The sequence below is a fragment of the Astatotilapia calliptera genome, chromosome 2, assembly GCF_964374335.1.
Source record: "Astatotilapia calliptera chromosome 2, fAstCal68.1, whole genome shotgun sequence".
NCBI classification, from domain to species: Eukaryota; Metazoa; Chordata; class Actinopteri; order Cichliformes; family Cichlidae; genus Astatotilapia; species Astatotilapia calliptera.
In genome coordinates this window covers 31,152,504-31,264,176 of record NC_137423.1, presented here as the reverse complement: position 1 = coordinate 31,264,176, position 111,673 = coordinate 31,152,504, and the positions used below count along the sequence as shown (strand labels likewise).

General features: G+C 40.7%; 3 protein-coding genes across 4 annotated transcripts; 1 reads left to right on the top strand and 2 right to left on the bottom strand.

Moving 5' to 3' along the window:
* Positions 1-2,881: 2,881 nt before the first annotated feature.
* On the top strand, positions 2,882-102,118 carry dock2 (dedicator of cytokinesis 2). The gene is made up of 51 exons (XM_026194526.2): positions 2,882-3,041; positions 4,873-4,956; positions 7,384-7,424; positions 7,614-7,669; positions 7,778-7,874; positions 7,963-8,111; positions 8,378-8,513; positions 9,157-9,314; positions 10,516-10,597; positions 10,769-10,904; positions 12,396-12,471; positions 12,632-12,708; positions 14,804-15,054; positions 15,391-15,489; positions 15,661-15,733; positions 16,040-16,143; positions 17,215-17,416; positions 18,928-19,025; positions 19,126-19,215; positions 19,466-19,566; positions 21,487-21,621; positions 26,242-26,350; positions 26,784-26,854; positions 28,599-28,705; positions 46,083-46,225; positions 51,410-51,505; positions 84,720-84,818; positions 85,112-85,206; positions 86,079-86,157; positions 86,292-86,392; positions 86,690-86,748; positions 87,066-87,214; positions 88,012-88,097; positions 88,281-88,437; positions 90,262-90,302; positions 92,446-92,536; positions 93,412-93,519; positions 93,924-94,013; positions 95,019-95,123; positions 95,656-95,797; positions 96,202-96,283; positions 96,413-96,497; positions 96,871-96,957; positions 97,189-97,365; positions 98,635-98,718; positions 98,826-98,963; positions 99,441-99,568; positions 99,733-99,940; positions 100,099-100,204; positions 100,850-100,998; positions 101,410-102,118. Exons 1-51 carry the CDS (start codon positions 2,999-3,001, stop codon positions 101,470-101,472), a joined length of 5,523 nt encoding a protein of 1,840 aa, XP_026050311.1. The 5' UTR covers positions 2,882-2,998; the 3' UTR covers positions 101,473-102,118.
* insyn2b (inhibitory synaptic factor family member 2B) lies at positions 51,687-73,807 on the bottom strand. 2 transcript variants are annotated; one of them, XM_026194539.2, is made up of 4 exons: positions 73,653-73,807; positions 61,336-63,246; positions 58,794-58,868; positions 51,687-53,713 (listed from the first exon to the last, which is right to left on the bottom strand). In XM_026194539.2, the coding sequence occupies exons 2-4, from the start codon at positions 62,913-62,915 to the stop codon at positions 53,530-53,532; spliced, it is 1,839 nt and encodes a 612-aa protein (XP_026050324.1). In that variant the 5' UTR covers positions 62,916-63,246; positions 73,653-73,807; the 3' UTR covers positions 51,687-53,529. The 2 variants fall into 2 exon arrangements, 1 of the variants encoding a protein (XP_026050324.1); XR_013911925.1 differs by having other exon boundaries at positions 53,650-53,713; positions 61,269-63,246.
* Positions 102,119-103,215: 1,097 nt separating the features above from the next.
* On the bottom strand, positions 103,216-108,509 carry LOC145432188 (uncharacterized). Its single transcript, XM_080308831.1, has one exon. The coding sequence runs from the start codon at positions 108,507-108,509 to the stop codon at positions 103,761-103,763; it is 4,749 nt and encodes a 1,582-aa protein (XP_080164957.1). The 3' UTR covers positions 103,216-103,760.
* Between the last annotated feature and the right edge of the window lie 3,164 nt (positions 108,510-111,673).

Sequence of the window (111,673 nt, the reverse complement as noted above, 5' to 3'; positions counted from 1 at the left end):
GAAAAAACCAAACAAACAAACCATTTAAGAGCTCTAGCCCCCTCTTCTGGATTTTCTTTTTGACCCATCCATACAGGGTTTTTTTCATGTGATTTCGCTTTTATTCTTATACATAACAGTTTTTGATATACTGCAAATGTTAACTTAGCTGGCTACTCCAATGCACCCAATTTATCTCTATGTTTAACAGATGAGGAGCTGTGGTAAATATGCATGAACGCCTTGCTGTGAAACTCTGTCATGTTATTATGATAAACCGCTACCAGGAATTTAGATTTACTTGTGATTGTGTTTTGTAAGGATGTCCTGATTTGCAACTTCAAATGATGTTACTTGAGAGTCACAAGGCGTGGTACAAATGATCTCACCTACATTATAACACAGACTATATAAAATGTATACTTCAGGTCCTGAGAAGTGAAGCAAATGCAGAAGTGCCTCAAACCCGCATTGTTTTCTAAGGTTACCAGCAGGTGACTCTTATGACTTAAGGTTAGGTGCTGTGGTCTATAAACCTCTGTGAACACTTTTACAGAGGTATACAGTGACTTAAATGACCATGATTTGAAATATAAAATTAAAAACTTAAAAAAATGGGTGGCCTATAAAGGGACATGTGATAAGTATGTTAAAGTCACACTGCAAAAAACATTAATTTGGTAAATCCTGGTCCCCACTAGAGTCAAACAGGATGATATATTGACAAGCAGCCTATGAGTACCGTGTGATTTCTTGGTTAGTTCAATTCTTGCCACATTCAGTTTCATTAAGTTTCAAATTACCAAGTTGGTAAGGGCAAAAACTTTACACTTGAAGCTTCTCAACACAACGCCCCAATGGACAAAGCAAGAGTAGCTCTACCTTTCATTTACAGTCTATGGATTATACACATTGGCTATCACTTGTGAAGTACCCAAAATCCCTTTATGTCCTCACTTTAGTAAAGAATACTATTTCATTTTCAAGGATCATTTCAGACATGGCTAATTTTAAATGTGCGGCGTGAGAAAGCCTCTAAAATCACCATCATAACAAAAGTAAACAGCGATATGCTGATGATAGATCAGTTTTTCATGTGTCTGTAAGGTTTTGACAGCATCATTGGTTGAGGCTGTCAAAACCTGACAGCCATAGCCTTATTGGTTGAGACCCAACCTGCCAATCGGCCTTTTATATTGTGAGCTACATTGGCTGTCCAAAAAGTAATACTCACATAGAGTATTTTGATTGGTCCTTTGTCTTGTGAAGATGTCCAGAAGAAACTAATCCGTGAGTCATCCATATTTCCCCTAATAGGGACTATAACAGAAGAAAAGCTGTAAGGATAATCATCAACCAGTTGAAAATGGTTTGAAGTTTGAGTTTATATTTACAGGGTACTTTTTTTTTTTAAAGGGTGGGGGGTGATTGCTTTGGGAGTGTCATACTGATGATGAAGTTCATAATGACTTGAGGATGATTATTGGTTCATAAATGGATCGTTTGGATATTAATTACTTCCCACTGGTCTCTGAAAAGTTACTATTTACTATTCTAAGAGTGTAGGTTATAATTAATGTCAAGAGAGCGATCAATAATATTAAAAAAGGTCTCATCAATTATGGATGCTTGTTGCCAATTGCTGTGTAAAGGATGCTGTCAGGAATGGAAAGCTAATGGTTACCAAGGCAACAATCTGTGGGAGGTACAGGGTAAATACAGTTTATTTAAGGAGTGTTTTTTTCAGTCCACAACTGGAATATTAATTTTATATAAGATTCTTAAAACCAGCTATTCAGGACCCAGTTAACATCTGCGTCACTTCACATCTCTTGCTGTTTTTTGAGGTACTAGTGCAGTTTCAGTTTAGAAAGTATATAGAGCTGCAGGAATGTTCCCTATTAAAGAGACAAAATTGCTGCGGTTGCTATACATGCAGTCTTTTATGTGTCTTTCAGCTAACATTGCAAACATTACAAAGTTTTTTAGTGATTGCCAAAGTCAGTATAATTTTTGCTTCATGCTGCTGGAATGTGATCATTAGATCCTTTTCACTGTATTCACATGCATATCAAATTAACCATTAATGAGGTATGGAGAGCTAGCCAGGCAGGGCTTGATGACGTGGCCTCTGGGTTATTACAGACATTTTTTAGTCTTTTCAGATCAATTTTAATGAGCAGCAAAATTCATATTAAAAAAACAGAGTGTGGTTTGATGTCTCATGCAAGAAAAAACCCAGGAAGCTTTTAACCCATCGTCCCTATGCAACATAAAATTGTTAAAGATTAGCATTAGTATTGTAGTGCTTGCCTAGCCATTCGGATTGTTAAAGCATTTTCTCCACTTTTACCTTTCTGGTTGTAGATCGAGGAGGAAGGGGGAGCTCAAATTATCTGTAATAGAACACAGCATCAAGCCATATTCTCTGATGCTTTGCCGTCTACAACATTTGATTTCACAAGCTCAAATGGTGATCCACAAAGGGAAAAGTCAGAGTATGTTATGTGCAAGATGGCTGAATAATGGTTTAAGTCATCAACGGTTCAACAGCTAGATGCTACTGTGAGAAAGCAGACAACCTGCGTTTTTCAGATATGAAAACATGAAAAGATCTTTAAAAAAAAGCACAAAAAAAAATGTGCACGTACAGGCCCGGTTGGACACTCAGACATCCTCTCGACTCTAACACTTCTGTAACTGTCATCGTGTGTTACTGACGCTTTACTTTGAATAATGACGGCACGTCGAGTCTAAATGAGGAAAATAAGAGACATCGCACGCTGCAAAAGCCTGCGGGTGCTGTAGGACTCCACCTTGTTGTACTCACCCACTTCCTCTTAACCGCCTGAAGGCAGGAAGAGAGAAGAGACAGAAGGGGAAGAGAGGCAAAGGGGGATGGGCTTATTGCTTTCATTTAACGTTAACAAAATGCAGAAATGAGAAGTTAAGGTGGACGGACAAACTAGGAGATTTCTAAAGACAAAAGTATAAAGTAGGTAAAGGATTACACACAATCATGGCTCCTTGGATGAAAACCACAAGAGAGCGGTATGGTGTAGGTAAGTCAACATGTGCTTGTTTGTATGTATCTTTGTGTGAGATGTGCAGGCACATCCAGTTTTTATGGTGCCTTTCTGTTACGGTATGATGCTAGCCTATACAGCGAATGAATAGAAATGAGAAAAATAGATTCCCATCACTTCCTGCTTGGCGGATGTAGGCAGGTGCCAAAGGCCTCAAAGAGCTTTAGGAGGTAGACATCAGCTTTAATCCTTCCAAAGAACTGAGATCCTGAAATCTTATTCATCATTTAACTTCAGTGCAACTACGCTAATTATAGTTTATTTGCACTGAAGTGGTTCTGCAGTGGTTTGTAAGGGATAAAATCATAAGCAAAAATGGAGAAATAAGCAGCTGCAAGTAGGCAATCTCTACAAATTGCATAGCATGCAGCACATAAATACGGAAGCTAAAAGATAAACAGTCCTTAAAAATGTTCATTTTTGAAAGTGAAAGCCTGGTTTTGGCTTGGAGCAAATCCTAGAATGGGCAAGTACAGTGTGCAGTTTATCTGTTATGTATGTGGGTTTAATATGGCGGAGCTAATCAGTGTGTGTTGCCATTAGATATGCAGTGCAGTCACACACTTGGAAAAGACACAGATTTCTGCCTTCTAATACAGACTTTATTAACTGAGGTTCACTGGTCTGTTGCAGCCACTGCATTGATTTATCATTTAACCTACTTGCAAAAAGATAGACCATGTAGGGTTCTTTCACCTGGGTAGTTCATCTACTTATAGCACGAGACTGATGCTGATGGTGGGTGTGGGTTAAAAAGTCATTTTAAAGCACTTTCTAATATACTTACTCAAAGAAAATATTGTTTATTGTATCTAGTATAAATATCTTCCTGGTCTGTGTAAGACTACAACACAGGAAGTGGGGGAAGAAGGAAGTCTCAAGTTTGAATACAGTAGAAAAGTCTGATGCAAAAAAAAAAAAATGTTGACAATTTAGTCTCACGAAGTGCGCACAAATAAGCTTCCTTTTCCTTTTCTATCAGTTTAAGTATCGTCTAGAAATAGTCTGACTTTTTTGCTTGGTTTTTTGCACAGTCAGAATTTCATTAGCAGGCATTTTGTAGCTGCAGTTCTTCTTGAGGGCAAACCATCTTTAAGCTCAAATGGAGGAGAGCAAACCTCTGAACTGTTGCACAAAGATGAATGATAGACTTTAGCTGTCGGTGCTCTGCACACTTTTCCTCTGCCGTGCAACTGGTCTTTGGCTGCAACCCATGTCGCTACTCACTGCTGCTTTCACTGTTTCCTAAATCCGATCATTTTGACTGATACAGTCATTAAAGAAAAGACAGAAAGCAGAAAAAAAGAGCCTACTAACGTCTTTAAATTGCTCCAGAGCTCCGGATTATCAACAGCCCAAAACCTAAAGAAATGCTGTTTACTATCGCATAAACCCAACCTGAGGCCCACTGAAGAAAGGCGTTGCTCCTTAACCTGTTCCGTTGCCTGCCTACTCGTGTGTGCCACCGTTTGCAGCTGGCCAGCATCTGGATACACTAACTTATTTGGACTACCTATTTATATTTACCTTAAGCTACTTAGTCGCCATCTACTATTGTGTTTTACTGCTACTTTTTTTTTTACTGGTTAGCCTTTTTTTAAAAAAAAACCTTATAACGTGTGACGTCACGAATCAAGCTAGCTTACCGTGTGTACTAAAATCTTCCTGTAACCGAGGCTTGCCATTGCATACTTAGTGTTTGTGTTCAAGTTTATTTTTCCATTGTAACAATAACCTTATTTATATATTCAATATATTTATGTATATTTTTATTTTATTCACTTATGTTTTTTTTGTTCTTTTTTAGTAAAGTGGAACTTTGTTGGCCAAAATGAGAAGCACCTTTCCCTGGAGGTGGGCGAAACTGTCCACATCCAAGAGGTTTGCGAAGGTAAAATGTTGTTAAATAAGTCGGTTATCCGGTTTGTCAGTGTGGTTCAAATACTTTATACATAGATGTGTAAAACTTTGAAATTATTTGTTATTGAAAAACTGCATGTTAGTAAGCATATTTTGTTCGTGTTTTTGTAAATGTTACATTTGTGAGAGTTAGACGTTTATCATGTTTTATGGAGTATAAACATGATAAATACATTTAAAATACAATAATATGTACGCTCAACTGCTACTTTTTACATCCTTGTACTGGGTTTAATCCCCGTTTAGCCTTCAGCATTGCCTTAATTCTTCCTGGCAGAGATGCAACAAGATGATGGAAACATTCGTCAGAAAGTTTGGTCCATGTTCACATGATAGCATAACACAGTTGGTGCAGAGTGAATCTTCTTGATGCAAATCTAAAAGGCTGGATGGAGATTTGGTGTCTATGGAATTAGCCAGATGATTTGGGCTTTGTCACACAGAAACAGCCATTAGAGGCCATCAGAAGATGGGTACACTCTGGCTATAAAAGGATGAGCATGGTCGGGAGCAATATTCAGATAAAAAATGCTAAACTGGTACTAAGGAGTCCAAACTGTGCCAACACGATATCGCCAACACCATTACACCACCATCTGTCTGAACTGTTTATACAAGGCCGGATGGTTCCATGCTTACATGTTGTTTACACCAAAGTCAGACCCTACTATTTGAATATTGCAGCAGAAATCAAGACTCATCAGACCGGGCAATGTTTTTTTCCAGTTTTCTACCATCCAATTTTGGTGTGCTCAACCACATTATAGCCTTAGTTCTTAGCTGGCAGACCAGCGAGCCTGGCTGTAACGACAGTGCCTCATTCAGAGTCCCTTCAGTCGCCTTTCCTCCCCCATTCTGAAACTCTGTTTGAACTTCTTAAGGTTGTCTTGAAAAGGTACTGAGTTGCTGATATGTGATTGGCTGATTAAATATTTGCAGTAGCAAGCAATTGAACTGGTGTACTTAACAAAGTGACCAGTGAGTATAACTATTACATTGCTGTAACTTCCAGAATCAGAGTACTTTATTAATCCTTAGGGAAATTATGTGGTTACAGTTGCTCCAAGACAATAACAGTAACAGACTAAATTAAGAACTAAATTAAATAATACATCCATCCATCCATCTTCATCCGCTTTATCCGGGACCGGGTCGCGGGGGCAGCAGCCTAAGCAAAGAGGCCCAGACCTCCCTCTCCCCAGCCACCTCCTCCAGCTTATCCGGGGGAATACCAAGGCGTTCCCAGGCCAGCCGAGAGATATAATCTCTCCAGCGTGTCCTGGGTCTGCCCCGGGGCCTCCTCCCGGTGGGACATGCCTGGAACACCTCACCCAGGAGGCGCCCAGGGGGCATCCTTGTCAGATGCCCGAACCACCTCAGCTGGCTCCTTTCGATGTGGAGCAGCAGCTGCTCTACTCTGAGCCCCTCCCGGATGGCCGAACTTCTCACCCTATCTCTAAGGGAGAGGCCAGCCACCCTTCGGAGGAAGCTCATTTCTGCCGCTTGTATCCGCGATCTCGTTCTTTCGGTCACTATCAACAGCTCGTGGCCATAGGTGAGGGTAGGGACGTAGATCGACCGGTAAATTGAGAGCTTCGCTTTTACACTCAGCTCCCTCTTCACCACGACGGACCGGTGCAGCGTCCGCATTACTGCAGCTGCAGCCCCAATCCGTCTGTCGATCTCCGGCTCCCTTCTCCCATCACTCGCGAACAAGACCCCGAGATACTTGAACTCCTCCACTTGGGGCAGGAACTCATCCCCGACCCGGAGTGGGCACTCCACCCTTTTCCGGCTGAGAACCATGGCCTCAGATTTGGAGGTGCTGATCCTCATTCCCGCTGCTTCACACTCGGCTGCGAACCGTTCCAGTGCGAGCTGTATTAAATAATACAATATATCACAAATTTTACAAAATATAAGAAATGCCTCCAATATGTACAAATAGCTCAATTATAAATATCCAGAATATTGCAGAGGTGAAATATATATGATTGACATTTTACTCTAAACTGCAAAACTTGTTATTTGTTATTTTCACTGTAGAGCATGTGCAAAACGGTGTAGTTATTGTACTGTGCATTAGATGGAGGACTTGTACAGGGAGATGGCCACGGGTAGGAATGATTTCCTGTGTCGTTCCGTGGTGCATTTGGGAAATCTCAGTCTCTCACAGAACATCCTCTTGTGACTGACCAGCACGTCATGGAGTGGGTCAGAGGTATTGTCCTAATGTTGGACAACATCCCCCTCTTTGATACCATTTTACAGGAGTCCAGCTCCATCTCCACAAAATTATGGAGCTGGACTCCCTTAAGGTGGTGATGTTGTTCCAATTAGAGAGTCTACGCTATCCTGATTTCCTGTCTTGATAGTAAGATGCCACTTTGTCTTTCAGGTTGGTACAGAGGCTTCTTGTCTAGGAACAAAGCTCAACAGGTAAGAGCCTACACAAGCATAATATCAGTGAAGATTTACATTAACAGAAAGCTTTAAAGCACATTTTAGCGGTCAGCCAGATTTATTCATGTGAGAATTTTACTTTTCTTATTCTTTCTTGTGGAAAAGAATATTCCAAGCTATCACCACTTATCATTTCCTCATTCATCTCCTCTACATGTATTCCAGGGAATGTTTCCAGTCAGTTTTGTTCAAGTTAAGGAAGTCATAATTGAAAAACGAGGGTATGTAAAAAAAAATAATAATAACAGTACCAAAAATAAGGCATCTTTAACTGTCTGTAAAAGTTTTTTTTTAATTTGTTCCATTTTCCATTACTTATGCTCTGACAGAGATGAGGAAGTGGTGTTGTCTGCAGAGATGCCCTTGGTGAAGGAGGTGACCACTACGTTGAGGGAGTGGGGAAGCATATGGAAGCAGCTATTTGTGGTATGAATTAAACAGTGAGCCACGTTTTGTACTCGTGTGTGCGTGTGTTTGTGCGCCTGAATCGAACATCATTTATTTACCTCTCCAGGCCAATAAAGAGGCACGTGTCAAACAGGTCCAGAGGCTGATGTGGGAACTGATGGAGTGGCGTTCTCAGCTCCTGTCTGGCACCCTGCCTAGTGATGAATTCAAGGAGCTAAAGCAGAAAGTTACTTCCAAGATTGACTATGGCAACAAGTACGCCTGCATTAATATTTAAACATGTTTATACTTTCTCATTGTTTAAAGCTTAATCAACCAACCAGATTTTTGTCATACTGACTGTATAATTCATGTTAGTTTGATCTCCTTTGAACATCTTTCTGTTCTTTTCCTGATAACTTTGTCTTGCAATCTCTATTCCTTTGCCTCCCAGTCCATACCCCTTGCTGTGTTCCTGTGTTGCTCTTCCCTCATCCTTGTTCACCTTGTATCAATCTTCCCTCTATTACTCCCCACACCAGGATCCTTGAATTGGACCAGGTTGTTCGAGATGACGACGGGAACATCTTGGACCCAGAGCGAGCCAACGTCATCAGTCTATTTCGGGCCCATGAGGAGGCCACAGCCAAGATCAATGAACGCATCAAAGAGGAGCAGGTATATAACAAACTGTAGGAAGGAGAGGGCCATATAGAAAATGTTTTCCAAGGGTGAATGTGATGTCACAGTCACAACAGTGTTGTTTTTTTCAGCTTGGAAGCAACAACCAGGGAGTTTTTTTTTCTGGAGTAACTTCTACCCCATTATTGGGGTAATACAAGTACGCGTAAAAGTTACCCTGAACTAAACACAAGTAGAAAAACGACTTTATTACTTTTTTAAAAAAATAATAAATTAGTAAAATAAAACTTAACCCTTGTGAAAAAGTCCTTAAATAATACATTTTACTTCCCAGTCATGTGTGCTAGCTTGGACTAATTAAGAATTCACTTCCTTTCAAATTGGCTTAACTCCACTTCAACTCCATCCAGCCAATTTTTCATTTCAGCCTTGACTCAGTTCATTGACAGAATGGATTTCTGATGATTTTCTTACTCAGTGATTTCCATTTCCCGCACAAACCCACAATCTGCAGCTGCAGCTGGTGCATTTTAGAATAAAGTAACCACTAATTATAAAACATTAGAGCAGCCAAACACATTTATCAGACCCTTGCCAAAATGAACACTTTTGGTTGGAATTTTATCCTGTTAAATCATCATCAGTAGTTATCTCCTAAAATTAATTTCCTCTCACACAGTCCAACATCCAGACAGACCACAGCGGGATCTCAGCACGGATCCAGTCCTCCCCCACCCACAGCCTCTACGTCTTTGTGAGGAACTTTGTCTGTCGCATTGGAGAGGACTCCGAGCTCTTCATGTCCCTCTATGATCCCAATAAGCAAACCATCATCAGGTGTCACTTCTCTTTCCTTACCGTATTCCCTAAAGGTGTTTCAGACATATGTTCCTGTCAGGTGGATTAGACGCTCAGGAAGATTTGGCTTCACATTGTGAAGTAAAGTTATTGCGGGTCTTATATATTTTTCAGTGTCACTGAAAGGAAGTGACTTTTTATTTTGTGTTAAATCACAAACATACAGACTGAAAGATAAGGCGATTTTTGTTCTTATGTAATTGATTCTTCTTTGGAAATTAACATCATAGTTCCAGCTAAAAAATTACATCCCTTGTTTGTTTAGATGTCGTTGTTGTTGTTGTTGTTTTTAACCTTACCTCAATTGTTCTGCTGTATAAAACATATATGCAAAACCTTTTTTCTATTTCTTCTTGTGTCTGTATACCTCTCCATTGTTTCTCTTCTATTGCTAAGCCCTGTTAAATGTGAACAACGGCATGCCAAAAATAAATATACAGAAACTACAAATTATAGGGCCGCACATACTGAGTGGCAGCACTGTGTGGTGCCTGACAGTGCTGACGTTAAGCCCTGTCACTCACTGTCATACTGGCTATATCTATGTCTCAGCCACAGAAGCTGAAAGTATTAAGATAGACCCAAGTCTGTCATCTTATTCTTATAACATATATTATCCACAGCTACTCTTTTGTATTTTCTTGCATTGGCTGTGATCTCTGATTCACTTCTGTCTCATCTGTGCTTATGTGCTTAAATAATTTACTATTTTCTTTGAAAACCTTTTTTTTTCGCAGAGGTATGTTTATCCACATCTCCCTGAAAAAAAGTGAAGAACAGTAGGGTTCAATATTTTAGAAAGATATTAGGTTTTTCTAATTTTTTTAACCTTACTGCACCCACAGGTTTTCTTGGGGTCCGCTTTTCTATTCTCCTCCCTTAAAGTGTCTCTTACATGTTTATGTAGCTACACAGGGTAGATTTAGTAGTTACAGCTGTTTGCAAGGGGATCAAAGATTTGAGCTTAAGTTTCACTGAAACTGTTTTCATTGTGAATCATGTGCATCAGTCAGGCTGCAGTGCACAGTTTCATTTTGGCTAGTAGAGTATGTCTGAAAATTTAATTATGAATGATGAGATAATCTTTATGTGGTTGCTTGCTAAAATGTAAAATTAATTTAAAAATGTTTATTTATTTGTGTATTTATTTATTTGTAACTCTTTACCCTTCTTTGTACAGTGAGAACTACTTAGTACGCTGGGGCAGCAAAGGTTTTCCTAAAGAGATTGACATGCTCAACAACCTGAAGGTTGTCTTTACAGTAAGTGACCACACGAGGGCAATGTCACACTGTTCTTAGCTGTGGAGAGATGAAATAGGTGACCTATTTCTTTTCAGAAGATTACATAGCATTTTTGTTTGTTTGTTTGTTCCTTTATTCCTGATTTCTGAATTTATTTCATACACAATTGTTTTTGTCTTTGCTCAACAGGACTTGGGAAACAAAGACCTGAGCAGAGAGAAGATTTATTTGATCTGTCAGATTGTAAGAGTAGGCAGGATGGACCTGAAAGAAGCAAACAACAAGAAGTTTACTCAGGGCCTGAGGAGGCCTTTTGGGGTTGCAGGTAAGTCATGAAGAGACAATGCAGAGGTTTTTTTTTCCAACATGCTACTAAATTTCTAGCTCTAGTGATCAAGGAGTGGAAAAAGTACATTGGCAATCTTCATTGTCAGTGTTTGCTAGTTCAGCGATAAGCAATGTTTATTTTAGTTTTGTTACATATACGTGACTTCAAATTATGACACACTTTTGCACTAATGAACAGATATATTGAACACTAATCATCGGATATAGTGAACAGGAAACACACTATTGCATAATTTGAAGGCAGTGAAGAAGACTGCAAGTCTGTGAATTTAAAAAGTGCAGGGTTAAAACCCTTTTTTTTTTTTAAAAAAGTAGCTTTGTAAATGCTTTGTGAGCATACTGGTGACCTCAAGGTAACTGAGCGTGTCTTTTTGATTAATGTTGAGGGTCAAATGGGAAATGGCCTGCATTTGTATAGCGCTTTACTCAGTCACTAAGGACCCCAAAGCGCTTTGCACTACATTCAGTCATTCACCCATTCATACACTGGCAATGGCAAGCTACAGTGTAGCCACAGCTGCCCTGGGGCGCACTGACAGAGGCGAGGCTGCCGGACACTGGCGCCACCGGGCCCTCTGACCACCACCAATAGGCAAACATGGGGTTAGTATCTTGCCCAAGGATATTTGGCATACAGCCAGGAGGCAGCCTGGGATCGAACCACCGACCTTCTGATTAGTGGCTGACCTGCTCTGCCACCTGAGCTACAGCCACCCGTAAAACAACAGAAGCTTTCATCCGATTCACAGGAGAAAAGGCTAACACATCTCATTTCATTACCAAATTCCACCAGTTTTACCATCAATAATGACTTTTGTTAGGTGCTTCAATCATTATTACTTGTGTTCTCTAAAGCAACCTTTTTTTGCGCCACGGACCAGTTTATGCCCGACAACACGGACCGGCCTTTAAGGTGTCGCGGATAAATACAACACAATAAAACTAGTACCGGTACTGAAAAAAATATGATTTATTCATAACACACGTGAAAAGACCCAGGAAAACCGAGTTAACGATAAAAAGAATAACAAAATAACGCTGAAAACCGATAAAAACCCTGAAAAACATACATTTCAGACCTGAGCCTCAACTCTCCGGGCCCGGTACCAAACGACTCACGGACCGGTCCGAGGCCCGGGGGTTGGGGCCCGCTGCTCTAAAGGTCAACATTGTTTTGCTTCTGCTTGTGCTGCTGCAGGTATTATTGAACATACTTACACCTGGGAGCTATCCTTTGTACAAAGCTAAAATGTTGACGGTGACTGTAAAGCCCTTTTTTTTTACACTTTTGGCTTCTTGGAATCTCACTTCTAAGTTGCCTATATCCTCATGTAACTTCACAACGAGCAATGAGGAGGCCAGTCTTTCTAATGTGGTGTTTTGCTAATGTGAAACCTCAGTACGGATTACAACCTAGTACTTGTTTGATTCTGTCATCACAGACACATTTGTTTTCTCTTCTTGGCAGTGATGGACATCAGTGATATCATCAAAGGGAAGATTGAATGCGATGAAGAGAAGCAGTATTTCATCCCCTTTTTCCCGTATGTCCTGTTTCTTGTTTCTTTTTTTCCCACTCCACCTCTCTCTGACCTTTTCTTAGCAATTAAAAACCTGAAAATCTATTACCTATAAAATTAAGAAAACAGTACTGTAATTTTCTGCATATGAATGTTTTCTTTGTGTTTGTATGTTTGACTCCAGGGTAGTTGCAGAAAATGACTTTCTCCACACCTTACTGAACAAAGTGACAACATCACGAGGAGACAGTGGTGGCCAAGGTACAGTTTTGCAATCCCAGGCTTTGTTCTTTGTTCCTAGTCATGTGGCAGTTCTTGCAAAAGTCCTGCACGCACTGAAGGTTCCCACTGGACTGTATATGCTCCAGTCATTTGTGGTTAGATAAAATGGCAGTTCTTCATTGCATCCTCGCCTCTTTTCTCTGCACTAGGGTGGAGAATGAAGGACATTATCCTGATGTATGGCACCCACCCTTGAGCTGGTGTTTTCATATTACTTAACCTCCATTTCTCCCTGACCAGACTCTAGTCTTGCTGCTCACTACCTCATGTTTATGGCAGACTTTGACAACCCCTATGGGTGACACTGTCTTGTTCCACATAGAGTAACCCCGCATATCCGACTGCACTGTCATATCGCTCAGCTTTTATCCTCCTCTCACTCCTGAAGGCCCTGGGCATAACCTGGAAAATGAAAGGAGCACTTGAACAAGCAGATATGGAAGGAACACTTGAGGCCACCAGATGCCTGCTCTTAACATTACTCACCCCTAATCTCTCCTTCCTCTCTTTTAGGTGCTTTTGCTACTGTCCAGACACACACACACACACACACACACAAAACACATTGAGTGTTTTCCCTGTAGGTCTGTGGTTATCCTTGAAAATGTAGGTTTGTAACACAGTCTAGATTTCACCACCTATGTATTTCCCTAAAATAGCTCACCTCTTTTTCCCCTTTTGATTCCCAATTCCTTTTCTTTGCTTTTTCACCTAATTTCTCTGAAACCCTCTGAGAGTCCATTTTCTTTAGAAGTAAATTCTGTTGATAATAATAATACCTCCATCTTTTCTTTTCCCCCTTTGCTCCCATTTCCTAAATGGGACACAGCAATTTTCCAGCATTTATTGCAGTCTTGTCTGCAATGCCAGCACATCCTCAGTTCATTTTAATATCATGTTTCCCATAAATAACAGTAACCTTTTACATAAAATAAAGCATCCATTAAGTTCAGCCCTCAGGCCTCATGTTTCAGGGTTTCTGTTGGTCCTGAAAACATCTTAAAGTTTTTTTTAAATTCAGTTTTAATACTACAGGTCCTTGAAGTTATTTTCATTTATTTGGCTTCCATTTGAATTTACATTCCCACAGAGAAATAAATGAACACTCGTTTTGCGATCCCTCGTTTAAAGAAGACTTGAGTGGTGCCTGTGTTTACATGCAAACGCTCTTAAATTTGCTAAGGTTTGGTCTTGCAAAGTTCTTTAAAATATTCAGTTTATGCTCGTGCCCATTAAAATACACTGTTTTTACACAGGTTGTTTTATATGATAGATGGTCCTGCAGGCCAAATCTTATCTGTGCATCTTTCTCTTTCTGGTCTGTTGCATTTTACAGAAACGCATGTATGCTTGAAGAATAAGCATAAAAAGTTTTATGATACCATAAACTGACTGGTATATAATGCGTACCCTTACTCTAACTGTGTGCTCAAACCACTTTTTGCTACAGTGCTCATTCACATACATTCAAAGAACTTTTTTTCTATACCATTTTCACACGAACTCACACTCTGATGCATCAGAGGCAACTCTGGGTTCAGTGTCTTGATCAAACATACTTCAGTATGCAGACTGGAGAAGCTGGCGCATCCACTGATCTTCTAGCCACAGCTGCCACAAAGCTGGGCTTGGAGCTGGGTTTGGGTTTGAGCCTGGGCCCGGTCTTGCAGTTGAGAATGGAGCCAGCGAAACATGTGAGGCAACTGAGGACGGGGCTGGTCACCTGAGACCTGCTCAGATTTACCGGCATTAAGATTTCCAAAGCCAGAATAGGAAGATTTCATATGTGCTTCAGGGTTCCCAACAAAGCATACCCATGGCAGCTCTACACAAAATATAAATCTCATGGCTTTAACTAGAAATGTGACCAGATATAAGCTTGAAAAGCCTCTTCCTAGCTTCTTTTAACCAACACAACCACAACTCTGCATCACACTTTATGTAGTGCAGAAGAATAATATGTATAAGGAAAAAACGTATATAAAGTCATTATCGCATCTTTTTTTTTTTTTTCAGTAGTACATTCTCTTCCTCCATCTCTAATACATAGTCTTCTTCATTCTCTTATCCATAGGGCTGTGGGTCACCATGAAGGCTCTGGTGGGGGACATTGTGCAGATTCGGAAGGAATACCCTCACCTCGTGGACCGCAGCACCGTGGTAGCCCGGAAGCTTGGCTTCCCAGAGATCATTATGCCTGGAGATGTTCGCAATGACATCTACCTCACCTTACAGGGCGGAGACTTCGACAAATACAACAAGACAACCCAGAAAAACGTAGAGGTCATCATGTGGGTCTGTGATGAGGAGGGCAAAGTCATACAGGTGAGGAAATGTGAAATAACAGGGACAGAGCATATCAATGGATTCAAAGAGGAGAGGGATTTCTATGAACTGTGATTGGTTTGTGTGTGTCTAGGGTATAGATAAAGTGTGCGGGTGCAAAAGTATATGTTGTGTATTAAATGATTGAGGTGGTGTAGGTCATTGAGCAAGCACGGTACTGATGAAACACTTACTCACCCTCTCATAGTCAGGGCAAATGGATACGGATTTATCCCAGAAGGCAAATCCATCTTAGGCATACATGGATGCACACACAAACATAAATTCTTCACAGTCACTGTGAGGCGTATTTTTCTTTACCTCTCTTTTTCCTAGAACTCCATCTGTCTGGGAGCAGGGGATAAGGCAGTCAGTGAGTACAGATCTGTCATCTACTACCAAGTCAAACAGCCCCGCTGGATGGAGACGTTTAAGGTGTGTGTGTTTTATTTCCTTATCTACTAGTCTCTTCGTTCCGTTGTCTTGATATAATGCATTTGCATTCGTGATTTCTAATGTTCAAGGAAAGAAATCACATCATACTGTCAGTATGTCTTTAGGATATCAGTTTTATTATATTCTACAATAACGTGAGATATCCTCCAGGTGGCAGTCCCCCTGGAAGAAATGCACAGAATTCATTTACGCTTTATGTTCAGACATCGCTCTTCCCAGGAGTGTAAGTATCACCCTCTGTCTCTCTCTACTTGTCTGCATTCTTCATTAGATCATCACTCTTAACTCCTCCTCTCTGATCCCCTGAGTATAATGTGACACTGAAAGGACAGAATGAGTCTAACCTATTTGGAAAATGAGCCAAGGCATCATTACACATACTTGATTAAACAAATGAGCACTTTTTCTTTCTTCTGCGTGTGAATTCGCGTGCCGTGTGAACTCCTTCCTCTCTTTCTCTATTTCCCTGATGTGTTTTTCCCCTGGCCATTTCTAGTTTTGTTTACTTATCATTCTCCTTAATTTGCAGCCAAGGATAAGAGTGAGAAGAACTTCGCTATGGCTTTTGTGCGTCTAATGAAGGATGATGGGACTGTTCTGCAGGATGGACTGCATGAACTTGTGGTCTTCAAGGTCAGAACCAGCGGCAGAACTTTTGGATAAAGAAAGACGAACTAATGAATGGACTCAGTATCCTCTCAAAAGGAAATACCATCATCCTCGTTTTCCAGTTTAGAGAATAGCGCATATAGACCTAAGAACACATAATAACAAACAAAGAATGATCCTTTCATGATGAATTTATGTTTACAATATGAAGGTCAAACAAAAGTGGTGAAAATGTGCACAGCCACTTGTCGAAAATACTGTATGGTAGATAATCTACAAATAAGTTTGAAAGATGATTGCACCGGGGAAAACGTCTAACAATGTATGTTTAAATGCAACAATCATCAAAACTGACCTAAACATGTAGCGAGTATAGATAAGAGGTTATGGCCACCCAGACAGGTTGAGTGAAGCCAAATAGATTTCCTGCCAAATGAGCCCAAGCTAAGATTGAATCCCCATATTGATTAAATGCCAAACCCAATGAAGATTAATTACTCGTGATTCACTCAAAGACCAAATGGATGGTCCCTCTGTGCCCTCTTTCTCGATTATCTCTCGTTATCCCTGCATTCCTCTCGATCTCTGCGCCGCTCATGGCTTCACTCTCTTACTCTCCAATTTTTCCAGCCACTCACTCATTATTTACTGATGTGGCATTAATGAGGACAGAGTTGAGGGTGCTGAGTTGAAAATATGACATTCACTGATGCCCTCACCTCTGCCGTGCCAGAGCTGTCCCACTGCTACCACTACCCACTACCTGCCACCCTGAAGCAATCAACCTAGAAGAACCGTTGATGTTGATGTGACAAATTAACGGTGTTCTGTTTTTTTCAAAGCTTCTATCTTTCTAACTTGTCTGACACAGCTGTATCCAAAACTATGAGTTCACAAAAATTAAGGCAGAAGTAAATAAGGCTTAGGCAAAACATAGGATTACGCTTTACAAATCTTACAAATGTATCAAATCGATCAGTTTTTCATTTACATCAAGACGTCTTGTAAGCTGAGACAATTTCTATACATCTATGACAGCTTTGTCGCACTAATGGTATCCACAGCATTTTGTTAAAAATGACTTTGTGCTTTTAGGGTGACAGCAAGCGCATGGAAGACGTGAACTCCTACTTGTCTTTGCCCTCAACCCGCAACCATCACAGTGACCCCCACAAGATGTCCACACTGAGCCGCAGCTCAAGCAGCGTGTCTGGGGGAGGAGGAGGCCTGTCTGTAAGCTCTAGAGACAGCTTCACCATCTCCACCCTGGTCTGCTCCACTAAACTCACCCAAAACGGTACGTGCAAGCCTGATATTGTGGCGACGTTAGCACGCTAGAGGCTTGGCAGGGCAAACGATTTTTACACAGAAACGGCCATGAAAACACAATAGATGACAAAAGGTCAAAAGCAGACCTTTATGTGGAGGAGGGTGCTTGAAATCAAGCCTGACACATCCAAAAAAAGAAAAAAAAACATTAATTAACAACTTCTTTCAACAGACTAATAAGGCCAGGCAAAGACAATGAATCATCGGTTGGCTGTGAAATTAGTAGAGGACAAATCCACTCCTTACAAGTCTGTAAGAAATACTGGTCGGATGTGGCCTCATGTATTGAGCTGGATTCAAATGTTTCCCTTGAAAACAACAAACTTGTGGTGAAATGCAATCAACATTTTACTGACGTGCTAAGACTGTGTTATTTTTAGGTTTAGAGTTAAAGGTTGAGGTGAGGTCAAATTAGAGGAAAGACAACCTCTAACCAATTAATGGTGAGTCAACAGAATCTTAATTAGACTATATGTTTTGTGGTCATGGAATAATAAGCAAGGGATGGAGGGCAGGCTGTGTATATACATGGATTTTATTAGCAGGGAATGTCATCATTTTGTCCTACACACTCAGGCAGCCCCACAGGCCAGACACACACACACACACACACACACACACACACACACACACACACACATACAGAGTGAAATGCACATCTACATCTAATGCAAAAAGCACGTTCACCCCAGACAGTAAGGTGCATCAGAGACAGGTGGAGTTCAACAGCTGTTACTGAGGAAGTCAGTCCATCACTATAATGAACATTATCCTGCTGTATTAATCACCTGTACCACGTGCACACAGACACACACATGCACACACTTACACACACAAAGGCTTTTAAGCATGCATGCACACAATGTTGTTCAGGGCCACCCACCAGATGTGCGGCTTGGCCCGGTGAGTCAGAAATTACCGGTCAGGGAAAGCAGTGAGCCTTACGTGGGCAGCACTACAGAGACATGGAAATCTGCCCCGTGTCAAACTGAAGCAGAATTAATGACACAGACTGTGGATTTGAAAGTCCCAGAGGGATGGGCACTGTCCATATAACAATCATTACTTGACAAATCTCCACTTTATTGGCAGATGGAAATGAACTTGAGACTCTAGAATTAAATGTATATTGCCCAGGAAGCATACACTTTATATTTATTATTGTATATTTAAAACCCGGTTGATTACATTTACAGTGGTTTAAAACAGGGAAAACAGCAAATTGCTGAACTTCAGTGCTGTCAGTTAATTAGTGTAACTAATTAAATCATTTATTGTTTCAACTCTAATTTTAATGCAGCGCAGAAAAAATCAGCTTACTATATTTCACATGAAATTAATACTGAATTCTGCGCAATACCAAGGAGAATCTCTCTCTTTTTTAATTATGCTGTTAATTGAAATGGCATTTACATTATAGTTGAGTAACCTCAACTTCCACCTGAACATCAAAAATCCTTTGTTTTCTCGTCTGTGTAGTGGGGCTTTTGGGTCTGCTCAAGTGGAGGACTCGACCTGAGCTCCTCAAAGAAAACTTGGAGAAGCTAAAAATCATTGATGGAGAGGAGGTGGTCAAGGTCAGTGGTGTGAATACAAGTGTGCCATTCAATAAGCGTGTAGACTAGTGTGTGTGTACTTTGACTGCTTCTCCCTTTTTTTCTGTACATGTGTATATAGTTTCTGCAGGACACTCTGGATGCCTTGTTCAACATTATGATGGAACACTCTCAGACTGATGACTATGACATTCTTGTGTTTGATGCCTTGGTGAGTGTATGGTTTTTGTGAGTCTGACTTTGCATGCTTGCGTTGTCAACACATGTAGCAGATATCTTGACAGGCTATCTCTGCGTTCAGCGGGTCTTGACATCTTTGTATCTAACCGTCCATCTTTTCCCAAATAAACACGACTGTCAGATGATCATACAAAAATTCTCATCTGCCTTTTAAATGTTTTACTGCTTTGTAAGCGTTTAACAAACTCTCATAGTCTCTCTTCTCTTACTATGTCTGGCAGATACACATCATCGGGCTCATCGCTGACAGAAAATTCCAGCACTTCAACACAGTGCTGGAGGCCTACATCAAGCAACATTTCAGTGCTACGCTGGCTTACAAGTAGGTTATTTCCATTATCTTTCCATTATTTCCTCTTACTGTCATGTCACTCCAGAAAGAGTAAGATACACTTTTTAACAACACATCCCATTTACTGGAGCAGCAAAGGAAGTTGCTGAATGATTTGGTGAATTGAATCTAAACCGCATGGTGCAGTGATTAATAACTTCACTCTTGGTTAGTCAGATTCCTGGTCTCAACAGCTCACAGTGACACATGACAACAAGAGCTCAGTAAATAGAGACAGGCTTTTCCAGGAAATGTGAGCTTTTGTCTGAACGTGACAGGATGCAGCCAGAGGCCGATGGTGTGGGTTTTTGTTTACTTGTATAATGACAATAGAAATAAATATGGTGATGAAAACCCCTTATGTAATCACATTAATCTGAGGTAAATGAGTTTATATTCCACATAATCACTGTAAAATGTCACGCATTTAAGAATAAAATAGGAAATGCCACTCTTATTGAAAAGATGCTGTAAATGAGGCAGCGACACGTAGGACTGATGAGAATATTACATTCCAGCATGTCCCGCATGGCCGGCAAAATATCACGTTATAATGAAGTGGTCTTATACATGGTGTATTTATTGAGTTTATTTTGCAGTACGCAAACTCAAAAACTGTACACTCATAATAGATGAAAATAGACTAATTATCAGCATTTCCACTTCAGACAAAGAAAACGTCCTTAGTGTTTCTGGGCAGAGGCCCTGGCGATCCCTCTGATCGTCCAATGCTTGACAAATCTGGCTAAAGGGACATGGAACGTCACCTGTATGGAGGGGAAGGAGCCCATATTAGTCTGTGAGGTCGAGAAACAGGGTCCCCTAGCTGAGGGTCTGAAATCAGTTTCCCCTTGATAAGGGATGGAAGGCTGATTTCCACTCTGGATTTCTGAGGCAGTAGACAGGGATGGCTATACTTGTATTTCCCTGGTGCCTGTACACTGGGTTCACCTTGGTGGACAAGATGGTTATTTCCCTCACCTCTAATTTCATTGTTTCATATGTGCTCTATCATAACTCCATCCCTCTCCCGTTAGTATGTTGGCATTCACCCTCTAAGAGGGTCGCTGCAGCTTATCGCCTGTCAGCCCAGAGGCTATTATGTAAAACTGTCTAACTTGCTCTCACCATATTTTAAACTGCTCTCAGATGGAATAAATCCTCCTGTACTTGCCTTTAAGCTACTGCACCAAAACAAAACTAGGGATCACTGACTAGTAATTACATTGGAAGTATTTTCAAGTCCACTCTAATGGCAGTGAGGCCAGATTGGAGTCAAGTTTTAAAAGGACTTTTATTGTTTAAGAGGATTGTGTAGTTTTAAAGTGGTCGTTCTTAGCGAGCGATCCGCTGTTGCCACTTCATGGAAATTGAGCTATCACAAAACCAAAAGGCTATATAGCTACTGTACAAATGTTCTAGTGTTGTATAATATTGCGACACAGGAAGGTTAAAGAGGAAGATTCTGGTAGGTTGTAAACTTAGACTGAACTTTGTGCTACCCAAACCTCTCTCCAACTGCGTTGGCACAGCAGAATATTTATGTGTGTGTCTAAAGACGCCTGCAGGGTGTGCATGTGTTGGAGAATGATTTCTTCACCATGCATCTGAGGGCAAATAAAAATGTCTGTGAGCTGTGTGAAAGGTACATCTGTTCAGGTGTGAAATACTATTTTGCTATTTTTCCACAGCCACCTCTCTGACAGTTTTTCTCTCTGGTTCTTTTGCTCTCACTCTATTGCACTCCGTCTTTCTGCTCTATGGAAGTGAAAAATGGAGTTGGTGATTAACTTTCCAACCTGTGCAACATCAGAAAAGGAATGACAATTTTGTCTGAATGATTTTGATTGTCTCCTTTCTCCCCATCCTGCACCTCCTTCCTGATTCCTCCCCCGTATCTTTCTTCCCCAGAAAGCTGATGTCGGTGTTGAAGAGGTATCTAGATGTGTCCAGTCGAGGAGAACAGTGTGAGCCCATACTCCGAACCCTCAAAGCCCTCGAGTATATCTTCAAGTTTATTGTTCGTTCACGCATGCTCTACTCGCAGTGAGTACTTTTTTTTCTGTTTTGTTTTTGGATCCTCGACAATGCAAATAGAGATTCTTGAACACACACAGAACCCAGTGACTCTGCATTGCCAAAGTAATTGTTTTTGACAGCTCTGTGAGAAAGGCCTGCTGATTACAGCACTAAAGGTGCTAATAAGCATTGATGATGAAGTGCAGCAACCAAATGATCTAGCTAATGTCAGGGCAGGACTGCTGAATGGGCAGCCAACATGGCCAGAAAAGTTCCAGCAAGAGAGACACCCACTGTGCTGAGCCCAGGGCTGCACCATATGACGAGTGTAAACACCATTTATAACTAGTGAAAAAGTTGTTGCTGAGAGATCAGACAGATGATCCAGAAACACGATGTTCCCTGCCTGTGGGTAACTTGAGTGACTTTGTGTTGATGCCACTGGATGTAGGTACATAGGACACAACCCTGTAGAATTCTGTATGAATGTTTATAGAAATTAGTTTTGAGGGTGTGTGTGTGTGTGTGTGTGTGTGTGTGTGTGTGTGTGTGTGTGTGTGTGCCACCTGATCAGTGACAGTCTGTCTTTTTAATCTTCTAAAGGGCATCAGGGGCTTTTGATTGTTTGTTTATTTGATGAGAAACTGGAAATGGGAAGAGATATATAAATTCGGATAATAAATTGATTATACTGAGTTTACTCTGCCAGTTGGGGACAAGGGCAAGTCCATCAAACTTTTAAGGTCAGATTTTGTTTGTTCCAGCATTCTCATGAAATTATATTGGTATACCTTGCCCATTCTGATCTGGATTCCCATGTTTTTAGAAGATGGAAATCTAAGTTTGTGAATGTGAGAGCTTGAGAATGAGGCAACAATGAGACCTTAAGATTAAGTGGAGCTTGTAAATGAATAAGTTTGAATCTTAGTGACCATGACTTCAAGGTCAGAGGTCACTGAGAGTCACAACAATGTCACAACAATGACATTGACCTCAAAGTCAAGGTCAGAGGTCAGGTTTTCTGAAAATCTTGTGAACGTGATAACTTGAAAACGAGGCGACATAGGATTTTGGATACCATTTGTGTGTGTACTAGGAAGCTGAGGGTCAGCACTGGCGGTCACGAGTATTTTTAGAACCTGAAACTATGCCCATTTTAATATACAGTCTACAAATAAAAATGGAGATACATATGCCTATTTAGCAAGGTGTTACAAAATGCTATTATAAAAAATGGCAAGATCCAGTGTCTCAGAATGATAGAATTAGAAAATGGCAGATTTCTCTGTCAGTGAGTTCAGATTTTTCTGCAGGTTTGTCTTTTTGTGCTTTTCTTTGTGTTTATGTATGTGCATGTGTGTTCACACAGACATTTTAAGCAGACATTTAAGCATTCTTCTAAGTAGATGCTTTTGTGTGTGCATGACATTATCTCATCACTGGTCCTAGACTGACTGAGCTTCAGTCACCAGCATCCCCTGGGTGTTTCTAAAGCGATAAATCTCACTCTTCTTCTCGGCTTCTCTCTCTCCTTTTCTGTCTCTTTGTCTACCAACTACCTGCTGCTGACAGTTTCAGCTTCCTCTGCATCTAAAGTTTTCACATCAGATTTCTCCTCTACTCTAAGGCCTTGTCACGCAGAGAGAAAATCACATATTCAGGGGAGCCACCGTGCTGTAGATGCATCTGTAAGGCTTCATCACCGTCACCATGAAGACTAGCAGTCATTAATAGTTAAATAGGTGGCATTGAAGATTTATTAGGTTGTCAAACCAGCTTCGTGTTCAAAATCTATTATGAATGTGTAATGTGTACTTCAGAAATATGTAAGGCAAGCAATTCTAAATTTTGCTTCTTTTTGTCCTCCAAGCTTCAAGCTTGTAATTTCTCTGGTGTCTAGTTAATCGCTCTCACAGTCCTCTTTAATATGTTCACCTCAAGTAAACTGCATGTAATTATATCACATGAAAAAGAATGTTTTCTAATATGAAGACTTATTCTTATTAATGTGATAAAAAAATTATTAGATGATCATTTTATTATCAGCTCAGTGTTTTCTAGTTATGACAATAGATTTGTTTCACAGCAGCCATTTTTATATTACAAAGAAGGTAAACACAGGTGTTACTAATCACATTAATCCTCTGCATCTAAATTAAATAGAACTTTAATGTCATTAGTAACACCTGTGTTTACTTACCAGTTCACCGGAAAATGGTTGCTGTGAAACAAGTCTGTGTCTGAGCTTTTGAATTTTGTTATCTTATTGTTAACACATCTTATTATTTAATATAAAAGCAGGCAGAAAAGGATAGTACTTTGACAGTAAAAGACTAATTACAGGAAAAATAGTTCCCAACTAAAATTCAGGGTCACATTGATGCGTACCTTGGGACTCTGTTCCATCGATCAGATTGAAACATTTCAAGCGTTACAGACCAAACAATAATCAGAGGATTTTTTACAGTTACGCTCATTGGTGATGCATCTTAGAGGTTTTGGTTATTCTCATTTCAGTCAAAATATTGCAGCAATGAGCACTTCGACTCCAGGGAAGCCGATTAAAATTACGAATCAGAACAGGGAGATATTTATGACTAGAAATTCATATGTCATGTTTACTGGTGTCTTGAAGACATTATTTTTACAACTACAATATCTGCAGCTGAGTTGCTCTTCAGCCCCTCTTTTAATCAGACTTCTTCTCTGCCGCTCACTCCTTTCTTAAATTTACATAATTTTGTGTTAGTGTACGCTTCGTGAGCAAATAAAATTTAGGTTAAGAGTAAAGTGATCATCTATTGTGTAAAATGCAGGAGAAGTGCGTATTTGTGGTATGAGTGCACAATCCAGTCTTAGCATAGCAGCACTAACACATCAACTGTAGATAACACCCACGCAGGTGTGCACAGACACACACATACACACCCCCACACACACAGAAACACTCACGCACAGACAGGGCTGGTGGATTAGCAGGACAATGCGTGTGTAATCATAACTGTACTCTGCAAAGAGCCCAGTGATAATACCTCTGTGTGTTACTGCCTAATCCATCCTTCCACATGCTAAATTTGCTGTGTGCCACATGCTAATCCTTCCCCCCAGCACTCATAACTTCCATTGTAATTAAAAACTGCACAGTGCAATTGAATCGCTCAAACACAGTGAGGAGAAGGAGGAAGGAAATGGGTGGAGAGATGGATGGCAATAAAGTTTGCTAATGCGCTAGCCCGTAGACCTGAGGGGATGTTAGAAGCAACACAATCAGCCAGCCTTTTCTTGTGACAGGATGCTGTAGTTACAACAGTCAGTGCTTATCAGTGTTCAGTTGCAAAAACTGGCTTCATTTTGTTAGTGTAATGCTGCATTGTTTTTTCTCCATTACTACAATTGAATATAGGACATTAAATCAAAGATATTGCTTTGCTGTGTAATTACCTAGGCAGTTTTTCGTGGGTTTTACAGCTTCGTATGCTAAATAAATGATTGACTTAGGGTTTAAAGTGCACTCCTGTTACAGAAAGAAGATACGAGGAACTGTAGCCAGTTTAGTTTATACCCCATATCCAGAAAATCAAAAAAATTCAGATGCAGTGTCACTCTGTGCTAAGTGACTTTGATTTCATATAAAGAATGGCAGCACAGAAAAGATGAAGATAACTTAACAAACCTTTCATTACAAGCCTGGAATCAGTTTAAACTGTGAAGAGAAACACTGGTTGTTTTTAGGAAAGCCACTAAAACTTATCAGCGGTATAAAATTGGCTACTTAAGAACTAAGGTTGTTGTGGAGCTGCAATAACAGTAGATTTAGGATTTGAGGAGATGTGGACTTTTTTACCCACTAAATTAATTTGGGCTGATTTTTTAGTTTGGCTTTGGCTCAGGAGGTAAAGCGGGTTGTCTACTGTTTAGAAGGTTGAAGGTCTGATTCCCAGTTCTTCCATTTTGCTTCTGGGCATCATACTGACCCCTGACTTTCCCTTATGCATTTACTGAAGAGTGTGTGTGAAGAGTGTGTGTGAATGTTGGATAAGGTGATTAGGTTTAGATATGTATGTGTGTGTGACTGGGTGAATGAGGCTTTGAGTGCTCATTCAGAGTAGAAAAGTACTCCAGTCCATTTACAGAAAAATCATTCAAGTACAGCAGGCATTATTTAGTAGAGGACAACATTCCTCTTTGAAGTGTCTGACTATGGCACGCATCCTTATGAATGACCTATGAATGAGCTACACATGGCCTGACATCTTGTGATCATATTACTTCTAGAAGTGCGTGTCTCAGCTGCTTATGCAAGGGGATCTATTGGTTTGCAAAGAGAAAGAAAATAGAATAACATAAAATATTGTGAATAAAACCTTGAAATAATTATCCACCAGTCTCTGTTTATCGAATTAATCATTTATAGTACAAACTGATATATGTATCAGTATGCATATGTATCAATTATAAATGAGACTTATTGCGTCTTTTTTGCCCTTTTTGACCATTCTCACTCTCATTGATTATTTAGTACACTTGTTTATTTTCTGCTGTTTTAATCCGTATTGTTTCTTTTATAACCTGTTCACTATTCATATTCCTCTGTAATTACTGACACGGTCTCCCGTCTTCTCTTTTCACGTTTTTCTGCGCTTCTAGGCTGTACGAGGGGAAGGAGCAGGAAGAGTTTGAGGAGTCGCTGAGGAGGCTTTTTGAGTCAATCAACAATCTGATGAGAACAGACTACACCACCACACTGTTGCTCAGGGTAATCACATACACTCACCCTGCATCCACGCTTCACAACCTAGTGCACCTCATTACATTGTTTTTATATACTTTTCATCTTTATCCGAACCCTTTTTCCGCTCCTTCTGTTTTGCTAGACGTCCTGTCTCACTATGTCTCACCTTCGCCTCATGCTCCCACTTCTCAAAGTCTGTTTTTGACTGCATCAGTATTCTGCTGCTTAGTGTTTTCCTCTTATTCTCTGTGCCTACACGTACACAGACATACAAACAGAAAACATCAGAAAAAGTTAGGTAGAAAGACAAGAGCCCAGTGAAAAATGAAACACCCCCTTTAAACACATGTGGAGAATGCCTGTTTGATGGCAAAGTCACCTTGCACAGGGTTTCAAGACAGTAATTTAACACTATTTACTTGTTGCGTGTTGTGTGTGTGCATGTGTGTGTTGTTAGGTTGCTGCTCTGAAGTACCTGCCAACAGTCCTGCAAGATGTGGAGAAAGTATTTGATGCCAAGCTTCTCAGGTAAGCTTATCCTTAAACTCACAAACAGAGAGATATGCACACACTAGCACTTTATCTTTGGTCTTGTTCGTTCACACCTACAGAGAGAATATATGAGTTTTTTCACCTCACGTTTCCCACTTGGCTTTATTCAGTGACCCTTATTCTTCTATTTCCTCCCATATTCCATCGTGGTTAAACCTTACCTCCTTTATCAGGTGATAAAAATCCCATCAAACTGACGTGGACACAAGGACAAACACTCCAACACACTCTGCTTCTCCTCTATGTGCCCCTGAGTGAAATGACAATTTTAGCAGAACCATCAAACAAAAGCCATTTGAACCCCTTCTCTTTTATTCTCAGAGTCCTGAAAAACAAAATGACTTAGAAAGACTGGCATAACCTTTCCTTGACCCAACTGAAACATACAATCAGTGTGCATACTTCACCAGTTAGTATGTTTTCTTGTCTTGCCACATTCAGTTTTTAAACCTTCCCATCCTCATATATTGTCTTTTCACCTTTCTGTGACCTGTGGGGTTTTGTGTGTCCGTGTCTGAGCTCGTGGACTGTCTGCATCTGCCAGTTCAGTCCCTCTAGTGGCTCGATGTCAACACAGTGTCACAGAGGTGCTACCTTAAACACCTGCTTCACACACGAAGATGAGTGTTGAGGCAGAGTTAAAAGTCAGGGCATATATTATCATATTCTGTCTTTTGTCATTCATTTCCTTTTTTTATCTCCCAATCCCAAACCCCTTCACTCACCCTTTATATTCTGTCTTGTGCAATTCTTTACACACATATCCACAAACATATCGCAGCCATCTGAACTTGAAAGTAAAGTCCCCTTTGCATTCCTGATCAGGATCGCCTCGAGCAGAGTTTCCACAAACAGGCCATGTGAATTACAATTACGCTGCTCGAGGTGGACATCAAAGCTTTGTATCGTGTCCTGTATAGTTACATTTCTACACCTTGTAAACGCACCTGTAGTGTGATCTGTGCAGTGGTACTAGTGAAGACATTGTCTGCTAAGGATGTGTTTTGTTACTCAGGGTATCTGCAGCATCTCCACAGAGTATGTAGTGACATTTTGGATTTTAATTAGACTCAGCCCAGATGATTAGTGGACTTCACTGATCCTCTGTACTCGAGCCTGCTCCTGTGCCAGCTTGGGGGACATCAAAAGTCACACAGACCTTTGTGTTATGTTTAGTTTGGGAGCAGAAGGTTTGCATTTTCTTCTTTTATGCCATTATTGAAAGTGCTGCAGCAGCCTGTGTGGCATAATTCAAGGAGACAGAGACAAAGTGAGATACAGACAAAAAATTGAGACCGAGGGTTTGCCATGTTCTGAGCGTTCAATCTTTCTAAGTGGCGTCAGGGCTTGCAACCAGCCCATTTAATTATTCCAAAATTGAATTTGGGGCAGAGGATAAGTCAAACCCATGTCTTCATTAAGATGTGTGCAGACTTTAGCTCATTTGTTTTCCATGCGGCATACACTGCTCTTCCCTGTGATACAACTGCTGCTTCTAGTGGTTGCATATTTTATATGTTAAAGGTGATGTGTCTAAACCAGGGATGGTTTTGCTTTTGATCTTTGAAGCAGTTACATTGTGTGAATTAGTAATGCTTGGTGAGATGTATAAAATGTGTAAAAATATAATTTCTGAATATTTTGTGTGTCCAGTTGCTGTTCCCCATGTGATAATCTTTTATGATTATTCATTTTCCTCTGTGTCATTTTCTCTCCGCAGTCAGTTGCTGCATGACTTTTACTCCTGCATTCCTCCTGAGAAACTCCAGAAACAGAAGGTGGCCTCTATGACTGAAATTGTCAGCAGCCAGCTCTTCCAGAGACAAGGTGCATCATTTTTTCCATTAACAGTTTTCAGCACTGAGTTACTAACAAACAGCAGACTTCATGCTGTGTAAAGAGCGAATCACAAATACACATATACATTCTGAGTGAAATCCTTCAAAATCCTATAAAACATTCGTTGCTTCTTACTTAACAGTAGTGATCAAGTTAAAAGGTCTATGCTACAGTAAGTAATTCTAGCTCAGCAACTGTACCAGACTGCTTCTACTGTACTTTATGGCCAGTGAGGGTGCTCTTTGCACTAAAGGTTTGATCACAGTAATACAGAAAGGGTAATGTTCCATTTCCTGTGGGACAATCCAGTAAAGCACTTAGAATAAAAGCATTAGCCAAACAGTAAAGGACATAATGGGTTTGTGAGCATTTATTCGGTTTACTGCAATAAAGACACATGTTCTGATGAAGCCTTTTTTTAGTTGCATCAAACTGACAGTTTCATGAATTTTTCATAGTTGCCCGATTCTCTTATGAATTTCTTTGTCAATAGATTTCAAAATGAAAGAATAAGCCTAACTTAAAATCGTCAGCTGCCTTAGTTAGGATTTATTTTTGTGTTTAGCTTGTCAGGTAGTCTTCTCTGTGTGGCCTATTTTCTGTTGAGATCAAAGAAGCGACGTAGCTGTTTGATGCTGATATTATAACATATGATTTTAGTCCTGCTATGCTCACCTACACTAACATTGCAATCAGCGCAATGGACACGAGTCAGATACCATCTTATTACAATCAGCACAAGTGGCACCGATTTTTGTATTTATACACTGATGGTAAAGGTCACTTCAAGTCAGTCTCACAGAGATTAAAATATCTTGAGCCTGGTGTGCGATGTGAGGGGATTTTGGTTTTGACATTCCAATGAACATCCCATGTCCAAAAGCTATATTGCAAACTGAAATGAGTTGACTGTTCACAGCTCACTAGGTGTTGATGCTGAATAGAGAGAAAGATGAGTCCTAGACATATTAATGTCACGGGCGATGTCAGCTGTCTGCTAAAGGAAAAGTGATATTGTACGTTTGTAGCTGATAAAACTGGAAGCCCTTCCAGAACTCTGTCATTAATGTGTCACTTTTTACCCAATTCCTTCTCTATTCGTAAATGATTTTCACCAGATTTTAAATGGCTACCGGGGACACATCATTTTATCAGTATTGTTCCTTTAAAGTGTACCACACATCGATGATCGCATACTGTGCACTAGCCTCATTCAACCCCCTGCCTCTGCTCAGCCCTATTATGTCTGTCTAATTCGCTTGTAGTGGGCTGATAAGTGGTAAATTCCCCTACAGAGGTCTGCTCGATGATGGATAGAGTGATCCTATGTTGTGCTGCTGTATAATATAGACTCAATAAATGGGTCCATAATCAGACCTCTGCAGTAAAAACTGATTAATTGGAGGCAGACAGTGAGTGAGTGAGTTTGAAACTGATATCAGTCTTAGTGACACTGAGAAAAGCTAGATGACATGCTGGGAAAGACGTATTTGAATCACGAACATTGCTCCCTGTGAAGCATCTCTGAAGCATTCTCATACACAACCTGCAAATATATTTGTATGCATTGGTTTCAGAGTAGCTGAGACTGTGTCTGAGTGTGAGTGTGTTTGCGAATCTGTGTTTGTGCAGTGGTGTATGCTAAGTGGTTGTGTGGACTGCTTTGAATGTTGTTTTTGAATAGTCCGTTGCTGTCAGCTGAGTCGGTATTCAGTTGAGGATATGGTTCTTTGGTATTGATCCTGGGTTAGATGATTGATTCCACAGGGGATGATGTGACAGGTTTGGCCCTCTGGCTTGCTGTCAACATGCTCAGAGTCACACAAGCGATCAAAGTGAAAGCAAAGGCAGTGTAGGGGCATGATGGGGAGGAAAACAGAAAGTGTGATACAGAGAAAAAGAGCTAACTTTTTGAGGGACAAAATACTGTCGATTGTGCCATACAAAGTTCTCTAATTACTGCCATGTTTTCTAAACTGCAAATGTCTGTTTAGCTGGACGACGTTGAAATGGACCTAGGCAGAGGCAGTGGAGAGGCTAGTTAAAAGGAAAGGTTGAGGAAGAGATTTTTCAAGGAGCAGGGCAGAAAAAGGAGCATTTAATAAGCTGACTAGAAAGAAAGGATAGAGGGTGACATGATTATTGCTAAAGGATGGTCAGGCAGAGAAGGATAGCTAAAGAATGGTAAAGATGGATGACAGAGGAATAGGGAGGAGATATGGCTTGTTGGAAAAAAAAGAGTTAAGCGCACCATTGAATGGTAGTGTCAAGAGGAGAAAAAAATGGGATTAGGAGAGTATAAAAATGAAAAAAAAGAGTTAGTGAGACCAGTAACTTCACTCGCGTTGCTATTAAACAGTCCAGAAATGATTAAAGTTTAAGCCCAGCTCACAATCAATATATCAGCAAATCTGCAAACTGTTGGTCAGTGATACCTTTTTCCTCTGCTGCTTTCTTTTCCTCCATATTTTGGCACAACGCTTTCATTTATTCTGTCATTTATACACTGGCCCTTTCCATCTCGATCCCTGCCTCACCAAATGAGACCTGACACTCAGTCTAATTGAGATGCATTTTAGCATTGGGATGCTAATAAGGAGGCTTGTATGCTAGTGTGCCATTTATCCAGGACGCTGAAATATGTAGCTGAGCTGAATTATATATTTATAATACCTAATGGCCTGTGGTGTCCTATCACTGTGCTGCAATACATATTTAATAATCCCAACTGTCTGAGCAAACCTACCTACCTCACTCTCCAGGGAAAAATGTCACACTGCTGACACCACTTCAGTGTAAGAGTGGTCAGATGATGGGAAAGGATGGTGGGTGTGTGAGTGTATGAATGTGACAGGAGATCAGTTCTTGTTCATGTTTGACACTTAGTGGAAATGACCAGTCTGATGAGGTTTATTTTTTATTATTATTATTTTTTTTATAAAACATAAAATCTGGAATGCAAGTATGCTTTAAATTTAGCACAAAAAGAAAGGAAATTTGTGTTTGGTCAATTATTTATTTGCTGTAAAATGTTTCTTGGTAATAAGTCTTATACTGTTGTTTATTTTCCCTTAAATGGTCCCACACTGGTAAGAAAAATGCATTTGTGGGTTGAGCAGCAGACCCACCAAACAGGACTCTTGTTTGGTGTTGTTTATTCAGTCGGATGATTGAAGTCTGAAGAAACAATATTGAAAATGTAACAGTTTATTAATTTAACAAACGGGGGACCCCAATAGCACTTGGAAGAAGCATAGATGGTAACAACAGCCTGGCACCTCTCCATCATGCTGGTCACCAGTGCACACTGCAGTGGGATGGTATCCCATTCTTCATCTGTCGCAAGTCAGCCAATGCGCTTGTGTTGGTCACAGAATAAGCTGTTTGGCATTGGCAAGGAAGATTTGGCAAGTTTATCATTGGCACAACCTACATACTCTACTCTGCTGTTCAACCCACAAATGGATTCTTCTTACAAACGTGGGAGCACTTCATGGAAAAAACACAAGCTTTACACAAGTAGAAGAATCATTGTTATAACAGAGAAACAATTGATCAAACATTTCATTACTTTTTGCTCTAAGTCTAGTAGTTTTTAACTACCATACTGAAATACTTAAAATACTTTTATGCACTGTTTTTGTATTCTGCACTTATTCTGCTAAATGCAGAAGTAAAGCATCCAGCAGAGTGCATTATTTATGATGAAGACCAGTCAGATGGTCACATGTATTAATTTTTCTCCAGTCCTAGATCTAGTTGTGCGATTGTGTTCAACTTGCTGATGTTGTCTGTCCATGTGTGCTTAACTCTTTGAATCTATGGGCAGTGTTTGAAGGGATAGGGATTTTTTTTCTCCCACTCAGAAATACTCCTGATTTATTCAGCATACGCTCCTGGGATTAAGGGTCTTGGCAAGCACATAGTGTATCCACACACAAACATGCACAATGCGCACATACCCGTGCTGGCAGACGCGCATAGATAGACATGTGCATCCTGTCATATGGGTTAATCTGGTTTTGAGACAAAATTAAATTTACAAGGCGCATTATGGCTCAATTTAGTCAAATTATTATGCCATGAGGCAATCGCTGTGACAGATTGAGAGCATCAGCACTGATAAAGGAAAAAAAAAACAATGAGAGATCAGGGAGAGCAAAGAGCAGAGGGACAGGGGGATGAGCCTGTCATTTTGTTTGCCCACTCATTTCCCAAAGCTGGTCAAAGTCCTTTATTCCGTCCACTAACCTTCACGTTTTTTCTCAGCCAAACCTTCATTTCTCCAGCTTTCTCCATCTTCTGTCTGCACAGCTTGAAACAAGTTATGTCATTCATATTGTAGTATATATTAAACAGATTAAATTAAGCCCATATATTTGAGTGTAATGGCCATCTGCGAAGAACAGTTACAGCTGGGTGTAAAAATAACCCATAGTGCAAAAACTCAGAAAGCTGTCTGTGCTATGGTGCCTAAAATGATACATTCTTTAATTTTAATGTATCAATCTCTACAAATGGCATGAATCTCATTATATAAATTGCTTGTATTATACTGCCATGCATTATACAGTATTGTTGGCAATGTTCACACCCGTGTCTATATTTCTCCTGCTGTGATTACTTAACGGATGCATGTCAGAGCTTGATGAATATGGAAGACTGATGTACTGTACAGTTATTATCGTCAGGGTTTAATCAGTGCTGAGTGATCTCAGTTGTTCCTACACTCTCTGTCAATCAGCATTAAGGACAGGTCACATTAGGCCTCAGTTATAGCTGAATGTGGTTTCATACTTCTGGTTTCTAAGAGAGGTTTGAGTGACAAAGTTGTCAAGGGACCAAGAAGGATCTGGCTACAACTCTGTCTTATTTAAAAGCAGTAGTGAAAAGATTATATAAGATATACGTAACAGGATTAACCTGCAAGTGAGCCGGTGTTTGAATGCACCAGAAAAAGCTGCGTTTCTTTCATTATCAAAACAGCTGTTTGAGCTTAAATGTTTAAATTTCACAGGCTTACAGCAGCTTAAGGTGTGTGAGTACACTGATTTTTTTAAACCGTTTGCTTGGTGGTCCAGTAATCCCCAATGATTCCATATGCTTTATCTGTAGTTACATAGATATATTAAGACATGCTAACATTAAAAAAACATAATAGTCATATTGCTGTCCCGTCAGGCTGTCTCTAAGCACTGTTCTCAGTTCTGCTTCTTATGAGATGAAGTGTTTGTTTGCAGCATTTCTCTTCTCTTCTCTTCTCTTCTCCTGTATCATGCTCTAATGCATTATTTTATGCTGCGTTACGTTAAATTAGCTTTTGCTACATCACATTAAGTCTCGTGTCACGGCTTACTTTAAATGCAATGCGATAATGCCCGCAACCAACCAGCGAAGACTGACAGTCAAGCCTGTAGAGAATTAGCAATGTAAACTGGATTTGTAAACTGAAGGAGTGGCCTGCGTGTGGATAAATATGTGTGTTGGGCTTTTTGAGAGCAGGAGCCATCTGCCAAGCCATTTTTGACTGTTGTTATACGCGCTGACCCAGAATAGCTGTGGTCATTGTAGAGCCTTGGGTCGATGGTTCAAAAGGTTAATGACAGAGAAAGAGGTAGCTGCTGTCGGTTGGTAATTTGTGAATGAGAGACATGGAAAAAAGGGATGGATGACATTTAATGGAGCAAAATGAAAGGAGTTCAATCATTTTGGGAAATGCCTCTGTCTCAAGGGCTCCCTCTGCCTCATTTATATTCTGATGCTTATTTCTGTGGGATAATCTCAGTGGAAACTGAATGCATACAAGGGCAGGAGAGGGACACACTCTGTGAACACTAATAATTCATTGTGTGAGCATGCGTTACTGTTAACTACAGATGAGAACCTGACAGAGCAGTATTGTATTGTAAATCATTGGGTTTCCACTTTACTGCTAACCTTCCAAATTTCGAAGGTTTCTGGGAGTATTTAAGACTGAATGATCCCTATTGAAGTTGTGGGCTATTGTATAGCATCAGTGATAACTGCAGAAGTGGATGCCATTGAAGATACCATGACAAAGAATTGCAACGTTTGAGTAAATTGGATAAACTATAATATAATCTGAACAAATACAAAGCAGGATTTAAAAACCAAGATCAGATATAGGCTTAGCTCGAGCCAGCAGCTTTGTGATGTATTACTCTCTGATTAGAGGGCACTGGGAATAAATCTGCCCATCAGTCAAAGCAGTGAGGTGGTTGACCACAAGGCTTTCATCTACATTGATCTGTTTTGGTTAAATTGATCAAAATGGTGTAGCAACTAATGCTACCAAGAGAGTAATTGGTCAGTCAATTTTATAGTCACATCGAACATGGAACAGGGGAGGAAGGCAGAGTTGAGTGGTGGCAATTAGTCTGTGACTCATAGAGGGTGACTAAGACAGGTGGAAAGAACGAGAAAAATAACAGACTGTGTGAAATATAGGGATAAATAAATAAAAGCAGCAACCCAAAACAGCACGCAAAGCATTAACTCATGATAATATCTGGTATATGGCATCCTTGTACTTGGTGCAAGTTTTTGTTTTTCAGGTAAACATGACAAAAATGCCCATTTCGTTTTGGACAAATCAGCAAATACCAACATATACTTGGTGTAATAAGGCTTTTTTGCTATAGTGGGATATCTTTATGTGTATATGTTCTGTATAATTGGAGAAAACCCTGAAGAATAGTCATTATATTCAAGAAAACCCCTTTTACTGAGAGATTGTGCACTTTTTCTGGGGTGATTTATATCAACCTCATAGCAGAAATCACAGTAAAAAATTGTAGTTGCAGGCATCTTCACCACTGTGTATCACCATCACTCACTAGTGTGCTTTATCATCTGTAACGTATTGGCCTGTAATTTTGGGAGAGCACTCATTCACACAGTCAAGGCAATCTTAAGCACCTCTTTTTTTTTATTCTGTCCTACTAAACCATTTTGAGATAGATTTTTTTTAAAGCTTTTTTAAATCATGCACGTCAAATATATTTTACTAACGCAGTGTATTGAGGCAGTAATTAAAAACAGGGAAGTGTGGACAGACAGGCACAGCATAAATACGCTCAACGGAAATGTACAGCTGTAAATTCGAAATGGGGTTTAAAGACGGAGTAGAAGAAAAGTGATGAAGGGGGGTGGAATACAAATGAAGGATGGAGGGAGAGTGGATGAGAGGAAACACCCATAGTGACACGAGAGAGACATTTAGTCATCACCAAGCGAGAAGACAGTTGGCCGCGTCCCAGCCCCCTATCAGCTCGCAAGATTTACTTGTCGTTGGGCCCCCAAACCTCATTATCGTCGTTTCTATCGCTCTATCTTCCTGCAAGCACAGTACAACAACCAGAGGAGGAAAGAAAAAGAGGATCGAGAGTAGGAGAAGGGAAACTCGGATTTACATGCCTCTTGGAAACTTATACGGCATCTCATTATCATGTGCGATCGTTTATTGTGTTTGACTGTCAAATGAGAAAAATGGAAAAGAGAAAGGATGAGCTGGCTGCTGAGCCATCAAAGCTGCTTTCCGTGTGGTGGCATGCCAGCATGGGTGCTTGTATGCTCTCACGAACTTGGTAATGCGAACACATAACCACCCTTTTACACAGGCACAAAGACATTCAAGCGCGTACACATCAAATAGTGGTGAAGGACCAAACCATACATATAAAGGACAATTCACACTTGGGCACACAGGCATCCATTGGTATTAAATAATCAAAGTCTGAGATTACAGCTAGAATAAATAGAAATTTTGAATTGAATATAGATGAGTACTTGAAGCTGTGCTGGTGTGTGCTTGGAATATGTTGCGTGTCGTGCTGCAGCACCTGTGTGTATGGGTTTGTGTGATGGCTAGAAAAATTCATGTCAATGTTTGCTGCAAGACCTTGATTTCCATTTGTTTTTCAGTGTCTGCTGGCGAGACTCTCGTCCACAGCATGGTAGAACTGATTTATTGCATTGTTGCACTGTAGGCTACAACTTGCAACATGCAACTAAATCATACAGGAAACAGGAATGAATAAGCTAGAAAAAAGTTAAAATTCATCTCCGTGTTTGCCGCAAGACCCTGATTTCCATTTGTTTGTCAGTGCCTGTTGGCAAAGTTCTCTTTCACAGCATGGCTGAATTGATTTATTACGTTGTTGGAGTGTAGGCTACAACATGCGACTAAATCATACAGGACACTTGAATGTAAAATAACAGGTGTGTTTTTAAAGTGCAAGCATTGTTGCATTTACCAGTGTTAGTTTTAGTCATTGTAGTCTCGCTGATTCAGTACGAAATCAACGTTTTTTTCTCTCTCTTTCTCTTTTGCCTTTTCTTCCTCATTCCTAACATTTTTTTATTTACTTCCACCAGATGGACACAGTTTTTTAGGTAGCAAGTAGTTTGTTTCAAGAAAACCCACCGCTGTTGGTCTGTGGGTTTGGGTTGTCTTATATGCTTTTGTATTGCGTAATCCAAGACTGACTACATGTTGCTGAGATAAGGCATAGCATCTATTACGGAACTCATTGTCCTTCTTGTGTTTGAGGACAGTTCCCATCAGCTTCGGCAATATGTTTAGAGTTGTTGTCATGCAGCAAAATGGATTTGGGAGCAGTTAAACGCATTGTGATAGCTACAAAGATGTAAAGATGTACTTACAGTCCCTAAAGGCTCAGAATTGCACAGTACTGTATTTCTATTGATTAAATGAAATACAGAGCTGGCAACGAGACAGACTGGATGATTGGTTTATAATTAATTGATTACAAACAGTAGTGACAGAGCTACAGAAGTGGAAGTGGAATAAACTGAATTAAGACACTTTGCATTAGAAACTGTATTATGGTAGAAAAGTACTCTAAGACCAATGATAATAGAAGATAGTCGTAGTCATAGACTCTTGAGGCCTTTGGGGGGGTTTTTTTGCCAAGAAACTTTATCCACTAAAAATATCAGGTAGCTTAAATAAAACTTAGAAGAAAGACAGGAATGTTCCATGATATTTGATTGACTGAGACAGGACTCTTCCAGACACTCTAAACCAAGGCACAATGTACATTCCAAATTCCTTTAATTTTAAATATGTTTATATTGTCTAGGCTTTTGCCCCCTGGTAGGGTCTCCCATGGCAAATTGGCCCTGGGTGAGGGACCAGACAAAGAGCGATTCATAAGACCCTTATGAAAAGGACACCGAGGGAACAGTTTACCCTGCCCGGGATAGGGTTACCGGGGCCCCGCCCTGGAGCCAGGCCCGGGGAGGGTGCCCGAGGGCGAGCGTCTGGTGGCCGGGCCTTAGTCCATGGGGCCCGGCCGGGCACAGCCCGAAGAGGAGACATGAGCCCATCCTCCCGCAGGCCCACCACCCGCAGGAGGCGCCATAGGGGTCGGGTGCATTGTGTGCCGGGTGGCGGCCAGGAGCGGAGGCCCTGGCGGACTGACCCCCGGCTGCCAAGACTGGCAATAGGGACATGGAATGTCACCTCTCTGGTGGGGAAGGAGCCTGAGTTAGTGCGTGAGGTTGAGAGGTACCGGCTAGATATAGTCGGGCTCACCTCTACACATGGCTTGGGCTCTGGAACCAGTCTCCTGGAGAGGGGCTGGACTCTGTCTCAGTCTGGAGTTGCCCCTGGTGAGAGGCGGCGGGCTGGGGTGGGTATCCTAATATCCGCTCGGCTTGCTGCCGGTACGTTGGGGTTTTTCCCGGTGGACGAGAGGGTTTGTTCCCTGCGCCTTAGGGTCGGGGAACGGGTCCTGACTGTCATCTGCGCTTATGCGCCGAGTGGCAGTTCAGAGTACCCAGCCTTCTTAGAGTCCCTGGGGGGGGGGGGGGGGTGCTGGAGGGTGCTCCACCTGGAGACTCTGTTGTCCTGCTGGGAGACTTCAATGCTCACGTGGGTAACGACAGCGAGACCTGGAGGGGCGTGATTGGGAGGAACGGCCTCCCTGATCTGAACCCGAGCGGTGCTCTGTTATTGGACTTCTGTGCTAATCACAGTTTGGCCATAACGAACACCCTGTTCGAACATAAGAGTGTCCATAAGTGCACGTGGCACCAGGACGCTCTAGGCCGTAGGTCGATGATCGATTTTGTAATCGTATCAGCAGATCTGCGACCATATGTTCTGGACACTCGGGTAAAGAGAGGGGCTGAGCTGTCAACTGATCACCACCTGGTGGTGAGTTGGATCAGGTGGCGGGGGAAGACGCTGGACAGACCTGGTGCACCTAAACGCGTAGTGAGGGTGTGCTGGGAACGTCTAGCAGAGGCCCCAGTCCGCGAGATCTTCAACGCACACCTGCGGCAGAACTTCAACAGCATTCCGAGGGAGACTGGGGACATTGAGTCCGAATGGACCATGTTCAGCGTCTCCATTGCCGAAGCTGCTGCATTGAGCTGCGGCCGCAAGGTGGTTGGTGCCTGCCGTGGTGGTAATCCCCGAACCAAATGGTGGACACCAGAGGTGAAGGGAGCCACCAGGCTGAAGAAGGAGTCCTATCGGGCTTGGTTAGCCTGTGGGACTCCGGAGGCAGCCGACAGGTATCGACAGGCCAAGCGGAATGCGGCTCGGGCAGTGGCTGAAGCAAAAACTCGGGTGTGGGAGGAGTTCGGAGAGGCCATGGAAAAAGACTTTCGGACTGCCTCGAAGAGATTCTGGCAAACCGTCAGACGTCTCAGGAGGGGAAAGCGGTGCTCTACCTGCACTGTGTATAGTGCTGGCGGAGCGCTGCTGACGTCGACTGAGAAAATTGTCAGGCGGTGGAAGGAATACTTCGAGGACCTCCTTAATCCCACTGACACGTCTTCCGAGGAGGAAGCAGAGTCTGGGGATGAGGGGAATGACCCGCCAATTTCCGGGGGCGAGGTCACTGAGGCAGTTAAACAACTCCTTGGTGGCAGAGCCCCTGGTGTTGATGAGGTCCGCCCCGAGTTCCTGAAGGCTCTGGACGTTGTAGGGCTGTCCTGGTTGACACGCCTCTGCAATGTTGCGTGGAGATCAGGGGCAGTACCTGTGGATTGGCAGACCGGGGTGGTGGTCCCCATCTTTAAGAAAGGGGACCGGAGGGTGTGTTCCAACTACAGGGGGATCACACTCCTCAGCCTCCCTGGGAAAGTCTATGCCAGGGTGCTGGAAAGGAGAGTTCGTCCGTTAGTCGAACCTCGGATACAGGAGGAACAATGCGGTTTTCGTCCTGGTCGCGGAACACTGGACCAGCTCTTTATCCTCTCCAGGATACTTGAGGGTTCATGGGAGTTTGCCCAACCAGTCTACATGTGTTTTGTGGACTTGGAGAAGGCATTCGACCGTGTCCCTCGGGGTGTCCTGTGGGAGGAGTTGCGGGAGTATGGGGTGTCTGGCCCATTGCTACGGGCCATTCGATCCCTATACAACCGTTGCAAGAGCTTGGTTCGCATTGCCGGCAATAAGTCGGACTCGTTCCTGGTGGGTGATGGGCTCCGCCAGGGCTGCCCTTTGTCTCCGGTTCTGTTCATAATTTTTATGGACAGGATTTCTAGGCGCAGCCAAGTGGCGGAGGGCTTTCGCTTTGGTGGCCTCAGAATCTCATCTCTGATCTTTGCAGATGATGTGGTTCTGTTGGCTTCATCGAGTGAGGGCCTCCAGCTCGCACTGGAACGGTTCGCAGCCGAGTGTGAAGCAGCGGGAATGAGGATCAGCACCTCCAAATCTGAGGCCATGGTTCTCAGCCGGAAAAGGGTGGAGTGCCCACTCCGGGTCGGGGATGAGTTCCTGCCCCAAGTGGAGGAGTTCAAGTATCTCGGGGTCTTGTTCGCGAGTGATGGGAGAAGGGAGCCGGAGATCGACAGACGGATTGGGGCTGCAGCTGCAGTAATGCGGACGCTGCACCGGTCCGTCGTGGTGAAGAGGGAGCTGAGTGTAAAAGCGAAGCTCTCAATTTACCGGTCGATCTACGTCCCTACCCTCACCTATGGCCACGAGCTGTGGGTAGTGACCGAAAGAACGAGATCGCGGATACAAGCGGCAGAAATGAGCTTCCTCCGAAGGGTGGCTGGCCTCTCCCTTAGAGATAGGGTGAGAAGTTCGGCCATCCGGGAGGGGCTCAGAGTAGAGCAGCTGCTGCTCCACATCGAAAGGAGCCAGCTGAGGTGGTTCGGGCATCTGACAAGGATGCCCCCTGGGCGCCTCCTGGGTGAGGTGTTCCAGGCATGTCCCACCGGGAGGAGGCCCCGGGGCAGACCCAGGACACGCTGGAGAGATTATATCTCTCGGCTGGCCTGGGAACGCCTTGGTATTCCCCCGGATAAGCTGGAGGAGGTGGCTGGGGAGAGGGAGGTCTGGGCCTCTTTGCTTAGGCTGCTGCCCCCGCGACCCGGCCCCGGACAAAGCGGATGAAGATGGATGGATGGATGGATGGATGTCTATTCTGTAAAATAGTCAGATGTCTATTCATATTAAAGTACAGAACTCACCTGCTTGCTGCTACTACTGCACATTCACCCAATGTATATACTATTATATATATATATAATGTTCTTCCTCTACCCCCCCATTTTTGCACATGTCGAGGAGCGTGTCAGGCTACATTTCACTGTGTGTTATACTTGTATAACTATGCATGTGACAAATAAAGAACCGTGAACCTGAACCTTGATTGTACCACCAATCTGAGCCTCATTAGCATAAAAGGAAGGTTTTGTAGGTATGAAGACAAACGTTTTCCTTCAGGGTCAGAGTGTTAGGTCAGAAACCTAGACAAAGTGTTTTTTTAACAGTAAATAGCCATTATTTTAAATGCCCTGTTAAAGAATGGCCTAGACCTGGAGCTGCACCCCATGGTCACTGATGTTCTTACAAGACTGGAGGCCCCGAGGACCAAAATGTAGTTCAAAGAAGTCTCTGAGAGAGCTGCTGTTCAGACAGAGGCAGCAGATATTAACATTCCTGATGTTATTCCAGGCCAAGCAAGGTAAAAAAGAAATACCTGCAAAGTTAAAGGCACTGCTCTGCATCGGTGATTGAAGACTATCAGGCACACAGTCTGAAGGACCATAACTAAGGCAGCGTGTACTTCATTTATATGCTTGCATTAAAAAGTTCTATACGTGATTTGAAAAGAAAGTAAAATAAAAACAGACAATTGTCACTCACAGATCTATCAAAGGATGTCACAGAAGAGCAAGCTATTATGGTACTCTTATTTATCAGTTTTATGAATTTTAAGATGGGACATAGCTGCTGACTGAAATGGCTCTACATACACGAGCTCAGCATAGGTTTTGCAGATTTTGTTCAGGGTGTATCAAAAAGAACCATCTTATTTCAAAAGGCTATATTTCTTTTCAGCTGGGGGTAAATTTTAAAATACTTGGCTGAATATAAAGTGTTATATACAGAACTTAAGACGTTCACAAGTGCTTAGTAGTAGTAGTAGTTATAGACTGAACTGAACTTAAGAATAGTGATTTTCAGTCTAACTTTTTCAAATTTTTGAAGCTTTTCAGCCTGACTTTTACTCCTTTTTTTCTTCTCCTTTTTTCCAGCTTTTGTATTTGCTTTAAACTACACTGAAAATGGACTGTGCAGTGCTTTTATGTTATTATTGGCCACTCAGTTCAATTCAATTCAGTTCAATTCAATACAATTCATTTTTATTTATATAGCGCCAAAACACAACAACAGTCGCCCCTAGGCACTTTATATTGTACAGTATATCCTATAATAATAGATGCAATCCAAGCACTCTACACTAAAAACAACACTTACCACTTTCTCTACATCACATCACATTACATCCAAGACTGTTAACTTGGATTCAACAGTTAACCGAGCATGCATTGCATGTCTTTGGACTTTGAGAGGAAACCAGACAACCCAGACAAACCCCAGGCAACCACAGGGAGAGCATGCAAACTCCAAGATTTGAACCCAGAACCTTTCTCCTGTGTGACAGTATTAATCACTGCACCATCTTTTTTTAGCTACAAGTACGTTATTTAAACAGAGATAGACTTTATTAGTTACACACTGCTCAAATTCTGGGTAAATTACTGCAGCACAAGGGCCAGGTTAATTAATTATTTAGAACAGAATAAATTACAGATGTATTAGAAAAATTAACAAAAATATATAATGTACAAATAAAAAGCCAGCATACTATACAAAACTACTCAGTGTGCTCTAAGTCGAGTTAGTCACTTCCTTTGTCCTTCACAGCACTGGGTCAGGGTTGGCTTACGCCTCAAAACTTGCTGTGTTGGTTGTGTTTCCATAATGGGACATGTCAAAGTAATGCAACACAGGTTACTCTATGAACGCCTCCCACCTCATCTTCTCGCCATTTCACGTTCTCTCCTGAGAACATGTTTCACCCAAAATATCAACTGGGTTCATTTGTTAGATCAATAAAGCAGCAGGTGGCTTTGGGGTTATTTCACCAGGGAGTAAAGTGCACAGGTCCACTGGTTTAATGTTAGATCCAAGCCAGAAGGCAGATGGATTAATTCCCAAGCCAGATCACACAACCTTTCTGCTATAAAACACAACTCATTGTTTTCGCTGTCTGAAAGGACAAAGATGATGAGTTTCTGCTTTGATGGATTAAACAGATTTAGCAGGGTTGCTAAAATGCAATGCTCACAGAATCTAAACCACCATCCTCCACCTTTCTAAAAGCCAACACAAGCCGTTAGGCCATCCTGTTTCATTTTTTGTGACACAAGCTTTTTCTTTTCTTTTTCTTTTAGCCACAAACAGACTGATTTGTAACTGCAAAACTCTGCTCTGCATCTCCAAACCTATATGCAGATTGTCTTAATGCACTCACAAACTGGAAATTATTTGTGCAAATGTTATTCATTTATTCATTAAATGCTTTACACAGCTGCAGATCTCCTTTCAGATTCAAAAATTAAATCTATTTGTTCAGATATTTTTACATATTCACTGATTTAAATATTAAATGTCTTGGCACATTCGAATATAGTGATGCACAGCAACAATACTCTTGGCTGGAGTCTCCTCCCTCCATCTTTGAGTCATTGAGGGCATTCGGTGACGCATGCATTTTCCCTTTTTGATTCCCCTTCCTCTCTTCATGTTTGTGTGATAAAGTGAGTGTTGGGATGAGGATCCACTCAGCAGGCCTATAAGGCTTAGCTCAGTTATTAATGGAACTAACGAGCATCAGCCCAAATGAGCTTTTAATGGGCTCTGTCTACCTGCAGCTACAAAGAGAGGGATGGAGTGGAGGTGGTGGGGGGGGGGCAAAAGGATGGATGCAGAAAAGACAAGAAAGGGTGAGGTCAAAGTATTTAAGCAGAAAAATAGATAGGATCAGTTAATGTTAGATTCCAGTAGGGTGGCAGTTTTCTTAAATACCGGCAATTAATGGTTAAACATTTATTTAACTCTGACTACAAGGTGGTTTGCCTAACTTTTACTGGCTTCAAAAAGTATTAGAGGTGAATTCCTGAAGGATGCCTTCCTTAGAGGAACCTTTCCAGACATTTCTGCTGATGACCTGTGTGGGTCCAGCTTCTATTATGGACAGGCATTTCATTATCACCTTAACTATTGCTTTTTGCCCTTTGTCAGCTGAGATAGGATCAGCCCCCCTCGTGACCCTATGCAGAATAAGCAGTTAATAAAATGGATGGATGGATTTCATTATTAATGGAAATGGTTCTTTTTTCATACCTGTGAAGGGATCATTGGTTTTAGTTCACTTTGGTACACTATCAAATTCAACTTAGGAACTTGAGACTCATTACTTCCTCCTCATAGCTTTTGCATAATAAAAGTTGGGTTGTTTTTTTTTTTTTGCTTTTTCAAATTAATTCAGGTAAACTTGCCTCATGACCTCTAAATAATTTTAGGTCTGTCATTCATATGGTGAAGTCAGGCTCAGGCTACAGAACTTCTTCATTTAGGTACTAAATGCCAAGGTTCAGCAACATTGGCTCACAGTGAGAAAATCCCAAATTAAGTTCATTTTCCTGTTGCTTCACCCTTGACAATACAAAGGCTTAATGCTACAGTTGGTCTCTAGGCACTCCACAATAGCAGCTCTGAGAACTTAAAAGAAGTTGAATGTCGACCATATATTTCCATACAAGGTTCTTATCTGCATACCTGTGTGTAGTAAAAGCAAGTTTTCCGAGGCATAGCAATGAATTTTAAGGTGAATCACCTTACTATTTAATTTAGTAAAATCTTTGCAAATTCATTGAAAAGCTGGAATGACATTTTAAAGTCTGTCTTCTATTAGTCTAAAACAGGCTGTGAAGTCTGTAAAGAACATGGTCCAAATCCACAGTAGAATTTCATGTCTTCACACTTTGGCCTTTCTTCTTTCTTTCTGTCAGGTTTCAAGAAAGTTGATCTTTTAGTTTCTGTGTAATCCTGATAGAAAAATGTGGCTGGTTGCTCATGGGAAATAACTGGTTTGATCCTTTAATAGTCAGTACTTGTATTTATCTGTTACAGCATTCTTGGTCCTGCCTTCGGCCTCACCATTAAAACATCAAAAGGCAGAAAATTTGTATTTTCTAGCAGGACAACTACCCACCAAGTTTACTGACAAATTGCATCCTTGAATAATCTTAGACTAATAGATTTCAAGAAAATGTGTTGTTTACTGCTTTGTTAAGTGTAGTAAAAACTTGTTTTATTTATTCACATTTCTTTTTGCTTCACTTTCTACTGCAATACATTGCTACTTTTGTAGTTCCCTATAAATCCCAAAATGACTTTGAACAACTGCCAGAGAAGAGCTGCGAGAGATGTATGATTAGGCACAGATGTGAGTGCATACTGTTATAAGACTAGTGACTGTTTTTAATGCTCTTGCTGCTCAAATGTTGGTAAATTTAATGTGTTTAATTCATTCCATTGTATTTTGGAATCAAAGATTTGGATTCGTCAGAAAAATGGGAAAGAGAAAATAATAGTTCGGTGATTGATGTGTTGACTGTATCTAACAAAGCAGTGCACTGAACTGTAAATCGACACTTGATTGATATCACTCCACTGTTCAGTCTGGGGTGAGGTTTGAATTTCTTCTCCATGGTCCAGTGGCATCATTACTCATTGCTGTGTGGCTGCAGCAGTCTCCACAGGTGTTTGATTAGTTTTTCAGAGAGGAATAACACTGAAGTAAATTTTTATGGTCTGTCTTTTGATATATATAAATGTAAACAGTTTAAAACTCCAAAGGACTAAATTTTTAACAATCTTCCTGCCATATCCTGCATTATGCTGATTTTCCTTTATGTTTTCTGTTGCTTTAAACTATCTGTCTTTGGCCACCGTGTTTAGTGTTGTGCTCTTACTTATACTCTTTGCCTTTTGTTCCTACAGAATGCCGTGATGTGTTGTTACCCCTGATGTTGCGGGAGCTGAGTGGGGCACTGGTCACAATGGCTGACGGCCCACACGATGAGAGGAAAAACAGTTTGGAGCTCCTCAACAACATCCTCGAAGTCCTCAGCAGGAACAATGTGGTGAGACACAACGCAACCATTTATATAAAACACTGATCTCATCTCTCATTTGTGGAGAGGATTAAGGGTACAGTTAATTTAATCTTTATGCAGCTGGTCTTTTCCCACACTTGTTGTTCTGTGTGACTTCGTATACAGCCAAGTCCCACAGCCACAAGCCATTACAGAGCTTTTTCTGTCCAATCTCTCTACGTTGCCACTCGCTTCCCTGTTTTCTTGTTTCTTTCATTTTGATGATTTCTGTGTAATTGTAGCAAATATGCTGTAGCAATAATTACCCTTCATAACAGCAGTCCCAGTTTCCCACAGATACAATCAAATGTCAGTGGGAAACAAAAATCAGATCCTAATTTCACTCAAGTGACTTGACCTAATCTTTGGAACCATCAATAACTCCAGAGTTTATGTAGAGACAATAAACATATATCGAATGGTGAAAGGTCAGGCAGAAATGTACAATCTTCATTTATAGTAAAGATTGTTTTAGGCCAAGCAGACAGTTCAGCAGAATCTGATGAGACACTGAACCTACGGGGTATCATTTTGTCGGAAAATTCGTCTATCTTACCTCCATCATCTTTGCAGAAATGTGAGTGTAAAAATGATCCAGTCCACAGATTAGATGAAATTTCCTTTGTCTCTTTTTACTGGATCTCCTCGCTAATTGGATAAATTGAAACTAGCCCGGAGCTCTGTTTCATCCCAGTTGAATCTACAGAAAAACCATAAGCTGTTTTGTCTCCAGCCATCCTCTCATGTAATGAAGCTAGCCTTGACTAGGGATGGGTATCGTTTAGGTTTTATCCGATACCGGTGCCAAATCAGTACTTTTGAAACGGTGCCAGTGCTTAAACGGTGCTCAAACCGGTGCTTAAAGAATGGAGAACACAAAATTGGTCCAAAAACCTCTCATGTTCAGCTGTTTTTTGTAAAAAGATAACAATGTTAGCCTTTTCTGCAGCTATGGGGCATATATGGTATCACTCTTGGCTGGAAGCAGTGCTTAAACAATGGAAAAAACACAAACTTTGTCCAAAAACCTCTCATGTTCAGCTGTTTCCCTCTTTTTCTTTGGTCATTTTAGCCTTTTTGGCCAGGGTGAAGGGAGTATCTGCCATCAAACAATAAGACAGCCGCATGTAGCTATGATGATGTTTGCTAGTTCACCTTACATGCATTAATGTAATAACGTGGTTAGCCTACTCAACGTAAATTACACGAACAACATTAAGCTACTCGCGCAGAGAAGAACGGCTGCTGCTGCCATCATCATCCATCATCATTTCTGCTACACTGGCAGGGCTAGGAGGCAGGACTCTCCTCTTCGTGTTTTTGGGTATGTTGCTAACTCCGGGTCCGATAACAGGCACCACACCGCAGTAGATGCGCTCGGTGTGAGGTCTCGCAGCAAGCTATCAAATACAGCGCATTTCTTGGTTTTTGAAAAAAAAAACGCTATGCGTCGCCAGGTGTTTCATCGGATTCGAGGTGTTACCTCCTTTGACAGTATCAGCTTAAAGCACTTGTTGCAGGCTGCTGAGTTTGCATCTTTTGCTGTGAAGTACAGCCAGACTGTTGACCGCTTCACTTTGGGCATTTTTAATCTGTAGCTCTGCATAAAAGAACGTACGTACCTAGCCCCGCCTACTATCCTCGGAAACGTAAAATGATTGGCTAGAAGTGTATCACAGCTCAGGAAAAAAAAGCACCGAAATAAAGCACCGAAATGTGCGCTGCTTTTCGGTCTGGTTACTACCGTTTATGTCAGAATCGGTGCCATCATGGCACCGGACACCGGTACCCATCCCTAGCCTTGACCAATTAGAATTTATTTGATTTTGGTTCGCACGTGTTGCTGCATGTTTGTATGTTGAAACAAAATGCAGTTAGCTCTTTAGTTCAACACTTAATACTGTATAAACACGCAGACGCACACACACATACATAAATGTAAAACAAATAGATCACCAGCATCTAGCTCAAGGCTTTTTAATTGCTTCTGCAAGTTGTTGACAGCATGCCGAGTCTTTGAAGTGAAGGTATGCCTTTTTTGGCTCTATTTATTTGGATGAGCTAATGAAGCATGTGCCAGTGGAAGACAGATAGTGAGAGAAGAGAGCAAGTTAATGAATGAAGTGGAGTGGAGTGAATTTGATGAGATGAATTTGCGGTGGTTGAGATATGAAAACAAATGCAGGTGGTGACAGAGTGTTGAAAGGACATCACAAGTTGAAATTCGGTCTTGTCTGGATCACAAAACCAGTGACGCACAGCCTCATAGCGTTTTTCCATCAAACTACACAAGGACAAAAAAGTTTGCTATAGAATGACGTTATTGTTTGAGGCTGAGCACTGTTTATGGGCATGCAGAGAGGCTGAACAAACAATATGAAAACAGAGGATTAACAACTAAACACACAGTGATTTCATAGATAATGTGTCAACCGTGTTTTACAATGAAAAAATAGTCATGGGAGACAGAAAACAGGTGCAAGATCTAAGAAAAACAACAGAAGTAGAGGAGGAAGAGGTGATAGGAGATGAGTTTTGCCTCCTCTCTACTTTTCTGCTCCTTGTCTCCTTTGTTTTTCACCCTTCTGTCTTCCTCGCTCTGGGTGGTACCTGATTAAATTGTCACACAACAGATGTCTTCGAACCAAAGAGAGGGGGAGAAATACAGGTTGAGGAGTGGAGATAGAAGAGAAGATGTCACTATAGACATATGCTCATATCTCTGGAAGAGTTTGCATTGAATGTATTCACAAGTAACTTTTGTATATGATAATGTTGCTTTTTTCTGTTCTATAACGGCAAATCAGTGTTTTCAGTTTATATCTAGTTGCTCGGGGAGAAGATAAACCAGCTGGCTACAGTTGGAGATAAACAGAAATGAAACTTTAGAAGAAGAAAGGAGCATTTGTGACTCTCATCTTTCAGCTTCCTGTTCTGAGAAACCCTTTCCAGGGGACCAAAATACCTACAGTGAGCTAAAAAGATTTAAGCTTATTTAGGATCCACAGCTGTGCCTCAGTTTTACTATATGAGTGTGTGTGAGGTAGATGGAAATAGTATGCAAGATGACATACACACATTTAGACAGTTGTTTATTTTGTCTATGTCCTCTGGCTGTGAGTCAGCGCATTTCATGTGATACAATCATATCTACCTGATTCTCATCAGACCCTGCTGCCATCAGGCCATTGCACATGCACACAGCTGCACTGATAAAACTTTGAAGCTGACTTATTTAATTTTTTTTACCTTCCTCTGTTATTTTTGTACCCTCCCTCTGTTATTTTTGTACCCTCCCTCTTCTTTTCATGCATTGCTGAACGCCTCATACAGGAATATACACACAAAATAAACACACACGTACACAAACAAACTGACACACACACTGGGACTAACAAGGGCTTAAAAACACACACACACACACAGATGCACCCTGCAGTATTAGTACTAAGGTGTGTCTGAATGTAGCCGATGCTTCATTGGTGAGTTACTACCCCCAGGCAAGTCTGAGTCAGCGTCCATTGACCGCCTTTACTGTGGCAGAGTGTGCTTGTGTGTGTCCCTGTTTTTCTTTTTTCCCTGTGCACATGCACTGGATCCATAATGAGATTAGATATTTTACATATACATATATGCTTTCAAGAGATGCCTTTTTCCTGTTTGGTATGCATTTCTCTTAACTTGCAGTCTGAAGGTTTTTTTTCTGTACACAGTAATAGATGGGCATAGTTTCACTCTCCCATAAGCAAGCTTATGGGAGAATCTGGAAAGTACAGCAAGCTATACATGCATGCACACACGCACACACACACGCACACGCACACACACACACACACACACACACACACACACACACACACACGTGAACTAGTGAATGAGACTTAGCAAATGTCATTCGACTCCAGCTGCTTGTGTCAAGAACGTCTGTCAATCAACACAACCGCGCCCTAACTCAATTATCCAGGTGGATGAGTTTTTAAAAAATGACCCCACTCAGAGTTGGTGTAAAGGAGGAAATATCCATAGAGGCCCAAACTGATTTTTTTATGTTTTTTTCAGGCTGTAAATATTCTTTTTAATGCTGCAAAGTTTGACTGGGAGTCTAGAGAAAGCCTCGAGTTGCACTGCAGTTTTTGCTACTTCATTTTTTTTTGCACTCATCATTAAAAATCACCCTCCAGAATGTATATATTTCATGAAGTGTATATAAAGTAAAATGTACACTGAGAGTTGAATAATTTGTGCTATCTGAAGTGCTTTTATGATAATATGTATAGATGTATAGATGTAAGGCTGTGTTTAAGTTAAGTAATATTATTTTTCAAGGTCAGAAATGACCCTGCAAGTCCAGCTGCAGTTAGTCCACTGAATAAAATAGGAACAAGACCAATTAAAGGAGAGCTGACATTACTGTGACACTTTGAATCGAGTCAGTTTAATATTTAGGCTTTGAGCTTTTTGTTCTTTAAACCTGCAGACTTTCTCTAAGGTTTAAACAGGCATCTGACCTGAACAGGTCTGGGCACAGAGATCAACTCTTAAAAACATTTTATCCCCTTTGTTTAATTCTGGAAGGATAAAAGAAAAAGAAACATGGCAGGGGAGTGGCTTCAAAGGGAATGGAAATATAGGAATAGGAAAGTAGGTCTGCACTGAAAAAGTCTACATTCACGTGTCAAAAATCCTTTTGCAGTTCATTCATCTACACTGAGGATGATTAAGTAAATGTCCTGGTGAGGCATTTCAGAAAAGTTAAAAGACTTTAAACTTTTATATTCAGAAAACATTTTTTCTCCTTCTTCAAGTGTTTGGTCCACCGTGCATTCAGAACCATAGCCATGATTTGTACTCTGCAATTCTGGCTGTTTTCACGCTCAGCATAGTTAATTCAAGGGCAGAACACCTACACAGATAAAATGCTCAAGTAATCTTAAGTTTTGTAAAGAGAAGAAGTTCTGGGGTATCCCCACAAGTAGTACTAAAGTTATGCCTGAGTGAATAATGTTTGAAAAGGGCAGGAGCTGCTCTGCATCTGTCTGTGTATCTATTTTTTTTCTTTTGATCTGAGAAAATCTAACAATCTCCTGTGTATCTCTGTGTTTTTCTCCATATCCCTCTCTCTGTGCTTCTCTTTCCCCTCCACCATACACCTATACTCTGACTTGCTATCAGGGGGACACCTTCCAACATATCCAAGACATTGTAGTATCTCTGCTACGGGTCATCAACCAGACAGTCATCACCATGGGTCGAGAGCACGCTCTGATTGTAAGTACTTTACAAGTAGGACATATGGTGGACTCTTTAAAACCTTCTGTCTTGCGTCCTTGACATATTTTCCCTGCTGATACCATGTTTATCAAAAAGGATTTGCAAGAAAGCACCTTAATTTACTCCGCTATGGTATTCAGTTTGTTTTTGAAACACAAAATATGTTGACAGCAGAGTATTTTGTTTAAAATACACAATTTTATTGCACATACAAGAGGGATCGTGAGGGCTCACACACTGTCATGGGAAAGCTTAAGAAAATGCAGGGACAGAGCATTTTGCGCATAAACTGGTTAATTACTAAGTGTAGTATCATCCAGGATTGTATTTGGTGGCAACTGTACAGCCATAAGCAGTTGAAGGACGCCCTTGTGAGATCAGTTGTTAAGCTCTAAACTGCTGTGAACAAAGCAGGTTGTGAATGCTCTGTGTGTGTGTGTCTGTGTGTACAAAATTAATGTCCAGATGAATGCTGTTTGCAAAAATTTCTGTTTATCTACCAGTTGTGCTATGCTTTTACAAATATATTGTTTCCCTTTGGGAAAAAAATCTTCAAAAACTCATCACCCTTAGTGACTCATTTTGTATATTTTGTTAACCTAAATTTAAAGTTTAGCACTAATATTTGTTGATTAGGAGGGCAAGTGTGGCCTGAATGCTACAGAACACCTATATAGATATTGAAATGATTGTCTGATATATTTTACATGATTAAGTTGAAGTGTGCTGTTGGTATTAAGAAAGAGATTGAACCTTTTCAGGTTTTTTTAAATTAATTTTTCTGGTTATCTTCCTGTTCTCTAAAGCTTCACATTGTGTTGTACCAACACAGCACTCACCTGCACAATTTGTGCAATGGTAAATTTTGAAAAACAACAATTCATTGGTGCCTACTGTATACATTGTATATTGATACTCAACATTTAAACAGGCCAGTCATTAAAATGGATTGACAGGTCTGTTCTTAGTTTGCACTGGTTCACAAATGTATTGAGTGTTTACTGTGTGAGAGAGGAGTCAGTTGTTTGTATTTCAGTGAGTATGCTGTATGTGTAAACTGATGCCCGCTTGTCAATGCCACTAAGTGCATGCGTTCGAATGCACACGTGTGTAAAGATCCTTGAAACACAATTGAGACTGCAGCAAAACACTTCCATTTTGGATGATAATAAAGGAGAGAATCGATTACTCTGTCACTCAGGGTTGACAGAAATTTTAATTATCTGACAAAGGCTGTCAGTCTTCAATCAGCTGTGTATCACATTGTCTGTTAATGTTTTCTTAATACAATCTGTACTTTCCCTGTGAAATCCTGATGACTCAGTGAGCAAGCTGTGTGTCCAGACAGTTCATCAGCTTGTTTTCCCATGATATCCTTCAAGTGCTTCAGTTGTTGCTACATTCAAATTATGTCTGTCCAGCATCCAAAAACATAGCATTCAAATTAATTTTTATATTCCTTTGTTTTTCACATTCATTTAAATTCCCCTGCTTATTGCTGTAATTTATCCAAAACTGTTATAACGATTCATTCCCAGCTCGTACATCTGTCCATCTGTTGAAATAGCCACTGAGCCAAGTGACAAACTGTATGCTGTCTAGAGTGACAATGCTTCATCTGTCTGCAGCAGATTTGTTATTGAAAAACACTGTCCTCACTGTCAGGCGAAACGTAATCTCAAATTAGCCAGCAAATACTGGTTTCTGCAAATTTCACCTTCTTCCTCCCAAGCAGTCAAGAAAGTTTAACAGCCTCTTTTGTCCTCTTCTCCCTCTTTATCACATTTCCTTTTTTTTTCTACCTTGTCACCGGTGTACAGGGCTCAGGATTGGTTACTGTGGAAAATGTGCCATTCACAGTCCATGTTTTCTGCTCAGAAAAGATCACCTTCTGAATTTAAACTTAAGCTCAGTGCACACCCACATGCTTTACTCCGCAACATCTTGGATCCCCTGAAATATAATCCGCTCCTGCACCTGCTGCCCAGAAGGCCAGTTGTGGCTTTTCCAACTCTTAGAGCTTAGAGCCACCAGAAACACTTCTTGCGCAGTTTCTTGACCCGTGCCTTGGTACTGGGGCGACTGGAGGATGCCGGGGCTGGCGTCGGCTTGGTCAGAGTTGGTGCAGGCACATCATATTCCCCCTCTAGGGCCTCTATAACCCCCTGGAAACGTCCCTCCTGCTGTCTAAAATCATGCTCCACACTGGAGGAGAGAGAGAAATGGAGAAGGCAGTTGAAGAGGAAGAAGACAAAGATGAGTGAGAAACATTATAAGCATGATTTAGAGACTGAGCTAATGTGAACCAAGCCAGATGTTTGTTTGTTTTTTAAATTCAGTTCCTTTCTCACAAAAAGAGAATACCGTAAATGTAGGGGTTAAAGGGAGATGGTGAACAGCTGTGTAAAACAAGAGGAAGTCTACTGGGCAGAAAGAGAGATTAGAAAGAGAGGGGTTTAGAGACAGCTAAGCTAAGGTGACCTAGTGACATCAAGAAATGCTGACAACACCTTAAATACTGTCCATAATGCAGTTTTTATGGAGGTTTAAACTCATATGTTCTTAATTTTGGTGTACGCGCCATCAGCCCACACACTCTTTCACACGTGTCTCAGCTCAGTACTCTTTTCACATCTATAGTATTCTTTTGCACTCATGCACCAGTAGATCACAGGCTGGTGAGATGAGAGGAGTGGGAGGAGAACGAAAAAGAGAGTAGGAAAGAAGAAGAGCATTTGCACAATGGAGGAGCTAAAAGAAGGAGCAATGGAGGAACTTTTTTACTCTTCTATGTTCAAAGCAGACCCTCGTGGCTTACTTTTTCTATGCTCCCATTCCCCCTCCACCCCTCATCTCGCTTGTGCTCTTTTCCCCTCACCATCTCTCTGAAGTGCCCATCGCTGCAGGTCATAGTGTAGCAGACTCTGAGTTTCTCCCTCCATTTGGTAACTTGTGTGTGTGTGTGTGTGTGTGTGTGTGTGTGTGTGTGTGTGTGTGTGCGTGCGTGTGTGTGTGTGTGCTGAGCTGGATTATATGGGTGGAGCTACATAGGGTCTGGCATCTGGAGTTAATGAGGCACATGATGAGGCAGGCAGATCGGAGACGACTACCAGTCCTTCCCTCTTTTTGTATGCCAGCAAACAGACACACACACATGCGCGCGCGCACACACACACACACACACACACTCAAAAACATATAATATACAAACACAGACGTGCTCCCCTGCCATCTCCATACATCTTCCTCAAAAGCCCACGGCTGAGTGAGAGTAAAAGAAAAACATGCAGAGACTTATGAAAGAAGAAAGGAAAGAGACAGAATCTTCGGGGAGATCGAAGGATGGCTAAATGAAAGAAAGGCGACCTTTAATAAAACAGGGCAGAGAGGTCACTGCATAGTAAAAGAGGAAACAAAAAAAGACAGGGAAGTAAAGAAGGACAAGATGAGTGCCACTGGAGATATGAAGAGGGGAGGGCAGCAAGGTCTCGGCTATCCGAGAAAGTGCGCAGTGATGGAGGGAGAGACGGAATGAGTGAATATAGGAGAAAGTAAAAGCTTGGGTGGGCACAGAGGAATGGAGATGGCCGCATGAATAATTGATAAAGAAGATCTACCGAGACACATATACACAAACAAAGCCACACAGCATACATATAAAGAAAGATAAAGGATGGCACCTGCCCCACATCCACTTACGGTACAGTCTGTCTTGTTTTAGAAACTAAAGCTTTTTCCATGTCAGGTCTCTCTATACGTCCCCTTGTCTCAAAACCTCAGTATAGCTCTCTACCTCTCTCTACCCATACCTATTTCACTCCCTCACAATTTTTCGTGGATTTACTGCACAGCTGCGAAAGCTGCTATTCTTAATTCGTTGTGTAAGCTGTCACCTTCAGCATCTTTTTACGTGCATGTATGACTGCGTGCTACGGCGTCTTTCATCCCTGTGAGACACAGCTAAACCCAAAACCTTTATGTTTTTAAAATGAGGTGTAAAATGTGGAGATCAGGGCTAAAGTTTTGGTTTGTTTGCTTAATACATCTGTTTAAATTTGAGACTTGTGTGTGTATTAGAATACTTTTAGTTTCTAGGTGCGCATATGTGTTTTGTTCTGCTTGTTTCAGCTGTTTAAGCTTTGGGAGGAAAAACAGAGGAGCTGTCAGAAGTTCCTCTCCCTCTTGTCTCTCATTGTAAAGATTAATTAAAACAGACGATGGCAAAACATCTTCAGGCAGTCAGCCCACGTCAAAAGCTCTTTTTTTCACCACAGATCATTAGGATGAATGTTTTAGTCCCACACGTAATTCATCCTCTGCCTGGGTGTCTCTTATGCCATCTCCACTCCTCTTTACCCAGAGTCCTCTAGGGTTTTGATAAGGCCATTATTGTCCAATCAAACAAACAGAGCTCGTGTAGTTGTGACTTCTCTGTGTGTATGTCACAATAAATATGCTGATTTTCTTTTTTTCCACCCCTGTTTTTGAAACAAACTCATACTGACACGAGAAGAAATATGACTAGGCTGGAGAATCTGCCTTTCAGTCCAAGTCATTAACATATTTCAAAGCGCATGAAATATATTCTTTTTTTTGTTTGTTTGAAATGTGTATGCACATGAATCAAATAAAAGTTGATTTCCCTTTGTGCTGGATTAATTATCCTGTTTGTATTTGCATGTCTGCAATTAAGACAATAAGAAAGTAGAGCAGGAGAGAAAATCTTAGAAGCTGAGAAGAGAGAAAGGTGGACTATAATAATGTGAGAAGTGCATACACCAGAGACCAGGATTGTTCCAGGTCATGTAAAGTATCTCCCCAAAATATTCGAAAGCCTCACATTTTGAAGACTTCCATGTCTGGCTAATGTTAGACATTGTATGACTATGTAATGACACGTTTCTTTGTGCAATGTATGCTACTAGACTACTGAGGGGGTTTATTTGTAGTACAAGAAGATAATAGTATGTTTTGTTCTGTAAACACTAATTTTCTGCTAATTTCATAAACCGCTAATATCTAGGTTTAGCACGTTCAGTTGTTCTGCTTGTCTTCCATCAAGTTTTCACAGTCTGCGTGGAAATGCTTCTGAAAGTGCTTATTTAGTCAAACAGTTCAAAATCATTTTTGGAAGTGTTTATGTTTTACTGTCACGGTCCTGGGTCTCCTGACCCAGCGTTTTTAGTTCTTTGTGATTTTTGTATTATTGTACTTGTGTGTGATTTATTCTATGGCTTCTAGTTTTGATCCCTTGCCCTTCATGTCTCTCTGTGTCCCCTCTGTTCTGTGTAATTGTGTGTCTTTGCATGTTTGAGTTTCTTGTTTTCTGTCACTCTGCATTGTGCATTATGTTCTCATGGTTGGTTTTTTGTTACTCTCTCTAGTCTAGTCTCTTGTGTTCCCAGCTGAGTATTTCCCTGTGTATTTTGGTTCTTAGACCTCTGCCTTATGGTTTATGTCTCTGTATTTCTTAGTTGCTGTCTCCACTGTGTCAAGTTCGCGTCTCTGTGTGATACTTCCTGTTTTACTTTGATGGTCCGTGTCTCATGTGAATGCGTCCTGCTTTGCTTGTCTCGTCAGTCCTGATTTCTCCCAGCTGTGCCCTCCTTCTGTGTCTCATTCCCCTCGTTACTTCCCAGTGTATTTAAACCCTGTGTTTCTCTGAGTCAGTGTCGCGTCGTCCCTCATGCTGTGTGGATCTCCCTGTGTGTCTCTCTGTGAGTTTTCCAAGTTCCCAGTTTAGATTAGTTTGTATGTTTTTTCCCTGCCAGCAAATAAAGCTGAGTTTTGAGTTCACCTCCCTGAGTCTGTGAGTCCTGCACTTTGGGTCCAACTCCTGCCTGCCGCACAGCGATTCATGACATTTTCTGCTTAAGTGAATTGTTGCATAATGCAGGTTGTCTTGTCATTAAAGCATTTGCAGTAGTTAATCAGGCTGTTGTATAATTACTGTCAGTGTTTTGCAAGGCTGAAGTCAAATGCCTTGTTTTCTCTTAAAAGCAGTTCCCATTTAAGATATTCCACAACGTGGAAGATGATTCTTTACTGTGTGAACAAAGGAGCTTGCATATAAGTGCATTTGTCTCACTATGTAAAGTAGTGGTGGAAATCAATGTGTGTATATATGTGTGGATATGGATGAGCATGTTGCCATGTGGCAGCTTTCTCCCTTGGTGCTCATTGCTACTTACTGGGATAAGGATTTTGCTGTGTTAATTAGGATCAAGGGAACAAAAAATGAGATGAGGGGAAACAGAAAACTGGATGCAAAGAAGAGATTAACTGACAGAGAAATGGAAAGTCAAAACAAGAGCGAGATGCAGAGGTGGGGCTGCTTTGAGGCAAGTAGCTTTGAGAGTTAAAGAGAACTGAAGAGGTAAAGACCCCGCAAAACTTGTCTTTATCCCCTCGAGGCCTGCGAGGGAGATTTGTATGTGATTGTAAACAAGCAGAATTAACTTCAAGCCTAGCTTTGGTCTGTAAATACTTCTTTTCTTTTAGTTTTATCCATGAAGCTACATGCAACCTACATTTCCAGCTTATGTGAGCAGTGCAGAGAAAGAGTAGAGGGTGAAAGTGGGGCACACTGAGGTGATTAGAGCTTTGGCGATTGACAGACAGAATGAGGCACAGATGTAGACAGGAGTTTGTTTAAAAAAAGAAGAAATGACAGAGATTTTAGTGGCATGTAATGGAAATGTTTATGTGAACATTTGTGAGAGAGAGAAGGAATATGTGGAGCTAACAGGAGGATTAAAGTACAGTATGCGATAAGAGGCAGTGCAGTTCTGCAAGTTGCTGAGGATCTAAGAATGCAGTTAGTTATTTAGGTCAGTCAAGCATGATAACTGGACTGATCATTTAGATGTTGAATTAATATCCTTGTTTGCACAGAGCATTATTTTGTGTGTAAATATCCTCCCTTGGTAGAGCATCTTTCACTAATCTGCAAAGTACAGCAAGTATTAATTTTAATATTTATAAGAGCAATCACTCTTAGTTTCTTTTTCCTTATAATAGTGTATGGTATGAGTGGTACAATAATCAGAGTGGAAGAAAAGGGCAGCGACAGCAGGGTGTCAGGAAGAAAGGGTAATGAAACAAAAAAAGCTGAATAAGTGATAAAAACCTGGAAAGGCTGAAGAAATAACAATGGGAAATTGCATCCTACGAGAGGCATGCAGTTTTACAGAAGTTTCATGGCTATTTCTAAAGCTCCAGGTAAGAATTAGTTGTCATTGGTGTGTTATATAATACAGTAAGCTCATTATCTTTATTAGGTTACCTGTAGATGATGCAGGCTGTCTTTTGGCAGGTGGGGCAGTTGTTTATGTCCTGACCAGTTCTGTATGAGCTGCGACTGCAGAAACAACAAATGTAAAACGTTTACACACATGAAAGCAGTTTGACTGAACAGAGCCGTGAATGCTGATGGCAGTTACACGTCTGGTTTTTAATTTTTGCTGTAGTGTTTTGATTGGTAATGATCTAAACAAAATTCTATGTAGGCATACAGTGCATGCGTTGTTTGTTATAATCCGCTTAAGTAAACCACTCTGATATATTTACGATTGCTTTAATCATTAGCATATATGATTTTTAGATACGCTACTTCAACAAAAAAGGAAAGAAATCCTGCCAAGCTTCAACAATATTCATTTTTGTAATAGTGAAAGATTATTTTGCACAAACAGCAGGCTGGGCTTTTCGTGGCGGTGTCACGCTGGTGTCAGAATTGTTATTTCTCTCTCCATGGACACGTACCCAGTGCAGCAACAACAGACATGCTGTCTACGTGTTGTCAAAGGGCACAAAATAGTTGTGATGTTTAGTGCATACAATGTGCCCCAGTAACACTATTCAGGACATTACCAGGATTGCCCCAATGGTTGAGTACCTGCCTGTTTACTATTCTATGCAGGAAAAAAAAATTGCAGCAACTGTCTTGGTACATCAGGTTTTGAGCCACACGTCACATAGCACAGATATTATTACCTTAAATTAGAGGCATAGTGAAAGTAAGCTTATTGTCTTTCATTTTAGATGGCTAGTTTGAACAGCAGAGCACACATGCCAACTGCATCAAGGCTGAACAAGACTAAAGAGACTACAGAGCCAAGGACACTGTTTACATGTTAGAAAATAAGCTGGAATTTAAAAATATCTGTTAGGCTTGTACTGCCTGCCTCCCAATTAAAATACTTTATTTTGCCAAGGTATTTTGGCTGGCCTTCAGTTGAACCATTTAGAGAAAAAAGTAACTGATTTATGTCAATAAAATTGACATTTTAATTACATGGAGTGAGACTGTGTAACTGGCATCATTTTTCTCCCCCACCAGTCTTTATCAAAGACGACAACAACAGCATGAGAAGACAAGTTTTTGCTTCAGGAGAGAAACGAGACAAGGAGCTGAGCACAGCGACAACCTTTTAGCTCAGCCGACACTTTTATCACAGCAGCCCACTTAGAGTCCTTTCATTTCTGGCACAGCACCAGATTCATGCAGTCCCTCTATTACTTGCTGCTTCTCTTAATGTTCATTCTTTTAATGTCTTCCTATCTTTCAATAGCTACCCTCTCTCTTCTGTCTGACTTTCAGTCTATCTGTTTTTCTGTCACTCTTAGCATGATACATGGGCATCCTCCCAAAAAAGCCTTTACACACAACAGAAGCATGAATGCACATTATACAGCAACAAAGATGGGGTAAGACAGCTGGAATACTGATTTTATGTGTCTTATTGTGCAGCTTAAAGATTAATTGCAAGGTAATCTGAAGGGATTAGACTGCAGCCAGAGACCTCTCTTAACGCTGGACAAAAATAAGGAGGGATGGGAGAGAATAAACCATGTACACAGGGAGTTTAGGTGATGATGGAGAATCATCAGTTTTAGGATAGTTGAGAGGTAATGGTTATGGGTGGGGAAAAAAGGTGCAGACTTTAACTTAATGGTGAAATGGAAGAGGGTGGTGAAGAGGTGAAGAATAGGAAGCAAAACAAAACAGTGTGACAGCAAAGATCTGACAGCAGGGAAGAGTGATGGACAGGTTGTTGGGAGAGGAGAAGGGGGGAAGATGAGAAGGCACAGGAGTGATTCACAGTTGTTAGTTGAAGATATGATTCATACTTTACGGTGAAGTGTGTAGCGAAAGATAAGGAGTGGGAAGGTATTAATTAAAAATGCACCAAAGAAAGGTGTGTGGCTGATGGTGAAGAGAGGGATAAATTACTAAAAGCGGGTTAAGAAGCAGTGGAGAAGAGGGGGATTTTTGAAAGACCAGCTGTTATGTGTGGAGGGAAGAGGAAGAACATGTGGCCAGGGAGGAGGAAATTAAGAATCAAAGATTTAGCAGGGGAGAGAAAGAGTAACTGATTAGTTCTGTTTGCTTAGAAGTAGTGTCTGTTTGGGGCTACATGCTCTCAAACTCTCTCCAAACATGTGTACACACATTGGATCTCCACACTGGTGGCATTTAAAAATCTAATATACTGTATTGAAAGCCTGCCAGCTATAAAAACTTAAAAGTACTCTGTTATTAATCTCTTTCACTCATAGTGCACCCTCTCTTCTACCCCTCTTTCTCATCTTTATCACCTCCCTCTTGCTTAAACATTTGCTCACGCGGTGAATGCCTCTACCACTCCTTTTACATGTGTTATCTCTTTTTATCACTCCCTTTTTCATTCTGTCTTGACATCTATGTTTCTTCATTTCACACTTTATTCTCAGATTATCCTCTTCCTTTCCTTCTTACCTTCTTCCATTCCCCTATTTCCCCTTCTCTCTTCAAGTTATTTTCCTTCCTAAGTCCCTTCTCTCACCCTTCAGTGAAGGCTTTGCTCTTCTCCAAGTCTTGAATCACGTTGAGAAGCACCTTTATCTTCTCCTGATTGGACAGCAGGTTCTCCTCCACACTCTGCAGCTGCTTCTCCAATCCACGTGGTGCTTGTACTGCATGTCCGTCCAGAAGTCCTCCCGGTGCCCCATTGCATTGTGCTTTCATATGAGTCTTACAAGGCAGAGTGTGGTCATCGAATGATTTGCTCTTCTGATTTGTGTAGTCCTTGAGTTTGATCCGTTCTAAGGATCGTTTCGGTACGTTTGTGGTCTCCTGGGTTTTGTTTTGCGCTACAGATGTGGCTGGTTTAGACTGAGTGGATAGAGGACAATTTTTTGGTGGAAGAGGTGGGGTGGTGCTAGATTTTGAGCTATTGTGACAGGAAGGAGCTGGAGACTTCAAAGCAATACGGGCTACTGTGTTCTGATGTGACTCTTCATCAGTGCGTTGGCCTTGAGCCACAACTTGACTGCGTTCATCATTTGAGTGTGATTTTATCACCTCTAAAGTTGGCGTGTGTGTTTGTTGTGTATGCATGTCAGCTGTGGTCCTATCTGTGTTACTTTGTGTATCTGTTGTCTGCGTGGAGGAGTCCTTGTAAGAGGTAAATTCTGCAGAGTGTGGCCTCATGTGCTGCTGTGAATCTTTGGCTTTGTTCTGAGTGTGTGTTGCGTGGTTTGAGTGTGAACTGTGCGCTTTTGGTATAGTGTGCGACAGCTGTGATAATTGAGTAGTCTTTACTGATGTGTGTTGCTGTGTGTTGGCTGTGTCTGTTTTTTTGGTGCAAGACTGGGAGTTCATAGTAGCAGAGTCTTTCCTTGACTGATTAGGAGCCACAGGCGGTTTCCGTGGCGGATTAGGTAAAGTCTGGCTAGCTGTTATTTGATTAACTGCCCTCCTGCGACATGCACCAGTGCACGGCGAAATCTGAGATCGTCTCCTCCCACATGTCCCACAAAGACGAGGCGGAGAAGTCGTCATTAATCTGCAGGGCCGAGGTGGGGTGGCGTGCACAGTTGTACAAACGCTTACTGTCTTTAACACCGTGCGATGACCCTCCCCTCGTAGAGACTGCACCCTTCTCCTCTCTTGGGCAGGCTCCTTGCCTTCTGTGGCTTCACTGCAAACCCCTCCCACCACATCAGAGGCTACCACACTGCCATTTGTGTACCGAGCTGTCCTTTTACCTCTCGTGTCCTTTGGGTTTGTCCGTATGTTTTTGATCTGGCAGTAAACTCCACTGCCTGATCCCTGTGACCCCATGTCGTCCTGTGTCAGGCTGTTGATCTCGTTTTGAGATGTCTCTTTTGACACCGGCAGACTGTTGCTGTCACTTCTGATAACTCCCCCTGCCTCTGCTGTTGTTGTTGTTTTGTCTGTTGCCATGGTGAGGAGCCGAGGTGTGTTGGTTGGTTGGCTGCTGTGGCGTTTGATGGAGGGGAGAGTCCGAAGTCTGGGAGATGTCTGCACCCCGACACTGCACAGTGGGCCCCATCGCCCCCCCGCCAGGGGAACTCCCAGTGCAGGGACTGGATTTGTTGGGTCAGCCACCCTCCTGCCCATACTCCTCTGGAGGCTTGCTCAGCCCCCTGAGGAGCTGAAAGGGATGGAGGCAAGCAGCGACATCAGCCGCCAGCAAGATTAGATCTAAGCGCAATCCAAGATGTTTCCAGCTCTTGTTTACCCAAATTAATTTATGTGAAAGAGTTTTTAGGGAGCTGGAGAAAGGAATTCAATATCCAATAAAGCTGTAGACTCTCAACTTTCTTCCATTAATGATCTTATTACTTGAGCTACTTCCGACTGGATGACACTGTCAAAGCTTTTCTCAGTTTCCAACCAGAGGCCCACAGATGATGAGTTGGATTGCTTTTCTGGGCATTGCTGGTTTGTTCTGGAGAGAGGAAAGAAATAAAGGCAATGAATGATAGAAACAAAGGTAGAAACAAGAGAAACTGGCAAGAAATAGTCAGACTGGCAAGAAGACATAGACATTAGGCACGTAAAGCACCGTGTAAAAGCTTCGACCTCGACTGAGAGCATACACTGACCAGATCAATATAGGTCTATCAAGTTCTTATTACCCTAGCAGGTGGGTGAGAGTAACAGTGGCAAAACTTTAAATCCCATCAAGGAGAATGAAAAGACTATAGAATATGTTCAGGGTAGGTTATGGGCAATTGCATGTTTCTCTATAGAGTTGGGAGTTGCATACAAATCACAGGAGCTATAGATCCTGTCAATTTAAAAATGCTGCTTAATTCTTTTATTAAGTGATCTAAGGAGCTTGGATCACTTTAATTTAATTTAATTTTAAACGTTACAACACATTTAAAATTATTTTTTCTTTCTTTACATTCCATAATAGTTTGTAGACTTATAACTAATCATTTGTTATCATTTGTCGTAAAAGCAGTTTGGAAATGTTTCAAATGAGTTAAGATAATTTAATAATTTTGTGATCAACTCTATAGCATTGTTCCATGTTTAATGTTTCTTTTGTGTCTAGTAATCTATACAGACATTGTGCCCTTCGGTCTATTTTAAATGTTTTTTTTACTTGATTTTTTTTACAGGCAGGAAATTTAATGTTAATCCATGACTAAATTATGTTAAGGTCTTATCTTTGTTTTGTGTTATTTTGCTTAGTCTAAAATTTTTGCATTGATTGGGAGAGAAGCAAAATTAGCCATTTAGTCTTTATCATTTCAGATCACTGACTCAGTGTAATTCAGTGGCGCACTGTGTCACTGCGATTAGCTGATGAAACTGGGCCAGAATTCTATTATATTTACTGTTTTTTTCCATATCAGGATTTTGGGCTATTGCAGGAAATATGGGCAGGGTACATCAAAAAGAAAAAGACAGATAAGGAAGAAAAAAGATCGCTATTTAAATAACTTACCCAACTGGTACTATATTTAAGAGCATGGAAAAGTGGATGCAGGAACATTTGTCTGGTATATTTCGTTTTAGCTAATGGAGCTATGCTAATTTGAGCTAATGTAATTACACACAGTTTGGCTCTTGAGGATAAATGGCAGTGCAGTGCATTTGCTGTCTGCACAGAACTCAAGCAACAATACATTTTAAACTTGTTGCAGATCCAGCTCATATATTGTAGAAAATTTCTTTTTGTCCGCCTGTGTTTAAAAAGTCAGTCACCGTCCACCTTTGATCCCTCACTGCCGCACACAAAGCTGGTCTGCAGCTGGTGTGAGGTAATTTGTCCATGAAATTAGGCTTGTGTGTGTATCTAGGCTGAAATCTTTGTGTCTTCGTTTTTTCTTCTATCTTCTATCTTCACAAACAACGTTGTCACTCTATTCAGCCAGTGTGGGGTGCAAAAGCTGGCTGCATACACACACACAGACACACACACGTAATCAAACACACACAGGGAAGATGAATGGCTTAGTTTACACCAGCTGGTGCAACATGTCACACAGATGCTTGCTGTATACGGTCAATTGTGGAAAAAACTAAAAGATATAGAGAGAGAGAGAAAGAGGGAGAGAGAAATAAATCAGCTATAGCCATGTTCACCTAATAGTGTAAGAACCCATGAGATTACAAACAAAAAAATCTTCTATTGTTTCATTATTGTAAAGAATTCTTTCTCAGGGTTTTGAGAAGTTTTAAAACAGCTTGTTGGCTCTGGCACTGTAGCAGGTAAAATTATGTGCTCACCAGTGGACAGGTAACACATCCTAACTGCAGTGAGCCTGACTGCTACTCTAATATTTCATATGTATTCAGAATGAGAGGCTTGTACCCATTCACTCATACCAATGCCCTGTCATGACCTAAGCCTAATACCCCATGCTGTTTTGACTGCACAAGGAGAATAAAAATTGACATCTTAGCCTTTTCCCCCCCTTTTTCCCTGACAGCAAGTGTAATTAAGGTTGTCAGACTCTTTTCAGTTTTCATTTAAAAAAAATTAAATATTAATACTGATGCTGGTGGGCTTGCCCATGAGCTGAAGTGCTGAACAAGGAACAGTTTAAATTTAGACTGTTCAGCCTGCATCCTGCGTCTGAAACTTTCTAGACATAGAAAACAATAAGTGTCACACAGTGCACTGCATTGCTTGAGAGCTTCAGTGACAGTGGTGCTTTGAAATGTAAGGTTTCTGCATAAGGCATTAAAGATCAAAGGATTTCTGTTTCAGTGACATATTGCTCCTACTTATATAAATATCTTGACAGTGTGTTTCGCTTGTGGAGTGTGACATTGCCAGGGAGGGGTCTCGCATTATTGACAGCCCAGACTGCTTATTATTGTTTACTGTGCTAACTGTGGTAATCACTTTCCTGGAGTGGACGACTGAAGCTTTAACTTATATTTCATGCGTCCCTTTTTATATACAAAGCAGGGCACAGCGACTGGGTGAATGAGAAAAGCACTGAGATTCGTTGTTTGCACAAACAAATTGCAGATGATGATGGCATTTCTGTGGTGAGAAACAGATGGAGAGGGAAAGCAAGAAGAAGAGAGCTAGCCGGTGTTTGTGTGTGCAAAAAAAGAGAGAAAGAGAGAGAAAGGATGCATATGTGCGTGCATATGTCCCCATTTGTGTGTTTGATTGTGTTTAAGAGCTGTCAAGCAGCTTGTCTTGGGATTCAGACTGAGTGAACTAAAGGTAATTCCACTGCAGCTGACTTGCCTTTCCATCAGCAGCCTCATCAGACAGCAGAGCACCTGCTGCAAGTTTTTTCTTTCTTTCTTACTTTCATCATTTTGTGTGTGTTCCTTTTTGAAGTCTGACTCTTCACCCCTGACCTGCATGATGTCAGGCAGAAAGTGACACCATATCCTCAGAAATCCAGCTCACACTCTGTGTATCTCAGACTCTCTACCCTTCTCTTTTTCTCAATCACTTCCCCCTCTTTTAAATCTTAAAGGATAGCACTAACCTCGCATCCCTCTTTCATCACTTGCTGTGTTTGTTGTCACACTTTCCCACTCAGCACCCTCTCTTCCATCTCTGTCATGCAACCTTTGATTTTCTCTGTGCTTCTCTCGCCTCCTCTTTGTTCTTTATATATAAACATAGTCTCTCACCAACATTTCACCTCTGGCTGTGCAAAATAAACGGGGAGGAGAAAGGGAGGAAGCATTGTCATCTGGGGGATAAAGGGGAGGCAACTGAAGAGGATAACAGGGTAGACGCCGGCACAGGCAGGGCTGACAGGTGGCCAGGGGATGACAGCGAGAGAACAGATGTATTAGCAGAACTGTGGACAAGATGAAGGACTCGCGCGAGCATTTGTATGTGTGGGTCAGCGGAAGAGATGTGAAGGCCTAATTTTCTATAGTTGCTTTAAATCTCCAATCAGTTTCTCCTTTCATAATCTGAATGACTTTTTTAAAAGATAAAAGTAAAAACAGAAGACTGGAGGAGAAGGAGGAGGATGTGTGAAGAGACAAACCTTAAAGGAAAGGAAGAAAAAAAGATCTGGGATGCCACACACATTGCTTGCCAGTAATCAATGAACACCGCAAGTGTGCTTGAGCATCTGTCATCACGCACACAGACCATACAAGCCTTTCAACACCGCAGGGAGTTTCTTGACAGGGTGCAGCCTTTTATGAAATCTGTTTATACATGCAATGAGTTTAATTTGCCAGTCGGTGGGTTTGAGCTTTTAAAGCATTGTCTATGACACAGGCAGTCTCAGCGATGCCCTGCATGTTTTTTACATGTGTCTGTGAATGAGTGCACACCCACGCCTTTGCAGTGGTAACAGAGCGCTGAATGCTCCAGCGAATCGAGTCCCCTGTCGTTTCAAGGTGAGTCTCATTTTTCAACTGCCGATTGACGGGCCCTGTGTGTGTGTGTGTGTGTGTGTGTGTGTGTGTATGAGTGTGCAAGCGTTTTTAGGGAGACTGAGAGTTGCTTTACTGCTCTGTAATCACACCACCCCTTTCAGTTACTATCTCTCACCCACTCACCACCAGAACAGAACAAACGCAGCACTTTATTGGCCCTTTGAGACGGGGCACACAGTGCATTTTGTGCAGTTCATTAGGCTTTTTTCCCTCCAGCCACCGTTGTTTGGGTTCAAGGCAACAAAAACATTTCTCTGTTATATATTGCCAAACCTTTCTAATCTTACACCTCTGATTTAACATGTGTTTGAAACTTAAATGGTAGGCAATGTGTTTTTGGTGCCACTGGAAGAAAAATCTATAATAACCTTTCAGCATATTGTAATTCAAAGTGTCTGAGAGGAAACAGACTCCTTCACTTTCTGTTAGCTTTGTTTTCAGGATTTTAACAAGTCTACTCCTCAGAGAGAGACGTTGGTTGATCACAGATCTGTTCAGACAAGAACCGGCGTAGTATAAAGTCGAACAAAGAGCAACATTGTAAGATGTAGCTCTGCAGTGGGTTAAGCGCAAAACTTTCAGCTGGAAGAGTGGGTTCTAAATGTCACATGAAGCTTAAAAGTCAGCATTATCCTATTTCTATTCCATGTGAAACACCTTCTATTTAGTGTGGACGCCCTATGTCTGGTGGGAGGGACTTAGAACAGTGAGGTGAGAGCTGCATCTTCTTTCTTCTTCTTTTTCTGCCTCCTGCAAGTTTTATTCTATCAGAGACCTTTATGAGAAATAATTTCTGTCCATTTCTTACAACTGTTATATTGGATAGGAAGATACTTTTTAGACATTTAATATTCTCGCACGTATAAATCAAATAAAACTGTGCGGAGGCATTTTGTATGGGATAACTGCAGGAGATAGGATTGCCACACCTGCCATTTAAATATTTGAGCACCTTGTAAGACCATCTCTCTGACTCTTTGCTACAATAAGCAGACAAGCTATCAAGCAAGATACTAAGCTCCCCTCAAAGAATTGTAATATAAAAATATAAGTTTGTTCAGTATCTTGCATTGCTTTTATTACTTTGCCACAATATTCTTTTTTTTTTCAGTTAACTTTCTTCAAAATGCAGGAGATGGGGGAAAAAAAACAATCAATATTTAGTATGAGCGCCCTTGTCCGTGAAACCACACCAGTTCTCATTGGTTCACATTTTTCAAAGCAGTTAGTGTGTTCCAAGCATCCTAGAGAATTTGCCACAGTTCATCTGTGGATTTGGGCTGTCTTACTGTGTTCTGTCTCCTCGTTTAATCCCAGGCTGACTCCATGATGCTGAGATCAGTGCTCTGTGGGGGGTGTCTGTTGCAGGACTCCTCTTTAGCTTTGTGACAATACTGTTTGATGCACAGTACCCTATATGTACCCTATATATTTTCTGTTTGTCTGTAGTTTTCAAAATGTGAAGTCAGCCTCAAATTCAATATGATGATATACATACTGTGTCTCTTTGTGTTTGTTTGCATTTTTAATTAGTGATTTCACCTTTGTTAAGTGTCCCAGTATAACACTTCTTCCGGTAACTCATAGAAAAATGAATCCGGTATTAATCATCAAAATAAAAAAGGACATATACACAGCTGATTCTGCAGCCGTTGTCATTCTGCATTTTAATTGAGAGCAGCTGTATTTTTTAGGAACAGTGCGCATTAATTAGCATCTCAACTGGAAAGAGGGAAGTCACAAAAGGCTAATGTTCATACACAAAAAGCCAAACATTTCACTAAGCCAGCAAGTAAGGGTCTAAGTGAAGAATTGTTTTGGGAAGATTGTGCGTAATATTAATGAGAGAGTAACTGAGATACTCAGGTTCCTCTTAAAGGTATGCAGTGCAAACTGTGGTCACTGTTGCTCTCCAAGCAACACAAAAAAGATGCAAAAGAGGACTTAATTGGGGTTTTTATAGACACACTCAAATCCCAACCACTTCACAAACAACAGGAAAATGGAAAATGCTCTGCGGCGCCCTGTGTACTGAATTTTCATGAAAAATTTACATTGGACAAACTCTGTGTATATGTACTTTGCGTTTGTGTGTGTGTGTTTTTGTTTCTGCATGTTTGGAATCAGAGATGCATAAATTAAGCAGAAGCAGAAAATAAATTAAACAGAGAACTGAGAGGCAGACTTCCCCGCACGTCTGTCTAAGAAGAAACTCAGATAAGGCAAACAATGTCACTAATTGAAAGTAAATCTGAAGGGTTTTAGTCTGTTCAGTGCATGAACACTGTAAACAGACACTGTAAGTCATTACAGTCTTTTTTTCCTTCTCAGGGACTCCCTCTAGTAGAGGAATGAAAGGGTTCGTATCGATGTTTAAACATGTCTACCTTCGGTCGTGGTGCAACCCCACTCAAAAGGCACGGCACGACGACACAAAGTGGGAAAAACAAAACTGATCTCATAACAATGGATTTTATTAAAAACTTGTAGCCCTTTCAGCCCCTACTCCTCGTGTATGTGGCAACAAATAGGAAATAATTCAAAGCAATGTTCTTTTCCAGTCAGAAAGACCCCAGAGGAAAAAAAAGTCAATTCGGTTTTAATGCTGTAAGCTTATTTATAACCTGTTAGGAACCTATAATAAGAAAAGGGCTGCAATACATTACAGACCAAGAGCACATTATTGACAAATCCATCTGGCGATTTAATTCATTTGTTTTGTTGTCTGCTGGAGTAATGTTTGCTGGTTGAGCAGCGGGGCAGAGAAACCAAAGGAAAACGGCATATTTATGAGATATTTAGCACCAAATACTTAATAATAGGAGATAAACATGATAGAGTGGAAAACTAGACCGAGTCAGCTAAGAGGGGAAAACAAAGTGTTTGAGTTAGAGGAGACGCCACAGATGCACTACTACATAAAAATCTTATCAGTGTAGCTAATAGGGTGTGATATCATCAGAGGTTTACATTTTTGCTTTTACTGTGTACTCTTCTCTCTCTGAGCATTTTTTTCTCCAGTCACCTTTCTTTTCCCCTTGGTCACCTGTCGTCATCCTGATTACTACCTTTTGTCTTTGTACTCTTTTTATCATCTCATTGTTCTCTTCTCTTCGATATCACTCATCCTGCCTGCACATCCCATCCAATATCTCCATCATTAACCCCTAATCTATTCCTCCTCCTCTCATCTCTTCATCTTGTTGCCCCTGCTGCCCTCGCTCCCTTTCACACATCCATCTTCCCACCATTCTGACTTTTGTGTCCTTTTGTCTTTCACCGCATCTCATCTGTTTCTCATCACTTGTTCACAGTGTGTCTGGTTAGCAGAGCGGCTAAAGTGTCACTGACATGCACGTGCGGATGCACTGACAGATGCACAGACACACACACATATAACTTCATGTGTGCATGCCAGTACATACTTCTTTGGATTCCTCTTTCTGTCTTCCTGTTGACTGACTGAACCTTTATTTCTTTATTTCTTTCTTTTTATTTCTTCTTTCTTTTTTTATTTCTTATTTCTTTATCTCCATTATTTGTGAACCTGCAGACACTGAATGTGATAAAAGTCAATGTAGTTTAAAGCTACCTACTGATTAGGTTTTCCCAGTGTATAATTTTAGATGTAATTCCTGTACTAAAGTTGTTTCCAATATGTGAACCTGTATTTGTGCATTTACTACTAGACACATAAATTACTTTCTGTATAAGTCTATACAAGTTAGAAGTTATTACCAAATAAATGAAGTCCAACTCAGGAGTGTTACAAACAAATCAGGCCTAGACATATGCAAAGAAAACATGTTTATATGTAAATAAAGAATATGAATTCATAAAGCACATTGTTGAAAATATTCAAGAATCTTTGAGAAAGATTTCATTGGTCCTGAATCAAATTCCTGCCTTCACACATCAGCTATTCATTATTATTTTTCCCAGAACAAGAGCAGAGAAAAGCGTTAGCAACATTCTGGTGCATTCCTAATAACCACGACAGGCTGTTTGTGAAGTGGCATGCTAAAATTTGGACACTCCTGAAAATATTGCATATTATGTTAAAGTGAGAAGAACTGAGTGCAACCACTGCAGAAAACAGATAAAAATTGGGTTTTATTCAAATATGGATGTGGTTTTCAGGGGGTTTTATCTGCTTATTAACTTTTCACGAACTGATAATATGCTGCTCTGGTATGTGTGCTTGGTCATTTTTGTGCTTTTAAGGTTTCATAGCATCAGCGGTTCATTAGACTTTAATTGACTCAATAGAAAGAATCATCATTGGGAGTCCAGAGCTTGATTCATTCTTGATTCATTGATCCTCTATTTCAGATTTCATGGTAACACCAGGGCTGACTGGTGATCTGAAAAATTACATTTTACTTTTACTTATGAGTTTGAATGCTGTTTAGAAATCCAATGCACCCCGTTCCTTTAAGTGGTGGCTTTTGGCCCTTCATAAAAGACCCAAAAGAGTCCCAGCTTGTCTTTGACATATTTATTATTTCATTTAGGTGAATAGGGCGTTTTTTTAAAGATAAGTTTTACTTAAGGTGTTTAACTTAGGTTAAACAAGTGTTTTCCAATGTCAGTGACTAATGATGTTAGAATAGTAATACTTGTCTGAATATTGACAAAAACTCTTTTCTAAAAAAACAAAAAACAAACTACCAGCTTGAAAATTTCACTTTCTGAAATAGCGGTAATGAAAATGCAAAATTTGTAAAAATCAAGAAAACTTTTTTATTTTATAAATCTGTACATGCTGGGCAAAAAGGAAAAGCAAAACCAACACATGGCAACAAAAGGCCTACAGGACGGTGCCGAAGCAGAAATGCACTGTTTCAATGTGCAGACATGATGCACAAACAATACCCATGTAGAGAAGGCGGAACGGGGAAAACGTCCTTCATTCTCACAACAAATTCAGCATCTTAAGTATGCAAAATAACATCTGAATAAGTCAGTCTCAATTTGGAAGGAAGTACCGAAGACAGATGAAGTTCAGTTATCGAAGGCATGTGTGGAGAAAGGAGCAGCATTTGATGAAAAGAACACCTTGTTAGCTGGAATGACTCTTGTTTAGGGTTGTGCAGTAGCTTATGGCAGAGGAAACACAGCATACATAGAGGGAGGAGGAGTTCAAATATTGCGCAAGCAGTCAAGAAAGTCAAACTGAAAACAGATTCCCTTCTACAGCAACAATAATGACTCACAACACAGTACAATTAACTGTTTTTGGCTAAACATCCCACACAGCAGTAAAAGCGAGTAATTTAAATTTAATAAATTTATTCAACAAGTGCGGTTATTTTGCTGTAGCCCTGTAGACATGTCGCTGTAGGACTAGAAACAACATTATTTTTCTTTTCATTTTTCAACTTGTTGATGTGTTTGTGCAAGTGAAAGACTGGACTGTGTGATAGTGTAACACATACACACACGCACACACATACAGATATGCACAGATTGTGATCCTGATTTATGTTATGAGGTTATATAAATTTTGCACACAGGTCACATAAATCCACACTGTCTCAGTTTGAGATGTCTGTATACAGATTTGATCGTTTTAAAACAAACGCGCGCATACACACAAACACAGATGCATGAGGTCAGCATTAGTGTATAAAGAGAAGGGTTATTGCTTTATAATCCCACATTAAAGCTACACTAGCTGTCCCGATGATTGGTTCAGAGGCTTTTAATATTAGTCGGGCAGCAAAGACACACACGTATTCCCATAAACACACAGGAATGTTCGGAATCGTTGTTAAAGGAAAACTTGTAATTAATATTGCATTATGAAACACACTCACTTAAGCACACACAGACGTATTCATGTGAATCAAATCCTACTGTGACAGATGGATGGGATTACTCACCTGCCACACACACACACACACACACACACACACACACACACACACACACACAGCGTATCTGCTGTCGATACTAATGCAGTGATCATACTACTTTTTTCTTCCTTTTTTGCAAAAATACACTTATAAGGTTTCCATAAAACAGATAGACCGTCTGATATATAAATACACTTTTAGCAGAGGACTGACTCTGTAAGGAATGAGACATCCACCAAGCCAAAATTTGTGTGTTTTTGGATTGTTTGTTTGTATGTTTATCTATGTAGCCCAGAGGTTTAACCTATGGATTTTTTTCCTGCACTCCAGTTAGCTCTCTGGTGCCTCCTTCCATAAAACCAGTTACCTTCATTCAAAACCTTAAATCTTGAATGAGCATCTTTGAAAAATAAAGTATTTGCCTTGGGCTACCAGACCAGAAACATTCCTCAGATGGCCATAACAGCGCGAGAAGAAAACATGTTAGGCTTTTATGCTATCACTCCCCTATACACACAAACGCACACACACACATACACTTAACTACATATACACTCAGTGTTATTTTTTAACAAATATCTTTGCTCTTGCTTTCTTAGTCACTTACCTTTTCTTATCATCCCCTTTGGTCCGCATGCTTCTGTCTTGCCCTGGTTCTGTGTGTGTATCACTCGTGTGTGGTAGTCCTTTAGTGCTCAGTAGAGCTCTCCTCCGATTCTTTACCACTCTATCTCTCTCTCCGTCTCATTCTGTTGCTGCTGATCCTCGTATGCTCGCGGAGCCCAGTGATCCTCCCTCCCTCTCTCTCTCTCTCTCTCTCTCGCTCTCTCTCCCTCTCTTTTTCACACACACACATACACTCCTCTCTCCCCCTCTTTCCCTGATCAATATTTCTGCCTGCTTCTCTTTAGCTCTCATGTGCTTCTCAAATATTCTCACTCATTTCTTAAGTCATCCAGTGTCATGATTCGCTTTATTTTTATATATTGGTGACAAATCTGATGTCATGCCCTGAATTTTGTGTCTATGTTTGTCTATGTGCCTACATTGACCCTGGCACAGTAGTAGACCCAGTGAAACTTTGGCAGTGTGCTCCCGGGAGTCGAGCCAGGACACAAACAAACACACATGCGTGAACACACAGAAGCACACACTCGTGCTTCTACCACTCACTTTATTTATACCTTTGCTTTTCTGTGAGAATAAAGTCTAGCATTGCCTTGCTAACTCGCTTTCTCTTTCTCTCTGTTTTGATTTTCTCCTTGTAGTTTCACCTCACTCTTCTATTTGAGCTACAGTATTTGGTCACTGTCCTCTCTCTTCTTTGCCCCACTTTCTCCTCTTCATGCCATTCTTTAGTGTTCTTTCATCCTCATTTTTCATACTCCCCTCATGCTCTGTATTTGGCTGTCCCACCACTCATCCTCCTTTAAGCTTATTGTCTTTCTTCCCCTGCTCCCATTCATATGAGCTGAGAATGACACTGCTTTCTTTCTTGTGGCAAATAAGGCAATTAGATAAAATGAAAAGAAAGTGAGATTAAACACCATATGACATCGGGTTTAAATTATGCTTAATGATGAATGCTTTGTCTTTTGAGCCTTCCAGGAATTGTGTGTGTGCGTGTGTTTGCATGTGTGTGTGTATAAATTAATTTCTTCTTTTGTCGTGCATCAAGGAAGACAAGAATGTTTTACCATTTTTCACATCTTTTACTGGCAGCTTTCAGATTTAGAATTCAGGTTTAGGGATTGATCTTGTATGGTTTCATTAGGATAAACATTTGTTAGGCTGTTAGCAGTTAAGAAATAAAGCTGCAGGGAATTTACAAATGTAATGCTTGTACAATAACACAATGCAATGTCGAGTTTGATTCTCCATTCTAAGCAGTGATTGTCAGTGAAATGTTTTGAATATTTCTTTAAAACGCTGCGAGTTTGCGTGTTCCCTGAGCGGCTGTTTGATGCAGTGTCCATATAAATGTCCCTCCTGACCCCTCCCCCATCTGAAAATAACTGGCGATGTATGCACCACTGCAAAGTGGTTGACTCACCTTGTGTTGTGTTTCAATTGACCTCTGGTGTGATGAGGTAAATGGTGTGTGTATGTGAGTGTGACAAATATAAATGTAATTATGCACATTGCATAAGCAGCAGTCACCGCAGTTCAACACATGAAGGCTTTTAAAAAATATTACACGTGTGCACGGAAACACGCGAGGGCCATAAATCATGAGATAGTTGTGCCAGAGCTTAGAGGTCGTGGTAATTTGATTTGGGAGAGGAAGATGAGAAGGGGTATGAGAGTGTATGGTGTGTGAGCTTGAGAAAACAAAAACCTGTCCTCTTTTTAAGCCTGTAAATGTTTTATTTCACTGCATTTTCTTCTCTTTTTTTTTTCTCTTTTTTCATTCATTTTCCCTTGACCTCCCCTCCTCTCACTCTTCCCTACTTGCGTTAACTGATTCTGGCTCATTTTACATGAGTAGGAAATGGGCTGAGGACACATTGATCTGTTTTCTGAACAGTCAACAGGCGTGCAGGTTTGCATACGCTGTGTAATGCACACAGATAGACACTCATGCTACCTCTCTCTGTTGCTCTGAGTCAAACAAACATGCAACCAATCCATCCTTAAACACAACGGCTCTAATTACTGCTGCACACAATCCATCTCTTTTGTCACCCCCCCCCCCCCCTTCCCCAACCACCTCCAACAGTCTCCCCACCCACCACCTCTCTACATTTCACCTCAGCCCACAGGTGTTGGAAAAAATGTGTCTGCATGTATTTGTGTGTAACAAGGAGGTCAGTGTTGAGCATGTCGCTGTGAGGGAGTACAGTAAGGAGTGCTGCAATTGTCCAGTGAGAATGTGTTTTTTAGATGTTCTATTTAAAAAAAAAAAAAAAGGATGATGACTTCTCATTTAGGGGGATGTCACAAAAGGAACCACAGAGGGGGGTAAAGAGGGAGATTGGTGAGGAGAGCACAAACGGGATATAGACTGCTGTGAAAGGCATCATTGGTGGAGTCTGATGTGGAGTCATTTGAATGGATTGTTCTTATCGTGTGCCCTGTGTTTTAAATTGAAACTCCAGATGCCTAGACCAGTGGATAGTCATCCACTAGTCTAGGCTAGTGTCTATATGTATATATCTTGGTTATTTGCACTGTTAAAGGTGAAAACATGGACGTAGATCAGTGTGTACTTAGTGCACTGCTTGATTCCCTGTTCCACACTATTGATTGGCAGTTCTGTCAATGTCAGAAACAGCTACTCGTGTAAAGATTAAACCCTAAAACCTTAAGCATTTAAATTGGGACTGTCACAGTTAATGCTTTAATTCTCTGTCTTAATTTAAAATTAATGATATGTTAATTATATTTAATTGCATCCATCGTCGTTCCACTGTTTATCCCGCTGGGCATCTCGTGGGCATAATGAACTTTAAACAAAATTCAAACTCACTGTCATAGAGTCTATGTAACATTTATAAGACAGAAAAGCCCAGGCTCCAAAAATATGAGCAATTAATTCGGGATTGCCAACTTACAGCTACTACTATCAGTGAGAATATTGACAGAGGCTGATGGCAGGGGTTACTAATATAATAATATAGTTACTAGATAGTGCTGATCTAATGATATAGATACAATAGTGTGCTCACTAGGGTGGCTGTGATGAAGGCTTAATTGAGTCAGTTTACAATTTCATGGTTATTTCCATACTTTTTTAGTTATTGTTTACTGTGTTCCTATTTTCATTATTCTGTTTGATTCTAAGGCTTTAGGTAATGTAAAGCAGTCCAACAGAAACTGGAAGAATATTTAAACTTAACTTTAACTTTAATTTTTTTTCCAAATAAAGTTTGTTGTTAAATGCATTGCCTCAGTCTATTGAACAATCTGTCTTTCTTTTTGCCAGCTGTCTTCTGAGAGAGGACAGCTGGCCTTAGATTACTAGTTTATGATTTTGTCATCTGTCATCTACCACACGAAACATAACTTTAAGGACATTCAAATGTCATGCTAATGCATTTTGAGATTTCTCAATTACGGTGTTTTGTAGGCGATAACGTCAAATTAGCAACAGCACCAAATGATAACACCTTGGCAGCTGTGTCTTACTCTGTATTCTTGCCTTAATCACAGGGTTGACGCTACAATGTGAGATGCTAGCTTCTCTATATGGCAAATTTCCAACACAAGTGCCAGTCTACCAGCTGAAGGGTAGAAAAGTATACTGTGTAATTTTCCTTCCAGTGTAACAGTTCTGTCTCCATGTCAGAGGTAAATTGTCATTTGTAGTGATAAAGTTATGGTATGTTCATAAATGCACATATCTCTCCTGCTTTGGGGGCACTCATATGGATCTTGCTGATCTGTAAAATGAAAGTAGCAGGAATTTAGGTTCAGAGAAGAGACTTGTACAAATAGAACTAAGATACAAGCCTGGATTACATTTGTAAATGTGAATGTTGTGGTGAAATCCTGATATTCACATTTTTTTGCTATGTTTAGAAAAAAATCTTTTCGCAGAAAAAAAGTTCCCTCTTTTTTGGTGTATTAGATTAGTTTGGTTAGCAATCATGGACGCGAAACACACATCTCTATACATCTCTGCAAGCATAAATTAGTTACAAATAATAATAACATATATCTATTAAATCCTACTTGTATTCTGTTTATATTTTGGCTTTACAGTGGACCAACCAGGAATTCTGTCATTTGGTGGCTGGAATTCCACACGAAAATTTCATGTTTCACTCTATTTTTTTTGCTAATTATGGCTCAAGACACAATAGAATTTCAGTTTCACTATAAGCTGTAAGCAGGTGTAACATCTGGGTTCAATTACTATTTCAAACTAGTAATTTGAGAGTGTAAATCATATCTTCCTAATATCATCTGTTGTTGAGTGGATGAATGCTGACTGAGATCTATCGCTGCTATCACTATCAGTAAAAACATTTCGTTTGACGCTGTCACCACAGTAATGACAGCAACACATTATCAGACAGCAGATGATATGCAGTGAAAGTTATCAGGATACAAACTGCTTTGTCAGGTAACTGTCATTTGGAAGCAACTTGGAAATTACAGCTGTGAATTTGTTGCCAACAGCAGTGGCCAGAATGAGAGAATGGATAGACATATTAACCCTTTAAAGCCGGTCGGAGCGGACACGCTCCATTTTGCGTAACTATTTTTAAATCCTGGTAGCTCTGTAACCACGTGAGCTAGAGCAATAATTTTTTTTCATATGAAACCGGAGGAGTTGTACTTACATCTTATGCCATCAGCTTGTCCTAAGTCACAGTTTCCTTCCACATATAGCTTTGCAAAAACTGCATAAAAAGCACTTGTAGCAACAAAAACATAATATTCCAGAAACATGCTTTGCCGATCCGATCAGCTGTTCATAACACTTCCTACGTCCATCAGCGTGAACTATCGCATGTCCGCCATGACCTGCTCGAAACCGGAAGTGTCGTCATTTTGCGGAAATGTAGTTTTTTACCATCGTGGCCTTATGAGCCTCTACTGGTGTTTTTAAAAGTTATCTTTGACTTTATGACTTTCTGTGTCGTTTCTGGGATGCTTAGAACTCATATTGCACTGCTCGAAATAGTTTGTTTTGATGCACATGCTGTTTTTTTTGCTAATTTGCATTATAATATTTCTTTTTGTTTTTCCTGCAGTATATGAAAATTGGTGTATTTCAAAAATAAAACTATGAAGACACTTAAAATAAATTTCCTGTGGTGGGAAACTATTTTGTGCAACTTTTTTGTATTTAAAGTTTTGAGGGATAAGCCTCTTAAATTTCTCTAACTAGAAATATATGTTAAAAAAACAAAAACAATTTTCAATTTTTTTGTAGTTTATTGCACTTTTTTGCAATTTATGTAATTACTATGCACTTAATGCAGACATATTATTAACATTTGGGCTGTAATGGTTGTATTGATGTAAATCAACTTGAAATGCTCCCAAAAATGGCACTACGGCATGTAAAAATATAATATAAGCTCTGGCGGACTTGGTTCTATGGTAGGTCTTAAAGGGTTAAAGGAAAGCAAAGGATGGAGGAGGAAGGGAATGAAATCTCAGACCTTGGCAAAGTCTGTGCCATGTTTTGCCAGTAATCTTTTAGCTGTTGTGTAAGGCCTTTGCCTCAACAAGCCCTAAGCTCTCTCTCTGTCATACACAGTGTGATTGTTTGCAGTTTTATTATTATACACAACAAAAATATACCTTCCATGCGTCTTTGCATGCAACAATGTGTTGATGAAACACATTCATGTGTGAGGACGCAGGAGCATTTGATGGCTAGATATTTGGCCCTTTCAGCATTTGTGTCGTGTTTAGATGGCGTTAAAGGAGATTGAGAGCACTGCCCCTCAGAGAACACCAATTAGAGTGAAGTAGGGCAATATGACACGTGACCTACACTTCAAAACAGTAACATCCACATATACACCAGCACAGTGAACACTAAACCAAAAATGTATGAGCTGTTGAGTAGTTTTCCTGAGTAAGTGTGTGTGTGTGTGTTCCTAATCCTATTACTGATCAGGCAGTGCACTCTAAGGAGGCAAAAAAGGAAGAGCGAGGGGTGAAAAAAAATAGAGTTAATTGTGCTTCTTGATCCTGTCTGTTGGTTTTTACCACCTTTGGGGAGAGTTTCCTACTAAATTACATATATTAGTATATATGCATAATTTAAAGACTTGCCACTGCTGTCAATAACAGTGTTTTCTCATACTAAGGTTTACTTTCAATGACAGGAGTTAATTTTAGTGACAGATAAGTTGTTATTTAAGCACAAACTAATCATTGTTCCCTCATTTAAGTGTTTCTTCCAGCACTTACTCTGTACTTAGGTGTCACACTAAACTGATCTCCCAGCACTTTTAAGAGGGAGACATAAGAGGAAAGAGAAATGTGAAAGAAGGGAAGCGAGATTAAAAAAGGAAGTATGGTGATGGGGTCTCTGGTGTCACCATAGTGCAGACGGTTGGGTGGAGGATGGGGGTAGTTATACCCTGAGCACTAATACACAAAACCACACACACATAGACACACACACGCACGCACATTCAAGAACATACATTCTCAGTAAGATATTTATTAGCGACTAAGCTCTGTAGGCACCCATTATATGTATGCTTTTTATTTCATCATTCATTCCTTTCTTCTTCTTCTCCTCCTGCCTTTAGAGTCTGTTGGCAACCCCAAGGACTGCATGTTAAAAGTTTAGAAATGTGGCACAGCGTTCAGGGACAGTCCCTGGATTCCGAGGGTGCTTTTAATTATGCTAACTTATGCATCCTCAAGTCCTCTCCCCTCCCAAGACCCTAAATTGTTTCTCCTTTGTCACAATGAACGATCTTTCAAGTCCTTAATTGCATCTTGAGGAGAGAGAGAGCTTTTAAAAGGGCTGAGAGTGAGGAAACACATGTGTAACCCACAGAAGCCTTTTATCAAGTGCTGTGGTGAATAAATGCTGCACCTCCTTATGGGACCACAAACTATGTGTACTGCTGTTTTACTCACACAACTTTGTGTCGTCATGTATAAGCATTAACAGATAATATAAAAGATGATATTGATTTACTGTAATCAAGTTGTGTATAAAAATCAATCCTATATATTCAAGAATAATTCACTTGCAAAGTGTTGTAGGATCACACAAAGCTGCAGATTTTTATTCATTTATTTTTTGTTTCTCTACTTTGAAATTGAAATGTACGTGTTCTAGCACAGCTGTGTTTTATTTTACTGTTTAAGGAACAATGTTGCAAGTAAATAAAAAGACTATCGCATCATCTCAAATAGCAGAAGATTATCATGTAGTCGGTTTGACAGGTGATCCAGTTTTGCAGCACATAACAGACTAACACAATGGAAGAATGGTTTGATCATTTGGCAGCTTCGGCGTCTCTGTCCTTGCATTTCTTACACATCTGTCACCAGCATTGCTGCTATCAGGAGCTGAAAAACAACCAGCTTAATAAAAAAACATCCCTCGTGTTGTGTTTGAGGCTTGACCACGCCTGCACCGCCACTGGTTTAAAGTTGCAAAGTTTAAAACACGTGGATGACTTTTTAACAAATGAAGTACTGCTGAACTTTGTGGCTTATGCTGAGACATTTTGATTTTTATGAAAATGTTTTTGACGTTTTCCACAAGGTTGTCACTGATAAGCCCTAAACCCATGATAACCAAAGTTGACATATTTTTTTTGATTTTTTTGATTATTATTTAAAGGCAATAATAGGTCACAGTCAACTGAAATCAGCAGCAAGCTTACAAATGTGGTAGTGAGGTCATATCTCAGCAATGCTCAGAGCTATTACATCCAAACGTAATGCACAGACCCGGGACCACATTGTGAAGACTGTCTGTTTCCTATGAGTGCTTAAAGTCACGTTTCTAACACGATCACATTAAGTTGCCATGGTGACTGTGCCCTGCTGAACCGCTTGCCCCCTTCGTTGCTGCTCGCAGCTATGTTTTAATGAAGTTTTAATGAACTTTTAAGTTTTGTTTGCATACATGACTAAAAAAGTATCGTTGCTTATTAGAATGCAGGCAAGCACAAACACAAACCCTGCCACTTTTGATCAAATTAAAGCTGTCATCGCGTTAGATGCCATTCATCTTTCATCTTCAATTAGTCATCCATCATCCTTAATCTCTGTCTCGTGTCTCCTTTTCTGCCACCAACTCCGAAGGATAATTTCTCACAAATCCCGGTGGCAGAAATACCTGTTCTGAATGTTTACTGAACTCAGTGTAGCAGCAGAAGGAGGATCATAACAAAAACTATATGTAGTGTAACAAAACAAGGGCATATAAGGGGAAACATATTAGTGTTTACCAGTGTTTAAAAATGTTCAGGCCCTTTTGAGGCTCAGTGGTGTGATGATTATGTGGAGGGAGGATTTATTTACAGACCACTTGAAGAAGTCAAATTGAACCTGGCAAAAAGAGTCAATGAAATCAACAAGAAAAATGATTAAAAATGCAACAGTAGTCCAGCTGGTGGAGAACATGAAGGAGGAAGAGTGTAGATTGACAAAATTTCACTTACAGTTTTTTCTGAATGCTTAAACCCTAACTGTGATTCCTGTAGCACAATCTCTAAAACTATTCAGACTTATAGCAAAACCACTCACTGAGTTTGCAAAACTAAAAGCACAAAAACTGCTTTGCACTCAGTTTGCAATTTTGTAACACACACTTTGCAAAACTGTAGGCACAATTCACTGCACAACACTCAATTACCAAATTTCCAACACACTCCTAGCAAAAGTATACACATGTATGGCTATCATTAACACTAATTTGCCAACTGTCTGGCACACTTTCACATGTGAAAACTTTTTTAGATAATTAGTTCACTTTGCAATCAGCCTAAGCACTATAATACAGGTAAGCTGTGTGTGCGGAGTACAATGGAGGGAGCAGAAAGAGTGAGAAGTAGAGGAGGCCGAGGAAGAGGACGTGGAGGTGAAGAAGTAGGATGAAGAGGACAACAAAGACAAGGAGGAGCAAGAGGAAGACGAGGAGGGGGGAGAGGAAGGGTAGGAAGAGTAAGAAATAGAATTGCTGATGACATCAGAGCTACAATAGTGGACCATGTAATCAACCGTGGAATGACCCTGAGGGTAGCTGGCCAACGGGTCCAGCCTAACTCGAGCCGCTACACTGTAGCAAGTACCATAAGGACATCTTGAAATGAGAATCGGTGAGTATAGTCACTTCGCACAAAGATTTGTAGCACTGGCATATGCCAATGAGAAACACACCAATACCGTTGATGTAAAAATACGGAAATTGTTACTTTACAGAATTGCTAGATGACCAGATGCTGGGGGCAGAGGAAGCATGTTCACTGCAGACCAAGTAACCCATATAGTCATTATGGCGATTGCAAATAATCCTATACTTGGAAATAAACACTTGTGTTTGTTTTGATGTGTGTGAATAAACACCAGTACTTGAAGTTTGGATTCCTCTATGCTTATGGATCTATGACAGAAGTATGAGCTCAAACTGACATAGCCTACCTTGTGCACAGAGGAAGCAAAAGCCAGATGTGTTTTGTATTCATACCATCAGTGTGCAGTTGGCGCATTGTGTGCTTAGTAGATGATGGCTTGTGTGTACTGTTTGATACGGAAACACCATTTTTACGAAGGTGTGAAGAGTTAATCTAGCTGTGTTTGCTTTTGCAAGAGAACTACAATGTTTTGATTATTGGGTGACAGGTTTTCTTATTTGTGTGAAGAGTTTTGCAAAATTAGCCAATAGTTACAAAAAATGTGCTTAAGCAATCAGAAAAAACTGTAATCAGCAAAGATTTCAACACTTTTAGGAACATATATAATATGCACAAACCTTAAAATAAATTCACATTTTCTTTCATGCCAGTAATTATTCATGTTTTCTTCAAGTTGATGCAGATCAGTTTCTGTATTTTTTTTCTCTGTTTTCTTCACCTTCATTGACCATTACCATTCTCAGTGCCTTCCCCCTCTCAGCCTCTGGATGTGGAAAGATCTGCTCTAAATTTCCCATGAATATTCTGCTCTAATCCAGCTCGAGAGAGTTTTTCCTCAGTACTTTTCACACAGATTTAAAGCTAACTTAGGTAAAACTTTTTTTTTCTTTTTCATGCCTAGCCTCATCTTTCATGTCTGTCTTTCTCACAGAAGTCGCAGCTCCTTCTTCCAACTGCTCTGTCTCAGGACTCTTTCTATCTTCTATCGCTGACGCTTGCTAATACTAAACTCAGCGTGTGTCTATGTGTACTCAGCTTGGGCCATATTTCAAGTTAAGTGCATGAACTGATGACCCTCACAAACATGAAACATTCAAACTCTATTTCGTTTTTGCTTAACGATCTTTAGACAACATCACATGTTATCACATTATAAAGCCCCTTTGTGGTGATATTAAGGTTGACCACATCACTGAACTTTTGTCTGAACTGCTTTTTTTTTTTTTTTTTTTGCTTTTGTTGATGTTTGAAAGGTTTTCGTCTCTTTATCTTTTCAACAAGTAAATCAGATGAACTATGTTAAAATGAATTTTTACTGAAGTTCATTGTACCTTTTCTCATTTGTTGTTATCAGAAAGTCTGAGCGGTTTAGTTCTGTATTTGTTATTTGGAGTGATCGAGTCATTCGGAAGGTATTTCTTTTTAATTTCACCTTGTGGCAGGGTGCCACGATGTAAACTATAGAATGTAATTTAGAAACTACAGACACTGCCAGCCTTCCTGGCAATGATTGGGTTTGGTTATAGTGATTATGATCATCTGAAAATTCCATGGTAATAATGAGCTGTTGATGCAAACAGTTTAATTTCTGTTTAGCTATGCGTCAGTCTTGGTGCAGTATGGATAACCTTAAGTGACTCAAAAGCACCCTGCAATAGATTGCTGACCTGTTCTGGGTGTACAGTAACACACCCCTCACCTTATGAAACTGGAATAGTCTCCAGCCCCCAAGCAAAAACTGAAATGGATAAGTGGTTTAGAAAATAGATGGATGTATGGATGGATGATTCAGTTTTCGGCTTAAGATGTGTAGCTCTCAGGCTAAGAGTAATGGGTTATCTCTTTCTTTCTTTTTCTTTTTACACACTTTACCTCTGTAGTCGAGGGTTGTTGCCTGCATGACAGCTATTCTAAGTCAGATGGATGATCGACACTATTCTACATACATCGAAACCTTCAGTGGAACTACTGATCTAGTGGTAAGTGCCTCACACACATATCCGCAGATGGCAGAAAACTGGATTTTTTTAAAAAACTGGAGTGTTTATTGAGCCTTCTGACAAATAATAAAAAAAAGAAATTAAGTAACTGTTTGGACATATAAGTTTTAATTTGTATCATTTTTGCTATATCTGTCATTTTTGTGCAGCAAAATGTCTCATTTTCCTATCAAAGTATAAATGAAGGGTGGCTCAAAACTTTGCATATTGCTGTGTAGTACAGTTCTATATTCTCATTTGTCTCTTGTTCTTCTTGTCTTCTTCTACTGCAGGACTTCCTAATGGAGTCCTTCCTCCTTTTCAAGGACTTGATTGGGAAACATGTGTATCCGTCTGACTGGATGGCCATGATCATGGTACAGAACAGGTAACATATTGCAGATATGTACACACACATGCACAGAACCAGTTTGAAAGTCTTCTCTTGCATGGTTCTACATGTGTTTGCCCATGAGCTACAGCTTATGCATTTAAAAAGTCGACATCAACAGTCGACTGGTTCATCCACATGAACCCACACAGGGATAAGTTAGCGATAGGAAAGCTGGGATCAAGGCTGCGATGATGAAAACGGCTGATGTGGCAAATATGACTGTGTGTGAGCCGATGGAGTGAAAGCTATCAGTGTTTTTTGTGATGTAAGCTAAAGGGAGGCTAAAGCTGTGTCAGACGAAAAGGCAAATAGGAAAAATTTAATGTGAGGTACAGGAAAAGGCAGTTTGATAAGGAGTCTGCAGACCGGGGTTAGAATGAAGATGTGCAGATATAGAAAGAAAAGCCTACTTAAAAGAAAATGAAAGAAGGAGGGGGAATGAGAAGGAATGGCATTTGGCTCTGTATAATGGTGATAGATAGACAGTGTTGAAGCAGAGGGAGCCTGAGAGTAGTTTTGCTACTTAACTTTAGAAATCCATAAGGCCATATCACGCCAATACACCTGCACACTTTGTTAACTTGCGATCATGATCTATCACTGTGACAGAAGATTTGAATTGAATGCGATATTGCATTTTTTTGTCTGGAATAACAGTTTAAAGCTGTGGCTTTAAGCTCTAGAGCTGAATTCTTTGATAAACAAAAAATAAGCTGCATTGTGGTTTTTTAAAGAATCCCATCCTTTTATTCGTTTTTTACTCGTATTCTCCTTTTTTTAACATTCAGTTTGATCAAACACAGCCACAGCAAAGTTTACTTCATTGACATGTCTTTTTGATTTATTTTTTTATATCTGTTCATTAGGGTGTTCCTAAGAGCCATCAATACATATGCTGACACTATGAAAGAAAAGTTCCTTAATAACGATGACTTTGAAGTCCAGGTAACTGTATTTTTATGTGCAATATTTCCGAGCTTTGTCTCATATTGATGCCATCCTTCTTATTGTGTCTGAATCCCCTTAAACGCTATCTTTCTCTGCATCCCCTCCCTTCCTCACTCTTCCTCACTGTCTAGTTGTGGAATAACTACTTCCACTTGGCAGTTGCGTTTATTACCCAGGAGTCCCTGCAGCTTCAACATTTCTCACCAACCAAGAGGAACAAGATTCTGGCCAAGTGAGAGAAGAGCTATTTAATTTCCCAATTTACCACACCTACTCTCCCCACTGATTTGTGGTCTATTTAGGATTCTTTGTTTGCTGTCTAAACTCCACTACTTATTAAAAGTGTGTGTTACCTGTAGATAGGCATTTAATTTAGATCAAGTTGAGTAAGAGTAGGTGAGCATTATCTTTTCCACTCAGTAATAACAGTATTGATTAGGACACTGCTTCCAAACTAACATTCTAATGTCTTCTTTTTTCTCTTTCTGTGTATTTTTCCTTCCTTATTGTCCCACACTCTGAATTCCAGATATGGAGATATGAGAAGGCTTATTGGCTTTGCAATCCGTGACATCTGGTATAAACTAGGTAAGAACTATACTGTAATGTGTAGTTTTTCTTCTTCATAAACTGTGGATAGAAAGGTTCATGAGTCAGCAGCGTTTCACACTGACAGACACCAATCTGAATATATCAGTGCACTAAAAATATCACAGTTTTCTGTGGTGTGTACAGAAGAGTAGGGTTATATCCTGCACAGAGCTAAAGCTCTTACTGTAGAAGAAAAATACTTCTTGTATTTGCCAGACAGAGACCTGTAGTGTTACCTGAGGGTGAGTGAAAAATGCTGTGTCTGCATATACGAGCAATTACGTGTGTTTATTTCTATGTGTGTGTTTTTTCAGGCAGTCATAAAATCTGTTTCATCCCCGGCATGGTGGGTCCCATCCTGGAGATGACTTTGATCCCTGAGGAAGAGCTGAGAAGGGCCACTATTCCCATCTTCTTTGACATGATCACCTGTGAACATGCACGTTTTGGAAACTTCAGCAAGGTACACACATATAAGAACACAAGCGATTAGTATACATACTAAACTTAAGACAGTCGAGCCATTTAAAAACTAATCGTGATACAAAAAATACTTAAATAAATCTTGTATATTGCAGACTTTGATGCATTTGTATCTATGAATACATGCTAAAATTAAAAGAAGAGACAAGGAAAACAAATGAAATAGAAAATCTATAACTGTGGCACATACACATTGTGCTCCCGCATTGATTTCCTGTAATGCAGCAGATAAAAGTAAAAGAGACACCTTAATTATGCTTGCATGCATAATTGATTTCCACTTCTGTTGCTCCCGTCTTTTGCTTCTTAATCTACCTTTTGTCCCACTCTTTGCTTTCCCCATTTTCAGTGCTGTTCTTTATGCTATTAATCAAGCTCTGAGTGATAAATGTCCTTTTGTTCTGATACCGAAAATATTTTTCCCTGTTACTTGGACTGTATGCACATAGCACTATTGTGAGGTGTTACCCAAGCGAACACTTATTCTTTGTTTTAAATACAAAAGGACAAACAAAGATCACTCATTAGGTAGGCAGGGAGAGGGAATCTGATGACTCAGTAGATAGTGATGCAAAGTTGTTTGATGTTTACCCTGAAAGAGAAAGCCTGAAAAACAATTGATAAAAAGAATAAAAGATGTGATATGAGCATACGATGACGCTCCAGAGCTTTGTAATTTGTTATCTGTCTGCCTTCTAAGGACATTGGTATATTAAGAATAGAATACAATAGAATGTAATAGTTACTTTAAAAAAATAATAATAAAATCTTCGGCAGTTTGAGAATGAGATCATTCTGAAGTTGGACCATGAGGTGGAGGGTGGTGGAGGAGATGAACGCTACATGCAGCTACTGGAGAGCATGTAAGTATTGTAGTTTTTTTCACTATACACAATCGATTTCCTGCTAACTCTCATGAGCAGCATTTCACACTTGGCTCTGGTCTTCTGCCAGTACATTAATAGACAAACTGAATAACCCTGAATAACAAGGTAAAACCCTCTCAGAGGTCTCTGATGATTAAATTGTGGAAGCATGTCTGCCAGATTGCTGGACTGTGCTGCTGAGAAACCCACGCTGAGGCCACAGGTGCAGCACTTTGTCTCCTTGGTGAAGGGGCTCCTCATTCGTCTCCTTGACTACCGCACCGTGATGAGCGATGACAGCCGCAACAACCGCATGAGCTGCACAGTCAATCTTCTGGTAAGAACCACCTTCTTTGAAATCAGCTGGCAAAGTTGCCAGCGCTTGAAAGTCTTGTTAGCATCATCATCATTAGCTTTCTAGTGTCTAAGTGTGATATGTTTGTGTCATCATGGATTAGCATTTATTGCTACTTACCTTGTGATTCTTGCAATATACAGTGCCTTGTTGGTGTAGTGTCTCATAGCAAAGAGTTGCTGATCTTAGATGTACGCACATCAACACCAATAAATCCATTAGTAATTGAATATACAATATAATGTGAAACTTTGTTTTATATAGAATCCAAAGCAGCCAAGAGTTTATTATGAAACACAGATTTTATTTCTTGTCGTATGTGCCAAGGCCTTTTTTCTTTTCCCCCATTTAATTTGGGTGCTGATTGATCTAAAGGTAAAGATTCATCTCCTTGTCTGGTCTCCTACATTTTGCATTGGGTTGCATCAGCTCCTGTCTGTTCCACGTCTTTTCTCTTATGTGATCTCCTAATCAGATTCTCCCCCACAGTATTCTTAGGTTTAGTAATGGATGCCATCTACCCACCATATGATCTTTTCCACACCAGATTAAATCGTATGATACCTCAGCAAAACTCTTTTCCTTTCATTTCCAAGATGCAAACATTTAAAAAATCATAATTCGACAGATGGATGCGTCTGTGTTTGAATAATAATGTAGAATAACTCTTTATCCCCCACCCCCAAGGTGGAGGCTGCTGGTACATGGCAGGAGTGTTTAGTTTGTAGCCTGTGGCAGTTGCCCATTAGCTATTCTGTTTCATTCATTTGGCCAACTGAAAAAAATCCCCTCTGCCCACAAGCAGGCACTAGTGCACTCCCCTAACCGTACCCCCCAGGCTAACTTTACTAAGGAATTATACACACAGGCACAGTCACACGCATATTTATTCTGCTCTTTCATGTAGATGAACTATCAAAACAAAACAAACTTATTTGAACATAAGAAGTACTCTCAAAAGGTTTGCAGTATATCATTTTGGTTTCATTTTTCTTTTTCGTTGTTACAAATATTAACTCAGTACACATACTGTACACTATATCTACAATATACTAAGCATACATATGTGTAGATTTTTTTTAAACAACTCTCAGTTGCTGTATTGTTCTCTATAAAAGATAGAAAGTGATGCTGTAGTTCTACTGAAAGTTGTGTTGCTATAGATATAAAAGACAGGTGGACTGCTGCAAATCTTTACTTGTCTTCTTGATGGGCACCCTATATAAACATGTTAGCTCCCTAAATTTAAAATTCATTGTCCAATAAATAATAAATCTTACCCTTGACAATATAAAATGGTTCGATGGTATACTGTGGAAAAATTAACTATAATTTGTCACATTTGTGATTATGTGTCTGTTGGTGCTGTTGTGTGTATTGGCCTGTGCTAGTGATGGGAGGTGAGGTTACATCAGTTCGTTCCCCTCCTCTGTTCACTGTAGATATCATTAAACTTAATTAAACTGGGAGTTTGTGCAGTTTATCTAGCACACTTGAAAACACACACGCTCCCACATTAAAGCACAAGCAATCAGTATTATAGTATAGTACTGTAGTATAGTATAAAATAGGATAGTGTAATGTGGTATAGTGTAGTGTTGTAGTGTAGTGTACAGTATAGTATACATATTATTGGATAGTATAGTGTGATACAGCATGTTATGGTGTATAATATAGTATAATATAAACGTGGAATTAATAGCATAGTTTCAAAACCTCTATCAGTTATATATGCATATGCATGCGAACACAGGCATACATACACACAGAAACTACACTAACCAACCCCTCCTTCTGTCTTTGCAGAACTTTTACAAGGACATCAATCGTGAAGCGATGTATATCAGGTATTTACTTGCTGGATTTAACTTAAATGGTGCATATCTGTGTTGTACGCATGTCTGTGCATGTCTGTGCATGCGTTCGTGTGTGTGTGTGTGTGTGGCTCTATAATCTGACAAGGGATTATATGAGTTCCACTGAATTAATGTCAAAATCCACAGGATCAGCTCGGCCTGACTGGAGGGAGAGAGAGACATGATGAGTGTGAGGGAGGGAGAGGTGGAGAGACAGGGAGAGACAGAACCATTTGTAAGAGAGCGAGAGAATGAGCGGGACAGACAGGAAAGAGAGGAGGAGAGGAAGTACAGATCTAGTCAGGTCCCGCAGTGCACTTCTGAGTATGGCTTTTAGACAAATTAGTTATCTGTATGTGTGAATGTGAGTGAAAGTCAGTGGTTGATCAACTGCCTTGTCAGCTCTGTGGATAATACAGTAACATTTAGCTGGCTGGTTTATTGGTGTCAGCCAACAAATATATTTTAATGCAAATAGACAATTTATGTCTGTGTTATATAATTAGTCACAATTTAATGGTGCGCTTACATAACAATGGATAATGAAACCCAAAACTAATTAAAATTCCCTTTGTGCTGCTGCGTACAACCCAAATCAGCCACAATGATGAAGCACATGATCAAGCTTCAGATTTAAACTCTGTCATCATTTCAAAATCCTATGAAAGAAAATATGAAATTAAACTGCACTGGACTCACCTCGCTGTTTTGGTTCGCATCCCTGGTGCATATGATAATGTCTTTTTCTCTAAATGCAGTACGTTGAAAACTGAATCTGCTCCCTTCGCCAAGTTTCATTCTGCTATACATACACGTAGTGCTATTCGCTATATGTGCTACATACTAGTCACTGAAGCTTGTAGCTTTCTGTAATTTCTTTTTCTTTGTGTAGCTGTCTCATAAGAATGTGAGACAGCTAGACAATTCTACCACATAGGAGCTGTGAGGAATGCATCCATTCCCTTTGTAATAGAATAGAAATGTTGATGTCCTATTGATATTTTACAGGGTTTTTGTTTTGTTTTTTTACAGCATGAAGATACTGCTAAACACTCATAACCTGTAATATGGAAATAGGACACTTCTTATATTGTTCTATTCAAGGTGCAAATAATAAGATGAAACTTACTTATTTGTATCAAACAAAACCGAGTATAGAAGAATAAAAAAGATGCCTCCTGCTAAATTTGGATCATCAAAACCCTTTCAGTTTTGAAACGTGCAGGTAAAATGAAGCTAGAGAAAGTGAAAAACAGGATGCCAGAGAACAAATGAGATGAATACACGACTCTAAAATAATAGTCAAACAGATTGAGTAATTAATGTAAGTTGCAAATGACTTGGGAGTGAAACATTTCAGTTTTTTTGTTCCCTTTTCTGTTTGATTTCACATCCAATGACTGGACTGTCATAAACAACTTACAGCCAGATACATTTCCAACCAGAAAATTGTTATATCTGAAAGTGTGAGAAAGGAAATAGCAGGTGTGACATAAAAAAAGAATAAAAAACAAGGAAAGTGAGACTGTCAACATTTAGGCAGACAAAATAAGTGGTTGTCCTGTGAGCCAACACCTTACTTTGCAAGCAGATATGGGACTGTTCATTTAAAAGCATCCAGAAAACATTTCTTTTCCTACTTTGTCATCAGTGCTTTAGCAACAAAGTCCAGCCTCTGGCCATGTGGAGAAAGTTTGTCTTGACAGATGCAAGATACAACAAAACAGATCAAAACTAAAAGCAGTAGCAGTAAAAGCCGGTCCTCCAGGTGACAAGAAATAATCCCATTTTCCCCCTTGTCAGGCCTATAAAACATTATAGGCCTACAAGCATCTGTCAGACCATTATAAGACATATGCTAAATTGTGCTCTTTTGTGTGTGTGTGTGTGTGTGTGTAGGTGTGTGTGTGCGAGTGTTAAATGACCTTTTGCTAAGCTTAGTACATATTTCAGGGTATCTACCAGTGTGTTTGTGGGTGAGAGAGTGAGAGAAAAGAGAGAGAAAGAGGGCTAATGCTTCCTTTGCAGGTCTTCAGGTTGCCCAACAGTGGCACCTAGTGGAATAAGGTTTAATTCTCTTGTTTAAAGAGTGTGCCTTCTTTTTTTCTTTTTTCTTGTACTTGTGTGTGCTCAGGTACCTTTACAAGTTGAGGGACCTTCACCTGGAGTGTGAAAACTACACAGAGGCGGCGTACACACTGCTGCTCCACTCTCGTCTGCTCAAGGTGGGGCAAACAGTCACATGCACGCATATGAAGACACATATCGTTGCTTAATGCTGGCCCCGGTGTCTTGTTCTTCTTAATCACTTGCCACAACTGAGACAGTTTTGCATTAGCTGATAAACGTCGCTGGCCTCCAAATGATGAAGCGCCGAGTTTAGTTTATGGCATTGCGTCGTCTACTGCAGCTACATCACTATGGTGATTGATGCTGTGCACTTGCCCAGTGTGTGTGTGTGTGTGTGTGTGTGAGGATGTGCATGTATGAGTCTGAGGCTGTTTGACCTCTTATGTCGCTTCAACTCTTTTATAAGACACATGAATTTGAGCATCTCCTGCTCGTCATCTCCTCTGTGTGTCTCATTACATTAAAGCAGTTGAACTCTATTTAACAATTTTTATAATCTCCATTTATCTGCAGGGTCAGTCCTGTCATTCCGGTCACACTACTGGAAACAACAGGCTGGAACACACAGCATGCTATAATCTTTGCTATCCTAAGCAGATTAGACAGTTTTAAAAATCATGATGTACTGTTTTTTTTTTTCTAAATTTAATTCTGTGTAATTTATGTAATAGAAGATAAACAGTTGTCTCATTTATATAATAAATGGGCACTCTGCTGCTGTTTTTGCACATGCTCCGCTTAGGACTAATATTGATTTATTACAACAATGAAACTGTAAGCTTTAAGTACTTCTTCTCCCTTTGTTCCTCTGTGATAAATGGCACAGCAGAAATTAGAGTAGTCCTGAAGGCAAAGTTTTTCTTTTGTTTCAGCAATATCAAGTTGGGCCTCCCTTCGGAAATATCTCATTTTGTTTTTATCTTTGTCTTTTCTTCCATATCTCTTTACTTCCTCTCTGTCTCTGTTGCAGTGGTCAGATGACATGTGCAGTCAGTTTGAGTTCCACGGCTCCCAAACGCAGCGACAGCTCAAAGAAACTCTCTACGACACAATCATTGACTACTTTGACAAGGGCAAGGTCGGTATTGTTTCAGACAATGTCAAAATTTGCTTAGCTGTACCGATACTGAGTGATTAATTGAGTACTAATTAGCGCTCAGTTGCATTAATGAAAATCCGTGTGTTGTTGTTCGTTTTTGTCTTCTTTTTCTTATTTGCTTCACTCGAGGATATCGGAGACATCAAAACAGATATCCTTCAACCACACATGATCACTGTGCTGTATGTTAGTGTCACATTCATTTTGTATTCTCCCCGAGTGTCTCATGTTCTCTGAAGCTGAGATAGAGACTTCCTTCCACTCCACAGAGACTTGGACACAGACATTTTCATGATATGAATTCCCACCACGACAGCTGTGCCCGATTTATTAGCAGATGGTGTAATGAAGGACACTTCTGTTTATTTCCTTTGTGTGCTTAGATGTGGGAAGAGGCCATCACTCTGTGTAAGGAACTTGCAGAGCAGTACGAAAATGAGATCTTTGACTACGAGCTGCTCAGCAAGAGACTGGTAATACATTACAATCACAGGGGTTCATGTCTTCTGTGTAGCATTCATGATTGCATGTTTTTCCCCTTTCCCTTTTATAGATGTTTTAGATGTTTGGGGGGTTTAAGAAAGAAAGAGAATTCAGGCTACTTATCACGTCTTTGATTAAGGGAGTGCCATCCTATAATAATATAAATATGTACTGTCATCTAGTAACCAAAAATAGAGAGGGCATAGCCGAACATATGAAACAGGAAAATACCGCCGTGTAATCCCTTTATTTCAGCAAAGTAACTGTATTCTAAATACCACCTTTTTAAACGGTAACTGTAACTGAATACAGTTACTCATATTTTGTATTTTAAATACGTAACGGCGCTACATGTATTCCGTTACTCCCCAACACTGCCTCTGAATATATTGTTACATCATCTGCACACTCAAACATTAACAGCTATTTTTAAAGCTTACTCGGCATGTCAAATACTCCTTTAAATCAAGCTTTTTTTTGAGCTTATGGCGTGTCATAAATATATGACCCCAAAATTATGATTCTTCATTAGCAGTCTTCAGCTACTTCAAAGTCCTCCTGGCCCTCACTTTGTCATCTCAATCACACTTCCGCTTCTTTCATCTCTTGCCTCTGCACAACAGAAGAAGTGATTCTCCCATTTACTAACTTTTGGTTTAGCACCACCTTCTCCTCTATCTCCCCTTCACTCAAATAACTCCTTCCACTCCTCGAAGAGAATCACACATTTCCCAACAATGGAAAAATCTCTCCCTCTCTTTATATGACTGCAGCAGAAGCTCTCTCAGCTAATGCTGAATTTATGTGGTTATATAAATGACAGACATTGCCCTTGGATGGGGTGTGCTTTTTTTTCACTACATCTATCACCCTCGCAGGCCCGGCATTCTGCTGAGCGTAGCTTTGTCATTGGCATGAGCTGATTAAACTGCCCAAAGTGCACATCTGAAAGTCTCCCTTGGACACATCCTCTGTTTCCTTCTGTCTCTCTACAGGAAAAACAAGCCAAGTTCTATGAAAATATTATGAAGATCTTGAGGCCTAAACCAGACTACTTTGCAGTGGGCTACTATGGACAGGGCTACCCTCCATTCCTCAGGGTTTGTATTTTGCTGTGTCACAGTTGAGTTAGAGAATACTTCAAATTGTTACCAGAAACACTCATAAAGTAGATATTAAGGAATTCACACCATTTACAAAATCCTAACTGTCTTCCATTAAAAAACGTTATTGGCAGTTAAGCTTAGCTGTTTACAGTTTTTTTTAAATCGCACCAGCAGGTATCTAGCAGAGTGGGACATACGATACCCTCCGGAAACATTTTGGATGTGTTGATTGCAACAGGCTGCAGAAATATAATTTTGCAATGATTATTGCTTCTGCTATGATTATGTGTGTTAATCTGCTGTGGTAACAAGTAAGACAAAGTCAGTACTCAGCTTATAAGAGGGCAGTCAAAGGTGATCAGGTCCAACTTTTGAGTCTTTGAGAGAATTTCAGTGTCTGCCATTCCTAGGTGGACTCTGCCCTATTTAAGGACGTTTAAATAGGCAAAGAACTTTCCTGTGAAGATAAGCTGGGTCTTAATCTTTATTATCAGTATTAACACTGGTTTATTCCCCCTGGCTTCAGAACAAGGTGTTTATCCACCGTGGTAAGGAGTATGAGCGCAGAGAGGACTTCCAGAACCAGCTGATGAGCCAGTTCCCCAGCGCCGTGCGTCTCAACACAACCACCATGCCAGGGGATGATATCAAGAACTCTCCACTTCAGTGTATCCTTCAAGCAGCATTACACACTTATTCATTTACAGTCATATGTAGATGCATATTGAACGAAGAAAATTTTAATATTCTGCATGGTCTACAGTGTTCACCAGCACACTAGCATAGAAGTCATAAAATATTCACATGCAGCACCTTCGGGATTATTAAGTATTTGGGTCACTGAACACATTTGAAAGTACTAAATATCCAGGGACCTTTTAACCCAGAACCACAGTACATCTTAACCAACCATCAGATCTCTGTGTATCAAACTAAAATTTCATTTTAGTTTACTTGTCCTGTTCCTTTTGATGCACTTCTGTATGAACACATCCCTCCACTATGAGTTTGTACACTCACAGAGATACTGAGAATCTATCTCTTATGTTTATTTCTGAGCAGTCCAAAACAGATATCCAGTGTTTTACAGTGCAGCCAGTCCTCGAAATCCCTCCTCGCCTGAAGAACAAACCCGTTCCTGACCAGATCATCAAGTTAGTGCCATTCAAGCTAGTGCTTAAAAATGAACTGGAGGTTTTAAATATGTACACCTAATGTATATTGTGCCTCATTTTGCATGATTTTTCTGTTGTCTTTGTTTGACTCATTTCTTTCCTCTTCAGCTTCTATAAGTCCAACTATGTGCAGCGCTTTCACTATTCCAGACCTGTGAGGAAAGGACCCGTGGACCCAAACAATGAGTTTGCTGTGAGTTATGTCTTTAAAATGAAATGTGTGACCTCAGGGACCATGAAAGCATTTCAAGGACTTTTGTACTAGAACTGTTATCAGTCTGAAACTGTGAGTTTCTAATATATAAAATAATAGGATTTTATTCAAAGGCAGGATTTTTCATATGCTGAGGCTTGTGTTTAAAGGTTTCAGATGAGCTCTTGAGATGCAGCATCAGATTCCGGTATTACTGTGGTGTATGATTAGATTAGAATAAATAAGATTGTGCAGCAAGCGTCTGTTAAGATTTCAGGCTTCAATGCAAGATATGATATCAGAGTATTCAGAAGTGGTACAGATTTATCTGACAGCTTCTCTGTTTTTATACTTTTTTTTTGTTTTTTTTTAGTCCATGTGGATTGAGCGCACAACCTTTACCACTGTCTATAAGCTGCCTGGGATCCTGCGCTGGTTTGAAGCAACTGACATGAAGCATGTAAGTCTACAGGGCCATGTTTGTTCTCCATGTTTGACTTGTATGTTTGCTGTAAGTTATCTCCAGTGCAATGCGTTTCACATTTCAACACCACTGATTACAGGGTTTTTTTTATGTTTAATATTTAAAGGTTTTATTATACGTCTCCCACATCCGATCTGAAAACTCTCCATCCATCCACCTTCATTCCTTTTTCTTCTACTCTTTCTGTGTGTCTGCCTCCCTTTCCAGACTACCTTGTCTCCTTTGGAGAATGCCATAGAGACCATGGAGTCAACAAATGAGAAGATTTTAACGATGATTAACCAATACCAGTCTGACTGGAGCCTTCCTATCAACCCTCTCTCCATGCTGCTCAACGGCATCGTTGACCCAGCTGTCATGGGTGGCTTTGCAAAATATGAAAAGGTAAATTCTCAAGGATCATCACTAATATTACAAACCCAGTTCCAAAATGGTTGGGACGCTGTATAAAATTTAAAAAAACAACAACAACAGAAAGCCGTGATTCTGAAAACTCTATTAAGACCTTTTGTCATTTAATTTTTAAAAATTAACTCATTTTGAACTTAATGGTAACCTTTTGGGGAAACAAAGTACTTTAGCTTAAACCAGGATTTCTAAAATGATAAACTAGTACCTGCAGGAAACCTTGGAGAACTGGATGAGGTGCATGTGTTTGTTTAAAAAAAAAAAGAGAGAATCATTCCTGCATAATTATTATTATTATTTTAATACAAAATTTAAGTTCAGTAAATACTTTTGTGTTCAATATTTTGAAGTCACAATTAGCTATCATCAAAAGCCAACTGAAAGTAATAAGCACAGTCACATTTACTGTGAGCATAAAGCCAGATTTGGATATTTTGTGGCAGACAAAAGGAAATGGATATGTGTTCAAAGTGTAACAAAAGCGAACCACATGTTTGTTTGAGTCTTCTTTTTCTTTCATGACTCTGAAACAAAGCAGTCTTTAAAGACTTCGCCTGGAAAAGAGTTTGATCTCTACAGATGTTTCTTATTAAAAATTAAGTAACGTTTTTTTATTGCTTTTAGTTCTTTTAGAAAACCTCGCTGTCATACAACTTCAATGCTTAGCTTAGGATGTCGAAAAAAAATTGGTTTTCTGTGAATTTTGTGATGCCTTTAAATATTTGAAATGTAGTAATTAAGTGCTTTTAGATACACATTGTTTTTCATTAAATCAGATTGAGAGAGAAAAAGTTTGAGAACCACTGCATAAAGCTGTTATATTGCTATATATATATATTTCTATTGCCATCTATTGTAACACGTACCACGTACAGCCAAATAGGGGTTGCGAAAAAGAACAGAGATTCACCGTAACAAAGTAAGTCCTTTAACAGATATCAGAGCTTAAGAGAGTGCTCTCATGCAAGACTCGTCTCTCATGATGAACTTAAATCCATTAAGAAGAAACTCTTTATCACCTCCTGAGGCTCACTGAATATAATCAAAGTCAGTTTCTGCAGTCCAAATGACATTAAATGAAATGTACTTATCTGACTATCATTTAAGTGCCTCCACACACACTATTCAGTATTATAATATTCCACATAGGATGGTAGTAAATTACCATTTTTGCTAGCTGGTGAAATAGTAATCGATTTTTATCATTTTTTAAATGAGTGTTATATAATATTTCCTCTGTATCAGGCCTTCTTTACTGAAGAGTACACCCAGCATCACCAGGAGGACAGAGAGAAGCTGGTTCGCCTCAAGGACCTCATCGCATGGCAGGTACTTAATACATATTCTCAAATACATGTACACAACATATATAGTCATTACTTTTATATGTGTGTGTGTGTGTTTTTCTGCTGACACCATGGCATTTTTATTTCCAGATCCCATTATTAGGTGGAGGAATCTCCCTCCATGGGAAGAGAGTGACAGAGGACTTGCGTCCTTTCCATGAGCGCATGGAGGAGTGTTTCAAACAGCTGAAAAAGAAAGTGGAGAAGGAGTACGGAGTGAGAGAGTTGGTAAGCTGAAAGAAAAATGTAGGAAAATCCTAACTTTTCTACTAAAATATGATGCTTCCGTAATCCAGAATATCTTTTTTTCTGCAAAGATGGACATGGAGCTGCTGTGGTAGAGCAGTGTAGAGCTAATTAAGCTGCAAATTAGCTGACCCAAGCGAATTTAAAGATCAAAGTACTCAGAAAACGCTGTGAGAAGAGTGTTGATGTGGGATTTGTACCTTTTAAATTTCTCTGCAACTAGAACAGGGTTTGGATGGTTTTAACGGGGGCAAATGTGGTCATTAACTTGTAATTGGCACTGCCTTTCAGGAGAAATTAAACAAAACTGGAGTAGAGTGATTATCCACCATTTTAAGAGTGATTAGACTCAGTTTTACTTTTTTCTTGTTCTTTTTGTTTTTAGAGATGTCACTTTTTCTACGATATCTTTTTCGGCTAATCTACATATTGTTCACATTTGTCTTTCTCTCTCTCCAGCCGGACTTGGATGAGAGAAAGTCTACTCGTCCACGCTCCATGCTGCGATCATTTCGTCAGTCCGTCATCTCGATTTCCTCACTGCAGGGATCCGAGTGTGGGACGCCAACCAAGACACATGCAGACAGGTAACATGCACATTTTCGAACCCCTACTGTGTCACGAGAACCCCACGATAACACTCAGTTTAAACTGCATACATGAAGTCTTATGGAAAAAGCATCACACAAATATGATAATAAGCTTGGATTTCCTTTGAATGTCTAATCTAAATCTTCCTGCCTCCTCCCAGGGACAATCCTCCTGAGTCTCCAATCTCCTGGAGCTCTGCCACCCTGCCACGCTCCAGTGGCAGTGTTAGTATAGGTGAGGAGGGGAGCATGATGACAGTGGGTGATGCAGAGGTCAAAATGAGGAAGAGTAAGAAGAAAAAGAAAAGGAGCAGCATGATCTTCATCACAGAGGAAAGAGAACGGACCAGTACACTGGAATGCAAACGGGTGAGAATTAGTGATGATGGATAGCAATGTGGGGAAAATGTGAGAAAAAGGTACAAAGACAGAAAAGAGGGGAAGGTTGCATTACATGATTAAGTAATAGAACGCTCTGTTTCTGTGAAGTGTAGTCTGAGTTTTCTGTGATTTTTGTCTCCCTCTAGCTGTCCAAGAAACAGGAGTTCCGCAGTGACACCAACTTGTCTGAGCCAAATGAAGTAAATGTGGCGCTGACCAATGCCAACTCAAGATCGCTGCCTGCCATCACAGGTGACACACAAACCCACCTGGTGTGATGGAATTACTGTGACTGAGGTGCACAAAGCCCACAAAGTCAAAAAATCATGACCTAAGAGGAAGTGCTGCATTTTTCCTGCTCTGGAAAGCTGACTCAAAGAAAAAAAGAGCACAAGCAAGGTCATAATAGGAGAAATACCTTGGCATGCTATGGTGTGCAATAGAAAAAGTGAATGCTGGGGAATGCACAGTAACAACTTGCCCTAAGACACACTTTGATATAAGGCAGCAAATCAGTTTGAATGTTGTATTTTCTCAGAAGTATGTAATAGTTGCATCTGGTTTATATCTGATTGTTGTATTTACACATCCTTGCACTATGGTGAATCAGGCCACAATTTACTGATGCTTCGCTGGCCTCCTGCCTTCACTGAATCAGCTGAGACAGCACTCACTGCGGTGTTAATACACAACTACAAGCTGCACTGCCTCACTGAAGATACAGCACTCACAGGCCCCCAGTGTTGCTAGGGCACACAGGTCATTGGCAGAACAGCTGCGGGAGCCCAATTAGTCACAAAAAATCACCTGGCTACAGTGCAAGATCTGCTGTAAAATTGTAATCACGAGGACACAAACACTACATTTGTTTTTTCCCCTCTCTCTCTTTCTCTCTAGGCCTGTCCTTGTCAGTGGCAGGAGGGGCTGAGGAGGTGGAGTCCTCCAGAGCCAGGAGGGACAGTAAGAGCATGTCGGTGTGTGCAACCTCTGACCGAACAGCAGACAGACGCTCAAAGGGTGTCATCAACCTGTTATTCAAGTCCAAGGTAGAGTAATAGCCCAACCTGTTTAAGTTAACTGGGTTTAGATTCAAGAATAAGTGCTTCAGTTAAAAAGAACAGAAATACACCTATTTACTTATCTGTGTCAAGCTATTGCCAAGGTTTGTCAAGGTAGGTTCACTGGCTGCTGTTTGGCTTCATGTTTAATGTCCAGGTATGAGTGATGTCAGCTGTATGCGACCTCTTAGTAGGAATTCACGAATATATTTTTCAGAAGATCTCAGCTCTTTTCTTTAACAGAAGTAGCACTGAAAATTTATCTCCAGCATGAGTCTCTTGAATTATTCCAAGCAGGAGCTCAAAGCCCGCTGAAATAATTTATTTGAGCACATTTCAGGTCATTTTTACCATTAAGAAAAATCCCTGTATTTACATTATGTGTGTTTGTTTCGGCAGAGCTCCAGAGCAGAGGAAGTGAAGCCCAGTGATGCACCCAAAGAAAGAGATAGCCATTTTTGAAATGTATTATTTTCATTTCTTGTCTTCTTTACTTATTTGTACTATGCTTTTTTTTAAAACCAAAGACCTGTAGCTAAATCCACAATTATACACTGACTCACACAGTCTACTTGTCTGTCTCAATGTTGCTGTTGCCTTAATATAATTGATTTTACCTATCAGTAAAGGCTATTTTTGTTGTGTGACCTTTTTCCTGGCAATTTAAGTGATTCCCAGTGAAGCTAAATGCCATCTTACAGCTTTTCAATCAATTCTGCTTCTACAAGAATGAGCAAACACAAACCATCCCTCCGACACACTTGATTAAAAGCTTCTCATACGGCTTTCAGCATTGTTGACACTGAAGTTAATGAGAAAATAATAATTCTATAAAGCACAAAGGTTACTGTGTCCTCCCAAAGGACTTTAAACTGGAACTTGTTGCCACGAGGCTTTGGCACTGATACAACAAATATTAAAGTCTAATAAACTCAAATAGAGTCAACAAACTGTGAAACTCATTGTACAACATCAAAGCTGTGTGTACCCCAATGTTGAGTTTGTGTTTCTGTATGAATTCTTTTGGGAGTTACTTTCTGCATGATTTGGTCACAATTTTTTATACCTTTTGTTAAAATATAAAAATAAATGTTTAAGTGTATTTCCAGTTTGGAATTTGCTTTGGTTTTTTTGCATCACCGGTTTTCACGAAGAGTTCTACCTAAGGAATACTTTAGGTGCCGGCTAAATACCAAGTTTTATAAATGTTAGAGTCGCTTCTACTCTTTACGGTAAAAAGAGTTCATCTTGGCTTTAGCTTCATGAATGAACAGCTTTTTAATTTAAGAGAGATTTGACTGTAAAACAAATGAAGCCAATGCTTGAGTGCCAACAGCTGTAGTTCTTCGAATGACCACTTGGGGCAGGCTTTAAAAGTCAGTACCCATAGACTCTCATGCTAAAATGGTCATATTTCAGATTGGAAATAAACATGATTATAGCGTCTTATGAAAGGCTGTTTTAGACCCTGTCCACACCTGCAAGAGTATTTTGGCAAATGAAGCCTTTTCCATGCATCTTGGCTTTTTGTAGATATGTAAACATGGTTTTAAGTTGGTCATGGTTTATGCAAATATAGGAAGGTTTTTGGTTTCAGGATTGTTTCCTTGTACCGCTTCCTCAGTTAGGTTACTGTTTGTAGTTTTCTGATTTATGTCTAGTTTACTTGAGCTTCTGTGTATACCAGTATTTATTCTAGTATTATGAGTTTCTTGATATTTTAGATTCTAGTTTTAGTCAGTATATTTACAGTTATTGTTATTGGATTCTTTATATTTTGATTTATTAGTCTTGCCTTCCCTTTGTCATCCTCTTTCTTGTCAAGTCTTATTCTGATTCCCTGTTTAGTGGCATCCTGGTTTATTTTGATTGTCATTTATTTCTAGTGTCTTGTTTTTTGCAGTTTTTATTAGATGTCATTAGCCTACAAGTCTACAGTGAAGGAGACCGTTGATTGGTCAAAAGTCTAGCCATCATTGTATCGTTGTGTATATATAGGCCTGCCACCACCCTTTGTCAGACTATTTGTGTATCTTTTATCTTGTGTTCCTCATGTTTTCCTACTACTTTTGCATTTCTTTCTTGCTATTCTGAAATCTTGCGAATACGACAACTCAAGAAGTAAGGCTATGCTGCCCTCACGACACGTGACCCTGTGAGGTTAGACAGCTAGCGAACAAATAGAAGAGGTCTTCCACACAAGGCTTGACTTTCTTGTTTTTATGTAACTAGAACATGAGAAAAAATGAAAATGAATCGCTGGTTAACACACATCTTAATAACAACTTGCCGATTAGCCTAGCTTAACACGTACATTACATCAGCATACAGTTCGCTCCATGTAAACACACATAACGACTGTCTCTACACATGTCAATACTCACAAAGACGAACGTTTTCCGAGGTGCGAACGTGTAGAGCACTCTTAGCGTGAACATGAACTAGTCCCTATTTAATAACTGCCGGAGCACTTTTTCACGACATCATAAACGAAAGGGTACATCAAAGATAGGTTAGTGAACAGAGCGCTCCCTCGCTCCATTTCCGCACATAGGATACAAAGATCTCTTGTGGCAATGATGTCTCACTCTGAGCTTATTTATCACTCTGCTTATGTGGCTCAATCAGCACACACACCAACCGCCGACTTTTGACTCAAGGGCATAACACTCCCCGCTTGATATACACACATTATATCACAATAAACATCAATACAACATATTCAAACATCATCTAGCATTGAAGAATATTCATTCAGTCTCTGCAAGCAAAACAACAATCTCTGAAACTGGTCTGAGAAACATTTTAACAGTCCCATCTTTTACAGTCCGCACTTCCACTTTTCGGACCTTCTTGTCGCTGCTGGGGAATGTTTTTACTATTAGTCCCATGGGCCATTCGTTCCTGCTGGCTTGGGGATCCTTTAGCAGGACCACATCTCCTATTTTGACATTAGGTCTAGTCTCTGTCCATTTTGCACGACCTTGTAAGGTGGATAAATACTCTCCCTTCCACCTTTTCCAAAAAGTGTCAGCGAGGAGTTGAACATGTTTCCATTGTTTGCCAAACAGCTGCCCTGATGAGAAGTTCCCAAGTGGGGCGGACACAGCACTCATCTTCTGCGTTAGTAGCACTGCTGGAGTGAGTACTGCAGGACTGTCAGGGTCGGTGGATATGGGAACAAGAGGCCTTGCATTAATAATTGCCATCACCTCGGCCATGAAGGTGCACAACACTTCATGAGTAAGACGTGTTTGTTCAGTTCGTAACAACATTGCATCCAGAATGCGCCTGGCAACGCCTATAAGGCGCTCCCACGAGCCTCCCATATGAGACGCATGAGGGGGATTGAAAGTCCAAACACACCCTCTCTCTTGCAGGTACTTTCCTACTGCTTTGTTTCCTGAGTTTAGGTCTAATTCCTTACAAGCGCCCACAAAATTCGTGCCTCTGTCCGAGCGCAGAAACTTGGCCGGGCCCCGAATAGAGAAGAGCCTTCTTAGTGCATTGATAAAACTATCAGCAGACATAGTCTCTATCAGTTCGATATGCACAGCCCTAGTTGACATGCATGTGAATAACACAGCCCAACGTTTGTTCTGGGAACAACCACCTCTTGTACGACGCGTCACAATAGTCCATGGCCCAAATACATCTAGGCCTACAGTGGTAAAGGGTGGTTCAGGGGTGACTCGGTCTGCAGGCAAGTCTGCCATTTTCTGGATCTGCATTTTGCCTCGCAACTTGCGACATGTGACACACCGATGAATGACAGATGACACAAGCCGCTTCCCTCCAATTATCCAGTACCCAGCACCACGGATAGCTCCTTCAGTTATGTGTCTTCCTTGATGAGCCACTCGTTCATGATAGTGAGTTACAATTAGCATAGCGATGTGGCTGGTAGATGGGATAATCAGAGGATGCTTTTCGTTTTCTGTGAGATCGGCGGCGGAAAGACGTCCACCAACTCGCAAGAGATTGTCTTTGTCCACCACAGGATCGAGCTTTTTGAGTGTATCAAACATGCCACTGACCTTCCTTCCTTCTTTAATGTTTTCAAGCGTCCCTTTGTAAGCTTCTTGTTGGACAGCTCGAATGATGACTACTTGGGCTCGGGTGAGTTCTTGGACGCTCGGTGTCTCACTGAAACCTTTCCATCCCCTTCGCCCACTTGTCTTTTGTGCAAAGGATGTAACTACATGAATGAGTCTGGCTATGACTCTGCAAAGAGTGATCCAGTTTGAGTACTTTTTGAAACGGTCAGAACCCAACTGTGGCTCTGCTACAGTAGTTTTCATTACTTTTATTTCCGGATGTATCTCTCTGTCTTTTTCAGGTTCGATGAGCGTGAAAGGACCAGTGTGTGGTTCTGTGTGTGGGTCAGAGTACAGAAAGGGTGGACCTGAGAACCAGGTACTGTTCTGCAGGTCTGCTGCTGGAATGAACCGAGTGGCCTGGTCAGCTGGATTTAACTCACTTGGTACATAATGCCATTGACTCGGATGGGTGGATGCTCTAATGCGCGTAACCCTGTTGGCAACATACATGTAGAATCGTCTGGAGGTGTTGTGTATGTACCCCAACACAATCCTACTGTCTGTGTAAAAAGTCACATTGTCTACTTTAATGTCTAACTCGTCTCTGATGAGCTCAAACATTTCCACTGCGAGCACAGCAGCACATAGTTCCAGGCGTGGTACAGTGTGTGCGGGGCGGGGTGCGAGTTTAGACTTCCCCATCACAAACCCAGTATGACACTGTCCTTCACTGTCAACTGTACGCAGATAGACTACTGCACCTATAGCGACAGTGGAGGCATCACAGAAAATGCAAAGTTCTTTCACTTTCGTTGTGCTTAACGTACCTGGGCTGTAGCACCTTGGTATTTGGAGGTTCTCAAGGGCTTGCAAAGAGTCTTTCCATAAGTCCCACCTCTCCTGTTTCTCAGGGGGTAAGAGTGTGTCCCAGTCTTTTCCATCAGATGACAGTTCCCTGAGTAATGCTTTGCCCTGCATTATTATGGGAGCAGCAAATCCCAAAGGGTCATAGAGGCTATTAACTGTCGACAATACTCCCCTCAGGTCCTTTGCACGATCCTCAACAGGGAAAGCTTCCATGACTTGACTGCAGTTTGATGCCACCTTGTGGAGGCGCAAGTTAGACTCTGCCAACATGTTTTGCGTTCTTGTGAGCAGGTTGATTGCTTCCTCTGGCGTGGCGACTGATGTGAGACCATCGTCAACATAAAACTGACGCTCAACAAACTGTCTTGCCTCAGATCCGTGTTCTCGTTCTCCCTGCTGTGCTGCCTGTCTCATGCAGTAGATGGCAACAGCGGGTGACGGGCTGTTTCCAAACACGTGGACCTTCATTCTAAACTCAACTATGCTCTTTGTAATGTCATTGTCCTCATACCACAGATAACGCAGATAATCTCTGTGGTCTTCGCGCACAACGAAGCAGTAAAACATTTGCTGCACATCGGCTGTCAGGGCTATGGGCTCTTTGCGGAAGCGCAACAGCACTCCCAATAGGGAGTTGTTCAAATCAGGTCCGCCAAGAAGCACTTGATTGAGCGAAATTCCATCACATTCTGCACTTGAATCAAACACGACTCGTATTTGTTGTGGCTTCTGTGGGTGGTATACCCCAAACGTGGGCAGATACCAATGTTCTTTATTTAGTGGCAGAGGAGGGGCAGGCTCGGCTTGGTCGTTATCCAACATTTTCTGCATGAATTGGATGTAGTGATCTTTCATTTCTGGTCTCTTTTCCAAAGTCTTTCGGAGAGAGCAGAGGCGTTTTAGGGCTTGTTCTCTGTTGTCAGGGAGCCTCCTTCTCTGTGAGCGAAAGGGTAAAGGTGCAACCCAGCTGTTCTCTTGGTTTTGATAAACTTCACTGTCCATTATTGTCAGGAATGCTCTGTCGTCGATAGACATGGCTTGTTTGTTATCACCCTCAGATCTAACAAACACAGAGTGTCCCAAATCGTCTGTGATGCAGGTTGCATTCATAGTGACCCCATAATTCTCTTTAACGTGAATTGTGTTTGGGCAAGGCTCAAAATAGGATGCACGTCCATTATCTAAGGTGTGTGTTTTATAGACATTGACCTCTGACTGACTGTGCACTTTTCCTAGACACACCTCCCCCACAATAACCCAACCCAGGTCTAGCCTTTGGGCGTATGGTGCATCATTGGGTCCGTTGATTTGCTCACGTACCTTATGGACCCTGATGACGTCCCTTCCAAGGAGTAAAAGGATTGGGGCGTGGTGGTCGACAGGTGGGATGTTATCTGTCACTGGAAGAAGATGTGGGTGATGCTGGGCAATCTCTGGAGAGGGTATTTCAGATCTATTGTCTGGCACAGAGTCACATTCAATTAAAGGGGGTAGCTGGATGTTGACTTCTCCATCCAAAGACTCGAGGAAGAAGTTTACAGCTCTCCTACCTGAGGTTTGTTCTCTGCCAGAGCAAGTCTTTAAGGTGTATGGAGTGGGTTTGGCATTGATTTTGAAAAGGCTGAAAAACTCTGACTTAACCAGTGACCTGTTGGACTGATCATCTATTACTGCATACATTTTTATAGCTCTCTCTTTTTGGCCTGCGGGATACACTTTGACCAAACTGATCTTAGAACATGAACGTGGGCTATCACCTTGGCCACATACCTCTGTGCACTTCGACTCGACTGAAGGTGAGCTCTCGATTTGCTCTTCATTGTCGTTGTTTCCTGGTGTAGTACTCTTAGGGGCAGGAGTAGGACCAGGATGCATTGCAGATAAGTGTTTAAGGCTGTCACACTCGATACACTTAACCACTGCTTTACAGTTTTTTGCAATGTGTTGGACAGACCCACAGCATCTGTAGCATATGTGGTGCTCTTTGAGATAGGCTTGTCTTTCTTCAATAGTTTTGTCTCTAAAGAGCTTACACTTTTTGAGTGGATGTGGTTTTTTGTGGATTGGGCACTGGCGATCCGGTTCCTCCATTTTCTTTGGACTGAGATTATTCTGGTCCGACTCTGCCGTAATGTCCATTTTGTGTGCTGACACAGTAGGTTTGCGACTATAAGACCTCAGTTTTTCTGTTGGGGGAGAAGGGACATGGGTGTTGGCCTTGGACATAGCAAAGCTTGGGTCATTCCTCATTTTCGCTTGCCGCTGGACAAATTGTGTGAAAACTGAGAAAGGAGGAAATGACACACTATGAGTCTCCTTGTACTGTGTTCCTACAGTTGTCCACTTTTCCTGTAGGTTGAAGGGAAGTTTTTCCACTATTTGCCTGACTCCTCTAGCTGTGTCCAGGTAAGCAAGTCCTGGAAGCACGCCATCTTGTTTAGCACACTGAAGCTCCAATAAGATGTCACTAAGTTCCTGCAGCTTAACATTGTCTTTGTTTGTGAGTTTGGGAAAGTCCTCTACCTTTTTTAAGAGTGCGTCCTCAATAGCCTCAGGTGAGCCGTAGCACTCTTCAAGGCGTTGCCAGACCATCTTCGCACCTGCAGCAGGATTGAGGGTGTGTACAGCACGAATGCGCTTAGCCTGTTCGGATGATGTTGGACCCAACCATTTTGTTAACAAGTCTAATTCCTCTCTTGGAGACAAATTTAGGTCTTTGGTTGCACTGATGAATGAGGTTTTCCATGCCCAATAGTTTTCAGGTTTGTCATCAAATTGCAAAAGACCTGTGCTGACTAGTTCTTTGCGAATTAGGTATTTTGCAAACTGTTGCATTTCACTTGATTCAGGTACACAGTTGTTAAGGTTGGGGGTGTGCTTTGTGGAGTTGGACCAGTACGTGTCGACTACACCAGTGTTCACTGTTTGCTCCTGTTTCCTTTCTCTATTTACAGGTGGTGTTTTCGTCTGAGTGTTGGTTATAAAAGGATTAGTTATTTGTGTACTGTCTTGTGCATCTACTTCATTGCAATTTCCTTTAGGAGGCTGTGCTGAGTCGTGCTGAGTGTCTGGGTAGAGTAACTCACATTGTTGTTGAACATATTCGTTAGTGCGGTGCACTGTACTGATGGGCTCAGCTTCCTCACAAAGTTCTCCGTAGAGCTCCCCGCTCTGAATCTCTGCTTCTTCATAGGCTGAGGCCTCTGCTTCAGCTGCGGCTATTGCTTTTTGGCACTGGAGGACATGTAGATGAGCATCCAGTTCAGCTCTCTGTTTCATTGCATTAGCTTCCTTTTCAGCGAAGGCCAGTTGAGCTCGTGCTGCTTGAGCTTTGGCGTAGGCCCTTGCAGCTGCAGAAGCTGTTGATGAGGATGTCCGTTGAGAACGCCTTGTCGAGGTTCTGGATTGCTGCGACTTGGTGTCGAATGGTTGAGACCGTTGCTGCGTTGTAGCTGGTTGAGTGGCAACGTCTGGTTGCTGTTCACCACCGGCTGCTTCGTCTAGCTCTTCAGCAGCGTAGTCTTTTAGGTAATTTCTTCCTGAGCGTAGACTCATGTTGCTTAAAGTAGCTCTGTATGTTTGAACCCGCTGAGTAGGCGTCTTTTCCTTCGTCTTTTTACTATGCTGCCCTCACGACACGTGACCCTGTGAGGTTAGACAGCTAGCGAACAAATAGAAGAGGTCTTCCACACAAGGCTTGACTTTCTTGTTTTTATGTAACTAGAACATGAGAAAAAATGAAAATGAATCGCTGGTTAACACACATCTTAATAACAACTTGCCGATTAGCCTAGCTTAACACGTACATTACATCAGCATACAGTTCGCTCCATGTAAACACACATAACGACTGTCTCTACACATGTCAATACTCACAAAGACGAACGTTTTCCGAGGTGCGAACGTGTAGAGCACTCTTAGCGTGAACATGAACTAGTCCCTATTTAATAACTGCCGGAGCACTTTTTCACGACATCATAAACGAAAGGGTACATCAAAGATAGGTTAGTGAACAGAGCGCTCCCTCGCTCCATTTCCGCACATAGGATACAAAGATCTCTTGTGGCAATGATGTCTCACTCTGAGCTTATTTATCACTCTGCTTATGTGGCTCAATCAGCACACACACCAACCGCCGACTTTTGACTCAAGGGCATAACAAAGGCCGCTAGAATTTTCAAAGTTATACCATAAGTGCATGTACTAAAAATCTGAGAGGAGTTCAAATTCTGTTGACCTTGACACCAAGGTCAGAGGTCAAGTTTTCTTAAAATTTTGTGAATGCAACAACTAGAGAACGAGGCGACATTTCACACCATAGGTGTAACAACTAGGAGGCAGGGGGATAACACTGGTGGCTGCCAGTTTTTTTAGAGTCTGCATTTTGGGTTGTAATTCAGAATACATGACAAGGTCATTGAGAACATCTTCCAGGGTAGATGTTTGCAGAGACTCGGCTTCTGTGTTTACATGTGGAAAATGGAGAGGTTGTCTTGTATCATCAAAGATTCACTGTATTGCATAAATCAATGCAATGATATCATGTTGGCAACATCCATCTCTAATGTACTATAAGCAGCAGGGGACCTAAGAGATGCAAACTTTGCTGGAAGGCACTTTTCAAAGTTAACGTTGAGTAATTTGTAGTCCATATTGATATTCCAAGACACCAATCCAGGTGTTCCCCAAAGAATTTGTTCTCTGAGCTAGAGAGAGCATGGATAATGAATGAACAGCCCCAGATCATCCATTCAGCTGGGGCAGTGCGTGTACAGCATCCAGGTTCTGAAGAACTGTACTGGCCCAGAGGAAGAAAACATAACAACATGCACCTAGGGTGGTGAGCAGATTTCCTCTGTTCTCCTACAGCAGAGAAAAACAAAACACTACAGCCTTCAGGCCTGTTGTAGCTTCGCTTTTTAATTTCTTTAACCCCTGGGATCTGCCTAACGTACTCTGAAACAACACAACTAAACCCTTCAAAATCCTGACAGATTATGAGTAAGTGAAGTCAGGAGGGAGCGCAAGTCTTCCTTTCTTCGTTGGCTGTAGTGACATTTTAATGAAAACATTAAGATTAATTGTTAAAGGTGCAGACAGGGCAGCTGCATTTAATGAATAGAAATTAGTGGTAATTGTAGTCCTAAATAAACAGAAGGGCCTTATGTTAGAAAATATCATTTATAATGTGTTTTTGGTTTTTTCCATTATTGGCAGATGTGGATGAATATCTCATATTGGATTTCCTCTTGGTTCTCTTTGAGCCCTATCTGCGGGAGTGCAGACTGTCAGTAGGTTGTAAAGCACAATAGAGATATTTCTCCTCTTCCTTATTAATACTGCCATTATCTGGTGTCATACTGACCACCAGGTTTCTCTATGGCCAATTTAAAGTTGCAGAATAACCTTTTAAACTCAGTCCTGTACTCCTATACTTCAGTCTGGAGTGTGAATTTTCAAACAGAACCATAGCCCCGTGACCACAGAGTGATTTCAAACCGGAGTCATGTATCTCATTTATGCAAAAAAGGATGGATTGGGTTAGTGGTGAGGGTAAACGATATGCTGCGAATTCTCATAGGAACTAATAGGACAGCACTGCTTGACTGATTAACAGACTGCTTCACAGTGAAAAATGCTAAGATTTTTCTGGAATGTGTGTGAAGTTGCCAAATTACACGTTGGTAAAGTCAGGTGCACAAATGGAGAAGTGTTGCAAACATTGCATTTTGAAATAGAGAAGCCTCAGCAACCTG

Coding starts and splice junctions, on each gene's coding strand:
- dock2 (XM_026194526.2), top strand. CDS start 2,999: ATGGCTCCTTGGATGAAAACCACAAGAGAGCGGTATGGTGTAG. Junction 19,216..19,465: donor TTCTTGTGTTTGATGCCTTG/GTGAGTGTATGG, acceptor TATGTCTGGCAG/ATACACATCATCGGGCTCAT. Junction 97,366..98,634: donor GCTTTGCAAAATATGAAAAG/GTAAATTCTCAA, acceptor CCTCTGTATCAG/GCCTTCTTTACTGAAGAGTA.
- LOC145432188 (XM_080308831.1), bottom strand. CDS start 108,509: ATGGTCTGGCAACGCCTTGAAGAGTGCTACGGCTCACCTGAGGCTATT.
- insyn2b (XM_026194539.2), bottom strand. CDS start 62,915: ATGGGCAGGAGGGTGGCTGACCCAACAAATCCAGTCCCTGCACTGGGA. Junction 58,869..61,335: donor AGCAAAGCCTTCACTGAAGG/GTGAGAGAAGGG, acceptor TTGTTTCTGCAG/TCGCAGCTCATACAGAACTG. Junction 53,714..58,793: donor ACAGCCTGCATCATCTACAG/GTAACCTAATAA, acceptor TCTCTCCTCCAG/TGTGGAGCATGATTTTAGAC.